This window comes from Arachis stenosperma, chromosome 3 (genome assembly GCF_014773155.1).
Source record: "Arachis stenosperma cultivar V10309 chromosome 3, arast.V10309.gnm1.PFL2, whole genome shotgun sequence".
Lineage (NCBI taxonomy): Eukaryota > Viridiplantae > Streptophyta > Magnoliopsida > Fabales > Fabaceae > Arachis > Arachis stenosperma.
In genome coordinates, this window is record NC_080379.1 from 27,610,829 (window position 1) to 27,755,007 (window position 144,179).

Sequence of the window (144,179 nt, forward strand, 5' to 3'; positions counted from 1 at the left end):
CGGAAGTTAGGAGCTTTTTGGGTTTAGCCGGATATTACCGAAGATTTATCGAAGGATTTTCCCGGATTGCGCTACCGATGACGAAGTTAACAAGGGAAGAAGTGCCATTTGTTTGGACGTTAGAGGGCGAAGAGAGTTTTCAGACTTTGAAGCAGAAGTTAACTTCAACACCTGTTCTAATCTTACCAGAGCCGCATAAACCATTTGAAGTATATTATGATGCGTCACTGAAAGGTTTGGGTTGCGTGTTGATACAACACCAGAATGTGGTGGCTTACGCATCGCGTCAGCTGAGACCGCATGAGGTGAATTACCCCACTCATGACTTGGAATTAGCGGCGATTGTGTTTGCACTGAAGATTTGGAGACACCACTTGTACGGAGTAAGGTTTAGCATCTTTTCTGATCATAAGAGTCTCAAGTACATCTTTGATCAGAAAGAGCTAAATATGCGTCAGAGGAGGTGGATGGAGTTGCTTAAAGATTATGATTTCAAGTTGAGTTATCATCCTGAAAAGGCGAACGTGGTAGCAGATGATTTGAGTCGGAAGTCCTTGACAATAGCTTGGATGAGTATTAAGGAAGAGGACCTAGTAGATAAGTTTGTGGATCTTAAGTTGGATATTGGTGAAGTTGCCGGGAGAACTTGTTTGAACTAACTACAAATCTCAAGCACGTTTAAATCAAAAATACAAAGGGCTCAGCAAGATGAGCAGAAGCTTCAGCAGTTGTTTCAACCAGTTGTTGTTGATAAGAGGCGCGAAGAATTCACTAAGGATGATGAAGGGTTATGGAGATACAAGGGAAGGATTTGCATACCGGATATAGGGAGTTTGAGACAAGATTTATTGTCAGAAGCTCACAACAGTGGATTTTCTATTCACCCTGGAAGCACGAAGATGTATTATGATTTGAAGAAGATGTTCTGGTGGCCTGGGATGAAGGGTGATGTAGCTACAGTGGTATCCAAGTGTCTAACTTGCCAGAAGGTGAAGATAGAGGCATGAGGCTACTCGCAGAGGCATGCTGGAGACTTCTGGACTTAGTGAAGATCCTTGTTCTCAGGACTTTACTTTGGTTTTATGTTTTCGCTTAGATACTTTTATCTCCACTAAATAATGTATATATATACTATTTTGACTCCTCTTAGAGGTTGTTTTGGGAAATAGGTTTTGTATTTTGCCCTCTGGGTTTCCTTTGGGTTTCTTGCTTTATATATATTTGTATATACTTCTATGCTCGGGCCAGCTTTCTTCGCAACCGGATCTTGAGTTTTGGATATTTGTGTTTTTGGCACTCCTTATATATATATATATATATATATATATATATATATATATATATATATATATATATATATATATATATATATATATATATATATATTCTCGAGTTGGTTTATCCTTTTGTGTTTCGTTATGTTACCGATTGGAGTGTTGCACTTTTCTATTTAACGATTTTGTTTTACCCTTTTTTTTCAAAAGCTCCTAGTTATAAACATTCTTCACAATACTATATGTACTAAATTTTATTTTTAGAGGTCGTAATACCTCGCCACCTCTGTCTTATGACTTAAGCATAAGACTTTGTGTGGAAAGGTGTTACATTATGGTATCAGAACAGTCATTCTCGTGAGCCTGAGAGATGGAACTGCTTATGCTTCAATGCATACTTTGAGTCTATGCCTGTGCTAGTTAGGATATCTAACCGATACATCTAGCATAAAGTCTATGAGTGTATCTTTGGTAATTTGAAGCACTTAACTGGAGATATTGAGTCTGATCACCTCGATATCGCTTGGCTAGTGTGGACAAGACCCGAAGGGTGTCTCATGGACATGAATGAAGTAATCGAAACGAGGAATTCCCAAGAACGAACCAGTGAGGGAACGCCGTGATAGGAATCTTGGCAGTGGTATATATGAGAATGGTGTGTTGATTTTTGGATTGATAAGTGGAACACTTGGAGGTGGATAGTTGCTTGAACGATTTGTTTAATTAGGTTTGAGTTGATTGGAGTCTGATGATTTAGGGTAGAAGGGGCTTGTAATTGAATTTAAATGGGAATGAAAGTTTGTGAAAATCGAGCACTTTAGTAGAAATTGGAGGATGACAAATTGTTAGGCGGCGGATATTATAGGTTTTAAACGATTAGGTAATGTGAATATAGAGATCAAGGATTTTTAAGAGGATGCGATTGAGTCTCACGATGAGCGTAAGCATTATTTCTGTCAGGTTGAGAAAGCTTAGAAGTGGGCGTAGGTTTTGTGATTCGATAGGGGAATATGACATGGATTAATGATTGGATTCTTGGTGGTTAATAATCAGAGTGACGCAGCAGAAACTTGCAGAAGCAGTAACACAGGATAGTTACGAATAGGAGCTGTAAAAGTTGACTAAAATATCTTAAGTTTGAATACTCGAAGGGTTTAGTGTGTTAATGCAAGTAATGATTCCCAGATAATTGGATTTGATTGCGGCTATGAGCTTTGATAGTTCTGAAACGGATGAGAAAATGACCGTTGCTGCGTAATTGGATTTAGATGATGAGTGAGTGCATGTCGTTGTGTTTGAGAGATGAGTACTATGATATTTGGTCATGGTGGCCTTGGATTTAGATTGAGATTTATAATGATTGGTTTTGAAAAAATGAATTTGAAAACCATTAAATTGAAATGCTGATGTTGTATTGAGATTGGTTTGAGGAAACACGTGATGGGTAGTAAACTCCAGTTTTTTAGGGGAGGTGCTGTCGAAATTTTCCCAAGAATTTGAAAGAGTGTTGGTTATAGTTTTGAAAATAATTTTGATTTGAGTAACTTTAACAAATGAGATGTGATTCGAATGCTTTTATAGATTATTAAAGAAAATCGAATTCTTATGATTCTGTTAATGTGTTATTTCAAACTCATTTGATTTCTGAAAATGAAGAGAGTTTTGATTAATTAGTCAAAGACTTTAAAAGAGCAGTTTATATAAAAATTTGAGGGTTTGGGAATAAGAAAGTAAGTCTGGAGGTTATGTTTGGAGTTGAGCTGTGATTAGTGGTAATTGGCTTAACAGAGAGAGAGGATAGTGATGGAGTATGATTAAGGTATGGTGATGATTTTTGGTTGATTATAGTGATGTGGGATGATGACTATGATTAATGATGATGGTGATATTATTGATGAATGATTTGAGATTTAATAAGATGTGAGTTAATGCGATGACGAAAGTAATGAACGAGGCTGTTGGTCGGCGTTGGACGAATGATCGAGATCCTTAGAGATAGAGGAATCAGAGCGAGGCAACGGAAGCGCGCAGAGTGAAAAGACATTGGAACTACTATGCGTTGGATATAAAGGCAGACTACGCTCACGTACTCGTGGTGACGGACGGAATTTTCGAGGGCAAAAATTTCTGTTAGGGGGTAGAATGTAAAACCCGGTCAAACCATAATTAATTAACTCATAAATTAAATAGGAACGAATATGGTTATAAAATCTAGCAATCAGAATTTGATAATTTAAATATGATATTTGGACTCAATAGATTTTTCTGAGTCGGAATACATAGTTTTCTGCGTAAGAACCCACACTGGAATTTTGACCGGCAGTACCGACTGAGATCTGTCTGGTACTACAGCTGGGAAAATTAATTATAAGTGAATAAGGATAAGAAATTAGGATTTATAATTAGGAAAGGTAGAAATATTTAAAATGCGATTTAAAACCCTAATCTTAAAGGTTTTGCCCCAAAATTGGGCCCACGGACAAAAATAAGTGAACCGTGTAGTGTGATGAGAACTCCTAGGCTAGATGACCCTAGGATAAGTTTAGATTGTGCAAATGGTTGGTACTAATATGTATAGTTGATATGTAGTGTGAATTATTGATTGGGTTGAGAATTGTGTGAATTTGTATGTTTGGTGTGTTGAGAAATTGATGAATTGGATAATGAATGCTGGTTTGTGGTATATGCATTTAAATTGTGAAATTGGGCCGGAGGCCAGAAAGAGGTAAGAAAGGTAAGTTGATATGTGTATTATGTGATCATATAAGTGATTGGATGGATCTAGATATTGAATGTGTGAATAATTGGTTTGGATATTGAATAATAAGGTTTGAGAAATTAAGATGTGGAATTTGATAGTTTTGGGTGAAGTTGTGTAGAGGGGGGGAGGTTTGGTTTGGTTGAGTGTAATCATGTGAATGTGGTTGGGTTGTGGTCATTTGGATGAGTGAAAATGAATTTGGCTTGTGAACATTAGAAAAATTGGTGATTTCTAGTTTTAGGGTAAAAATTGATTTTTGACCAACTTTGGCGGTCCGTAACTTGGTCCACGGAGTTCGGAATTATTCAAAAATGGATTTTTATGAAAGCTTATTCAAAGATCTTTTCAACGGTTCAGAAATGGTTGAAAAAGAAATTTTGTAGAAGAAGTTATGTATGGTGGAAGTTTGAGGTTCAAAAATAAAATTCTGCAGCTTTTTAACTTAGTAAAATTTTTGGCAGAACACACACCCACGCGTATGCGTGGCCGACGCGCACGCTTCGTTTTCAAATTTTTACTTTCCACGCGTGCGCCTGACCGACGCGTACGCGTCGATGGGCTAAATCAATTGCCCAGCCAAAATTTCCGAGAGTTGTGCCTAGGTTGTGCCAGTTTCGTGCCTGGGGCACAAAACGCACCCACGCGTACGCGTGGTTGACGCGCAGGCGTCACTTGGCTTTTGTCCCATCCACGCGTGCACGTGGAGAACGCGTACGCATCACTATATCTTGCTGCCTTCCACGCGTGCGCGTGGGCGACGCACACGCGTGACCCCGTTTTCACCCCAAAGTTGATTTTGAGTTTTCAAGCCAAATCTCAGACTTCTAAGGCTCCATTCTCATCCTTTATGTCCTAAATACTTATAGTATGCCTAATAATGAAAAGAAACTAGGATATGTGGTAACTTGTGGATGAAGTAAAGTGGGAATCAATGATGAATAATGAGTAATGATGAATGTATGAGTTGTTTAGAGTGACGATGGGAGTGCGGTGTATGCCGTAAGCCGAAGGGCTGTATTTAATAATGATTATTGGCTGGTCACGGGTTATGTTATGAGCCGGATGGCTATGGTAAATATTGATTATGGCTGGAAATGAAAATATGGTTTTGAATGATTGTTCTATCTTGAGCTCTCTTTCTCGAAAGTGCGACCCCAGAGAGATGAAAGAAGGCGAGGATCCCCTTCCTTGTTCCTCCTGGTATTTTAAAATCGCCCCCAACGAGATGTTGGGAGGTTAGGATTCCCTCCTTGATTCCTCCTGAGCATATGAGAACTTACCTCCTAGGTAGATGCAAGGGTTGTTGTTGTGCCCCACTTGCTCCAGGTTGGTTAGTATAGAGGCTCCCCGGGTGGACACAAGGGTTGTGGTTCGTCCCACTTGCTCCAGTGTTACTGGTGAAGAAGAAGGATGGGAGTATGCGGCTCTGTGTGGATTACAGGCAGCTGAACAAGGTTACAATAAAGAATAAGTACCCACTACCGAGAATTGATGATCTCATGGATCAGTTACAAGGAGCTGGAGTTTTCTCCAAGATTGATTTGCGATCCGGTTATCACCAGATAAGGGTGAGGGGTGAGGATATCCCTAAGACCACTTTTAGGACTCGTTATGGTCATTACGAGTACACCGTAATGTCTTTTGGGTTGACGAACGCTCCAGCAGTATTCATGGATTACATGAACAGAGTTTTCCGTCCGTTTCTGGATAAATTTGTTGTTGTCTTCATTGATGACATACTGATTTATTCCAAGACTGAAGAAGAGCATGCGGAACACTTGAGGACCGTGTTGCAGATTCTAAAGGAGAAGAAACTCTATGCAAAACTGTCTAAGTGTGAGTTTTGGAAGAGTGAGGTGAAGTTTTTGGGTCACGTGGTGAGTAAGAAGGGAATAGCCGTAGATCCAACTAAGGTGGAGGCGGTGATGGATTGGAAACAACCAACCACCGTAACAGAGATAAGGAGTTTTCTGGGTTTAGCTGGCTATTACCGAAGGTTTATCAAGGGCTTTTCACAGATAGCTTTGCCAATGACAAAGTTAACCCGCAAAGACACTCCGTTTGTTTGGACTCCTGAATGCGAGGAGAGCTTTCAGGCATTGAAGAAAAAGTTGACAACTGCACCTGTGTTGGTGTTACCCGAGCCGAACGAGCCTTTTGAGGTGTATTGTGATGCCTCATTGAAGGGTCTAGGGTGCGTGCTGATGCAGCACCATAATGTGGTGGCGTATGCCTCACGACAGTTGAGACCTCATGAAGTAAGTTACCCTACGCACGATTTGGAACTCGCTGCGGTTGTGTTTGCCTTGAAGGTGTGGAGGCATTATCTCTATGGGGTTAAGTTCCAAGTTTTCTCTGATCATAAGAGCTTGAAGTACCTCTTCGATCAGAAAGAGCTTAATATGAGACAGAGAAGGTGGATGGAATTGTTGAAGGACTACGACTTTGAGTTGCATTACCATCCGGGAAAGGCAAACGTAGTGGCGGATGCGTTGAGTCGGAAGTCATTATATGCGGCTTGGATGATGCTTCAAGAGGAGAAGTTGCTCAAGGGATTCGAGAGTCTTAAAATTGGTGCTCGAGAAGTATCTGGAACTTTGTGTTTGAGCCGACTAGAAATCTCAAGTGACTTTAAGTCTGAACTCCTAAAGGCTCATCAAAATGATGAAGCGTTATGGAAAGTGTTACCGGCCATTGAGCAAGGAAAACAGTGGAGAGTGTCGGAAGAAAAAGATGGGTTATGGAGATTCAAGGGTAGAATCATTGTGCCGGATGTTGGCACTTTAAGGCAAGATATCTTAAAGGAGGCACACAAAAGCGGATTCTCCATTCACCCGGGAAGTACTAAGATGTACCATGATTTGAAGGCGATGTTTTGGTGGCCGGGTATGAAGAATGATGTGGCGGAATATGTTTCAAAGTGCTTAACTTGTCAAAAGGTAAAGATTGAACATCAAAAGCCTGCAGGTATGTTGCAACCTTTAGAGATTCCACAATGGAAGTGGGAAAGTGTTGCAATGGACTTTGTGTCAGGATTGCCAAGGACTAGGGCTGGTTTTGATGCCATCTGGGTAATTGTGGACCGACTGACGAAGTCAGCTCACTTTTTACCCATTCGGATGACTTACACCCTTGAGGAGCTAGCACGGTTATACATAAAGGAGATTGTGAGACTCCATAGTGTACCTGCTACTATAATCTCTGATAGAGATCCTCATTTCACTTCAAGGTTTTGGGGTGCATTTCAGAAAGCTTTTGGAACCCGATTAAGCTTGAGCACGGCTTACCATCCTCAAACAGATGGTCAATCTGAGAGGACGATCCAAACACTAGAGGATATGTTGAGAGCTTGTGTTTTGGACCAACCGGCGAGTTGGGATCGGTATATGCCATTGGTGGAGTTTGCATACAATAATAGTTATCATGCGAGCATCGGAATGGCTCCGTATGAGGCCTTGTATGGGAGGAAATGTCAATCTCCGCTATGTTGGTATGAAGCTGGAGAGAAAAGCTTGTTGGGGCCAGAAATGATAGCTGAGACTACTGAACAAGTCAAGAAAATCCGTGATAGGATGCTTACGGCGCAGAGTCGTCAAAAGAGTTACGCCGATCAAAGGCGAAAGCCCTTAGAATTTGAGGAAGGGGACCATGTTTTCCTTAAGGTTACTCCGACCACGGGGGTAGGTAGGGCGATTAAGGCAAAGAAGTTGAATCCTCGATACATTGGTCCATTTCAAATCCTGGAGAGGATTGGACCGGTGGCGTATCAGATGGCTCTACCACCTCATCTTTCGAACCTGCACGACGTGTTTCACGTGTCGCAGCTTCGGAAGTACACTCCAATGGGAGCAAGAATTTCCAGGAACATTTAGAACTTCGGGTTCAGTTAAGGGAAGATTTGACGCTTCCAGTGGCTCCAGTCAGAATTGATGATACTAGTATCAAACGGTTGCGTGGAAAAGAGGTATCTTTAGTGAAAGTGGCTTGGAGTCGAGGCGGTGTTGAGGAACACACTTGGGAACTTGAGTCGGAGATGCGAACGGATTATCCGCATTTATTCTCAGGTAATTGCATTTGAATTTTGTGGGCAAAATTCCCAATTAGGTGGGTAGAATGTAAAACCCGGTTAATTAATGGCTAATTAACCCATAAATGAGAATTTATTCTAGAAAGCCTAAAATATGATTTTTATGGCTAAATGTGATAGAGGAGACTGAGACGAGAATTTCGGTACCAATTTTTTAGAATTCGGACCAAGATTGGACCGAACGGGCCAAACCGGGCCAACCGGACCCAAAGTGGGCCCTTGGCCCAACATAACTTAACCAAAACCCTAGTTTTCAGCACTCTCTCTCCTCATTACACACACAAACACGCTGAATTAGAGGGAAGGGGGGAGAAGAACACTCTCTCAAGTTCTTTCTCTCACTTGATCTTCAAACCACCATAACTTTTGATCTAGAGCTCCGATTGCCGCTCCGTTTGCGGCCACGTGTTCACCGCGGAGAGCTCTACAAAACTCATACAACTAATCTTGAGGTAAGCCACAAATTTCTGTTCGAAATTCCAGCCCTTATTTTCGAGTTTCATGGGTGAAATGTTGAGATTTTGGGTTCTTTGATGTTATAGGACCCAACTTTCTTGAAGGAGAAGGTTAATCTTGTCTCCTTGGACCTTGGGTGTGGTAAGACTCTCAACCCTAGTGTGATTTGTGGTTTTATGATGTTTGGGTATTGAGATGTTGTGTATGGGTATGATGGTTGTGGCTTAGGTTGTGTATGTGTGGATATTGGAGCTTGATTGGTGACTTTGAAAAGCTTGGAAAGGGTTTGGTGGTGAAAAATCTGTTCTTGGAGGTGTTGAGGCCTTGAGAGCTTGTGGATAAGTGGTTTGGAAGTGCTCCGAGGGAGCTTGGGAAAATCGGCTAAGGTATGGTTTCGGTTTCCCGTATCTAATATGTAATGTGGTAGGAAATACTTAGGCTAGAGGCCCTAAGATAGGCATTGAATTGTGGATGTTGTTGAATGATTGAGATATATGATGTGGTCATATATGTGATGATGATTATTGATGCCTTGGTGGTATGATGTTTGAGAAATATGCATGTTGTGATATATGCTTGATGATTGGTTATGGTTGAATTGTGGGTTGAACCATGTTGATGGTGAGTATGATATTGATTATGTACAATGATGATTTATTGGAATTGATGTTGTTGAGAATTGGCATGAGGAATAGTATATGATATGTCAATATGTTTGAGTTTGAGCCACTTGGGTGAAGTGGGCTAAAATGATGAGATAGTGATTTTGTATATTGTGGTAATGTGTCAATGTGTGAGTTGAGGAGGCTTGATGTTGAATTTGATACATTTTGATTGATTTCAAAGAAAAGGGATGAAATTGGCATGTTTTGATTGACTTTGAAAAGAGTTGAAAATGGTTTGTTTTGAAAATGGCATATTGTGGTTTTGTATGAAAATATGATTTTTGGGCATACTTTGATGGGACATAACTTGGACTACGGATCTCCGTTTTGTACCAAATCTGTTTAAAATGAAATTGGATCCGGGATGTCCATGCCGTTCGAAGAACGGGTGAAAAACGATTTAAAATGAGGAAGTTATGTCCGTTGGAAGATTAGGGTTTAAATCTGTGAATTCTGCAGCTTTTAACTTAGAAAATTTTTAGCAGAATGACCCCTTGCGCGTGGGCGCACCTGGCGCGTACGCGCCGATCTTCCAGAAAGCGCCATCCACGCGTGCGCGTGATGTGCGCGGGCGCGCCGATTGTGCTGCACCCAATGCCCAGCCATTTTCCAGAGAGTTATGCCAGAACTGTGCCAGTGTTGTGCCTGGGGCACGAGAACACCCGCACGTACGCGTGGTTGACGCGAGCGTGTCGATTGGCAAATCTTTAATCCACGCGTTAGCGTGCATGACGCTTGCGCGTCGATGAGTTTTTGAGGCCATCCACGCGTGCGCGTGGAGTGCGCGTACGCGTGACCCTGTTTTCATCCCAAAGTTGATTTTTGAGTTTTAAAAGCCAAATCTCATACTTCTAAGCCTCCGATCTCACCATTTATGTCTTAAATCATTATGACATGCCTAGCTATTAAAAAGGGGCTAGTGAATGAGGTAACTTGCGAGTGAAGCAAGGGAAAAATGAATGATCAATGAGGATCAAGATGATTATGTGAGATGCGGAGGATGGTGGTGGAAGTGCTTGTTATGCCATGGGCCGAAAGGCTGTAATTGTTAATGAAATGGCTGGTTATGGATTTAACCGTGAGCCGGAATAGCTGTGTATGTGATGAGCGGATAATTTATACACTTTTTGGCATTGTTTTTAGTATGTTTTTAGTATGATCTAGTTAGTTTTTAGTATATTTTTATTAGTTTTTAGTTAAAATTCACTTTTCTGGACTTTACTATGAGTTTGTGTGTTTTTCTGTGATTTCAGGTATTTTCTGGCTGAAATTGAGGGATCTGAGCAAAAATCTGATTCAGAGACTGAAAAGGACTGCAGATGCTGTTGGATTCTGACCTCCCTGCACTCGAAGTGGATTTTCTGGAGCTACAGAAGCCCAATTGGCGCGCTCGCAACGGCGTTGGAAAGTAGACATTCTGGGCTTTCCAGCAATATATGATAGTCCATACTTTTCCCAAGATTTGATGGCCCAAACCGGCGTTTAAAGTCACCTCAAGAAATCCCAGCGTTAAACGCTGGAACTGGCACCCAAATGGGAGTTAAACGCCCAAACTGGCATAAAAGCTGGCGTTTAACTCCAAGAAGAGTCTCTACACGAAAATGCTTCATTGCTCAGCCCAAGCACACACCAAGTGGGCCCGGAAGTGGATTTTTATGTCATTTACTCATCTCTGTACACCCTAGGCTACTAGTTTTCTATAAGTAGGACCTTTTACTATTGTATTGAGATATCGGGGTAGCTATCTTCATTTTTATGCTATCTTAGATCATTGGGAGGCTGGCCATTCGGCCATGCCTAGACCTTATGCTTATGTATTTTCAACGGTGGAGTTTCTACACACCATAGATTAAAGTGTGGAGCTCTGCTGTACCTCGAGTATTCATGCAATTACTATTGTTCTTCTATTCAATTCCGCTTGTTCTTTGTCCAAGATATCACTTGTTTTTCAACTTAATGAAGGTGATGATCGTCACGGATCATCACCATTCTCACTCATGAACAAAGTGACTGACAACCACTCTTGTTCTACAAGCATCTGAGGCTTAGTGAATATCTCTTGGATTCCTGATAACACGATGCATGGTTGATCGCCTGACAACCGAGTGCTCGCCTGACAAACGAGCCAGCCATTCCGTGAGATCAGAGTCTTCGTGGTATAGGCAAGAACTGATGGCGGCATTCAAGAGAATCCGGAAGGTCTAACCTTGTCTGTGGTATTCTGAGTAGGATTCAATGATTGAATGACTGTGACGTGCTTCAAACTCCTAGCAGGCTAGGGCGTTAGTGACAGACGCAAAAAAATCAATGGATTCTATTCCGGCCTGAACGAGAACCGACAGATGATTAGCCTATACTGTGACAGAGCATCAGGGACGTATTTTCACTGAGAGGATGGGAGGTAGCTGCTGACAACAGTGAAACCCTACACGAGCTTGCCATGGAAAGGAGTAAGAAGGATTGGATGAAGGCAGTAGGAAAGCAGAGAGACGGAAGGGAAGGCATCTTCATACGCTTGTCTGAAGCTCTTACACCAATGATATACATAAGTATCTCTATCTTTATCTTTATGCTTTATTCGTTCATCACTATACCCATTTGAGTCTGCCTGACTGAGATCTACAAGATGACCATAGCTTGCTTCATACCACCAATCTCCGTGGGATCGACCCTTACTCGCGTAAGGTTTATTACTTGGACGACCCAGTGCACTTGCTGGTTAGTTGTGCGAAGTTGTGTTTATGCCATGGTATTGAGCACCAAGTCTTTGGAGCCATTACTAGGGATTGTTTATGTTTTGAAAAGTATTGATCACAATTTCGTGCACCAAGTTTTTGGCGCCGTTGCCGGGGATTGTTCTTGTGTATGGACAACTGACGGTTCATCTTGTTGCTTAGATTAGGCATTTATTTTTTTTCGAAATTCTTGAAGGTGAATTCTAGAGTTTCATGATGATTTGTTGAAATCTGGCTGGCTGAGAAGCCATGTCTAATTCCATTGGACCGAGGTTTCAACTTATCATCACAAGAGCTTGATGATCTTTATCAATCTTGCTTTTGGAGCAGTGATTTGCTAAGGCTTGGCTGGCCTTTGGCCATGTCTAGTGTTTTGGACCGAAGCTTTCTTTGAAAGCTTGGCTGGCTGTGAAGCCATGTCTAATTCCTGGACCGGAGTCTTAGACTAGCATTGCACTGATTCCTGGAATTCTCATTAAGAATTTTGATATCTTTTTCCACTTAGTTTTCGAAAAAAAAAACAAAAAAAAAATTTATAAAATCATAAAATCCAAAAATATTTCTTGTTTGAGTCTAGAGTCTCATCTTAAGTTTGGTGTCAAATGCATGTTTTTGTTATATTTTTCGAATCCATGCATGTATTTCTTTGTTTTGATCTTTGAATTCTATTGACTTGAGTATCTTTGTGTTTCATATAGTGTCAGTAGTATACAAACTGCTAAGTTTGGTGTCTTGCATGCATTGCTATTTGATTCTTGTTGCATTTTGATTATTAAAAATCCAAAAATATTTTTAATTTGTGTCTTTTCAAGTCAATAATACAAAGAATTGAAGATTCAGAACATACTGCCGGGGAATTATACAGAAAAAGCTGGGCATTCAAAATGCCCAGTGAAGAAGACAGACTGGCGTTTAAACGCCAGCCAGGGTACCTGGTTGGGCGTTTAACGCCCAAAAAGGGTGCATTTTGGGCGTTAAACGCCAGAATGTATACCATTCTGGGCGTTTAACGCCAGGATGGTGCTAGGAGGAAGATTTTGTTTTCAAAATCAATTTTTTTTCAAGTTTTCAAAGTTTTTCAAAATCAAATCTTTTTCAAATCATATCCTTTCAATCAAATGTTTTCAAAATCAATTTCTTTCCTTTTTTTAAAAGATACTTACTAACAATTAATGATTTGATTGAACATCTCAAATTTGTTGCCTTTTCTGTTGAGAAAGGTTTAATGTTTGAATCATATCTTTTCTTGTTAGGCAAGTCATTAATTTTCAAAATCAAATATTTTTTTTAAAATTGTTTTCAAATCATATCTTTTCAAATTGTTTTCAAATCATATCTTCTCAATCACATCTTTTTAATCACATCTTTTTCAAATTAAGTTTTCAATCAAATCCTTTTGACTTCTAATTTCAAATCTTTTTCAAAAATCACTTGATTTCTTTTCCACTCTTATTTTCGAAAATCAATTAAGTGTTTTTCAAAAATGTTTTCAAAATCTTCTAATCAATTTTCGAAAATTTCTCCCCTCCTTCTCACATCCTTCTATTTATGGAGTACCACTCCTTCTCAATGCACAATTCGAACCTTATCTAATTAAAGTTCGAATTCTTCTTCTCCTTCTTCTTTCTATTTTTCTTTTTCCTCTGACACCTCAAGGAATCTCTATACTGTGACATAGAGGATTCCACGGTTTCTTGTTCTCTTCTCTTTCATATGAGCAGGAACAAAGACAAAGGCATTCTTGTTGAAGCTGACCCTGAACCCGAAAGGACCTTGAAGAGAAAGCTAAGAGAAGCCAAAGCACAACTCTCTGTAGAGGACCTGACCGAATTCTTCAAAGAAGAAGAAGACATGGCAGCCGAAAACAACAACAATGCAAACAATGCAAGGAAGGTGCTGGGTGACTTTACTGCACCTACTCCCGACTTCTATGGGAGAAGCATCTCTATCCCTGCCATTGGAGCAAACAACTTTGAGCTTAAGCCTCAATTAGTTTCTCTAATGCAACAGAATTGCAAATTCCATGGACTTCCAATGGAAGATCCTCATCAGTTCTTAGCTGAGTTCTTGCAAATCTGTGACACAGTCAAGACAAATGGGGTAGACCCTGAGGTCTATAGACTGATGCTATTCCCTTTTGCTGTAAGAGACAGAGCTAGAATATGGTTGGACTCTCAACCTAAAGAAAGCCTGGACTCTTGGGAAAAGCTAGTCAATGCCTTCTTGGCAAAGTTTTTTCCACCACAAAGATGGAGTAAGCTTAGAGTGGAGGTCCAAACCTTCAGACAGAAGGATGGAGAATCCCTCTATGAAGCTTGGGAAAGATACAAACAATTAATCAGAAAATGTCCCTCTGACATGCTTTCTGAATGGAGCATCATAGGTATTTTCTATGATGGTCTCTCTGAACTATCTAAGATGTCCTTGGATAGCTCTGCTGGAGGATCTCTTCATCTGAAGAAGACGCCTACAGAGGCTCAAGAGCTAATTGAAATGGTTGCAAATAACCAATTCATGTACACTTCTGAAAGGAATCCTGTGAACAATGGGACTAGTCAGAAGAGAGGAGTTCTTGAGATTGACACTCTGAATGCCATACTGGCTCAGAACAAGATATTGACTCAGCAAGTCAATTTGATTTCTCAAAGTCTGTCTGGAATGCAAAATGCACCTGGCAGTACTAAGGAAGCTTCATCTGAGGAAGAAGCCTATGATCCTGAAAACCCTTCAATGGAGGAGGTGAATTACCTAGGAGAACCCTATGGAAACACCTATAATTCTTCATGGAGAAATCACCCAAATTTCTCATGGAAGAATCAAGAGAGACCTCAACAAGGTTTCAATAACAATAATGGTGGAAGAAACAGGCTTGGCAATAACAAGCCCTTTCCATCATCTTCTCAGCAACAGACAGAGAGTTCTAAGCAGAATACCTCTGACTTAGCAACGATGGTCTCTGATCTAATCAAAACCACTCAAAGTTTCATGAATGAAACAAGGTCCTCCATCAGAAATTTGGAAGGACAAGTGGGACAGCTGAGCAAGAAAATTACTGAACTCCCTCCTAGTACTCTCCCAAGTAATACAGAAGAAAATCCAAAAGGAGAGTGCAAAGCCATAACCATGGCCGAATATGGAGAGGAAAGAGAGGAGGTGGACGCCACTGAGGAAGACTTCAATGGGCGTGCACCAATCTCCTCTGAGTTCCCCAATAAGGAACCATGGGAATCTGAGGCTCAAAATGAGACCATAGAGATTCCATTGGACTTACTTCTGCCTTTCATGAGCTCTGATGAGTATTCTTCCTCTGAAGAGGATGAGTATGTCACTGAAGAGCAAGTTGCTAAATACCTTGGAGCAATCATGAAGCTAAATGACAAGTTATTCGGAAATGAGACTTGGGAAGATGAACCTCCCTTGCTCACCAAAGAACTGGATGACTTGTCTAGGCAAAAATTACCTCAAAAGAGACAAGATCCTGGGAAGTTTTCCATACCTTGTACCATAGGCACGATGACCTTCAAGAAGGCCCTGTGTGACTTAGGGTCAAGTGTGAACCTCATGCCTCTCTCTGTAATGGAGAAGCTAGGGATCTTTGAGGTACAAGCTGCAAAAATCTCACTAGAGATGGCAGACAACTCAAGAAAACAAGCTTATGGACTTGTAGAGAATGTTTTGGTTAAGATTGAGGACCATTACATCCCTACTAATTTCATAGTCCTAGAGACTGGGAAGTGCATGGATGAATCCATCATCCTTGGCAGACCCTTCCTAGCCACAGCAAAGGCTGTGATTGATGTTGATAGAGGTGAACTAATCATTCAAGTGAATAAAGAATCCTTTGTGTTTAAGGCTCAAGGATATCCCTCTGTCACCATGGAGAGGAAGCATGAAGAGCTTCTCTCAAATCAGAGACAAACAGAGCCCCCACGATCAAACTTTAAGTTTGGTGTTGGGAGGCCACAACCAAACTCTAAGTTTGGTGTTGAACCCCCACATTCAAACTCTAAGTTTGGTGTTGGAAGGTTCCAACATTGCTCTGAGTATCTGTGAGGCTCCATGAGAGCCCTCTGTCAAGCTACTGACATTAAAGAAGCGCTTGTTGGGAGGCAACCCAATGATTATATTTTATATATTTCTCTTTGTTATTTTATGTTTTTTGTAGGTTGATGATCATAAGAAGTCACAAAATCCATTGAAAAAGCAAAAACAGAATGAAAAACAGGAAGAAAAACAGCACACCCTGGAGGAAGAATTCACTGGCGTTTAAACGCCAGTGAAGCTAGCATTTGGGCGTTTAACGCCCAGTCTGGCACCATTTTGGGCGTTTAACGCCAGAAAAGGGCACCAGACTGGCGTTAAACGCCAGAAAAGGGCTAGAACCTGGCGTTAAACGCCAGGAATGGGCACCAGCCCGACGTTTAACGCCAGAAATAACTCAAAACGTGATTTTGAGCAACATTTGGTGCAGGGATGACTTTTCCTTGACACCACAGGATCTGTGGACCCCACAGGACCCCACCACCACTCTCTCTCTTCTTCCCCCATTCACCAATCACCTCAACACCTCTTCCCCAAAAACCCTTCACCTATCAAATCCCATCTTTCTCTTCACCACTCACATCCATCCTTCATAAAACCCCACCAACCTCACCCTTCAAATTCAAACCACTTTCCCTCCCAAACCCACCCATAATGGCCGAACCTCATCTCCCCTCTCTCCTATATAAACCCTTCTTCACCCCTTCATTTTCACACAACCTAAACAACACTTCTCCCCCTCTTTGGCTGAATACACCACCATCTCCCTCTTCCTCATTTCTTCTTCTTCTACTCTCTTCTTTCTTCTTTTGCTCGAGGACGAGCAACCATTTTAAGTTTGGTGTGGTAAAAGCGTTGCTTTTTTCGTTTTCCATAACCATTATGGCATCCAAGGCCGGAGAAACCTCTAGAAAGAGGAAAGGGAAGGCAAAAGCTTCCACATCCGAGTCATGGGAGATGGATAGATTCATCTCAAGGGTGCATCAAGACCACTTCTATGAAGTTGTGGCCTTGAAGAAGGTGATCCCCGAGGTCCCCTTTTCACTCAAAAAGGGTGAATATCCGGAGATCCGCCATGAGATCCGAAAAAGAGGTTGGGAAGTACTTACCAACCCCATTCAACAAGTCGGAATCTTGATGGTTCAAGAGTTCTATGCCAATGCATGGATCACAAAGAACCATGATCAAAGTATGAACCCGGATCCAAAGAATTATCTTACTATGGTTCGGGGGAAATACTTGGATTTTAGTCCGGAAAGTGTAAGGTTGGCATTCAATTTGCCTATGATGCAAGGAGATGAACATCCTTACACTAGAAGGGTCAACTTTGATCAAAGGTTGGACCAAGTCCTCACATTCATATGTGAAGAGGGCGCACAATGGAAGAGAGATTCAAGAGGCAAGCCGGTTCAATTAAGAAGGCATGACCTCAAGCCCATGGTTAGAGGATGGTTGGAGTTCATTCAACGCTTAATCATTCCCACTAGCAACCGGTCCGAAGTTACTCTAGACCGGGCCATCATGATTCATAGCATCATGATTGGAGAAGAAGTGGAAGTTCATGAGGTTATAGCCCAAGAACTCTATAAAGTGGCGGACAAGTCTTCCACCTTGGCAAGGCTAGCCTTTCCTCATCTCATTTGTCACCTCTGTTATTCAGTTAGAGTTGACATAGAAGGAGATACCCCCATTGATGAGGACAAGCCCATCACCAAGAAAAGGATGGAGCACACAAGAGACCCCTCTCATCAAAGAGATCCCTGAGATGCCTCAAGGAATGCACTTCCCTCCACAAGACTATTGGGAGCAAGTAAACACCTCCCTAGGAGAATTGAGTTCCAACATGGGACAACTAAGGGTGGAGCATCAAGAACACTCCATTCTCCTCCATGAAATTAGAGAAGATCAAAGAATCATGAGAGAGGAGCAACAAAGGCAAGGAAGAGACATTGAGGAGCTCAAGCACTCCATAGGATCTTCAAGAGGAAGAAAGAGCCGCCATCACTAAGGTGGACCCGTTCTTTGATTTCCTTGCTCTTTATTCTTCTATTTTTCGAATTCTATGCTTATGTTTATCCATGTTTGTGTCTTGTGATCATTAGTGTCTTAGTGTCTATGCCTTAAAGTTATGAATGTCCTATGAATCCATCACCTTTCTTGAATAAAAACGTGCTTAATTGAAAAGGAAAGAATTGCATGAATTCTGAATTTTATAGCAGTTTAATTATTTTGATGTGGTGGCAACACTTTTGTTCTCTGAATGTATGCTTGAACAGTGCATATGTCTTTTGAATTTGTGGTTCATGAATGTTGGCTCTTGAAAGAATGATGAAAAAGGAGACATGTTACTGAGGATCTGAAAAATCATAAAAATGATTCTTGAAGCAAGAAAAAGCAGTGAATACAAAAAAAAAAAAAAGAGAAAAACCGAAAAAAAAAAGAGAAAAAAGAAAGAAATAAAGTTGTGATCCAAGGCAATAAGAGTGTGCTTAAGAACCCTGGACACCTCTAATTGGGGACTTTAGCAAAGCTGAGTCACAATCTGAAAAGGTTCACCCAATTATGTGTCTGTGGCATGTATGTATCCGGTGGTAATACTGGAAGACAGAGTGCTTTGGGCCACGGCCAAGACTCAATAAGTAGCTGTGTTCAAGAATCATCATACTTAACTAGGAGAATCAATAACACTATCTGGATTCTGAGTTCCTAAAGAAGCCAATCATTCTGAATTCCAAAGGATAGAGTGAGATGCCAAAACTATTCAAAGGCAAAAAGCTAAAAGCCCCGCTCATCTAATTAATACTGATCTTCATAGATGTTTTTGGAGTTCATTACATATTCTCTTCTTTTTATCTTATTTGATCTTCAGTTGCTTGGGGACAAGCAACAATTTAAGTTTGGTGTTGTGATGAGCGGATAATTTATACACTTTTTGGCATTGTTTTTAGTATGTTTTTAGTATGATCTAGTTAGTTTTTAGTATATTTTTATTAGTTTTTAGTTAAAATTCACTTTTCTGGACTTTACTATGAGTTTGTGTGTTTTTCTGTGATTTCAGGTATTTTCTGGCTGAAATTGAGGGATCTGAGCAAAAATCTGATTCAGAGACTGAAAAGGACTGCAGATGCTGTTGGATTCTGACCTCCCTGCACTCGAAGTAGATTTTCTGGAGCTACAGAAGCCCAATTGGCGCGCTCTCAACGGCGTTGGAAAGTAGACATCCTGGGCTTTCCAGCAATATATGATAGTCCATACTTTGCCCAAGATTTGATGGCCCAAACCGGCATTCAAAGTCACCTCAAGAAATCACAGCGTTAAACGCTGGAACTGGCACCCAAATGGGAGTTAAACGCCCAAACTGGCATAAAAGCTGGCGTTTAACTCCAAGAAGAGTCTCTACACGAAAATGCTTCATTGCTCAGCCCAAGCACACACCAAGTGGGCCCGGAAGTGGATTTTTATGTCATTTACTCATCTCTGTACACCCTAGGCTACTAGTTTTCTATAAGTAGGACCTTTTACTATTGTATTGAGATATCGGGGTAGCTATCTTCATTTTTATGCTATCTTAAATCATTGGGAGGCTGGCCATTCGGCCATGCCTAGACCTTATGCTTATGTATTTTCAACGGTGGAGTTTCTACACACCATAGATTAAGGTGTGGAGCTCTGCTGTACCTCGAGTATTAATGCAATTACTATTGTTCTTCTATTCAATTCCGCTTGTTCTTTGTCCAAGATATCACTTGTTCTTCAACTTAATGAAGGTGATGATCGTCACAGATCATCACCATTCTCACTCATGAACAAAGTGACTGACAACCACTCTTGTTCTACAAGCATCTGAGGCTTAGTGAATATCTCTTGGATTCCTGATAACACGATGCATGGTTGATCGCCTGACAACCGAGTGCTCGCCTGACAAACGAGCCAGCCATTCCGTGAGATCAGAGTCTTCGTGGTATAGGCAAGAACTGATGGCGGCATTCAAGAGAATCCGGAAGGTCTAACCTTGTCTGTGGTATTCTGAGTAGGATTCAATGATTGAATGACTGTGACGTGCTTCAAACTCCTAGCAGGCTAGGGCGTTAGTGACAGACGTAAAAGAATCAATGGATTCTATTCCGGCCTGAACGAGAACCGACAGATGATTAGCCTATGCTGTGACAGAGCATCAGGGACGTATTTTCACTGAGAGGATGGGAGGTAGCTGCTGACAACAGTGAAACCCTACACGAGCTTGCCATGGAAAGGAGTAAGAAGGATTGGATGAAGGCAGTAGGAAAGCAGAGAGACGGAAGGGAAGGCATCTTCATACGCTTGTCTGAAGCTCTTACACCAATGATATACATAAGTATCTCTATCTTTATCTTTATGCTTTATTCGTTCATCACTATACCCATTTGAGTCTGCCTGACTGAGATCTACAAGATGACCATAGCTTGCTTCATACCACCAATCTCCGTGGGATCTACCCTTACTCGCGTAAGGTTTATTACTTGGACGACCCAGTGCACTTGCTGGTTAGTTGTGCGAAGTTGTGTTTATGCCATGGTATTGAGCACCAAGTCTTTGGAGCCATTACTAGGGATTGTTTATGTTTTGAAAAGTATTGATCACAATTTCGTGCACCAGTATGCTATGAATATTGGCTGGTTATGGATTTAACCGTGAGCCGGAATAGCTGTGTATGCTATGAATATTGGCTGGTTATGGATTTAACCGTGAGCCGGAATAGCTGTGTATGCTATGAATATTGGCTGGTTCTGGACTGAACCGTGAGCCGGATGGCTGATATAGATGTTGATCCATGGATGAGAATTCATGCATGTTGATGCTGAATTATTGATAATTGTGAATTGCACTTCCACTATCTGAGATACGAGTTTCCCTGGGTAGTAGCAGTGGCTAGCCACCACGTGATCCAGGTTGAGACTTGATACTCTGGTGACCCTATGTCGTAAGTGTGGCCGGGCACTGTGAAAGACCCGGATGAGCTCGCCCCCGAAATATTCACCAGTGAGGGTGATGGATATGGATCATGTTTATGATCAAGTTTATAACGAGTATAACTCGAGTTGGGGATGCGCGACAGAGGGACAGTCCAATGGTTAGCGACCAGGACTTGTCGGGTTGGCTCTATAACCGACAAGATGATATCATCAGCCACTAGGGACAGGCATTCATCATATGCATACTATGTGAATTGTTTGAGATTGCCTATTTGACTGCATATTACTTGCTAATTGTCTAAATGTCTTAACTGCTCCTATTTGTATATTCTTTGTCTGATATAACTGTGTTTGCTATAACATACTCCTGCTGGTGGTTGGGAGGTTTGAAGGAAGTGGAAAGGGAAGTATTAGTTAGACTGAAGAATCTTTAGTCAGATGCCCTTATATGGTTTAGCTTGTTTATAAGCTTTGATATTATCTGGAGGAAGTTCTAGGATTGCCTTTGGCTTTCCTCTATTATTATGTATTATATATGTGGAAGCTGTTACCATGCTGGGGACCTCTGGTTCTCACCCATGCGGATTTTGTGGTTTTCAGATGCAGGACGTGAGGTTTTCCGCTGAGGCATGCTGGAGACTTCTAGATTTGCGAAGATTCCTTGTTCTTGGGGACTATGTTTTGGTTTATATGTTTTGCTTAGATACTTTTATCTCCATTAAATAATACAAACTGTGATGACTCCTCTTATGGGAGATTTTTGGAGAATAGGTTTTATGTATTTGTGTCCCTTTGGGTTTCCTTTGGGGTTTTCATTATTCTATCATATGTATATATTGCTATGCTCGGACCGGTTATCTTCGCAGCCGGATCTTGAGTCTTGATATTCATGTTTTTGACACTCCTTTGTATATATATAATCTCGCGTTGGTTTACCCTTGTTCGTTACGTTATCGATCGGAGTGTTGCGCTTTTGAGTTGCGATTTTTGTTTACCCCTTTTTCTACAAAGGCTCCTAGTTATAATCAATCATTCATACTACTATACGTACTAAATTTTTATTTTAGAGGTCGTAATACCTTGCCATCTCTGAATTATGACTTAAGCATAAGACTCTGTATGGTGGGGTGTTACAATTTCTCTCTAGGTTTTGGCTTTCTCAATTTCAATTTCACTTGGATCCTTTGGTTAGTCTGAATTTTATTCAATTTTATTTTGTTCTAATTTGTAGATCTCACTCTTCTACTCTTAATTTAGTGTTCTTGTTACTCTAGCATTGTAGATCTTAGATTTGGATCTTGTTACTTTGATTTCTAGTAATGCATTGAGAAATTTCATGTTCATTGTTGTTAATTGCTTTATTGTTGTTGATTGCTTGTATTAGATAGTTTGAATTCAATTTCTCTTCTCAACTTCACAATGCCTTTCATTCTTGTTCACCAAGTGTTTGAGAAAATGTCAACTATAGCTATGGAGTAGATTTTCACTCTTGGCTTAGGGGTTGGATAATTGGAGACACTTGAATTGTCAAAACCTTTTGTTGATTAATAATTGGACATTTCTAATTGATTTGAATGACACTAACTCTAGTCTTTCTTTGGGATTTGACTAGGACTTGTAGACTCAAATTGATTATCTCCACTTGACTTTCCTTCATAGTTAGAGGTTAACTAAGTGGAGCAATAATCAATTCTTATCACAATTGTTGGAGGCAATGAGGATAGGAATTCCAATTTCCAACCCTAGCCAAGGATTTTACATTGATTGATAATCATTCACTTGCTAGCTTAAGTTCTTGTTTTCCTTAGTTCAATTGTTAATTGCTCATTGCTTAATTCACGTTCATTTACTTTTTTTGTACTCAACCTCAAACTACCAAGAGAACTCCTAATCAATGATGTGCATCTTAGGGCAACTCCTAGGGAGAACGACTCGGGACTCTACTCCCGGTTATTGATTTTGAATTGTGGTGACACATTTTCTATGTTTGATGTGTTATAGCTTGTTGGTTTAGACTATACTCACGACATAATTATATTGAAAAATTCTATACCGACAAAATATCGCGCATCAAAATGGCGATGTTGTCGAGGAGTTGCATACGTGTGCCATATTGTTGGTTAGTGTAAATACGTTGATATGTGAATACTTGCATTTTTTCTTGATTGTTTGCTAGTTCAATTGTTAGTTAGGATTGATCTTTGTTTAGTGCATCTTGTTGTCATGAGCTCTATGCTTCTTTCATTGAATGACGCGTTCACTACCGGATCCGAGCTTAGCCCCTTTTGATCCAGAAATTGAGAGAACTATTTCACATCTTAGGCAAGCTCGGAGACGGTTAGCCTTTGGAGGTGGTGAAAGGGTTCCTACCAATTCACCAACCGTACCCGAGGGTGAATTTGAAACGTCATTTGAGGAAGAAACCATCTATTCCTCCATTGATATTACTAATTCTTCTTCCATTGATTTAGGTACCGATACTATGGTCGCTCCAAGAAGAGTTACTCTTAAGGAAGCCGGTGCTCCGGATTTTGTTCTTCAACCGCTTCAAGTGCGTCATCCGGAGTTAAATGCTAATTTTGAACTCAAAACCGTCTTGATTAATCTTCTACCCAAGTTTCATGGACTTCCCGCTCAAGATCCTATTAGACACCTTAGAGACTTTCAAGGTGTGTGCTCAACAACTAGGCGGGAGGCTTCCGATGAGGTTGCTATTTGGTTGCTTGCCTTCCTATTCTCTCTAGAGGGAAGAGCTAAGGAGTGGTTCTACACTTTGTCCGATGAGATTGTTGGTGATTGGGATTTGCTTAGAAGGGAGTTCTTAGATAAATTTTTTCTTCCGGAGGTGACGGATAGATTGAGGAAAGAAATTTCATGCATTGTCCAAGGTGAATCGAAAACACTTGATGAGTATTGGGAATGGTTTCGAAAGCTTCTTGACTCATGCCCTCACCGTATGATTGACACTCTAGTGTTGATTAGCTATTTTTGCCAAGGAATGAAACCTCAAGACAAGATCCTCTTGGATGCTTGACGACGACCAAATTGCATAGGTTAGAAATTTGATTATCAAAATGGAATTGGCGTTGTAAGTATAGTCCTAACCCAACAAATTGACCAAAATTTATGGGATTGTTGTGACCATTCTTTTATGTTTTATTGTATTTGGAGGAGTAAAGATGATAAATCAGGTTGCACCTGCATTTCTCGTTCCTGTTTTATTCTCAGTCATCTGCATATTCTTGGGAATGTTTGTGGCTATGAAGGATAAACCTTCAGGTTTGTTCTTTTTTTCTAAGTCATCCAGTTTGTCATTTTCATTAAAGGATCCATGTTTTAGTTCCATCCAATGCTCATGCACACATGTACACATTTTTCCTAGGCATTTTCTGAACCAGTAATACTTGGTTGATTTTCAGAAGCAAGTTGCACTTATGGGATTTTCTCTTTCTGTTTCTTTTGTTTCTTAATGAACTCGTTCTTTTTTGGGATGGAGTGAGAGATTAAGGATCTTGGAACATCATATATTGTACTTTCAATAACAGAGTGTGGTAGAAGTAGCCTAACTCTAACGAAAACTTCTTTTAGTTTATCAATGGGGTAAAACTTCTGTCTCTTTAACTGTTATCAAAAGGATAAAATGCAATGAATTATTTGAATTCTGATTTATCAATTTAAGGAGAACCATTATCTGACAAGAGCATAACCAAATATTCCAGAATATCAACTCATGCATAAAGATTTGTAACTTTTCCGACTGGATCTGGAAATATTTGTTCTAGATTACATTTGCTACTAAATTTTTTTTATATAATATTATGCAACTAAATTTTAACATTATTTGACTTGTATTTCATCTTATCTATAAAACATGACTGAAATTTTGATTTTAATGACATTCTGAGTATTTATAAATTGTTACTGTGGAATAGCTGTAATCAAGTCGAGGCTTATTAGTAGTCTTTTAAGTGACTGGCAAAGTTGCATAGAAAAAGAATAGAAATTGTTCATGTCAACAGTAGGCTTTGAAGACAATCTAGACTTTAGCAGTCTTTGAATTGACTGGCAAAGTTGCATGGGATAAAATAGAAATGGTTCATGTTTGTTTGTTCTTTTATTTTTTTTTGACAAAAAGTGAATCATAATCAGTGGCAAGGCCCTAATAAACATGTTAAAATTTCATAACAAAAGGGTCGTGAACTGTTTAGTAAAGTGACAGACATTGACATTGTCCTCATTTATAATATAGAAATTGCTAATAGATTCTCAACCTTGATATTTGGTTTAAAAATTAGGATCTTTCTTTTCAGAATTGGTTCTTATTCCTGAATGAGAGATTAAAGTGTTCTGTCTTCACCTGTGGTTATTTGAAGAATCTGGTACCCCAAAGGTTCTGACGTGACAAGTCATGCTACATTGTCAAAAGCTTTGTAGCACATAAAGAAAATCAAGGAAACCAACTAATCAACTATGCTTCTCTCCTTTTCTTGAAGGAGTGAGAGTGAAAAATCAATTAAATAATAGGGAAGTAGGGAAATAAGAGTCAATAGGGTTCTTTTTTTTTCTTTTGCATTCAATACTGAATTTACTTATCAACTTGTAGAACCCACATTGCTTGTAATCCCTTGATGATGAGTGTTGAGGGCTTTTTTATTTATTTATTTTTTAAAATAGAAAAGACATTTTTTGCTTATAAATGTGTATTTACAAATGTTTTTTGTTCACATATTTTTCCCCCTTTATCCATGTTTGATTCAGAGGGATTTACTGGTTTGAGTTGGGAGACAATTAAAGATAATTGGAGTTCAGATTATCAAAAAACTAATGATGCTGGAATCCCAGAAACTGATGGCCATGTAAGCTGGAATTTCAAGTAGGTCTTTCTCATTCGTTTACATTCATTTGCCCTATTTTACCAATATAACTTACAATGATTGTGCATGCATCTTAAATCTGTCAATGAATGATGTGGGGGGAAAATACTTTAATTTTAGGTGATAAAGTTTGATGAAGTTGAGAGAATAAGAATAGTGTAAGAGGAGAAGAGAAAAGAGATCAGGAAAGAAAATGAGAATGAGTGTTACGTCTTTATGTGTAATAACACTAAGGCCCAATTTGGGCAAACAACTTAATTAAGCTCTTTTTGAAAAAATAGCTTAAACAATAAATGCTTATATTAAAAGTAGTCTATAAATAAATTATTTTTTGTTTGGTTTTTCAGTTCTAAAAGTGTTTATTTTAAAAGAAATGTGATTAAAAACTTTTTATTGTGAGAGAAGTAATTTTTTGAGTATATACCCATTTTGGTTCTTAAAAAATTTTAAACTGGACACTTTAGTCCCCAACTAAAATTAATTACTCGATTGGTCTCTAACAATTAACTCCGTCAGTCACTTAAGTCCTTTATTCCGTTAATTCTAACGGAGGACAAAATAGTCCCTGACAACTCTAACAGGGGACAAAATGGTCCCTGATCTCCTTTGTTCGGAAACGATACTGTTCTCTCCTAATTTCCATCATATCTCGCATAACACAGTCTAGCACTGCAACTTCAAACTACACAATGCACACTCTATAAATTTAATGTTCACAAGAAAAAATCCTCCACGGATTAAGTTGCTGATGTGGTTTGTAATTTTAGAAAGATTGAATACTAGAGATAGATTATGTAAGTTTAAGATTATACCAGAAGCGAAATATTTTTGTATCTTATATAAGGATAGATTGGAGACGGTACATCAGTTATTTTTTTCATGTGATCGTATATGGAAGTTGTGGGGATCAATCTTGGTGGATTGGAGTGTGATTTGGTTTTGGCTAGAAACCACCAAAGAATGCTTTGAGGTGTGGATGGATAGAAAGATAAGGAAAGATATGAAAGAAGTGTGGATGGTGTTATTTTTTTCTATAATACGGTGCACATGGAAATGTAGAAATAACATTGTCTTTAACAATGGAGTGTTGGTATTAGAGAAGTTAAAGGAGGAAGTTGTAGAATGCACAAATCGATGGTGTTAAGATCGACAATATAGGAGTAATTGATGTACTTATGAGTGCAAATATCAAGTCTAAGGTGAATAAGAAGACATACGAAGTTGATCTTTGATGCATGATTTAATGATCTATGAAAAAGGCCAATAATTCTGCAGAGTAAAAGTTGGAAGGAGAATGATCATGATTTGATGTTGTATAACTGATCGGGTTCATCTTGAAGTGTCTTTGGAGGAGCTAAAATCATTATATTCTTTTGCTCCCTGTTTGCTGTTTTATGCTAGTTTTTGTTTTCTTTGTAGTTATAGCTCTGTTTTTGTTACCGTTTTTTGGAACTACGCCCAATTTTTTTTGGAATTGGGTGGAGATGTAATTATCTAAAAAAAAGAAAAAAAATTCTCAATTTGTTCTCAACCAATTCATACTCAGAAAACTAATGCCTATGTCTCTCAATTAGTTGTCGTCTTCGATGGATCCCATGAATCTAGACAGCAAGTCATTTGTTAAGACTCTGGAAAAGAAGAAATGAAGCACTGTGTGTCTATTTCAAATGAGAATTTGCATATGATGTCGAAGGATAATCTTCTCATGATGTCCTAATGTCCAACAATCATAATTGATTGCCGGAGAGTGGAGAAAGGCGTGCACTTGGAGTAGTTGTGGAACTTGGTCTTGAGGATGTTGTGGACGTTGTAGGGGTTGGAGGTGATGTTATCAAAGACGTAGAAGTGAATGCTTTTGGTGAGTGAAGTGCAGAGGAGGTGGATGTACCAGTTACAAAGATTTAGAAAGTGTGTGGTCCATGACATGTTGAGGTAGGTACGACACGTGTGACAATTACACCATGGTTTAATCTTAGAGTTAAAGAGGAGGAAGGATAAGATGGAAAAGAAGACTGTGAAAGTGAAGAAGGAGAGTATGAATGTTAGGGTTATGCGAGATATGATAAAAATTGGGGAACAACAGTGTCGTTTTCGAATAAAGGGGTCAGGGATTATTTTGTCCCTTGTTAGAGTTGTCAGGGATCATTTTGTCTCATGTTAGAATTTTCAGGGACCATTTTGTCTTCCGTTAGAGTTGACGGAGTCAAGGACCTAAGTGACTGACGAAATTAATTATTAGGGACCAATCGAGTAATTAATTTTAGTTGGGGACTAAAATGTCTGGTTTGAAATTCTTTGAGGACCAAAATGGGTATATACTCTAATTTTTTTTAACTTTTCCATAAACACTTAAATAACTTCTTAAAAAACGACAATTTGATTTTGAAAATTGTACTAGATATTAATACTACGACTTTTCATAAGTCAAAAGCTAAAAAAAGTAACTTTTGAAGCTTCCCAAATGGGTCCTAAGCTCATGGCCTTATATATAGTGAGGATACAGAGAGCTTACACTTAAGTTAGTTATTCATTCTAACATATTCTAGCAGGTTCTGATCTTCCTGCACTAACTGAATCTAACTGATTCTGACTTCTCTAGACTTTTCTAGACACTTCTAGAACCTCTCTTTAACTTAATCTATTATTAGGCAATCCTGTACAATAATACATTTTAGGAAATGTCTCTATATCTATATCTTTTATATACAATATATATAATGAGGATACCAAAAAGTAATTGATTTTGGTCTCCAAATTTTTTACTACTTTTACCCTTATATCATGTATAACTGCTTTTAGTAGTTATTTTTCTTTCCTCCACAGACTTTACATTATCGTTGCATCTTCGTATCTTCTTCTATTTGTTATGTTTCGAATTTAAAAAACAAAATACTCAACCAAAATTCATTTAAAAGTATAAATAAAAATTTGACTTGACAAGCATGCAGTGCCTAACAAGTCCCTAGTAGCAATAGTATGGATTCATTATACTTAATCTTCATATGTTACGGCTGAATCAACTGAAGTATTACACTAAATGGTAATTGACACTCCTGTGTCTGCTGTTCTTCATTGGCTGATACATTAACTTAATGACGCAGGATTTTTAAATTAGACAGGAGAATGGTTTTAATTTCATTTAATTAATTTGATTTGCTTGAGGCCTAAAGATTCTCGATGAGGTTGGAAGTAAGGAGTTCTCTGTTAGTGCTTTTCAGCTAGTGGGTTCTTTCCTTTCCAAAAAATACACGAGCACTGCAAAAATTAACGTCTGCAGCAGGATATTGCATTAGTTGGAACAAAATATCTGAATTTAGTGAAAAGAAACTACTCGTTCACTGGGCAATTCCACAATTTACCGAATCTACCAGAAAGCTTGATCTATATAGATCTTGCAGTAGGGAACTGCAAATGAAGGCAAGCCAATGATGTGGAATCTAAATTGAACATTAAACAGAAATGTTTATTCAATTAGGAACAACGGTCCCAAAAGAATGACTTTGACAGAAGATTTAGATTTAGATAGGTGAATAGGGTTAAACAAAGGAAGGTGAGACTCTAATTCATTGACCTCTCTACCATTGAAGTTTAGAATAAAAATGGTGAGAGATAATGGTAAGCAATAACTGCAAAACAAGAGGGCAGACATCCTAAAATCTAATTTCCCCATCTTTCCAATGCCTTTGATGTTAATAAGCCCTCAAGGACGTTGCTTAAATTTGTTCAACTCTATTATGAGGAAGAGGAACCAGGTAAAGCAAGAGAAAGATTTACATAGGATTGAAATATAAAAATCCTCACCAGGGTTTTAAAACTTCTGTACATTGAAGATGAAATATCGAAGCTTGAAATAGAACTGAAATAGGTAGCCCTTAGCTCCTATTCCATAATTATATTGTAACTTTTTATATTAAGTATATGCCATCAAGCCCAACATTTTAACCAGTTCTGTGGTCCCAATCAGCATGGGCTGCAGGAGAAAGATTTAGAAAATTTTTCACTATTTAAGATTATTTATCACTATAATTGATAAAGTTAAAATTATTTCACATTTAATGGAGGATCCTGAGGGACCAATTTGTTTAAGCATTTTCTAGTTTATGATATTGGAATGACTTTTCAATTTTTCTAATTATATTCTTTCCTTCCCAGTTCATTAGAAGGCCTCTTTTTCCCAGCTGTGACAGGAATAATGGCAGGTTCTAATAGATCAGCTTCTCTAAAAGATACTCAGCAATCAATTCCTGTTGGGACATTATCTGCAACACTAATTACTACTTCTCTGTATTTTATTTCTATGTTATTTTTTGGCGCTGTTGCCACCAGAGAGAAGCTTTTAACAGACTGGTAATTTTTGGTCCGAAACTTCTTTGTATAATTGTTTCCTCATGAAAGAGGATGTATTTGAAATGATGAAAAAAATTGAATGGACTGATCTTGACTTCTGCTGAGAAAGAAAAAGATTAGAATAAACTCAAAAGACCTAGGCCCCTCTGTGTGTACCTACGTTGCACAGGTATGTGCAAACTTGAAGCGTACCCATACCGGGTACAAGCGTGTGATGGGTACATGCAGGTATGCAAAGAACAAAAATAGAAAGTTTCCTACAAAATAAACGAGCTAGGTATGGTTTGGGTACGATTTGAACAACTTGGCACAAGTTCTCCATCGTTTTTGGAGTGTTCTTTAAATCTTTTTCCCTTAATCTATGCTTTCAAAGAAAGCAACCATTTTCAAACCCTGTGTTACTTTTGTTTGATTTCACATGGAACATCTTTTAGTAGGTGAAAATTTACCGTTTATTTTGAAAAGTTGATGCCCATACCCCATGCAACATAGATGTGCACCAAGAAGTCCCTTTAAAAACAGGAACCCATTTGATTACCTTTGGTAGTCAACTTATGAAAAATATGTAATTCATCATGGTTTTTAAGTATTGTGAGTTTTGGGCATCCATGTCAGAAGAAACTCTTCTATTCACTTTTTTGAATGGATAAACCCCTTAAATATTGCCAATTTACTTCATCTGCTTTTGATATGGAGATTTATTGCAGGCTACTAACGGCTACAGTCGCCTGGCCTTTTCCTTCACTAATTAAAATTGGGATTATTCTTTCAACTTTGGGTGCTGCTCTTCAGAGTCTGACCGGTGCCCCACGTCTGCTTGCAGCAATAGCCAATGATGATATTTTACCTATTCTGCGCTACTTTAAAGTTGCAGATGCTACTCTTTTCACTGCTATCCTATGTGGTGTGTGTCTCATTATTGGGAATCTGGATCTTATCACTCCAACTATAACTATGTTTTTCCTTCTATGTTATACGGGTGTCAACTTGTCCTGCTTCCTTCTTGATCTTCTAGATGCTCCTAGTTGGCGACCTCGTTGGAAATTTCATCATTGGTTTCTCTCTCTTGTTGGAGCATTACTTTGCATTGGTATGGTGTCTTTTTTGTGCATATTTGTCATTATTGTCTATCGGCGGATTCATTTTGCTTCTATTTGGCCGCATCTTGGTTGTTTCAATTATTTTTTCTGCTTTATGCATGCTTCCCTCTCCCTTCTTTCTTTCTCTGTCTTTTATTTTCTTTTTCTTTTTTTTTTCTTTTTTGTGTTTTGGCGAGGTGGGAATGCGGGGGTTTGCAACTATGGTAAAGATATAACGCTGAAATTAAAGCTTTGAACGTGATAGAGTGCCCTCAACGCACCATTTGTGAAACAGCATAGACGGTAGAACACCAGTTTACCGTGTTATAGGTGCATATAATTTGGGTTGGGAAATGGCTGTGTATTACATTAGTAGTATTATATTCCTTGCCCTAGTGCTTCTTTGATATTCATAATTTGAAACTGCGAACCATTACATTCCAGTTGCTATCGCATTGAGATTTAGATTTTAGATTAGAAAATAATTGAGCATTTTTGTAGCAATAGATGTTTGATTTCCAATATCCCGCAAATTCACTGTGGTTTGGATTCTCCTGTGTGAAGCTTTGACATTTGGGACATGTTTATGAATAGGTTTACAATATGTCCAGTCCAGTGAATACTTTCTTTTTCAAATAGCAATAGCAGACACAGACTGAGCCACATTTATAACATGAAGATATGAATTTGCCCGTCTTTGGTTCAAAAATGTCTGCTAAGTTCTGTCATGATAATCTTAATCGTATCTTCACATGGAGATAGACATGGCACAAGTTGGTGATGATAAAACGAAGGATGATATATATATATATATATATATTCAAACTCTTGAATTAGTTGAATAGCAGTGTTGAACCTTTTGAACTAGGTTTGCAGAGATTATTGAAGCTGTAAAGCAAATGTATATAATCCAAATATGAAACTTGACTCACTTGGGAAAGAAAGCCTCCTTCTAAGTTTATATAACGTACTCTAGTGGTTCATATCTAGATGTAGAGGCCAAAGGGGCATGCCACTAAGAGAAATACACAAAGATCATCAAAGGTTCTCTCATTTCTTATAAATACCAAAATTACGTGGGTCTTTATGGAAGAGTAAAAAAGTTTAGCCTGTGACTATAGCTTTCTATGAACCATTTTATACTTACTTCTTCTGCTGCTTATGTGTGTTTTCATGTTAACCCTCAATTTTGCAATGATCATTTTTTTCCTTGTTTCCAATGCAGTGATTCTGTTCCTGATCTCGTGGTCATTCACTGTGGTGGCTTTGGCCCTTGCAAGTCTTATATATAAGTATGTGGGCCTCAAAGGAAAGGCTGGCGACTGGGGAGATGGTTTCAAAAGTGCATATTTCCAACTAGCACTTCAGAGCCTTCGATCACTAGGAGGTATATACCTTTCAAATTCAGTCAACTAGATAATATGATACAATATATTATGCATTAATGTTGTTGATCCTGGCATCAAGGCATGATTGGTTGGAGAAAGAAGAAATATTACTCTTAAGGTCCTTGAGAGCTTTCAAGAAAACGACTAAAGAATGAAGGACCAAATTACCCATGAAAATCTGTCTCTGAAAATTTTTTCAATGAAAAAAATAATTAAAATCCTTGAGGAAAATAGCCCAAGAAACATCATGTTGCAGACAAAATCAACACTTTTTGTTCTGACATGGATAATTTTGTCATTGACATGATTTATCATGCATAATTGATACTTCACTCAAAAGAAAAACAAAATAGCTATAATTTATTAATTGGGAATTAAGTTGTTCACTGAACTTTGTGTTCATGGATAATTTCATACTTTAAGTATTCTCATTAAGTTTTTTCAATTCAATGACAACATTAATGAACTTTCTGTGTACAGAATAATCTATTAAGGTTGATATTTAGGCTTCAAGTTTAATCTTTTTGCATTGCTTCTCTTTACCAACTCTATGTATGACGAAATTTAATGTCAGTTGCTTTATGTATAGTATATTTTTTGTAGAAAACCAAGTATGCCCAAAACAATTTTTATCTATTAACTTATTTTGTAATGTCCGTAGAAAACCAAGTACACCCAAAGAATTGGTATCCAATTCCACTCGTGTTTTGCCGGCCCTGGGGTCAACTACCAGAAAATGTTCCATGTCATCCCAAACTTGCAGATTTTGCTAACTGTATGAAGAAGAAAGGTCGAGGAATGTCTATATTTGTCTCTATACTGGATGGAGACTATCATGAATGTGCTGAAGATGCCAAGTCTGCTTGTAAACAGCTCAGTACCTACATTAATTACAAGAATTGTGAAGGTGTGGCTGAGATTGTTGTCGCTTTCGTGGTATCGATCAGACAATGGGCCTTGGGAATCTCAAGCCAAACATTGTGGTGATGCGCTACCCAGAGATCTGGCGTCGGGAGAACTTAAAGAAATCCCCAAGACATTTGTTGGTTGCAAACAAGGCAGTAGTCATAGTGAAGGGTCTTGATGAGTGGTCCAATGAGTACCAGAAGCAGTACGGCACGATTGACCTCTACTGGATTGTGAGAGATGGTGATCTCATGCTGCTGCTCTCTCAGCTGCTTCTTACCAAGGACAGCTTTGAGAGTTGCAAAATTCAGGTTTTCTGCATTGCAGAAGAGGATGCAGATGCAGAAGTGCTGAAAGCTGATGTGAGAAAATTCCTTTATGATCTTCGGATGCAAGCAGAAGTCTTTGTCATTCCCATTTCTTCACAAGAAAATGGTGGGTCTCCCCAGGATGAGTCACAGGATGCATTTAAAGGTGCTCAACAAAATGAAGGCAGCAGCAAAGAAAGATGGCACCCCTCTAATGGCAGATGGTAAGCGCGCAGTTGTGAATGAGCAGCATGCTGGTCGAGAAGTTCCTGTTCACAACGCTTAAGCTCAATTCAATAATGTTGAGATACTCAAGAATGGCTGCTGTTGTTTTGGTAAGTTTGCCTCCACCTCCACTGAACCACCCATCATATTTCTATATGGAGTACATGGATATGTTGCTGGAAAATATACCGAGGATTTTAATTGTAACTCTATTCACATAGTTTTGAACTGGATTCTAGGACATTAATTACTTCCTTTTCTGTTTTATAATTTTGTAGTTTACATGTAGTGTTCATTCTTTGTACCCATTTTCTTGCTCAAGAGGATCTATTGTATCACCAGATTATAATAGAAAAATTAAACTGTATTCATTTTGGAACATCGTTTGAATTGTTTGTTTTCTTATTTTGAATCTCTCTGGTTTTACATCAGCATGAGATTATTATTATTATTGTTGTTATTATTATTATTATTTTGATGGCAAAGCCTCGTAAAATAGTGATTAGTGTCTAACTCAGTTGACCAAGTCTAAGCATTAAATATAAAGTATCTGAATAAAAAAGAAATTCATCACTTAAAAAATACATAAGGTAAACTAATCGGATTTATGATCTTAGTTTGAGTTCATTTTAAGTCAATTTTAAAGTAGTTGCATAGAGAGAATGAAATGGTACATGAAAAAATTAAGCTTCTGGTCATAATTCAAACAACTTTTGTGCTAAAAACGTAGGGCAGAGGCATTTAACTCAATATGGCGCCCCAAATCATTAGTGGAGACTCTTTTGTGGTATTTATCGACACATATACAATGTTGCTACTCTTTCGGAATTTCCTTAATGCAACTTGCACTTAATAGGTTGATGTGTCTACATTGGATGCATTTCTTGTGTGCCGTTTCCTTAATCCTTATAAAATATGCTATGCTTGTTTGTATCTTCCTAGTCCATGTCTCTTCCTAAGTTCTGAGCTTCTCTTCCTTTTCATTCTCTCGTTTTCCTTTTCTCTCTAACTTCACTCCATTTTCTCTCTCAATTATTTTATCTGACTACTCTGCAATTCGTTGCCTCTGGTTCATTCATGGGTGAATAAGTATGCTATTTGTTGTAAGTGTTGTATTTAAATTTTATTATTTCAAGAAAAAGGACAAATAAATCTTTAATCTTTTGTTGGAGAAACAAATTGATTCCTAATCAAAAAATACAAAAATGTCTATCACTTCTTAAAATACAAGAAACTTGGGTTCTTCCTCATCAATTTTGTCGTATAAACTATAATGCCGTCGACTGATGTGTCCGTTACAAATTTGATATGACTGTAATATGTGACATAGGATTAGTGTTAAAATAATCTGTGTTAGGGTTTATATTTTGTTAAAATACTGTTAATTTGGTTTAAATATCATTAGATAAATTAAATTTATACTAAAAGAATTAGAGTGGTATTAGTGATTATTTTTTAATAAGAAAGTGATTGTTGATGTTGCACTATTTAACTTCTCAGGAGGATGATACATTTGTTCTGTCGGTGGGAATATTATTAAAAACTCCAATAAGGATTCCCAAACATAATATTTCCAGAAATATAATTTTTTGGAATATATTTCTTAACCTTAAATCAAACGATCACTAGTAATTTTTGAAACACTTTAGCAAACGGTTAGATGAAGATTAATAAAATTTTTAAATATATTCATGTTTGTTAATAATCAAAATTCAAGAAACATTCAAAGCTAACAAGGTGTTTTGAGAGACTTGTTTGATTGGCAATTTGTGTTTGTTTGTCAAGGTATTGTTGCTTTAGATCCTTTTGTTTGCTATTGTGTTATCTCCCTGTATAACCCTCTGACTTTGTAGTTACTCTCTCTGGAGAGTATCGCGTCTTCTAAACTAATCGATAAAAATATAAAATATAAAATAAGAAAAAAAATGAAATAAAAAACAACCCAAAAGATGTAACTCGTGATAATACTTTAGTAATAACCACAATTGAATTGATGATCACTAGTTTCAATTTTCAAATATCAGCATGAAAGAATACAAATTAGTCCAAATTTGGGACTACAAAAAAATTGAATTGATGATCACTAGTTTTAGTTTTCCATTATCAGCATTGAAAGAATACAAAATTGGTGGCTAATATTTAGTGTACACCATTTTTATAATAATATGGATTACATAGAACAAAACTTTTGCTCTTGGTGATGCTTGGAATATAGACATTGGTTGTTTCCATTCAAGTTTTTACAACGACTTGTGGATGCCGTGGAAGGTATGGTTGAGGAACATAACCCTGTTTTTTTAACTCAAGGAGAAGACTCTCCAGAATCAAATAGATCTCAAAAGATTGTGGGTGACTACCATCAGCAGCAAAAAACATATGGGTGCTGCCGTTCACATCAATCCAGCTGTATCCGCATATTTTCTGAACTCCTTTTTCCTTCATTCGACTTCGAATCTTAAGAACATCTGACCACTCCCCTGCACCGGCATGTATATTCGAAAGCAATACATAGTACCCCGAATTTTGGGGGTCTAACTCCAGAAGATGTTCGGAAGCTAGTCTGGCCAACTCAACATTGCCATGAACCCGACAAGCTCCTAGTAATGTCCCCCAAACACCTGCGTCCGGAGCAAGCGGCATGCTCTTTATAGTATTGAATGCCTCGTGCAAACGACCAGCTCGACCATACAAATCTACCATGCATGCATAGTGCTCCATCTTAGCACAAATCCCATAACTTTCAGTCATGCAACGGAAATATGATATGCCTTCATCAACTAGGCCAGCATGAGCACAAGCAGATATTATAACAAGGAAAGTAACGTGATCCGGGTGAATCCCGGCTTTTAACATTTCATGGAATAGATGGAGACATTCCCTGGGGTGACCATGGTTTCCATATGCAGCAATGATGCTATTCCATGAAATTTCATTCCTCCAGTACATCAGGTCAAACACATACTGAGCCATGGCTAATTTTCCACATTTAGAATACATGTCTATCAGTGCACTTGCAACAATAGTGTCAGAAGTAAATGCATTTCTTATCACAAAGCCGTGCATCTCTTTCCCAGAATAGAGTGCCGGTATATTTGCACACGCAGAAAGTGCAGATGATAGGCTCACGGAATCAAACTTGGTTCCACTCCTTCCCATTCCACGAAAAATATTAATAGCCATTTCTGGTTTACCATTCTGTGAGAAGCTTGCAATCATTGAGTTCCAACATACGCTATCTCTTTCAGGCATCCTTCTGAAAAATTGATATGCAAGATCTAGTCTTCCACATTTTGAATACATATCTGTGATGGCAGACCCCACATGAAGCACACTATCAAGTTGATTTTTCAGAATGTCACAATGTAATTCTTTCCCTAATCTCAGAGAAGCCGAAGCAGCACATGCCGGCAAAACAGCAGCCATGGTCAGGCAATTAGGCACCATTCCCTCCTGAACTAACCACCTAAAAAAATCTATAGCATCAATATACAGACCATTAAGTACATAGCCCGAGATCATAGCTGTACAAACTGCAACATCAACTGAAGTATTCTGCTGGAAAATCTTGCATGCCGTATCCACGTCCCTATTCTTTAAGTATACGTCAATAAGTGAATTCTTTAAATAAACATCAAAAGGAATCCTGTGCCGGACTATATAACCATGAATTTCTTTACAATGTTTGGTACTACTACTACCAGATTCAACAATAGAAGGAAGGAAACTTGCGAAAGTGATCGAATCTGGTTTGACACTAGCAGAGATCATTGCATTAAATAAAGTTAAGGCCTCATCTGCCAATCCATTTTGCACATATCCAGCAATCAACCCATTCCAAGTAACTGTATCAGTCTGTGTCATTGAATCAAATAACCTACGTGCATCAACAAGGTTACCACATTTGGAATACATGGAAAGTAGCGTGTTTGCTACCTGCGAATCATGCTGGAACCCACTACGAATAACAAGACCATGAAGCTGAGTACCAACATAAAACATCCCTCTTGTAGAGCATAATGATAACATACAAGTAAAAGTTACTGAATTGGGCTTGATATAACAATTCCTCATTTCCTGAAAAGTTTCTATTGCATTGTTAAAATCACCGCTAGTTACATAACCATTTAGCATGACATTCCACAAAACGCAGTCTCTTACAGACAATTCATCGAACACTTGCCTTGCATCACAAATACACCCATTATCTGCATACAACTTGATCAAGGCACTACCAACAAACAAGTCCACATCGATCCCTAATGGCCGAATTGTGTTATGCACCATCTTAGCCAATGCAACATTATTTGAACCACCACAAGCTTTTATAATGTAAGGGAAAGTGTATTTATCAGGTGAGACTCCACTACCCAACATCATGAAGTAAAACAACAATGCAAAATCATGCCACCCCAACATCACAAACCCTCTTATCATCCAATTCCAGGGAAGTGCATAGCCCAACTCAAGCCTGAAAAACAAGTTCCTAGCATCCCTGATGCTACCACAAAGAACATACAACCCTGCAATTCTTGAACCCAACACATTGATATCACTCATTCCACAAACAGCAACCCGAGCATGAATTTGCTTGACCTGTGGAAGCAGAGAGGAATCAGAACAAGAACGGAACAGAGACTCCAATTGGATTGTGAGAGGCTCTGGATGTTGTTGTGCGTTTGGAAAGCAGGGTTTTGGGATGGCATAATTGTAATTATCAGCGTGCACAATAAATTTGGAAGTTGAAGCTGTAACATGTGAGAGAGTTCTGGTGCACGCAGAGCGAAGGTTTCTGTTGTACATTTGAAGATAGGGGAGTCATGGGACGGGTGAAACTGGATTTGTCCTGACCCAAACCAGGCCCTAAATATTGACCAGGTCTATTTTTGAGACTCTTACCCGACCTTAAACCCAATGAAACCTCATTACTTTCGGGCCACAAAATTGTCTTATACAAATTCCAACTCATCAATCTGCAAGAACAAATCCATATACCAAGAGTCAGATAGTTTGCTAGAATTGGACTCAAGAAATCAAGTATAAACTCATCCAATTACAAGCAAACTAGTGAAGGAAGCAAACAACAATCCAAATCTAATCGGGTCATATTGAAAAAAGAAGAATGTCCTAACTCAATGAAGCTATAACCCTTGATTGATAGCTCTTTCAAATCTTTGGGTAAAATGTAAAATGTTTACATCAACTTAATAATGAAAGAGCTTGAATTTGTATACAAAAGATTTCAGCAAAAGCATAATACTTATTAAGAAAACTGCAGTTACATCAACTCAACAAGTAATCAGAACAAATGTATATAACAAAAGTGCTCACATCGAGATAGAAGCATGAGATGGATGAATTATCCATAATTTCATCCAAAAAAGGGGGGAAATTTAATATGCTTCTTATAAACCATTTTAACAAGTTCTCTTCCTCCCATTAGTATTTATCTAAAATTCTAAACATAATGAAAAGGTAAACAAAACAATAACAGAGAACAACCAAACCAATAAATAACAGAAAAATATGCTTAATAATGCCATAACATACAAATCAATATTTCTAACCAGAATTCAGAGCTCAAGCATAAAAAAAATTAGTAGTTTCTTTTTTTTTTCTCTCCCCTTTCTTTCTATAGAAAAGATAATCATAATCACGGGATACTATCAACTATATAACTACTGCATATGTTTACACAACAAAGTAAGAAAATGTATAACACAAGTGACCTCTCCAGGATATGGAAAACCTGTAATTGCGTTTACGTGTATAATAATCATTATATGCTTAGTTTCTTAAACCAATAATAACAATAATGGGGTTTTAGAATTAAAATCAAGGTTTCTCACCAAAAACAAAAAAATAAATAAAGGTTTACCTGCTGAAACTTGAAAGGCTGCTCCGTTGCTTCAAGCAATCATACACTGTAAAATGTGCCATAATTTGATCATAAACCTTTTTTTAATTGCAAATTGCAAAATTTGAAGCTTTGAGCTTAAAAGCTTAGGAACTGTGCTAAAAACATAAATATTAATTGTGTATTGGTTGATACTTGATTATTTAAAATTATAAGGCTTAGTAGAAAAACTTGATAGAACAAAAAATAATTACTTCACTACCGCCTCATGTCCGCAGTGCCGTCACCAGCAACATCAACTGGATTAGATCCCCTTCTGCCGCCACACTTCATTCTATTCTTTGCTCCTCTACAGCACAGGAACATGCCCCCAAGTGTTTACCGCGAAGATTTTGTTAAAGGTCTCCATGACGGTATTCGCCACCGTCGAGTAGGTTCCGTCGAGCTTGCCAGTGAAATTCACCAGTATATGGACCTTCGAATCGAAAGCAAGGATTTGGAATCTATTTATGTTAGCGGAAAAGTAATCGAATTTTTGGAATCTAACTTTAAAGTGAGAAGTGGAACAGAGAAGGTGTGTGTTGGATGTGAGAAAAATGAAGAAAAAGAGATCTGAAATGAACAGCTCTGATGTCTAGGTCAGTTTATAAAGTAGAAGATGTCTGCACCTGCTCTTGCTCACTTATAATCGGTTCATAAAGCTAGAGGAGGCTAGTGGCAGCGGTGTGGAGGTTAATGACAGTGACGAGGTCTTCAGTTGTGGATCCAAGGCCGAAAACATGAAGGACTACGGTGGCTCTCGATGTTTAGTAATCGTGATAAAGGAGTAATTTGCAAGGTTGCGAGAACCGGATCGGTCAATGAACCGGTAAGGCAACTGGTTCACTGGTTCAATGGTCCGACCGGAGTTCAACCAGGATTCAACCGGTTTAATTAATATTAAATAAAATTATTAAAAATTAATATATGTAATGCTTGATCACTATCTAGTTGTTCTATCTTCAAAAATAAAAATTTCTAATTAGTAACAACAATTTACAAACACAAATTTACACAAATTAAATACAGTTACAGTCAATGACTAAATATTGATTGTTGAACAGATTTACAGAATTTCTAATCACATCAAGAAGCAAAGAATACATGCAGCACCAAAAGTTCAAAACAGAAAATTATCAATTACATTCGGCATCAAAAGTTCAAAAAACGAATTCAGAATCCAAACAATTAGACAATTAAATCAACAATTAACAATCAACAAAATTAACAAGTACCACAAAAAATTAACAAAATTATTTTAAAAGGATTAATTCAAATTGAAAAGAAAAGTGAACCTGAACAAAATCACTAAATGAAGTCAATCAAAATACAATGGTTCTCAACAAGCAACTAGAGAGGGCTAATTCCATAATTTCTAGCCTTGAAGATGCCCAGAGAATTATGTTGTAGTTGCTTATCATTTTGTGGCTGTTCCATCTAAATTCAAAATGACAGCAACCTATAATCCAGAAAAATATATCAATCCATATAACTCATACGACATTCATTCAACATAATTAACAGAGCAGAATTGAATTTAAATTTTAAACCCCAAAATTCAACAGAGCAGTATTCAACAGAGCAGAAATAAACAAAACTCAATATAGCCAAATCCAACATAGCAGAATTGAATTTATATACCGAAATTCAAAATAAACAAAATTGAAAAACAAAACAAGAATAATTAACAAAATAAAAAAAATTAATTGAAAAACAGAACAAGAACCCATGAACAAGAACTCAGAAGAAGGAAAAGATTTGAAAAACAGAACAAGAACCATGAACTTAAATCTGTCCAATTCATACAGTTTTATCACCAGATAAACGAAATTAATTGAAAGAAGGAAAAGATTGAAGTACTGACTACTGAGTACTCACCGCGGGAGAGGCCGAGAGCATAGAAGGTCAGACTGTCAGAGCCAGACGTCGACCCACGCTTCGGTGACGGTGACAGTTCAGTGCCGACAACAAGCTGACGACCACGACGACGCCAAGCCGATGACCAGACGACGCCAACACGGTGATGCTTCGACCCGCGACGGTGGCCTTCGACCTCGATTCGCGACGGCGACCTTCGACCCGGACACGACGGTGACCTTCGACCCGCGACGGTGATGCTTTGCTCCGGCGTTTGTTGGAGGTGACGGTGGTGTTTGTACTTTGGAGGAAGAAGGTTGAAGAGAGACTGAGAAAGTTAGGGTTGGGACTTGGGAGTGAGTAGAAGTCTTCAAAGAGAAGTAGAGAACTGATGCTTCTGCCCAAGGTTCTGAAAACTGAACCGGTCATCGAACCGCTCTAGTTACTGGTTCACTGATTCATAGGTTCAACCGATTTGACCGTGGTTAAACCAAAAAAAACCGTTTTATAATAAAATAAAAAATAAAATATAAATAAACACATTAAAACATAATTATAGTCTAATATAAATATACAATGCACAAGTTAAAGATCGAAAATATTGTCTTAATGTAGCTGAGTCAAAAAGTAAAGCAAATTGATAGTATTGCACAACAAACACAACAGGACCTGAAACAAAAACACAACAGCTGAAACAAAAAAAAAAAAATCCAGCACAGAGGAGGGGCAGCAAGTCGGCAGAGATCGAGAGCAGGGACAGTGCAACCAAACAATGAACAAAACTCAAAAAACTTTGAATCAGTAACATAGTGCAAATTCAAGAAACTTTAATAAATTTAACTATACAAACAGACAATAAAGCAGTAATAGAGTTATAAATCTAAAATTTATCATCAAATATAATCAGTGAGCAAAGCCAATCAATCAAGCATTGACTGGGCATTCGAGAAAAAGAAAGAATCAAAAAGAACATTTAAATCACAGCAACAGCACAATAACACCAATTGAAACATTTAAAAAGAAAGCAACCAAAAAGAATATCTAAAATCACCAAGGTTGAAAACAATAATTTGATCTCAACGAATTAAAAGCTAAGCTTCCAGGAAAGTGAAGAATACCCAAACCAAAGAACCTTCAATCACAGTTTAAACCAAAATTCAGAATCCCCTCAAATTGAAGCAGCAAGCAACTTGAAAATCAAAGAACCAAAAAATAATTTTCAAATAAAAGATTCAGATCACCAATCCTAACCAGAAATAAAATCAAATTCCAATAACAAAGAAATCTAGAAGCCTAGAACAGAGCAGAGCAGATCCTGAGGAAGAGGGGGAACAGCAATAATTAACGAACAATAATTATTCATTCATACCTACACATTACCAGCAATCCAATAACAATACAATAACAATACATACCTAAACATTACCAGCAATCCAATAACAATACAATCCAATCCAATTATTCAATTGAAACAGGCAAACAAGCAATAACAATCCATTCCAATAACAATACAATCCAATCCAATAACAATACAAAGTTCACAGTTCTGAATCAGTAACTTAGTTCAGTTGAAACAGGCAAACAATTATTCAATCACTATATCACTATATCAGTTCACACTTCACCGTTCACAAAAAAACAATTATTCAATCACTATATCACCATATCAGTTCACAGTTGAATGACTTGAATCAGAGTTCACCAAGGCTCTGAAAACCGGACCGGTCATCAAACCGTTTTAATCACTGGTTCACTGATTTACTGGTCCAACCAGTCCAACCGGTGGTTCAACCGGAAAAACCGTTTTAGAACAGCAACACGTGATGGAGAGGGAAGATTGTTGGCTATTTATCCATAGTTGATTCCAAAATCAGAACCACTTGTCTGTATAAAACTATAAATGTCTCTTGAGAAAAACACAGTTTTGAAATATCAGAAAAATAAAATGCTTAAATTCCTATGCTGAATAAGAAGAATAAGTACACAACCAAATTGATAGAATCATAAAACTAAAATGAATAATATATAAATTAATTAATGGTTTTTGATTCCTCTGAGGATGCAATGTAGTTTCTCTTTCATTCCATGAAGCTAAGAAGGAATAACATTCTGATCACTAAACAACTAGACTAGAATGTTCCATTAGCAAGAAAACATAGACAGAAACAGAATAAGATTACCCCAGATAACAAAATCAGTTTTTTTCATCAACTTTGTGTGGAATCAAAAGAGAATCATGCAGAAGTATACAAGTTACACACCAGAAATAGTGAGAAGCAGCATAAGCAGTTTGAAGTAGGAGGAATTGAATAAATTTGCATGGCCTTGACATGACTTTGACTAATAACACATAAAAATATGCATTGAAAAAGTACAAAATTTCAATAAACATTACTAAACAGAGGCAAGAAAGAACAATCATCATTCAGCAACAAACATTACAAACAGCAACAAGCAATCACACTATTACCAAATTCAAAAAGAATGAAAACCAGATAACCCCAATCATAAACACCATTACCAAATTAAATAAAAAATCAACCAAAAATCACCTTGCAAATCAAAAACTCAATCTCTTGAACTCAATAATTACATCAGTTATCCAACTAAATAATTGCATCACAGTTATCATAAACAGATTTCAAAACCTAGAAGCAGAGTGAAATTAAAAACATGAAGCATATAATAAATCAAAAGATCACCAATTGCAAATTTTTTAATAAGAACAGAAGTTAAGAACAATGAAAAATGAAAAAAGATTCAACCGTTTTCAACCCAATTTTAATAAAGCTCATCACAATGATTAACAACAACATAAAGGACTGAAGGAACAGTGAATCAGTAACACGCAGTGCAAATTTAAAATTTAAAAGTTATCAATTTAAAATTTATCATCAAATACAATCAGTGAGCAAAACCAATCAACCAAGCACTGACTGAGAGTATTCTATTCTGATTCTGTGACTGGGAAGCAACAAATTCAGCAACAAATTCAAGTTACAGCAACAAATTTAACAAATCCAAGTAAAGTCCCGATTTACAGCAACATTTAGATTAGCAACAAGGCAAATTTGATTAGCAATTCAGCAACATGCAAAAATACAGGGAGAAGGGAAATCTGAAAAGAGAGAACAGGGAAGCGATGGTGCAGGCACTCACCAACGGTCGACGGCGAGTCGGCGACCACCCCACGGAAGGCGACTAAGCAAGAGACAACCCCACGAGTTGCTTCTGCCGCCGGCGACGAGACAGACGAACCACGAGATGCCAGTGACTGAGACGAGGCTCGAGTGAGACTGGGAGGCAGAATCGAGCAGAGACAACCACGGACGACGAGCAGCAACCAACACGCACAGCTCGAGCACTCACTGGCGGAGGGAGGCGCGAGCAGCCGAGCACAGAGGAGAACGGCGAGATGCGAGCACCCGACGTGGAGGATCCGGCGAGAGGCCCGAGAGCACGAAGACGGAAGTTCTTGAGTGGGATGGACGGCGGCAGCAGTCTCTCATCCAACAGATGGCGACAACTATTGGTGGAGGCTAGGGTTTGCTGAAGGAAGGAGTTAGAGAAGGGGGGAATAGGGGATAACGCGTGCAACTTTTTTCCTTTCAAGGAAGGAAACGAGGTGTTTTCTGTAAACCGGCCGGGTTCCGGTCCAATCCGACCTGTCCATAACCGGCCGGTTCAACAATTTATAAACGATTTTAATTTTGTGGTTTTACATACTGGACCGGATTTTTTTTTCGGTTCCTAATTGAACCGATTCGACCGACCAACCTGGTCCGATTTTCAGAACATATTCCTAATAGACCCAACCCCTTTTAACGGTCCTCATAGAAATTTCGTAATGTCATGGTCAAATAATGTAAACGAATTCAGTCTTAGTGTTTTAAAAAAGAAAAAATAAAGAGGAATATAGTTTTAATTAACGAAAGAAAATGTAATTTAAATCTTAGGTGTAGTTTTATTTTTATGATCAAAAAATATTATTCGATAATACATCAAACTTTTTTATTTTGTGCTTAATATATATTTAGACTAACATTGAAAATCTTTAGTACAATAGAATATTTTATTAACATCGAACGAACTCAGATTTTGAAATTATACCTATGTACGACATTTTGATATAATGAAAAGTTAAAAATATTATCTAAAATAAATAATTTTTGTGGTGAAAATAAATTCTGTAGTCCTGTGTAGTTGCACGGGTCAAATGCTAGTAGACAAAGAGAAAAGGAAATTTGAATCAATATCTTCTTTTTCAAGTACAAAACGGATTTTGATATCATTGAGCATAGTTGTCAGAACCGAACCGGTGATCGAACCGGTGAAGTTACTGGGTCACTGAGTCACTAGTTCAACCGGTGGGTCACTGGTCGAACCGGTTAACTCGGTATAATTAAATAATTATATAAAATTTAATTATTTTTTATCATTTGTATTTTTATTTTTGTTTTTATAAAAATAATTATCATTTTTAAATTTTAATGCTTTATTAATTAGTTTATATTCATTTTTTATTATATTATTATAGGTGAAAAGTCACGTAAAATTATTTTTTTGTGAAGTTGATATTTAAGAATCGTTAGATGATTTGACTAGTTTAACTAAATATCATCTAACGATTTTTAACTATCAACTTCATACGAAGACAAAAAACAAAATAATATATTAAAACAATAATATTAATAGATATCATATAATCATGAAAAGAAAAAATAAATTGTGATTAATTAAATTTTTTTATTTATCTTTTTAATTTGTATATATTTAATAAAATTTATAGTTAAATAAAATATAATTGATTTAAAAATGAGAGACTTTGAAATTAAAATAAATTGAATATAAGTGAAAAGCAAAAATGCTATATGTATTATAATTTGAATATTAATTAATGAGAATCACTCCAGCTTGGTGGTAGAAGCATTCCAGCTTTATGCAGGAGGAAGGGGTTCGAACCCCATTGGAAGTATTTTGGAGAATTTTTCAAAAATCATCACAAGCTGACACTTGGCAGCGCTGGAGGGTATGGTGCATGGTGGAGTTGCAGATTGCTGGTCTATTGTACATTCACCTTCAATATTGACCGATTGACTCGGACCGGTCCGGTTTTCGCCGGTTTTCACCGGTTCACACCGGGTTAGACCGGTTCGTACCGGTTCTTTGCCAGAAACGGTCGCAAGCTTGGACCGGACCGGTACTAGGTCCGGTTTACCGGATTTTCGGTCGAACCGTCCGGTCCGGTCCGGTTCTGACAACTATGTCATTGAGTGCAAGAGCTTTTTTTATTTTGTCTGACAAATCTGAACGAGTAAGAACACTAAGCAAAAAATGAAATAATGCAACATTAACATATATCTTTGTTTAGTTTCTAAGTGTAAACAGACCTATCGAGTCTTTCACCAGAAACCACAAATACAAGTTGGTGTAAACTACATGCAAGTCTCATTACACTTAAAAGACTAGACCAAAATACATATTGATGTTACATTATTCCTTTCTCGCATCGTTCTTACTATATTTATGAAAAAATAAAAAATGTCCTATATTCTCAATGATATCAGAATTCAATTTTTAAGTTAAAAATGACATTGATTCAATCCACCACTTTCTGAAGGTCCATAAATGTTAGCTTTTGAAACAATTTCCACTATTCACGTCAAAATATTGTAGTAAATTTGCAAATTCAGATTTTGAATGTATTTGTTAAATAGAAAAATTAGTATTTCTCACAATTTCTTAATTCATATACCTTGTTACCAAAATAGAATTGTTACTCCTATTTTGATAATGCTATTCCTTTTTTTAAATTTATGTAAACATACAACACAAAAAAAAAATTACTTGTGAAAAAACCAAATGGCATTATTACTTCTCAAAGTTACATAATCCGTAAAAGATTATAGAATCTCTCCTTTTAGACCTGGACCAGAAATATTTTTTTCTTATTTGTCGTAAAGATGAGGCGAGAATAGGATAGAACACAACTTTCTTTATTACCCCCGCTTAACAGATTTGGTTGAAAAGAAAGTTAAGGTAGGGAATCCGGGAACGGACTGACCGATGCAAATTACATGTTTCCCCAGCCTCTTGAGAGAAAAACAGAACAAAATTCATTAAGACGACGACGACAACGTTAGCCTATGTAATAACTCTACCCAAGTTCACTATGTAGTATGTACAAGACATGAAGCAATGCATCAAGACATTGAGTACTCAATGTCTACCAAACGAGAGAGGATCTCCTCGCAACTTGGTCGCTCATGCGGTTCTGCCCAACAATCTGCACGCAAGAAAGAACACAAGGAAATACCGAGTTAATCGATGGAATCAAAATAATGCCATTAACATATATTTCATCCATTTCTTTTTTTATCCAGCTCCGTCATTGTCACTTTTTGGTACATCTTTTTACACTGATCAAAGATACGAGATATCCTAAAAGTGATAAGTGCAGTGGCAGTGAAACACCACCCCCACCCCCTTTTCTCGCTCACTCTCACTCTCTCGAAAAAAAAATTTTGAGAAATAAAACAAATCATTAATGTTTTGCACTTTTAGACACCTGATATCAGCCTGCCCATTGGGCCTTCAGGAAGTTCCAATCTGGAACCCTCATGAGCTACAGCATAAACAACCTAATCAGAAGAATGAGAGAAAAATAGAAGTCAATAAAAAAAATTCTTAAGAGTTTGATGAATCAATGAAGAAAAATTCAATGAAGCAGCATGACAGATAGAAGATCATGAAAAAGAATAAATCTGTCAACATACCCTCTCTGGCGGTACACCTTCCCAAGGCCTACTCAAGGTGCAGAGCTCCCACATTATCACCCCAAGACTAAAGATGTCACATTTTTCAGTGAATGGTTCATTTCGAATGAGTTCAGGAGCCATCCACTCTGGAGTTCCGGCTGACGAAGAATCTCTCATGGGAGTCTCTGTCACTATTCTTGAGAGTCCAAAATCACAGATTTTCACTGTCCAATGCTTGTCCACAAGACAATTTGCACTTTTTACATCACGGTGAATAATCTTCATACGATGGATGTGCATCAAGCCCCTGTATGCCGCCAAGGTGTTCTTTTCAGCATTAACATATCAAAAGAAATCTCTCAAATATTGATATTTCAACGAAAATGACATTTACAATCCTTTTTTTGGCACATTATGTCACATCCTATGGAAGAAAAGTGGGGAAGGCGAAAGAAAGACTGTATATTGAAACTTTTATTTTGCTGTTTGTTTCAAAAAATGAAATAGCACAAGAACGGTATAATAAAAATTGTGTGCAAATGCATTTAAACGGGACAATCAAGGTCGTACTGCACTTGAAAATTTCTCGTCTTGTGATGCTCAAAGTTCCTGTCTTTCCGATAGTGGTAAATTCCATTTATCCTGATCTGACAAAAACTTCCAAAGTAAATCTTTCCATTTGTCTTATGCTTACTAAAGTAGGGTTCATCTCACTTTTCCAATTTGTTGATTGAACAGATGTTATCTTCCTAAAGTTTAGCCTTACAAATATTGCGGGTTTTAATGGAACCAGATACAAGTCCAGTCTGTCCAGTCAACAATTGAAAATAAGTAAATAAGTTTTGGCCCAGTATGTGGGTTTGCTTAAATGATTTATTCACTTTACTATCATAAACTGTATTGAAGAAAAGAGTTTGAAAGACAGAAGCAAGATGTATCACATACTCACATCAACATGAATGGACAATACAAACCATATAGCTTAGTAGAAAACTAAGGCGTTATGATGGAGAAGAGATATTGAAAGATGCAGAAACAGAATATTTACCGGCATATGCCACGCAACATCTTTAACCTTTTCTTCCAGTTAAGCTTCTTCTTTTGATCACTCATATGAAGCAAGAAATACAAAGATCCCACCTCCATATATTCCGTAACCATTGACAAACGTGGAGGCTTTGTGCATGCACCAAGAAACAGAATAACTGCATAAAATTTAATCACCTGATAAATATTAGCAGATTCCAAACAAAAACAGAGTACCTAAAGAATTTACAACTATATGAACAACATTGTCCTTATAATTGAGCGGTGAAGAATTTGATAAAATGATTACTCCAGTCTTCATCATCATAATTTTTTTTAAAGGATTTAGTTTGTCTTGTATCAAATACCATTTATATACCCCCCAAAAAAAAGTGCAGGACCAGTTAGTGAGAGACCATAACTGTAAAAACAACTAGTTTGGATGTTTGAGAGTACCGTTAGGATGTCGCAGCCGGCTAGAGGAAAACAAAATCACATACAAAAAGGAGAGATGAGGCGTCAGCAAATACTCTCAAAGTACCAGAATTGCCGAGGAACAGAAAAACAACACAAAATACCTGAGAATGCTTATCTCATTGCAGAAATCTTCCATATTTTCAGCAGTTAAATCTTGCTCAAGAAAAACCTTGATTGCAACATTTGTGCCGTTCCACATGCCACGGAAAACCTCGCCAAAGAACCCTGGGAAAGAAGGATACAGAGAATAAATCCAACTAAATTTGTCAAATATGGTGCAGTTTTTATGGGAAGGGGAGCCTTGAAACAACTAAGTTGTTTCCATTTGACCCAAGGTCATAGATTCAAGCCGTGACTTGTATTAGGTTAAGTTTGCCAACATTTTACCCTTTGGGTGTGTGTGCAGCCCTTCCCCGAACTTTGTATACACCGGGATGCTTTGCACCGGATTCGGGATGCTTTGCAGCCTTTTCCCAAACTTTGCATACAATCGTCAATTGTATCATATTGTGAGTTAGTAACAAATTGAAATTAGCTAAAATAGTGTGTTCATATTTATAACAGGATATCCAAATTTCTAATTTTACTTTTTATTTCTCAAATGCTGAGGCTCCTATTTCTATTTCGTTTTTTGCATTAATTCCAAAACTTCAATTCTTTTCCTTCCTAAGAATGAATAGTTGTCAGGTTGAAATAAACTAGGGAATTTTTCAATCTGCTATGACAAATTTGCTCCAGAGCAGTCTAGATCTGTCACAACCAAGCACAAATATGTGGTGGGAAAACAAAGTCAAAAATTAATAAAAGCCAAGTGATTCACAATCAATTCAAAAAACCACCATGACTAACCCTTGTAAACAATCTGTAGCATATACCATGAGAACGATACTGAATAACACCATGAAAATTATAGATAGTATAACTTTAATAATCTAATAAATAAGAAGCAAAACATACCAATCCCAACACGAGTTCCAACGGTTAATTCCGAGAAGTCAATATTCCATTCTTCAAATGGTAACAGAGGTTTATTGTTGAACATTTGTGATTCGAGAACTTTATTCCAAGTCAACTCCAGTTTAGCATTCACTCCATATCCAGATGGCCCACCTCTCTCAGGTGCTTGTCCTCTATAATCATGCGGTGAAGACGGTAATGACATTGCTTTCTGAGAACTGTCACCATGACCATGGAAATTTGACAGCTGTGATAATGGAGAGGGAATGACGTGAAGATATTGGAAGCTAGTTAAACTGAAAGGAATGATACACCCTTTCCTCTTCTTTTTCTATTAAAAGAATCACAAGGATGCAACACGTAGAAGCTAGTCCATATATTAGGCCAAAGTCACATATAAACACCAGCTCTCTTTAAAATTCTAGCATTCTGCCATATTAAAGGTATATCTGCCTAAGTACTCTGCTACATGATATATAATAGAGCTAGAATCACATGAAAAACTCAGAAAGAGCAAGAAAGAACACATGTAGAGGCTAATCCAAATGTTTATTTAAAAAGAGTGATTATTATATATATAATATTTTAAATCAAAAGTAATTCTTTTGTAAGAAGAAAAGAGTAGATAGAGGATAATGTGATGTAATCTTTATAAAATGATGAAATTTGCAGATATTGTAATTTAAATCATTTGTAATATATTCATGAACAAATAAATATATGTAATGTTTAGTCACCAAAAAAATATATATATGTAATGTTTTTTTTCTTTATACAAAAAAGATCATAATTGCAATAGCATATTGCTCTCTTATACTTTTTAATTATGCAATAAAATCTTAGGTCTGTTGCACAGGAGATGCTGAAAGATGCATAGACAGAGAAAGAAGATTAAAAAGATAGCATACTCCATTGTTAGGGGAAAAATTGTGGACATACATTTCTCTGAAGATCTGGACCACTCGTTCTATCATTCAGAGAATTGGACAAAGAACTATGATCCCCATGTTCTCTTAGACGACGAGTTTGCTTAAGTGCTTCATTCATTGCCCGTACAGCCCTACAAAAATCAGATCCTGTGTTATCACAGTATTAAAACAGCATACAAATCAATTCCACACCTTGTTTTTCATTGTTCTATGGTGATTTTCTTTGGGTTACATTGGCTGGTATCCTTAGTGTGTGTGCTGAGTGTGGCAGAAAGCTTTGGCCCAGTTCTTGTTGACTAACATTGTTGGTTTGGGGAGAATGACAGAAACTTGATCTTTGAGGAAGTGTACTATCTGTTTGACCATGCCATTATTTGGGTATTTGATTGGAGCTCAATACTCACATTTATAATGGCAAGCATTCGGACAAGAACTCCTTATGGGATAAAGTTAGCATCTTGCTTCTATTTCGAGCAAGGTAAAGCTTTCCTCTCTTAAATTGTTTCCCCTCCTTATATTAATCATCTTATTAGAAGTCTGTAAGCTAGGTACCACAAATACTAGGACTAGGCAGTGACAACAGAATAATAACAGAATGTGTAAGAATGGAAATATAGAATTATGGAAGGTAGAGTAGAAGAAAGAGTAGAAGAGTGCACGGATAAGAAATAGAGGAGCTGAAGATATCAGGGTGATACTCTCCAGTCTCTGATATATTATAATGGAAGAGCAAAATACTTAAAAGAAGATAACAATGTAGCATTAGAGAGCCACCACTCTCCTCAGGCCCTGCCCAGCCTAAATCCTTCCTTTCTCTATTGCCTTCAGCCCCCTTAAAGTCCCACTTTGATGAAAGATATGATCTAGATATAGATAGAGATACTAAGGAAAAATCAAAGTCCTAAAGACTTCATATAATTCTATTAGTGTCTCATCTATATTAGACATAAGACCTAAAGAGCCTAGTGAATGCAACACTCTATATTGGGTTATTAGTAAGTTAGCTTAGTGAATAGTGATAGTGAAGCCTATGGAGAATAGAGTAGAGGCTATTAGTTGTAACTGCTGAGTCCGCTAGGAAAGGACAGCTCCGAATACCTAACAGTTTTCATGACTAACTTAAGATATAAAGGACTATTTGACCCCTTAGGATAGATTGTACAGCAAGCTATTAAAGTATTAATCCTTGTATAGTTGTATATAAGCACAGTTCAGTGTTAAACTTGGTCATAATACAGATTACACATTTCTGAACTACTCTCTGTTACTCTAAATTCTGTCATCTTAAAACTCTATTATGGTGTCCAGAAATTATAAGAGCTAAAGGATGGATCCTCCTTTGTCTCCACCTCCAGAAAACTCATCATCTTTGGTGGTTCCTCCTCCTCCACATCTGTGCCCTATCCCGAACATGTTACTCAATCTTGATGATTGGTGCTTTGTTCTTTGGTGCCATCAAATTCTCGCAGCGACCAACTGCAATCGCCTCCTCAGTCTTGTCTATCATTTTGCGCCTCATCCAGCGAGTATGAACTCTGGGAAGAGAAGGATCGAACTCTCCTCACATGGCCCATGTTATCCATTACTGAGTTGGTTCTTACTCTAATTGTTGATTCCAAGTTCTCCTGACACGATAGTGAAGTGATAGTAAAGTCGACAGAAAATAAAGTAGAGGCTATTAGTATTAGTTAGTCGTAACTGCTGAGCCAACAAGGATGGAACAGCTGTAACTACTTAACAGCTTTCAAAACTAACTTAAGATGGAAAGAACTATTCTGCCCCTTAGGCTGGCTTGTACAACAAGCTATTCATCCTTGTATATATGCACAGTTCAGTGCTAAACTCAGTCATAATGCACATTACACATTTCTGAACTTCTCTCTGTCTCTCTCAAAACTCTAATAAGCAAGCTTCACACTTTAGATGTCTAGTCTTGGGTGTGATTGGGCGTGTAAGTAACTTTGGATAATACATCCACTAAAGACATGGTCTGAACAGCCTTTCTAGGTTCATGAGCAAGTTTTCCACAATGAGCTAGATTTTACGATTGATTTAGAACTTCTAAATTCAAGACAAGAATTTTACTTGATAAACATGGTTGCTATAGTGTCACCATTAATTTTCAACTAATGTGATCCAAGATCAGGTAGTAAGGTCTCAGTTTTGCTATATATGATTAACTGACAACATGATCCAGGCCTCCAGGAAATCTATCATTTTTAACACAATAAAGGAAATAGACAATTCACTCAACAATTCTCCATGAGCATGCATATGTCCAAAATAAATGAAACATGTGCTTGTAAAACATAAATATTAAAATATAGGAAATAGACAATTCACTCAACAATTGAAAACAGAAAACAAAATGAATCATTAAAAATATGAAGGAACCAGAGCCATGGTAAGAGTCATATATATGTTATCTTATTTTGCTTCTAAAAACACTTCTAATTAAACATTTAAAGATAGAATTTGTGCATTAGGTTGCCATTTCACTTACGAGAGATTTTGGCTGAAAAGCCATTTTTTTATGTAAACTACCATCATACTGGGGGAAAACCGTGTAATCAACCAAATTCATAAAAATTAAAAAAAGTTAAAAGGAAAAAAAAAACACAAAATAAATCTGATCAGCACCAAGGATGGAACACTCAACATGTACAAAATTGAGAAGCATAATAGAATAATAGTCAACCTTACGATATCATCACCAATCTCAGGAGTAACACTGACACTTCTTCGTATCCTGCGAACTTGTGAAGATGATGCACCATCTGACCTATAGCTGGATCTGAAAATTTTTACAAATTCATCTATTCAAAAATTAGGAAAAATATACTTGCATAAAGGTGCAAAACAACATATAATGAACTTAATAAACATATGCATGGCAAGTAACAACCGACATTAACCAACGAAAAGTTGAGAAGGAAATAGATCCCTAAGCACCAGTTCACCACGACACTCTGTTCTCTCTAATTTATTTTTATCAGTTTACAGTGGCAGCTCTTCTAGAATGAAATCAAACTAAGCAACATAATTACTTCATCAAAACTTGAACTGAAACCAATTCTGAAGCTACTTATGATATACCCAACAATGTTTCGGTAGAGGAAAGTAACTTCATAAGTCCAGAACCAACAAAAGTGAAGTACATGCTGACGTAAAATTGTTTCATATACACAATATAAATAAAAAATGTGTAAAACATGATATCACAAACTGGGATAGAAACAAACTAGAAAGGTTAACAAGCAACTATTTTTCATTTAGTAAATAATGAAACTTTAGAAGCCAAAAATGAAGAACAAAAAAGACCTGCCATCACAAAGTAGAAGAAAATATAAAGGGAACAAAAAGAAATAAACCTTGATGTGCTCTGGTCATCAGCAAAATCTCTAAATCCTAACCTATCACCGCTAAGCATGGATCGCCGGTGTGCTCGAAATGATTGATGTTCTGGACTGTGAAAGCATAAACGTTTACAACACAAACAGAAAAGTGAACAAATTATTAATTATAAGGTATTTTTGGACATGAAGTTTTGAGATCAAATAGATAGGTTTGCCACTAATTTCACAAAATGATAATGCACAGACCAATTTTTGGGAAGACAGGGGCCAAGGGCTCCATCAATAAGTGATGTCCTTGTGATAACATTTCCATCCATTAGCAATCGTAAAACATTATTATTAAATTGGTTCTTAGATATAATTGGTATCAAAGAAATATGGTCACAACAGCAATACTATGAAAAAGTACTACTCTGCTCCTCATAAAACTCAGACAGCAGCAATGTTATTTGTGCTGCAAATTTGTACCAATTCAACATCTATTATTGCATTTTTCTATGTCTGACATTTTGTAAATGCTTTAGTTAGTATATGGTAATTGCTGGGTGAATCCTATGACTTCATACCAGTCATTGTTGACTAGTTTTGCTAGTTTTGGGAGAAGCACAGAAGCCAAATCTTTGTGGCAGTATACAGACTATGCAATTTCTTGGTGAAATTGAATGGAGTATAACCCTTGCATCTTTAACGGCAGGCATTGTGAATTTGTGACAACTTCGTGTGAGATATGATTAGGCATTTGACCTCTACTTGCTATAGAAGTGTATGATCATTTCAGAGGAGTTTCTCTCCCACCCTCAAGTATGCAGAGAGATTAGAAAAACTTGCACTTTTGACGTCTTCTTTTGTTAGTTCATGATTTTGTGATGAGGACCTCTTCTCCTTTTTTCTTTGTAATATTCTTCTCTTCCTGTTCATAAAATTATTTTATCCCAAAAAAAAAAATGTAATTGCGCTCTTGGTTTCACTTTGTTAGTTCTAAAAAACTACTTGTCATTTTGTGCCAGATCCCATAGAAGTCAAAAGACATTCAGAAGTCTGAATAATCTAACCAAGATTATAGTGACTGTACAGTCACTTCCAAATCACAGATTTCTCAAGACAAATAAAACTTTTTCCCTAAACTAGCAATAGTGATGTCATTCAGAAATAACCCTTTTCCATTTATCATCATATTCTACTCTCTATCAATTTTTTTCCTGGCCAAACCAATTATATCATTATGTAATGTAAGGAATCATTTTGAAAACACAATTAGGTCCAGGCAGAGGAATAACTAATTTCATAAATAAAGACATACCAACCAGGAATATTTATAACTTTAAAATATGAGAAGTAACACATTCAGAAGGAGTAATCATTGATGACTTTGGGGCATCAACAAATCTATCACAACCTTGGTTGTTCCTTGCCAAAAATATCATGTAACTAAGCATAGTGTCTAGTACTTAAGGCTATTGACAGTCCTATACCTTAGAATTCTGACAAATACCAACAGTCAATCTGTAGTCAAGAAAATACTCATAGTGCTCGCAATCAAACTTAAAATGTTTATCTTATTAGATCCTTAATTGGGGTTCATCTTTTGTTGCACTTGCCTATGGTGAGATCTCTTTATATCAACCCCTTGGTTATCTTTGAGGAATCATGAGTTTACCCTACAGGGTTATATCAGTTTCTATTTTCTACTCACTAAGCAGCAAAGATTCTATGGCTATTCCAAGTTTTTAGTGCTTTGCTGTACTTGGCTGGAAAAGAATTCTAGGAACTTTGGTGATTCCTTTTAAACTATTGATTTTATTTGGAAGGAACTCTAATTGCTAGGCTTCCCTTTGAAGCTCAGCTGATATCCTGTCACATAGTTTATTATCCCTTTAGGACACTGGACATAGTTGTTTCTTTTGTATATATGACAATTTTTATCCTCTATGTATATTCTCCTCTCTAATAAAGTAACCCGTTCTATTAGAAGGTGAAAAAAGGTCATCATGATAAACAATGTATACAAAATCAAGGTTATAAATACTATCAATAATTTCTTCTTAACCTGGCATGTATACTCATATTCATCTTAAACAATAGAGAATAATGAATAACCTTGAATTAGCAGTCCTCTGTTCAGCAATGACCTTTCTCCTACTATGCCGACCAAATGCAGTTGCAATGTTGGGTTCACTATGAGACAAACTGAGAGAATTGACAAAACCATTCAACAATAAACAGTTGGTATTCTACATCTTTGAGATATTCTAGGCAAAAGGGTTCATATATGATACCAAGAAAAGAAAAATTATCCTAATCAAACAATTTGAAGCAGAACAGGGAAAAGAAACAAGCGAAACTAAGAAGAGAAGGAAACCTTCAACTGAAAGGGAAAAAATGAATTAGTGAAACAGCCAAACAGAACATCTCTATAAGGAATGGAGTTATCACCTCATTTTCCTTTCAAGACTGGGATATCGTAACATCAAATTTCTCAAGGAGAGGCCTGACACATTTGAAGACCCTTCAAATTTTCTTCGGAACTGAAAGTTTTCCCTTTCAACACTACAAGAAGTTACCAAGAAATCAATACTCGCCAGTTGACAATACTTATAACTATAACAGATGGAGAAGCTAGTCACAAAATGCAACCAAAAAGACAGGGGGGGGTTAATTATAAGTCCAGTTCTGTTTGTTTCATGATGACCAGTTTTAGTCCAATAATGTTATCCTTCGTTCTCAATTTGTTGAATTAAATCGCCCTGTCAGTTTGATGCTGATGTGACTAGCTTTGCCGATAGCTGTTTTGCACACATGGCATAAATTTGGTGATGTATCATTCCTTTTATTCACCTCACTAACTTGGATATGTGGTGCAATCCCACATGTGTACCATGTCAATCTAAACCTCACAAAAGGATTTAATTGCATAAAAGGGCAGCCTAGTGTACAAGCATCCAGCGTTAAGTAGGTTCCAAGAAAATGTCGCACCCAAAGATGCAATGCAAGCAACCTAACCTAATAAATGCATCAATGGCTATTCCAAGGCTTGAACAAAACATAAGGACTTGCATGAATATGAAAAATAGGACAAGATTGTTACAACTAAAATTAGTGAACAGGTGACAACCAAAACACTAAAGAAAGTAAAAGGGCAGTTAAGCCAAGGGCAAAAATGACAATAGGCTGCAAACTTCTCAGGATCTAACCTCTCTGAAACCCCATACAAAGGACTGTTTGGTTCCAATGGTGAATCACAAGAATCATTTTCGGCTGAATCACTCTCTCCTGCTGCAGATATATGTGTCATAAAAATTGACTTGGTTGATCGTGGTAACAATTGGCCAGGAAAACGCATGAGATCAACCAGCAGCTCCACAGAATTTAATACAACCATCACAGACATATGCTTGTAAGAGTCTATACATTCAGCAGCTTCATCATTTGGGAAACCCTGATAAGGAAATTGGTGAAACAAGACATATTGACATTGTAGAGAACAACTGCAACAGTGAAACGAAAACATAGCTTACCATCATAAGCCTACTTTCAAGACCTACAGTGTCTGCTAATACTTTAAATAAGATAGCTCGAGGACGGCATGAACCATGCCTTATCTGCCCCAGCAACTGGACACCACAATTTTCAAACACATGGGAGGGCTCCTCTAGTGCAGCTTTTGCGGGACTTTCTGCATTTGGTCGCTTATAAAAATCAGAAACCTGTATAAAAATCAAGGTCAAAACAAATTGACATCACCGTTTACTATGCATAGGAAAACTGAATAATGCATGTAGGCAATAAAAAGAAAGTCCTGAGAGTGAATGTACACTAATCTCATTAATGCAGGCCAACAAACTTGTATTTTATAATTAACATTGAATGGTTCATTTCAAGAAAGGTGGTAATTGATGTTATTGAAAAAGCAGAAAGCATGCATAACAGCATCGAAATGAACAATGTTTCTTTCAACCTAATACTGGAAAGTATTTGACATTATACAATACATTTTTATACAGCAGAAAATCTTGATGCTGGATGACAATGATCAATAATCTAGAATAGAAGATACAATGAGAGTACTTACTAATCCAGCTATCTTCTTAATCGTTGCAGCTGGATTTGAGTTCAATCCTTTGACCAATGTCACAATTAGTTGCTTCAACATGGATAACTTTCTATCTTTCTCTGTGTCCACAAGAATGATATCAGCCTTAAAACCATCTATACTCAAAGCCTGAAGCTCATCCAAAGTAGGAATATCATCGAAATATTTCTTGAGTCTTTTCTCCTGCATCGTAGCAGATTAATCAATGATACTAAATGTGTTGGAAAAAACATTTTACCTATGCATGAGAACAAGCATACCACCTGTGAACTAAAACAATAATGCAAACCATAACTTAGCATAAGGTTATTGCAAAGCATTTATTAGATACTAAATAACTAAAACCACTCATAAGTCTTCGCATAACATGTTATCTCCTAGCATGGTACCAAAACCTCTATGGTCAAGTGGTTAGAAGTTAAATATTAGCAACTTGTGTTTTTTTCCAAAAACCTAAATTTCAGCATAATATAAGGTAAGCCTCTTAATTATTCACATTTCAAGTGAACTACATAAAAACCAGTCATAAGTGTTGACCTAGCAACCTAAAAGAAGAGTTGGTTCCAGATTAATAGATAATTCTAAATGCAGTAAGCCTAAACATTTCTACCACATTTTCCAGTTTCTCCACTCTCACACTTCTCTTTTATTTCAGTAAGCCTAAACCTGTACTTATTTTTCAATGGATATATATACTGTTGCTGCTGCTATCTATGTTCAGAAAGAATTAAACCTCAGCATTTCTATCAGTGCTAATCTTTTCTCGATTTTCACTTCTAGCTTCTCTTCCATTTCCTACAAATTCACAATAGCAATCATGATATATGTACTAAAAAATAGTTATCAATAACGGAAAGAAAAAAAATTATTAGAAGGGAATAAAAGAGCACAAAAGAGGATAAGACATCGTCACAAAAATACAAGACCAAGTAAGTCCTATAAGGACAAAAACATGCAACAAAGTATGAGAACCCCTTTGTATATATCATATTGGCCAAAGGAAAACCATCAAACCAATCATGTGGAAAGCACCAAAAGCATTCCAAAAAATTAATCCCCTCCAATAAAATCAAGCAAAAATGGAATCAATTAAAACTATTGAAAATAAGCTAGATGCACCAAACTGACCAAGCTATAAGAAAAGATGCAAGGCCCATAAGGCCAACCGCAACACTCCCAAGATTTCAAAAAATCCTTCAAAGGAGATCTAACCATAGGAATTACAAATTGATAAGTCCCTGATTCTGAATCTAAATCCCACAACTTTTAGGGACAAAACAATGAGAGGCCTACAATTCTTTAGCAAAAGTAAATTGAGTCAATACTATTTTATATGTATAAAGTATAAATCCCATCTTATGGAATGTTGAGTTGAACATACTTAAGCTTGACTCGATGAATGAATTCAAATCCTTATCTCAAGCTTGATTCTTAAGCCCAGCTTATTAAGGTATTAACAATTGAATTGCAAATGATATGATATGGCCTGACTCGCTTTCACTCCCACAACTAAATAACTTAAGAATTTAATATGGTATATATATTAATTGAGATAACCCAAGCGTGAATATTTGTACCATGAATGAATCAAAATGTATCATGCCAAGAAAGAAAAAATATATACATACATACATACATCTATATATATATATATATATATATGTGTATATATATATATATATATATATATAGATGTATGTATGTATATAGACACACACACACTCTTTAAATTGTAAAGAAAATGCAAGCACTAAATTAACACAATAATATTTCTTCTAAAGAATAAATGCAAACACAAAAGAAAACTTCAGGGAAAAATTTCACTGTTACAATTCAACCTTGGTATATATCTCTACTATCTAAAAGTATTTATTTCACTTTTCTGCAATGATTATTATTTACAATTCAACATAATAAATTATTATTTACTAGAAACTTTAGAAGATAATGAATATATCCACGTTGAGAGGGTAAAGTATGAATCAGTCCTCACCGGAATAACTGAATAAAAACCATTTGGTATTGGTTCTGAAAGCATTCCAGTGTGCCAGAGAATCTGTGATGCTTTATGTGGTGACATGACATCTTCATTAGAATGTCTATGTGAGTCACTATCATTTAAGGTTTCTTGAGAATCCAAAGAAACAGATCCAAATTTTCCAGCAAAATCTGAAGGCCACGCTGACATGCTGGATGGCCTTTGCGTTGCCTGCCCTGCATCTTCTTGTGTCTCCTCCATGTTCTTATATACTTGGAATGAAAAACCATTTTGCCACACTTCTTAACCCATAAAAGATGTACGAAAGTTTAAGGAAGTTATTAAACCACAAATCATTGAATTGAATGCCTACTTGTTTTGTAGCCTCAACCATTTCAAGTTGAGGGCCATGCAACCTGCATCAACCAAATAAAAAGATGTCAGGAAGTTTAGGATGAGAAAACCATATCACATGTAGCATCCAAATCAAAGAAATTTCAAATCATTAAATGATAAATACCAAATAAAACAAAACATTTCCTACCATGAGCTGGTAAAGTTTCACCATCAAAAATAAGAGAATTTTTTTTAAAATGGCCTAGCTCCCCCTTTGCAATAATCTCTCTATGAACTATACATCCACAAGTCACAACAGACACTACTAGGTAAGCCACTAAAATTGATCCCAAGAGTAATCACACAAGGCAAATACAAAACAGAATTTATCAATAGTGACACGAGCTCAGGGGAAATAGAGAACAGGGATGACCCGAGTCTAAAACATGCAAAAAACAAGTAAACATTAAACAGTCGTTAGTCATGGATAAACCCGTCTGCATGTTTGGCACCCCCCATCATGTCTTTTCTATGGGTATGCCACAGAGAAACAAAATATATTGAAGCCATAATCTATCCTCACAAAACAGATTTAGACATCATATGACTATAAGAGGACCAAGACACTTCCATTAACAAATTTAATTATCTAGGTTAAAAAGTAGCACTTATCTTCAATACTAGGCTTGGATAGAATTATACTACGGTATGGTTATATCAAATAGCATTCTTGTGGGTGACAAAAATGTAACATTTGATCCTTGCAGATCTTGTTTTGAACCCTGAAACTATCATTTTATGTATTAATCATGTACAATTGAAACTCCAAGACACATGCATCTATATTGGAATTCCATACATTTTTTATTTAGATTATTTTGAAAACAAAAATATAAAACTCCCGCGACAAAATTGGTAAAATGTGTGCTGCCTTTATTTGGTATATCAAGATTCTCTACCAAAGTTTCTCCATTCAGGTTTTTATTATATATAAGCTTCATTCAAGATTTTCAATTTCAATTTTCTTTCCAAACACAATTTCTACACACAATTTGGTAAAATGGCATAACAAAAGGGAAAGATTTTTCATATTAAATCCTCTCCTATTTATATTTCGTCCTTCATTCATTAATGTATTTTTAATTTTCTATGATTTATTGATGCATTTCTAGGATTTAGTGTATGTTTGGATTAGCTTACTTTACATTCAAAAAGGCCTACAAAAAAAATCTTATGGACATAACTTTTATATACTGCATGATTCTTTTGTAATGAAGCAATCTAAACAAAAAGTTAGGGAAAAGAATAACAACACCACTACCATGCATCTCGTGAGGGGAAAAATCATAAAAACTAATTACTCGGACATCAAAGGCGCAGCTAGAACCCAGGATTTGCAAGAACAGCAGAAAAATCAAGAAATATAAACAAAACTTCACAACCACGCAATGTCAAAATTCCATGTTCTACCAGTCATGTTTCAAAATTGACAGTAAGCAAGAATGACAATTTCAAAGTATATATATATATATATATATATATATATATAATATATAGGCAAATAATATCTTATTTTTTCCTCAATTGAAACTAAAGCAAGCTTAACCCCAACGCGGGCTCAACTTCATTCAATACAAAATCTAAATCACTAATAAGCATGCTTAAAAATAAAAACGGAATATAAAAAATTACAAAACCACATCAAGGATTATACGACAAAAAAAAAAGCATCAATGATCAACCATCCAATGCAGAAAAGGAGGATAAAGAAATTATGAAGGTAACTGAATTAAAATTGCCGCCAACAGAATCGCTAAAATCCAAAAGGGGATAAATGATGATTATTACAAAGAAGAGAGAGAGAGAGAGAGAGAGAGAGAGAGAGAGAGAGAGAGAGAGAGAGAGAGTTATACCGCCAGGCACGAGATCCAAGCATTCGGTTTGAAACGCAAAACGGGGTTGTCCTTCAGTGGCATTCGATTTTCAGTGGCTAATCATTATTCTAACGACGACTAGCGGCCAAGGCATTAAACAGGCGTGCGGACGCCCAAGTGAAGAGTGGTTATAGAAAACGACAGGAACAAGGTGTGATGTGATGCAAACAAGGAAACGTAGAGAAAGAGAGAGAGAATTGTTTGTATGGGTTAATAACGGATTTGGAATTTTGGATTAATGGAAAGCGATGGGCTTTTGGTGGGTTTGGGAGAGAAGTCAGAGAACAGAGAAGTAAATAACTAATAAGATTGAGTCAAGAGAGAGAGCGAAAGGGGTGGTGGCCTGCTGGGTGGTGAGTCACGTGCTTGGGGTGATTGGAGTCTTGGAGATGTAAGAGGGAAGGGATCTCCCATGCCCATTGCCCAGCCAGCTAGCTCAATAGTCAATAGCCGCTGCTTCATTAGCGTGAAAATTGAAATACTGGTTATTAAATTCCACTTCGCAATCCGTGATCAAGTTATTGAGTTATTGACTATTGACTCCACCACTGAATTATTAGCTAAACGCACAATAATTAAATAAATATATAAATGAGTAAATGTCCTTTTCGGTTTCTAACGATTTGCCGATGGACTTCTCACCCCTTAAGAAATCTAAATATCCAAATCAATCCCTATCTATTATGATTTCAGTACGTTCCAGTCCCTGCAACCGGATCCGAGCAGGTCATTGATGTGTCAGTAACTTGTCCATGTGGGTTTCTCTCCTTCATAATTGGGACAAATCGCCCCCTGTACCTTTGTTGAAACGCTGCGTTTCATTATGAGCGTTATCTCCTGGGTGCTCATAGTTATTTAGGGTTTTTTTTTTATTCTTCATTGTCTTCATTGTGTGTAGAGTGAAGATAAAGGGTTTTCTCCTGAAGAACAATATGGCTATGAAAGTCAGAGACTCTTCTTCACGAACCATGGAGGAAAGCAATGAAGTTGGGAAGAATTTGTGCTGGAGTCCGACTCTGGGTTCCACTGGGAGTATAGGAGAAAAGGCAAACCAAGGCAAGAAAAGATTTGTAGCACCCAGATGTCATTGTGGCACATATGCAATATTGTTTCAATCTAGCACTGCAGAAAATCCGAACAGACTTTTTTTTGGTTGCTCTTATTTTAAGGTAATCATTTTTCAATTTTAGTTTTGTTTCAAAATTCCTTGCCATTACCATGGAGTGATATTTGTTGCAGACCGCAGCTCCACATTGCAAATACTTTGCTTGGCTTGATGAATATGTTGAGTCATATTCACATAAAGCTTATGTCAATCAGAATGGTGTGGTTGAAAGTTTGAAGACGATGGAAGAAAGATTGGAGGCACTGAAAGTAATGATGGCAAAGCAGAAAATTGAAAAAACATTTGGAGGCAACACTAAATGCAGAACATTAACCACTTTTTTAATTGGAATTGCAATTACACTTATAATTTCATCAATTTGCAGTGGGTTAATTGAGAAAAATGTGAATTTGATTTAGTGTGCAAAGTTATGTAAATAGAAGACAACAACTTAATGTATTTTTGTTGAAATTCATAGCTTGTATGAAGACAACAACTGATGGTATGATTATTTACTCTAATACAGTGATACTTAATTTATTTTATTTCATGTAGTTATTAGAATTTAAAATAGTGTATTGAGATATTATCATATTGTATTATTATGAGTTTGTGAAACACATGTCTATGAAGATAACAATGTAAATAAATATTCAAATCTGTGAGAAATTTGGAATTGCACTCCAATTCCTGAGAGTTTCATAAAAGTTGAAACCAACATATAAAGTGATTAAGTGATTCACAAACCAAAGCATGAGTATTTTACAAGAAGTTCACTCCAAAATATGACCTGCTCCAGAGTTTCACAAAGAAGACCATGTGTGTTTTTTCAACTTGATACTAAAACAAAAACCAAAAAAAAATTGACTGTATCTCTAAATCAACATTGAGTATTATGTAGACTTCAAATCAGAACCTAATCATAACATCAACACTATAACCAAAATAACTAAGATAGAGTCTCCCCCTAAACCAAAGTTCTACATTTCCTAAACAACATAATATCCATATAGCAAGTTCTTTCACTGTTTTTTTGGTGGAGGCTTCATTCCTGGAGTTGGAATGAACTTGAATAGCCTTGATGAGGTCCCAGTGCTAGCTGCTGCCAAAGTTTCATTGGAGATTGCATGAGAGGTTCTCTCTAAGCCTTGTCCTTCTGGTTGGGCTTGTATATTGTGAGGAGGTTCGTTGGGTTGCACTGGAGGACCTAGGGGCCTTCTGACACTCTGTTTGGGCCTAAACTTTGGTGCTGCATAATGGGGCTGAGCCTTTGATGCCTGAGTTGTGGCCTGATTCATTGGAGTTGTTTGATCAATTCCTAGAACCTGGTAAAACAATAGTGAATCACATTTGGACTCCAAACTACATCTTTTGTGTTCAAAAAAAGTAAAGAACTATGGTGTGTCTATTTACCTCTGCAGTTGGGGCATTTTGTGAAATGTTTATCTCATCTGGCTTTACATGCGGCCTCTTTGGCATTTTTTTCTTGTTTTTCCTAGCCGTATCCTGTATGACAGAAACATGTTTCACAGCCACATATGTTTTCAAATATTAACTCATTGTGAATACTCAAAGATACAACCCAAAATGTATACGAGTTACAAAATATTTGTCCAAAAAAAAAAACTTACAAGAGGGTCCAGGTGAATAGGTTCAGGTTCTTCAACATGTATGTTATTTACACCACCATCAATACCAGCCACATTCCCTATAGGGGGAGGGGCAGGAGCTAAAATTTCAGTCATCACAACCAAAGCTTTGCTAGCCGCTTTTGCCTTCTTTCTTTTTGGTTGCCAGTCGGGTTTAGCTGGTGCTCCCTTGCATGTTTTATAATAATGCCCCTTCTCCCCGCATTTGCTACACGTTACCTGAAAAGTTCTTCTCACTTTGTCGCCAATCACTGGAGGGGGAGGGGGTGCACCGGAATCAATCCTGCGTTTCTTTGGACGACCAGCTGGTCTTACTATCCTGGGGGGTTGTGGCTTTGGATGGTCTGTCTTCTCCCAAAATTCTTCGCTGTTCACCGGATTTACACACAAGTTATATATTTTCCTCACAGCATCCATAGTGAGATAAGGGCTCACAAAGTCTTCGGCAGCCTTAATTCTCAACTTAGAGATAGCAGCAACTGCGTGGACACATGGCATCCCTATACAACAGCAATAAAAACATGAATATGATGCGCTAAAAAATGTGAAAATAACAAGACAAGAATTATAATTAATGTTTACCTGTCAACTGCCATGCATTGCAAGTGCATGTATGTTGTTGGAGATTGACACCCAATTTGTGTTTTCCCCTAGTAACTTCAAATAGAACCCTGTCATTATCTCCGCTCCATTGTGCATTCCATTTATGACTCTGTGGTTTAATGTGCTTGTCAAGTCTCCACTGCTGTGCTGGTGCCAGTTTCTCAGTGCACCTCCCTAAAATTCTCTTGTGCTTGGCCATCTTTTTCATTATTGTACACCTTATCTCTTCACACATTGTTAGAATCGGCTTCTTCCTAGCCTCAACTATCATAGAATTCCAAACCTCACACATGTTATTGGTGAGGCTGTCATTCTTCGGACCATGATTGAAATATGCCTTGCACCAAGCTGCTGGGTCAAATTGATTCATATACTCCCATCCTCTGCGACACTCACTTTTAAACTTCTCCATTGATGCTTTGAACTGCACCTGAGTAGTGCACTTGGCAGCATGCCATAACAGTCCCTTTACCTGCTTGTTATTGAATTTTTGTTGAAGATTCTTCTAAATGTGCAACACACAATTTCTATGGTGTGCATAGGGCATGACTTCCTTTGCTGCACGCATAAGTCCCTGCAAGTTTGGTTTAAAAACTAAATATAAGTCTTTTATAATTGCTACAGACATCTAATTATACATCAATCGCTGGCAATAGAAGTCACTGGTATAAACCAATTATAAGTCATAAACTAATTATAATTTAGTTATATTGTGCAAAATTGCATTTTATTAAACTGAAAAAGGCATGCCAATTATAACCGTTACAAACATCTAATTATAATCTAACATGTGCAACAGAAGGCTATAGCCATAAACTAATTATAAGTCAATTATATTGTGCAGAATTGCATTTATAAAACTGAAAATGGCATGCCAATTATAATTGTTACAAACATCTAATTATAATCCAACATGTGCAACAGAAGTCTATATCTAATAAGACAATTATCTTGTGCAGACTTGTATTTATAAAACAATATCTAATAATATAAACAATATCTACACTATAATCCAACTAAACTCTGCAGAATTATAATCAATATCAGAATAGGTTGGCAAATGTTGTTACCTTCTGTTGGTCGGACATGAGATTCCATCCACGCACTTGATGGTCTCCCAAATCATCCTGAAGTCGAGTTAAGAACCACATCCAGTTCTCTATATTTTCTGCTCTTGTAACATCATATGCAATAACGAATACATGGTTGTTAGCATCAAGTGACATTGCAGTTAGGAGTTGGCTTCCATAATACCCCTTTAAAAAGCATCCATCTAGGCCTATTAGTGGTCTACAACCCTTAACAAACCCATTTCTGCACGCATCTAAGCATATGTAAATTTTGTCAAACAGCGGTAGAGATTGCGGAATTGGGTCAACACACATGTCAGCCGTGCTGCCTGGGTTACTCCTGTGCAACTCTTGTAAATAATCCCACAACTTTCCATATTGTGCCTTGTCATTTCCAACAACAATTTCCCTAGCTGCTTTCAAAGCCCTTTGGATCATTTTTGGATGGACCTGAACATTGTAGTCCTGTTTCATATGCTCCGTTGCTTCCCTCGGTGTCAGCTTAGGCTGTGTTGCCAACCTTTTTTCCAGCTTATCTGTGACCCATGTCCTATCGGCCAAATTGCTTCCATAATCCCTTCCACATGTATGCTTGTTGTGAAATGTTTTTATCTCAAATGCCATTGTTTTTGAGTTCCTTGCCACATATATTAACCATGGACAGTTCTCCTCTGCACATCTAGCCCTGACCCTCTCCTTCTCATTTTTGATATACATGCAATCTCTTCCATCCCAAACAAATACATCCTTCAAGGCCTTCTTAAATATCTCCATAGTCAAAAATTGCATTCCAAGCTCAAACCGAACCTTTCCATATTCATTTTCTTCATTGAAATTAAGTCCGTGCATTGTCCTCTCATCCTCAGAAGATACTGGGGTATGACACTCTTCAGAAGCATATTCATAGTTGTAGTCATCACTGTCACTCTTCTCATTAACCACTGCTGGACCTCCTAGTTCATCTTCTACTGGCCCTTGGGCAGAACCCAACCCACTAGGAGGTGTCTCAGTTCGATTTCCTTTACTAGATTCACCGTATAGCACATGTCTCTTCCTCCTCCTCCCAGTATACTTCTTTGATGATTTCTTACCATTTTTCTTAGGTGACACTTTCTTCTTGTTTGATGGAGACACAGATGCTTTTTCCTTTATTTTTTTTCCATGTCTTTTTGGTGACTCAATATCACTACTATCAGTCTCATAACTAAGAGGAGGAGGCTTGTAGGCCTCCATCATCCGATGAGGATTCCTCTGTGACCACAACGGGCTCTTCCTCTGGTTCTGCCTCTGGTTCGACTGCCATTGGTTGACTTACCGGGTGCTCAAAGTAGATGTAGAACTCATTTCTATCTGGACAACTTAGAGTGGCTTCACACATGTCATTAATATCCTGGTCACCCTTAAGGATATGAAGCCCAAACTCCAGGTTTCTTGCTGCTGGATCAAGCCAGTAAATTTCTTTGTATTCTATATAACCTAATCCCCTGAAGAGTTCTTCCAAGTCCTTCTTGTTGACAAAATCAACATCCATGGGTGGAAATTTCTCAATCTTTCCATCTACGTACCGTAGCACTCCATTTGGATCTTTCTTGAGTATCCCACCATGATGAAAAACAGGGATAACAAACACAGACATCTGTAAAAATCCAAACTATAACTCAGTAACAGAGCTATACTTCAAACTTAATCAACAGCAAATAGACTAAAATATCTATCAGTTAAGAATTCTTAACTCATCAATAAGCAGAAAGGTAGAAACTTTCAAAGTTAACATCACTATTATAGTTTCGCAACAACCCTAACTCATCAAACAAAGCTAGTGTTTCACCCCATCCACCCATAATCAACATGCAGAGGAGAACTGAGTTATCAAAGCTAATTTCACTCCCACTATCTGACACACTCCTCAATTTGACTATAGTGAAAGATAAAATAAGTAGAAGAGAACGAAAGATTGCTTACCGTTTCAAAGAAACTTGCCAAATGCTTCCAATGTCTTCCCACACAGTGGTGCAGCACGATCGCACGTCCTCAACGTAACGCTCTTTTGGAGGGAAGGAGAAAGGTTTCAGAGTTAGGGCCAAATGTAAATGAAGAGGGAGAGGAAGGTGTTTTATGGAATAACGCTCATAATGAAACACAGCGTTTCAACAAAGGTACAGGGGGCGATTTGTCCCAATTATGAAGGAGAGAAACCCACGTGGACAAGTTACTGACACATCAGCTAGTGACCTACTCGGATCCGGTTGCAGGGACTGGAACGTACTGAAATCATAATAGATAGGGATCGATTTGGGTATTTAGATTTCTTAGGGGATGGGAAGTCCATCGGACAAATCGTTAGGGACCGGAAAGGGCATTTACTCTATATAAAATTATTATAAATTTTAAAATTAAATAATAAAAATAAAATATTTGGATAGTAACTTAAAATTGAGAAAGAATATTTATTCAAATTGGTGTTTAAGAAATTTTTTTTTTGAAAAAAAGAGCTCAACACTCAAAGTGGAACATACAAAAATAAAGACAAGACAAATAAAAGACGAACCAACTCTTATGTCATATCCGGCATAACCATCAAAAACATGAGTTAGTTACTACATCATTCCATAGCACATAGAAACGATTGAGTCGTACAGTCTACAACGCCTATTGTCTTGTTCTGAAATATTACATCATTCCTTCGTAGCCAAACATTCCATATAACTGAGAAGAACCCAACTAACCAGTACTTGCGCACCTCCTTTCTTATAGGCATGGATCTCCAACTCTCAAAGTGATCTTTCAAAGTGTCGGGAGCTGTCCACACCTAACCAAATTCCGTGATCCATGCACATCACACCTGCCAAGAGTACTCACAAGTAACAAACAGGTGCTGAACATTTTCAACTTTTTTTTACACAACACGCACATATTATCATTTTGATCCAGGATTCCCAACCTACTCAGCCGGTCCTTTCTATTTGACCCGGCCAACCAATTAAAACCAAATGAACAACTCAACTCTAGGCGAAACTAAGCCTTACCAAATTTTTTTTGTGAATCTGTAGCTTAGAATCACCTCGTCCAAAGTCGCTTCCTGCAAAACCTGCACAAATGAGTTAATAGTATAAACGCCTTCCTTGTCAAATTTTTACACCACTCTATCTTGCACTTCTGCAATCAGTCTAATAGATTGCAAGGCATGAAACATCTGATCCAAGGTTTCTATTTCCCATTGGTGGAGCTCCCGCCTCTACTGAAAATGCCAAACCCACTCTATCCCATCCCAAAACCCACAATTCTCAATTGCTTATTCTTTTTAGCTTGAAATCAAGAAGAGTCTCGGATAAGAGTCTTTCAACTTTTTCACTTGGAGTCACGTATCCTCCCAAAATCTGGTGGTCCTACCATCCCCTACCTCCATAGCAAGGCCATCAATCATCATCTGCCTTACTTGTTGTTCCTTTATTTGTAGTTGACATATGTCTCTCCATGGGCCACCTCTCTCTGGTAAAATCTGAGTAGACAACAACTGATTTGGGTCCAAACTATTACAGGAACACACAATCTTCTTCCAAACCGGATAGTCAGCCTTTGAGAACCGCCACCACCATTTAAATAGTAAAGCAGTATTACGAACCACTACATCACCCACCCCCAGCCCTCTTAACTTCTTTGGTGCATGGATCCTCTCCCACTTCACAGGAGCCATACTAGGTCATCCGTCATCCTTCCCCCAGAAGAACCTCCTCTGCAAAGAGATAATTCTTCGTGCAACCGTATTTGGCATCTTATACAGTCTCAGGTAATAAATTGGTAGGCTATTTATGACAGACTTAATGAGTACCAGCTTTCCAGCCTTACTTAGGACCTTCGCTTTCCATAAGCTGAGCTTCTCTTCCACCTTATCTATCACCGGCTTCCAAGTTTTTACTAACCGCGGATTTGCTCCTAGGCTAATACCAAGATACCTCACTGGTAGGGCTGCCTCCTGGCAACCAAGCATCTGACACATCCGACTAGTCCACTCCTGACTGCAATTTACTGGTATCCACCTAAACTTCTCAAAGTTAATGCTCAATCCCGACATAATCTCGAAGCACCTCAGAAGTCTCTTATAATTTCTCACTGTCTCCTCCTCAGGCGGACAAAATAATAGTGTGCCATCCACAAATTGTAAGTGTGATAACTCAATATCATCCCAACCGACTAAAAGTGGAGATATTTGACCGTTCCTTACCGCCTCCCCGATCATTCTGTTGAGCACATCCACCACCAGAACAAACAAAAACGGCGATAATGAGTCGCCTTGACGAAGTTCCCTCTCCATTTTGAAAGCTTTTGTTGGTAACCCATTAACTAGAATAGAGATAGATGCCGACCTAATACACTCCTTGACCAATGTCCTCCATGTACTACCGAATTCCGTCTTCTCTAACACAGTATCGACGAAGCACTATTTAACTCTATCATAGGCTTTGTGGAAATATAGTTTGATAATCAATGATGCCTTTCTTTTCAGTTTTAACTAGTGCACAGTTTCACATGCAATTAAAACTCCAGCATGTATCTTTTTTTCCTTCACAAAGGCACTCTGGGATTCTCCAACTAAACCTGGTATGAGACTCCTCATTCTTCATGTCAGCAGTTTAGAAATAACTTTATAAACACATCCAACCATGTTGATAGGTTTGAGGTCTTTTATCTCTTTTGCCCCAACGAATTTTCGAACCAACGCTACCCATGTGACATTGGAATCTGCTAGTAGTCTTGCAGTCTCAAAAAAGCTCATCACAGCTGTAGTGAATTCCGATCCAATCTCACTCCAACACTTTTTTATAAAATTTATGTTGTATCTATCACTCCTTGGAGCCTTAGAAGATTCGCAGTCCCATACTGCCTCTTTCACTTCCTCTACTGATGGCATCACCTCTAGTGCTTTAGCTTCCTCCCTCTCCAGACAGTTGACTAATCCATCCCTAAATCTCAAAGTTGGGAAGACTTCCTGGTGGTACAGACGTTTATAAAAGTCTCGAATCGCCACCTTGATTCTCGATTGATTCCTTACTAGTCTCCCATTAATCACCAATGACTATATCTTGTTATTCCTTCTTCTTGCCGAAGCAATATTTTGAAAATACCTTGTATTCATATCCATCTTATTAACATGCCGAGCCTTAGACATTTGCTTCCAATAAACATCCTGTCTGACATACCACTTCTCACAGTATCTTACTAACGCCCTTCTCCTTGCCTCCATTGTACCATCAAACAATCCACTACTAACCATATCATCCACCTTCTTTATCTCTTCCTCAAACTTTCTTATCTTCTCAGTTATATCCCCAAATTGTTGTTTATGCCATCTCCGTACTGATACTGATAGCGCTTTCATTTTATCTAGGAATTGCACATCACCTAATTCCCTCCATTCTTCCTTCACCATTCTTAGAAAGCATTCATGTGTGAACCATGAGTCCAAGCTCCGAAAAGGTCTTGGGCCATCAAACTTTCTACTGTCTTCCATTATCAATATGACTGCACGAACGCCCCCTAAACCATGTATACTTCCGATCATTTAACGCCAGATCAACCAGCTTCATATCATTTATCCATGCTCTAAAATCCTCAGCAGACATTGATAAACTAGTCGCTTCTTTTCTTTATTCCAAATACAAAATTTCATTAAAATCACCCAAATAACAGAACAGCACCTGGCACAATCCTGCAATATAGCTCAAATCTTCCCACACTGAGATCTTCTCAGCTCTCACATGCGATCTATACACCAAACAAACAGCACGATGAAAATTATCTTTTATCACAACCCCTTCTACACACATACATCTATCCCTTTTATAGCAATTAATCAATTTGAACAATGATTCATCTTATATTAACAATAACCCTCTGGAAGCCCCAACTGAACTTACAAACTTCCAGCTAGGTCTGTCACTACCCCAAATACGCATTACAACAAAATTAGTCACCAACTCCTTTTTTATTTCTATCAATCCCAACATTTCCAATCTAGACTTATTTTTAAAATTTTTTAGCATACTGAATTTTCCAGCACCACTCAAACCCCTAATATTCTAAGAACTTATAATCATTTAACATTATTAGTACACACCTGCTTGTGAGTTTTTGGCTAGCTTCTTCATATTTTTTCTTTTTTCGTTGCTTGTTGTCGCTTTAGGGCCATAGCCTCATTTTTCTCCTGTAAGATTGCCATAATATCCTCCTCATCACTGCACTGAGCACCGGACTCTACAGCTAATTTTCAAGCCTCTTTGTTCTCAGCCATTTCTTCTTCCCAACTCAGCTATTGTTCTTCCCTCTGAGATCCATTTCCATCATCCAAACCAACTTCAGCCTCTGCTCCTACTTCTGTACGGCTCTCGTATTCTTCCTCTTGGCCCTTGCTGTAATCCTATGTCCAACCCTTCATCAAGCTTTTCATTTCCTGCATTCTCAATCCTGTCCCAACTTGGAGTTGCCAATCTTTGTTTTGTGTGTTGTGGTTTATGTTAACGTCATCCCCCTTACCATGCCCAGCAGCCACTATACTTGCCCCCGGGTCCTTCGCCATAATTTCCAACCTTCCCATCTCGTCAGACCTACGGCTAACCAAGAAGGTTTTTCTGGATGCTGCATTGGGGGCTGTTTCACGTCTCCACTGGCTAAGATCCTTTCCCCCAGCAGTGGCTCCACCTCCCGCATTCTTCCCTCCATCAAATCCCCCAGTCGTCGCCTCATATGTGGCCCCCTCAGTTAAGCAAACCTGTCCGCACCTAGCCTCCGAGTTGTGTAGCATCCCAGCCATTGCGCCACTCACACGGTCAAGCTCTTCATGCATAGCATCAGCGATCGGAGGCTGCCTCCCCAGTCGAGATGGTTCAGCCACCTCTGTCTTGTGATACTAACCGTTTCCTTCCACACGATGCTACGTCGCATCCCCTGCCATGCTGGTTCATGGAATCTCCTCGTGTGAAACGTTCACATCACCAGCCTGCAGTCCCTACCGGGTCGCCATAGAAAAAGGCTCAAGCCCAACCCAGTTGGAGAGGCAATTGGATCCTCCATTAAGGCCCATATCCTTCTCCTAAATCTGAGTCCCCTTACCACCCTTATTGGGATTACTTACTCCTAGCCCATTATCCTTTCTTATACTCTCATTTGGTTTGTTGCAATAATGCTCCCCATAAACACACGTTACCGTTTTATCCGAGTCTATCTCCTGATTAATTTCCATTGATCCTTGAAAATCCTCCTTTTCATTAAATGCCGCACAATTAGCCTTTCCATAATGCTGATTTAAATTCTTATGATTCCATTCATTCAAATCTAAAAGTGAATTTACTAATCTATCCTTCTCATATTCATCATTCCTGTAACCCTCCAGCATGAGATCAGCCGCCTGATCCTGTTCAACCACCAGCCTTACACCACCATAATTTAACACTTCACCATTTACTTCATGTTGCATCTCTTCAGCATTTATTGTTTGTTTGTCTCCTAGCTCCTTATTTCTCTCCTGAAAGCATTCTTCCCGATACACCTCTCCACCCGCTTCTCTTACGAGGACGTCAAATCCGCTTGCACCTATTGTAATGTGAATCCACTCATTAATAACATCAAAGACACATGTATCAATCAGAACTCGACCTACGCTAAATGAGTTACACGACTCCGTTAATTTATCGTGCTTAATCACCTCGCCCCATTGCTCCCCTATCCTGCGAAAAAAGTCTGTTGACCACGTATGTAATGGAACTCCATAACATTCCAACCACACTCTTCTTGACTCGCTTCTCTCCGTCTCATCCCATTTCCATACCATATAAAAAAAACCTTAATAAATCATTCATTCGAAAGGTGTAAGCTTCTTTGGCACTCAACACAATGTCAAAGGTTATCATAGCTTCATAAGCTCCCATCTCTCTTACTTGTGTTACCCCTGGCCATTCCCTATGAATCTTTTCCTGAAGGGCATTGAAGTCGATCGCCGTCTTTGTACCTCCAACAATACTTTTTTGCAACCAGACGACATTCTCATTCGCTATCGACACTTCTATTTTCTTTGTCCATCCGTTGTTATATGGATCCTTGATTGGTGCACCACTCGGCTACCTCACCTCTCTTTCTTCAATTGCTCGTACACTCCTATTCGGTGGATAGCTTCTTCCTGCGTCATGTCTTGTGGTTTCTGTCACTTCTTTGTCGTTTCCATTTTGCATTACACCTCCCCTTCTATATTTCACTTCTCCCACAAATAGTCTTCTGCCTCTTAACACCCATCTGTTTATATCTGCAACAGCCTTCAATTCTCCTCCTTTCGTTATATTTCGTATGAATGCAAACATGAATATTTGTCTATTTTTATTCTTCTGCGACAAATATATGTCTATGATTCTGCCTGTCCATTTGAACATATTAAAGAGTTCTCGTTTTGATATATCTTCCAAAGATTGTCGATGAAAATAGAGAAAGAATCAAGCTCTAATCATTGATACTCTTCTTTATTCCAAATTCTAGGATCTTTATCATGTTTACTCTGTAGAGTTCTTCCCCACCCGGTGTTTTCCTACCTCACCCGCTCTCGTACTTTCATCTCTTTACTCTGTAGAGTTCTTCTAAGAAATTTTAAAATAGATATTTTAGACCTCAACAAAAATTATTCACCAACTTTATTCTTAACTTTTGTAAATATAAATCAAATTAGTCCTTCACATCTCTGTTCCGTGAAGTGTTAACAGATTCATTCTACGTGTGTCGTTAACTTGTTGAGTCACACGTTAAGTGACACATTAAAAGTAGGACAATTTGGTCCCTTGCATCGTGATATAAAATATTGCATTTCTAGGCCATTATGTAACGTTGTTTCGTAAGCTGAGAATTGCTTTTCACTCAGCTTCGTATAAGTCCTTTTTTTATTTTCTCTCTATTCAAATGAAATTACACAGAACCTCTTGTTTGAGCCTAGGTTTTATGAAGAAAGTTTTAACTTCGTTAACTCTCGTAGTCACGTAAAACACATTATCGCTAGAGCATGCATACAGAGAAGTTGTTGCAAAAGCTGCTTGTCTCGATCGCCACTCATCGAGGTTAAAATCCTTGCCATTCTTTTAAAATTTTGATAGTATAATTGAGGTTGTTAGCTCTTTTATTCGACTGTGTTTAGCTTCTGTATTTGTTGTTGTTAATGGAAGGATCATCTGATAAAATAACTTTGTAATTGCTTGTTCAAAACTCAAAACTGCTATGAATGTAATGCATGTATATATAAGTATACATTGTTTATGTGTAATAGTTGTTTTTGCATGGCTTAAGCTGATTTTAATATCATTTGAATATCTAAGTTGTGTTATCAAATTGTTTAAAATAGTTTAGGATTTGCCTAATCTGATTTTAATTTTGTAAATTTCTATTTGTAAAATATAGATAGTTAAATTCATTGTCCATGCGTTTTAACATGGGAACAAATTTGTGAAGGAAAATAAGAGTGAGTTTTTGTACATTAATGGGGTGTTAAAAGATTTTCTCCTCTAGACATTGACTTGGTTAATTACTTTGACCTTAAGAAAATGTTTGAAGAGTTTGGCTACCATGCATATAAGAAAATATATTGGTATGATCCAAAAGCTTCAAAAATTTCTTTTACATTGAAGGGTAAAATACAAAAATTCAGAATTAATACAAAAATAAAACTTTGCAATCCAAAAAAAAATACCATACCCTATGTTCTTTACCCTGTAATAAAGACACCCAAAAAAAGTCTTTCTTAAATTCTTTTCTATTCTAGACTCCATAATAATAGCATAGACTCTGTTGGTGGGGTTCCAACTCAAGTGGGACTCACACTTTAAAACATAATAATAATAATAATAATAATAATAATAATAATAATAATAATAAGAGTGTTAACGTGAGAGAGAGAGGAAGATTGAGTCTCTCGTTTTTTAAAAAAGAAAAAGAATCGAGACTGAGAAAGAGGTTTCGGCGCCAAAGAGAAGAAGAGATTGGAAAAAAAGAGCAATGCCATTTTGATTCTATTAAACCAGTAAACTTGCTCCATTTCTTATGAAATTTTAGGATGTTATTCCTGGTGTAGAGATGAACATTAGGATATAACATGCTAGTTGTATTATCTTCTCTTTTGTCTGATTTGAAATACCCACTTTATGGAGGATTTATGTTGATTTCATCAATTTTGATGATGTATTTTTTTATTGTTATGAGATGCCTTAGTGCTATTAGAAAGACTGATTGTGTACCTATTATTTTGATAGTGGATAATTTTACTGGACTAGGTCTGTAGATTTTTTGTCCCTCTTTTGAGGATTTTCACACGATAAAAATTCTGGTGTTTGATTATCTAATTTCTGCCATTATATTTGCTGCTTAGAGTATCTTTGGTGTTGCCTATTTAATCGCATAAGTTGTGAAAAAATTATTTTTGGTGCTTTCACTGTTAGACAAGTTCTTGTCTGAACCTCAATTTTTTCAACAAAGTGGTATCAGAACTTTGGTTGTTTATTTCTGTGTGGATTAAATGGAGAAAAATATTCAAGGGCCAAATATGGTCAAATTCAATTCCAAAAATTACTCAATTTGGAAGACTCTTATGGAAGATATGCTGTATAGCAAGGACTTGTATGATCCTCTAGAGGGGGATAAATCCAAAGGTACCAAATCCGATGCTAAATGGAAGAAGCTGAATCGAAAGGCAGTTGCTTTGATTATGCAATGACTTGATCTTAGTGTGTATCCGCATGTTGACATTGAAACTAATACTGAGAAGATGTGAAAAAAATTGAAAGAGTTGTATGAGAGAAAGAATATGCAAAACAAAGCATTCTTGATTAGGAAGTTTCTCAATATGAAGTATATTGAAGGTAAATCATTCCGTGAGCACTTGAGCATATTTCAAGAGATGGTGAACTAACTAACAAATAATGAAATCATTTTAAATGATGAGTTGCAAACCTTGTTGTTACTGAATTTTTTGTCTGATAGTTGAAAAGTTCTGGTTGTGACACTGACTAACTTAGCTCCAAAAGAAAAGTTGATGTTAGCAATGGTTAAAGAGAGCATGTTGAATGAAGAAGTCAGAAGAAAAGAGTGGGGTTTGATTAATGTCTCCTCCCATTCAGAAGCATTTGTTTCAGAGTCACATAGGAGAAGCCAAAGTAGAAAACCTCACCGTTCTGAAAGGCCAGAGAGTCGAAGCAAGTCAAGAGGAAAATACAAGGCAAGAAAGGAGTTCATTTGTCACCATTATGGCAAATTGGGGCATATCAAGAGGTATTATAGGTTCTTGAAAAAAGAACAATCACGGGAAAGAAACGAAGATAAAGGTAAAGAAAGTGATAAAAAAAATTGCTGCTATTATTTATGAAGATGTTCTTATCACCTATAAAGAAAATTATGTTAATCTTGTTTGTGATGATTTCACTTGGATTATGGATTTCGGTGTCTCATGTCATGTCGCTCAAAGGCGTAAATTTTTCACTTCTTATACTGCTAGAAATTTTGGCAAGATCAAATTGGGAGATAAAAGGAGTGTGTGATATCATTAGTATGGGTGATGTGTGACTTGAAACCAACACGACATGCAAGTTGCAGTTGAAGAATGTTAGGCATGTGCCAGATATGTGGTTCAATATGATTTCAGTAAAGGTATTAAATCAAGAGGATTATTGCACTTCTTTTGATAGTGGAAAATGCAAGATTACCAAAAGGGCTTTTATTTTTGCTAAAGAAGACAATAGTCTCACTACTCTCTACCGGTCACAAGTAAACTTGTGCTAAGATGTGAATGTAGATGATGATTTCTCTTTTGATTTGTGCATATGCTTCTTGGTCACTTGAGAAAGAAAGGACTAAGCGTCTTAGTCAAGAAGCACTCACTTCTAGTGAAAGATACAACTTTAATTACTTGTACTCATTATTTGTTGAAAAGCATGCTAGATTATCATTTCATAGTTCTGGACCTCATAGGAGATCACATGTTCTAGTTTTAGTTCACATTGATATTTGCACTATGGATGCTAAGACACTAGGTGGTGTATCATACTTTGTTACTTTTTGAGAATAATCATCAATAAAAGTAACACTTTTGTGATTATTCTCAAAAAGTATGAGCTTTTATTTTAAAATCTAAAAACTAAGTGCTCGGTATCTTCAAACACTTTTGTGCAAGTGTTGAAAGAGAAACAGGAAGAAAATTGAAATGTGTTCGAACAGATAATGGTGGTGAATACAAGGATCCGTTTGAAGAGTATTGCAAAGGACATGAGATCAAGTTTGAGAAGACAATTTCTAAGACTCCTCAACATAATGGAGTTGTAAAGAGAATGAACCAAACTATCAATGATAGGGTCAGGTGTATGCTCTTTCATGCAAAGTTTTCTAAATCTTTTTAGGGTGAAGCGATGAGGACTACAATAGATTTGATCAACCTTAATTCTTCAGTTTCACTAAATGTTGATGTTCCTAAGAAAGTTTAGAGAGGAAAAAATGTCTCTTATAATTATTTGCGAGTATTCAGTTGCAGGACTTTTATTCACATTCCAAGAGATGAAAGGTTCAAACTTGATGGGAAGTCAAAGCAGTATATCTTCATGGGGTTATGGTCAGGAATACTTTGGTTACAAATTATAGGATCCAGTGAGAAAGAAAATAATTAGAAGTCAAGATGTAATTTTTCTTGAAGACCAAACTATTGAAGATCTTGAGAAGACAGATAAGCCAACAATAACTGTTAGACGTTCTTCTAATGATGAACTTGATCCTTCCACTAGAACTCCTGTTGATGGGAGAGATGTATAAATTGATAATGATGGTGATGATTTGCATGATGAACCTACACCTCAACCTGAGGTGTCAGATGCAGAAGTTCTACCAGATGTTGAAGTTTCATTTAAACCACCGATTGAGCCTGAATTGAGAAGATCTACTAGAAAGCATCATCCTTCTCAGAGATACTCTCCTCATGAGTATGTGATGAACACTGAGACTGGAGAGCCAAAGACCTACCAGGAAGCTATGTCTGATGAACATAAAGAAGATTGGTTGAAGACCATGCAAGAAGAAATGCCTTACATGAGAATCATACGTTTGAATTGGTGAAGTTGTTGAGTGGTAAGAAAGCATTCAAGAATAAATTGGTGTTCAAATTAAAAGCGGATGAAAATGTCTCACGACCAAAGTGCAAAGCTCGGTTGGTTGTGAAAGGTTTTGAGCAAAAAAAAAGTATTGATTTTGAGGAGATTTTTTTTCCAATTGTGAAGATGTTCTCTATTTGAGTTGTGCTTGGATTAGCGGCTAGTTTGAATTTAGAGGTTGAGCAGCTTGATGTGAAGACTGCGTTACTTCACGATGACATAGATAAAGAAATTTATATGGAGCAACCAGAGGGTTTCAAGGTTAAAGGAAATAAGCATCTTGTATATAAGTTGAAGAAGAACTTATATGGGTTGAAGCAAGTATCAAGGCAGTGGTACACAAAATTTGATTCCTTCATGGAAGGTAATGGGTATAGTAAGACTTCTTCTAATCATTGTGTGTATGTTAAGAAATTCTCTTATGGTGATTTTATAATTCTCTTGCTTTATGTTGATGGCATGTTAATTGTTGGTCATGACACTAAGAAGATTAAAAGTCTTAAGAAAGACTTGAACATATCCTTTGCTATGAAAGATTTGGGTTCTACGAAAAAAAAATCCTTGGCATGAGTATCACCCATGATAAAAAAATAGGAAACTGTAGTTATCACAGCAGAAGTATATTAAGAAGGTTTTAGAGAAGTTTAGCATGAGTAATTTCAAACCTGTTAGTACTCCACTTGCTAGTTATTTCAAGCTGAGTTCACAGCAATGTCCTATAAGTGAGAAAGAGAAAGTAGAAATGAAGAAGATTCCATATGCATATGAGGTTAGTAGTTTGATGTATGCTATGGTTTGCACTAGGCTGGATATTGCTCATGCTGTTGGAGTTGTTAGTCAGTTTCTCTCTAATCCTGTCAAGAAACACTAGCAAGTAGTGAAGTAGATTCTCAGATACCTTAATGGTATTTCAGAGTTTGTTTATGCTTTGGGAGTGGCCAACCTATATTAGATGGTTACACAGATGCAGATATGGCTAGAGATCTTGATTCAAGAAAGTCTATTTCTGGTTATATGATGACTTTTGCAGGAGGAGCTGTGTTGTGGCAATTCGACTTCAGAAATGTGTTATTTTGTTTACTACAGAGGCAAAATACATTATTGTTGTTGAAGCTTCTAAGAAACTCTTATGGGTGAAGAAATTTCTAAAAGAATGAGGCATCAATCAAGAGAAATTTGAGTTATTTTATGACAACCAAAGTGCTATCCATCTCAATAAGAATCTGATGTTTCATTCTAGATCGTAGCACATAGAGGTGAGATATCATTGGATATGTCAAACGCTTGAGATGAAGTCATATGCACTTGAGAAGATCAATACTGATAACAATGGTTCATATATGATGACTAAAAGTTTACCTGCAATGAAGTTTGAGTCTTGCAAGGAGAATGCGGACTTGGTAGAGCAGCCTGTATCCACTTGAGTCGGTGAAGGGAGATTTTTTTATGGATCCTCAACTCAAGTGGGACCCGCATTTTATAACAAAAGAAAGTAATAATAAGTGGTGTTAACATGAGGGAGAGAGATTGAGTCTCTCGTTTTTGAAAGAAGAAAAAGAACTGAGAATGAGAGAGAGGTTTCGACGCCGAAGAGAAGAGGAAATTAGGGGAAAAGAGCGATGCCATTTTAATCCTATTGAATCAGTAAACTTGCTTCATTTCTTATGAAATTTTAGTATGTTATTCCTAGTGTAGAGATGAACATTATGATATAACTTGCTAGATGTATTGCTTTCTCTTTTGTCTGATTTGAGACACTCACTTTGTGGAGCGTTTATGTTGATTTCATTAGTTTTGATGATGCGTTTTGTTGATTGTTGAGATGCCTTAATGCTACTAGAAAGACTGATTGTGTATCATTATTTTGATAGTGGAAGATTTTACTGGACTAGGTCCCGTGGATTTTTTGTCCCTCTTTTTTCCCACAATAAAAATTTTGGTATTTGATTATTTAATTTTTGCCATTATATTTGTTGCTTGGAGTATCTTTGGTGTTGCCTATTTAATCACATAAGTTGTGAGAAAAATGAAAATTATTTTTAGTACTTCCGCTGTTAGACATGTTCTTATTTGAACCTCAATTTTCCCAACACTTCATAGTGGCATCCTGGATTCTCCTCTTTTGCAATTCCAAATCTAGCATCACTTGAAGCATTGCTAACACTACCATCTCTGTCACCTCTAAATCGTTGATGATAAGAGTTTGTCGAGCTCCATCCACTTGCCATGATTTATGTTTTCAGAATTGTCTCTACTAGCAAACGAAGAAGATGATGACCTTTCAGCCCATTGTTTCAGGTTTTAGGGCATGATACAAGAGCATTTTTGTAGTTGCCTTAGCAAGGACCATTTTGTCTACCATCCAACGTGTCACTTCTCTTCACTTTAACGTGACATGTTGGACTCCATCGTTAAGGTTTCACAAAGTAAACTAATGGAAGGATTATAGTAATGGACGTTTATAAAATTTGGGAATAAAATTGGTGATTAATTTTTGTTGGAGACTAAAAGGTCCACTTTAAAATTCTTTAGGGACCACTTTAAGTAAATACTCATTAAGAAAAGAAGAGGTTATTTAGAATTTTAAAAATACGGGGTTGAATTATAAAAATATAAAATGATAAAAGTACATTACAAATAATTTTATTTTAAAAATAAAAAATTATTAGGATTAATTTTTTTTAATTTAAAATTGCAATTCGGTGGGGAGCGATTTGTTTACAAATCAAATTTAAACTCAGATGAATTAGTTTTGTTCTCCATTTTTCTTACTCCTTCTTCTTCTTTGTTTATATTTTCCTTCATTCCTCTTTAGCAAAGGAAAGAAAACAAAGTTGAATGAAGAAAAAAATGGACAATGATATTAGTATAAAGAATAAAAATATTACACCTTAATATGATGAACTTTATAATCGATATTTTTATTATAGATTAATATGTTATATAAAATAAGTTTAGTAATATTAGAATCATAATCCAAAAACACTATAATTAAAGAAGTTGTAATTTGGATATTTATATTATAGATCGATATTGTTACGAAAAAATTCGTTAATATTAGAATCGTAGTCCAATTCCACTCTAATATGAAAAAGTTTTAGATTGGATATTTATGTCCTAGATTATATGTTGTCTAAAATAAGATTGTTAATGTAAGAATCATAGTGTACTTGCTCCTTGATATGATGAGTTGTCATTGTAATTAATATTCTTTTTTGGTTGCACTTTCTCGTACTTAAATTTATTTCGTGTTATAATTGCAAACTCCCATATTGTCGTAGACGAGAAATCTGTCAGAATGGAATTTAATTCTAAAAAAATTGTAATTACAATAATTAAATATTATATTATTTAATATTTATAGAGGTATAAATTATTAGATGTGTGAGTTTGAACTCACGATATTTTATATTAACTGTGTATAATGTAGAATAAATTATAATTGACTTATCAGGACTAATATAATTTAAAATAAATATTATTAAAAGATAAGGAGATACAATAATAACTACATTCGATCTAGATTTATTATTTTTTAATATTATTTTAAATTGAATTTAAATATGGTTGTAGAAGCAATAAAATCATTTGTAAAAACGGATTCATTTCTAAACATGCAATTTTTGCAAATGTTCAGTCAAAATTTAATTACACAATAAATTATTCTAAAGTATGGTTGGTTAAACAAAAGTTAGTTGAGAATATTTTTGGTAGTTGAAAAGTTTATTGTGAAACTTAGTCCATATAATTTGAAACAATGTGTCAAAAAAAATCATCAGTTGCTATGAAAAAAAAAACGTATTTGTCTACCATGGAAAGAAATTACTATATTTAATTTACTCTAAGATCTTACTATAATTAACAAAATTATGTAAAAATTTTACTATAAAAAATTACTCTAAAAAATTATTAATTTTCTTAATATCTTACTATAATTAAAAAAATACACTAAAAAAAGTAGTTTCATGCATATTACTATAATTTAAAAAATTAGTCTAAAATATTAGTAATTTTCCTTAGCATCTTAGAATAATTAATCATATTAATCTAAAGAATTACTAATTTCTCATATTATATTCCTATAAGTAACAAAATTACTCTAAAAAATTACTAATCTCCCAAAACATACATGTTAATATAATTAAAAAATTACTAATATTTCATAAAATCTTACTATAATTAATAAAATGTACCTAAAAATTACTAATTTCTTATATAATATTACTATAACTAATAAAATTACCCTAAAAAATTAATCATTTTCTATACAGGTTAATATAATTAAAAATGTTACTTTAAAAAATTATTAATTTCTCTTAATATCTTCCTATGATTAATAAATTAACCTGAACAAATTACTAATTTGCTATATCATATTACCATAATTAGTAAACTTACTCTAAAAAAATTAAATTAAAATGCGTAAGAAACTATTAAATATAATATTACAATAAGGTTTTTAAAAAAAGTTCTGCCCTATTATCTAATAACAACAGCAAAAAATTTAACTGCGTAAGAAAACATTAAATTGGAATGCTAATAGTAATTAGAACTGGTTGTGGAATACAAACATTTTAGAGAAATTCAAATTTACTATGTGGCTTGGCTTACATAATGTTCTATCAACTGAGACCTTTCGATTCAAGCGGCATTTAGCTTCTTCAGATATGTGTAAGAGATGTAACAAGTTGCAGGAAACTATGGAGCATTGCCTTTGAGACTGTGAATGATCAAAGGCAATTTGGTATATGTTGTATCCTAGTATCATGGACTCGACGGCTGATACTGCTCTTGAAGAGTGGTTTCGGAAGGTCTTGGCTAACAATGAGGTGTCCTTTGGTGCAGGACTTTGGTGGGTATAGAGACATAGGTACAATGACATATTCAATACCGACAACTCTTGGACAGACCACAAGGTTGTTGCGTTGACCAGAATTACCGCCAAGGACTTACAACAAGAATCGAAACAATGCATTTAGGTCTCTCCGAAATTGCCTGTGTTGGGAACCACCGGTAGGCAATAGTTTTAAAGTTAATTGTGATGCAAGCTTGTATATGGATTCAAATATAGCGGAATTTGGGTGTATTATTAGAGATTCTAAGGGAGATTAGATCTCGAGTTGCTCTGGAAGCATTCCCCCTTGGTCTATCATCAGATGTGAATTATTTACTGTTTGGAGGGGGGCTGATTTTAGCTTGGAATTGCGGTTTGAGGGATATTATATGTGAAACGGATTGTCTTGACATTCTGCCATCATGCATGAGCTTACAAGTGGGTATTCATCTGAAGTAACAGATTTGGTTCACAAGATTCAGGAGCTTTTATCTCGTCTTTGGCTTGTTCACGTTGAATGAGTGTCCCGAGAAACAAATAGAGCTGCGGATTGGATGGCTAAATATGGTGTCAAGAGTAACTCTAATCATATTATTTGGTCTGAACCTTGTGTTGATCTCTAACAAATCATCCGCTCGAATTTAGAATAGTTTTTGCTTTGTTTCTTTTCTTGTTTAGATACAAAAAAAAATTTTAACTACGTAACAATAATAAAAAAATTTATTTATACTAAGTATTGTACACAACACGTATCAAAATAAAATTTTTAATCAACATCATAGAAATTAATATAAGAAAAAATACATATAAAAAAAAATTTACACGTGAAGGATATCCAAAATATTCAACAACATAATCTTTAGTACGTGTGTATTACAAATCATCTTTTTCTTTTTCCCTCTGTCCGAGCTTGATTGATTTTTCTTGAAATGTTTGAAATGAAGTGGGAAGAATGATGTAGCCTCGTATATCGAATGACGGTCATGGCCTCATGGGTGGTCTTCTCCCTCTTTTATGAACGCCACACATCAACATCATAAGAAATAGATCTTTTAAATTTTGGATTTCATTTTATAAGATAAAATATAATTTTTTATTATTTATTTTATAAATAAAAAAATATAAAAAAATAAAAAATTATATTTTATTTTTTAAAATAAAAAATTTAAATTTTAAAAGATCTAAATTCACAAAATATAGTCCTCACAAATTTTTTTTGTTTCCGTCAGGTGGCCAAAAATTGCCCCCACCTATTTCATTGCTTGTCAGTAGTTAAAAATCAGCCCAATTAATTTTGTTATTGTTCACTGCATACAAATAAAACACCATAAAGCAAAGACACACATTAAGGTTACTAATTGAAATTTTTTTTTACAGAAAACATAGAAAGTTTAAGTATCCAATGCATTTGTTATGCATTGTTAAAATAAAAAATTTAATAACTTTTACTAATAATTCAACCTTACGAGGATTTAAGAGCAAGTCTTAATTTTAATGTTAACTTTCATTTTAATTTTATTTTGTGATTTATAAAATATCATATCAATATTTATAGAATCAGATATCATAAATAATAATTTAAGACTAAATATAAGATTTATCATTTCAATATTTAGTCTTAACTCAATTTAAATTTTATATTATTTTTAATTATTTTATCAAAATAATTATATAAATAGTAAAAATTTATTGATTTTTCATTAAGGTAATACCGTTTTTTTAAAGTAAAAATAATCTCATTTTATCTATCAACATGCTTTAATTACAAATCTTTTTACTTCTTGTAAATATCAAAAGTAATACTTTAAAAGCATCCATTAGAATTACTCGAACATACTTCATATATTTTTGAAAACGTTTTCTGATGTATCTTAAATTTAACTTGATATGATAGAACCTAACTTGCAAATGCTATATAAACAATTTAAGTTCTTAGATTGATGTTTAATCCAATCTGAGTCATTTAGTCTTGAAAAGACTTGTGAAAGAATATCTAACGGTGTGTTTGCTTTGCATTTTATTTTCTGTTTTAATTTTTAATATTTTATATTTTCAGAATGTTATGAAGAAAAAAGAAAAAATAAGAAGTAAAAGCAGAAAACAAAATTTTATTATTTTTCCTTTTTTCTTCACTAAATCCTGAAAATAGAAACATTGAAAATCAAAACGCAAACCAAACACACCATAAAATTCTTAAATTAGTGTTTGATCTAATGTAAGTCACTCTTAGTCTTAGGTTTGGAAAAGCTAATGAAAAGAATATCTAAAGTTCTTATATTGATAGTTGATCTAATTTGATCAATGCTTCGCCTGTCAAGGCTTAAGAAAGAATATTTATTTGTATACTCAAATAGTGAAAGTCACGTTTTCTAAAGATTGCAACTTGTTCTAAAGAAAAAGTAAATTTCAGAAGAAAACTTTAGGACTGTTATATTACAAGAACATTACTTGAAGATGATATAATTTATACAGATTTTTTTTTTTTTTTCATGAAACTTATGACATTTACAAGGTAAGGAAATTGCGATTTATTTCTCTGACTTGTATACCACCTCATGTATATTGAAGCAAAAGGGAGATCAACTTAGGACGGGAAAATAAAACAAAATAGAACAAATTACGTTACCAAATTATTCCACATCTTGGAAGTAAGACAAAATGATCAATTGCTCTTCTCCAGAGTCACAATTCAAGCTTCAGGAATGGGAGGTAGAGGCTCCTGAAATTTAAAAAAAAAAAAAAAAGTTGTAGGATTATAAGCATGACTATACCACATTGATAAGTTAGAAATACAACATGAAGCACAGAATTCACTGAATTACCTCAGCCAGCCGCAACTGTCCGTGGTGTACATTAGAAGATTTAACAATGATTTCCCACTTAGGATCAGCTAATGCTGTCTTGGAAGTTTGAGTTCGAGCATGAGTGTTGGTGGCAACATTAGACCATGTGGGTAAATTCCTCGAGGAAACTGCAGGTAAAGTGCGTTTTAACCAAGATTCTGAAGGAGCTTTTGGCAAAGGAAGGGCAAGAGGAGTCTTTGCAGAGTTCACATTTGATGTTTCTCTACATCCTAAACATGTAAGCAATTTTCTTTCTAAGCCCATCTTTCCATCACTTGCCATGTTTAAGCTTGCCAAAGTATTATTGTCATCCTGGCTAGAGCTTTGAGCACATTCTTGATCGACAGATTCGGTAGCCCCGTGGATCTTTGGATCAACTTCTGAATCGCCAGTCAACTTCAAATTCCTCTGTGACATGGGATTCACAGTTTGGTCCTTATAACTTCTCTTACTGCCAGGAAATCGAGATTGTGATTCTGTTTGCTTGCTTCCAATGAATTTTTGACTTGAAGTCACAACCAACTCATGATCTAAGTTGTTTTCTTTGTAGCCAGTTTTTGTCAACCCTTCCTTTTCCAAGTATGTGGTGTTGGAATTGTTTTCAATTTCCACCTTCATATTATTACTAGAATTATCAGAACAAAGAAGGCGAGAGGAATCAAGAGACATTAAACTTTCAGGAGTTAATGTTGTCTTCTCATCTGCAATATCCACTGGTTTGCAATCTTCAAGTGAATAATTTATAATAGGATTCTTATCAATCACACTGTCATTTCTTGAAGTCTTGAAATTATCCCTTCGTTGATTGACTTGATTTATTTGACCCTTAATTTCAGAAGAACATGAAGTTGAAGACTTAACCTTCCGTACAGAATCGACATATAGAGTTTTCTCAACAACAGGGCTTTCACAGATAGATTCGAATCGAGTTCTCTCAGCAGATGAAAAATCGCTGCAACCTCTTCGATGTGGATCAATAACATTATTAGATTTTTCAGGAATACCTGCAGAATCTTTCTCTTTTGTGAAGCCAGACTGAGTACCTGCTAAACTTTTTCCATAATTAGCAGTTCCAGTATGCTGCAGAAAGAAGTAAAAAAAAAAAAGGTGAATATAGATAAAGACGAAGTGAACTACCAAAACATAAAGTAGGTAGTGACCAATTAATACCTGTTTTGCGGTTGTTCTCTGAGATGCACCATGCATTCGATGGACTGGAGAATTCAGAATCCTATCCTCCATTCTTAATCCTGGCATTGGATTCAAAAGGCAGAAACGAGGAAATAGCCCGCAAACTTTGGGTGCAAAGTTCTCAGCAATGTCATTATCATCGCTTTCATATTCGCTTTCTTCCCTACCAATATTTTGGGCATAATGTGGCATGACATTTTGCCATTTGGGGTTAAGGGGACGAGGCTTTTCTCCATTTACTACTTTCTTTACCAGTCTTGGCTGTTCTTTCATAACAAGAGGTTTCTTAGAGGTGTATTGAACTTGAGATGTTTCAGAAGCCATTGCCTTCGCTGCAGGCAAGAACCTCCCGATCATGAAATCTCGAGCCTGTTGATCAGCTGAGAAACTCGTGGACAGTTGGACCTCTTGCTCGTCCCATGCACTCAAACCACTGACACTACAAGTCATGAAGAATGATTCTGTTCTAGAAAGTGTATCAAGAGCATCTTGATATGTCTCGTCCCCATCATCCGAACCAGAACTTGTCTTTTCCTGAATTATCTCTTTTATGCTTTCATGTTTCGTCGTCACCTTATTGTCCGAAGAAGAGCAACTCTGAGAGCTGGAAATGCTGCTTCCTATCCCGGACTGAGTAACTAATGTAGCTTTAGGAACTTTATCAGAATCTTTCTGTTCAACCTTTGAAGCCCTCCCAGGTGGAAGCTTTGGAGTAATGACATGTCGTTCGAGAAGCAGAGTTTCCGATTTACCTTCTTCCTTTGGCCTCCCAGGACTCTTCTCCCACACAAAGGGAACGGTTCCGGGATTACTCACAGGACCTGATTTTAACTCAGATTTATATACAGGAAGAGGAGGTAGTTTGGGTGCGGATGACTTATTGGTTTTCCTTTGACTGTCGCTTTCAGATGCCACCACTGTTGATGAGAATCGTCTTACTGATAAAAGTGGCTGATTAAAATCTAACTGCTTTTCTTCCATTAGAGTTTTTAGAATCATATAATTGGTTTCTGCAAAACAAAACTGAAAATATAATCAAATTGAAACTTGAATATGAGTATATGACCTTCCAGATTCAGATACTTGCAATCAAATTAATAAAATGAGATAACCTCAAGACAATTTACATATAAAAAAATGTACATAGAACACCAAAACCCAAAGTCAACTTTGCCTGATTTAGCACTCATATTTGACGTTAACACGCGGTAAGAAGCTAAGATTGAACTTGGGTCTTAGTCATGACATTACTTCATAGTTTTAGGGTTTTTTATTTTTTAGTTTATAGTAGGCTCAATCTTGTACAGTTTAACTTATAAAATTATATAATTGCAATATGTATAACATAGGAGAAAATCCCCAATCCCGTTCTACAAGATGGGAAACAATTTAAGCATTATTGGTAAGTATGATACAATCTTACGCTTATGAAATTGACTTAAAAAACTACTCTGAATTGTGAAAGTAGACAAAACAAATCAAATCAAATCAGCATCATTAGATTATGAAAATAGCATTAATCTAGAGTATGCAAGAAGAAGCCTTAATATATAATCTTCGACTACTGAATCTTATTGCATCCAAGCCAGTTCCTAAATCAGAACCAATTCAAAGAAGGTTTACAGTCAACGGGAAGCACACACACATCAGTGAACTGCAAACACCAGCTTCATTAATCAAAGACTTTAAGCTAAAAATTAACAACAAACATTCACCTAAATAAATAAAGGATTTTTCATTCAAAGAAGAAGCGCGTCCAATGAAATTTTTAGTGAAAGCCATTAGAATTGGAATTCAGAATTGGTAATGAAATTCAATTCCATTCCCCCGTCTATGATTTTCTAATCAAACAATCAAGTTTTATTGTAGCATTCATCACTATTACCACCCTCGAGAAACACCGACACCGAGAGAGAGAGAGAGAGAGAGAGAGAGAGAGGACCTCAGGAAAAGAAGAAGATTATGTAATTTGACTTTTCTTCTAAGTCTGGAAAGTTGATTGAAAGCGACCTACACTCCAAAGCTTAGAAATTCAGGGAATATAGAACAAAAGGAACCTTCGTCTACAAGAACATGGGGATGAAGAGACTAGAGAGGAAGTAGGAGAGAGAGAGAGAGAGAGAATAAAGTAGTACTTTTTTGCCTTTGATTCTTCCAGGGTTTTGTTTATTATTGTTGCTTAGTTTGGGTGCAGTGCAGAGCAGAGGAGAGGTTAACAGCTGGTGCCCCAAAGTGTTTGCAAATTTTGAAGAAACCTTTTCATTCATTACGTTTGCTTCTTTATGCATTTTCTTTTTCTTTTTCTTTTTCTTTTTCTTTTTTTGCTAGAACTTAATTTTGATATTGGAGTTTGTATGCGAAATGTTGGTAGAAATGAATCAAATGACAGTGCTACCAAAAAGAAAGTCGGTGTAGTAGTAACTAACTAAGAGGAAATTTTACCGTTGGGAGTTGGGACTATGGGAGTGGTTGGAGCAAGGTGTTGAAGACTTCAATCCGATTCAGACCCAAACATATTTTTCAGTTTGAATTTATTATTTTTATCTTTCGTCGTATTTAGGTTGAATTTGGACCATATTATTTTTTGTGAACAATAATTAAAAAAAAGAAAAAATAAAAAGACAACAATTATTTAAGATTCTGCATTAACAGAAGAAGTCTTACACTTAAAAGTTGTAGCTAAACTACTTTGTCGTCAACAACACAAAGTCCCTCTTTATTACAATATCTTGATATTAGCTCAAACATCACTTCTCAATTTGTTTTTATCTTCAAATGAAACATCCTTTTAACAATCTCTATTTTATAACGTCGATAAGATCATCTCCACCTAGACACTAGGTTATATGTCTCAAGACAGTCAAACTCACACACCACGAGTTTGATTTCGGATTCAGCAGCATGATGTAATCCTTTTCATATACTCCAAAATTTTGTTTTAATGACATTAGCACCATTAATTTGATCTGCTTTTCCCATCACCTAGTTGCTAGAATTATTGTGTAAGTACTATCTAAAATCAGCATTTTCAATCAACATTTTTATACTACTATTGCAATTAAGCTTAATTGTACTAGATTTAGGGACGCTCCAATTAAAAGGTTTCATGCTAAACAATGAATGGACTTCCGGGATCATAGTAGCATTAAACACAACAATCCACATTCGAGCTCTAAATGCAATTTCACCATAGAAGCTAAAGAAACCATAAAAAATATCACCATTTCTGTCTTGCCAAATAGCCCACACCATAACTGCAAAGATATAGCTGATGTCATTTTTGAGACCTTGCTTGAACCAATTGAGCAGATCCTAATAAAAAAATTGACATCCGAGAATCCCATATAACCCCATACCAGCTTCATCGCATCGTAGTCTCAAAGACAATGCACAATTGTCTTTGAAAGATGGTTATATCTAGTGCAAATATTAAAAGTAAAGAGATTTCGTCAAAAGTGTAGCTGCTGAGTCAATAGAGAAGATTGGAGACAAAGCCACACTAAAAACCTCACTTTCTTTGGTATATGAGTTTTCCATAGCCAGACCCAATTAAGATCATCATCCCAATTAACTTTTTTTTAGCAGCCACTCATATCCAGATTTAGCTAAATATAAATTGGAAGAAAAACTTGTCCACATTCAACCTAAATCACCATTTGTAGCACAAAAGGGAGAATAACTCAAAATATCATCCTTTAGTTTATCAAGAATAAAAGAATAAATTCTTTTCAAATACCAAGAATCATTCTCTTCCTTGATTCTCATGTCTGATTCAACAACAACAACAACAATAACGAAGTTTTGTCCCACTAGGTGGGGTCAGCTACATAGATCAAACGACGCTATTGAGCTCTATCATGTATCATGTCTACAGAGAGACCGTTTACATGTAGATCTCGTTTGACCACCTCATAGATGGTCTTCCTAGTTTTTTCTCTGCTTTTCACCCCTTGTCCATCTTCCATCTCATCCGCCCTCTTGACTGGGTGCCCTGTCGGTCTTCTTCTCACATGTCCAAACCACCTGAGATGTGATTCTACCATCTTTTCCACAATAGGTGCTACTCCAACTCTCTCTCTCTCTTATATATTCATTCCTTATTTTATCCAATTGCGTATGACCACTCATCCATCTCAACATCTTCATCTTTGTCACACTTAACTTATGTTCGTGCTCCCCTTTGGCCGTCCAACATTTTGTACCATAAAACATAGTCGGTTTGATAGCAGTGCGATAGAATTTACTTTTAAAGGCACTTTTTTGTCACATATAAAATCAGATGCACTCTGCCATTTTGACCAACCTGCTTGGATCCTATGATTTACATCATGTTCAATCTCTCCATTATCCTATATGATGCACCTAAGATACTTAAAACTTTTAACTTTTTGTAGGATGTTTTCTCCACTTTGTATTAGGGTTTTTCCTTCGGCGGCCAAACTTACATTCCATATATTCTGTCTTGCTACGGCTTATGCGCAGACCATACACTTGTAGAGCTTCTCTCCATAAATCTAACTTCTTATTAAGGTCTTTCCTTGACTCTCCCATAAGGATGATATCATCGCAAAAAGCATGCACTATGGCACAGGCTCTTGGATATACTCTGTGAGTACTTCCAAGACTAATGCGAAAAGGTATGGACTTAAGCATGATCCCTAGTATAATCCTATACCAATAGAAAATTCTTCTGTCACACCACCTTAAGTCTTGACACTAGTTGTAGCCTCATCATATATATCTTTAATTGCATGATATATGTGATCCTTACTCTCTTTCTTTCCAAAATCTTCCATAAGACCCCATTTGTCACCTTATTGTATGCTTTTTCCAAATCAATAAACACCATATATAGATCCTTTTTATTACTACGATACCTCCCCCATCATCATTTTTAACAGGTATGTAGCTTCAGTGATGGATCTACTTGGCATAAAGCCAAATTGGTTATCTGTTACTTGTGTCTCTTGTCTCAACCTCCGTTCTATCACCCTTTCCCATAATTTCATGATATGGCTCATGAACTTGATCCTTCTATAGTTTTTGCAACTCTGTATATCCCCCTTATTCTTGTAGATAAGTACCAATGTGCTCTTTTTTCACTCATTTGGTATCTTCTTTGAACTTAAAATCTCATTAAAAAGTTTGGTTAACCAACTGATGCCTTTCCCTCCAAGGCCCTTCCAAACTTCAATCAGAATATTATCGGGTCCTACTGCCCTGCCATTTTTCATCCGCTTTAGAGTCTCTTTTACCTTGAAGTGTCGAATCCTTCGATAGTAGTCGAAGTTTTGATCTTCTTCTCATGCATATCCGACCAAGGCTTGAAAGAGTATTCTATCCTTTATTAAATAACTCGTAGAAGTAGCTCTTCCACCTTTCATTGATTTTCTCATCTTGAGCCAAAACCTCTCCGTCTTTATTCTTTATGCACTTAACTTGATCCAAGTCTCTCGTTCTTCTTTCACGGCTCTTTGCGATTCTATATATACCTTTTTCTCTTTCTTTCGTGCCTAAAGACTGGTAGAGACCCTCATATGCTCTTGTTGTTGCTTCACTTATAGCCACTTTTATCTCTTTCTTAGCCGTAATATATTTTTTCCAATTATCTGCATTGCGGTACAAAGACCACTCTTTAAAGTACTCCCCTTTTGCCTTTATCTTTTCTTGTACACTGAAATTCCACCAATAGGACTTCTTGTCTCTTGGTCCTATCCCTCTAGATTCACCAAAACTTTCTTTTGCTGTTCTTCTAATAAATTCTGTCATCTCCCTCTACATCTCCTCCGCGCTTCCATCCCCTTCCCACTTTGTCTATTTTCCTACCCATTTTAGGAAACTTCTTTGTTCCTCACCTTTCATCCGCCACCAGCTCGTTCTTGGGTTCTTCGTATGATGTCTTTTCCTCAATTTTTGCTCAACATGAAAATCCATGACAAGCATCCTATATTGTGTTGTTAAACTCTCTCTCGGAATAATTTTACAATTAATGCAAAATTTCTAGCCGACTTTTCTTAACAAGAAGAAGTCGATTTGAGAGCTTGTCATGCTACTCATATAGGTTATAAGATGTTCGTCTCTCTTTTTAAAACATGTATTTGCGATAAAAATGTCAAAGGTTGTGAAAAAATGTAAAATAGTTTTACCCTCGGTATTGACCACTCCGAAACCAAGGCCTCTGTGAATACATCCATACCCAGTCACTTCTCTTCTAAAATGACCATTTAAATCTCTTCATAAGAAAATCTTATCTCCCGAAGGTATGTCTTGGACCAAACACTCTAGATCCTCTCAAAATCTTATCTTGTATTGCTTTTCCGAATGCACTTGCGGTGCATAGGCGCTAATCATATGAAAAGTACCTCCTCCCACCATAAGTTTGATAGAGATGATTTGATCACCCACCCTCTTGATATCCACTATGTCCTTCTTCCACTGCTTATCCACGATAATACCTGCCCCATTCTTATTCTTCACCTTTTCTGTATACCAAAGTTTGAACTCGGAGGTATCCAACTCCCTAGCCTTTGTGCAGACCCATTTTGTTTCTTGTAGGCACATAATGTTAATCTTCCTCATTGTCATGGTAGCCACCACCTCAATGAATTTTCCTGTTAGAGTGCCAATATTTCATGTCCCAAATATCAACCTTCTGTTGCTCCGACCTTTATCTTTACCTTTTTTTTTTGTGAACTAGCTTATTTACCTTCGTCTGTTCACAAAAATGCAGGAAGCCTTGCTCATTTAACACTACACCCAGACACAGATGCAATGACTCTTGCTCATTTCACACTATACGCGAGCCATATTGCTTCCGGGCAACGACCTAGCTTTAGTGCAATAACAATATTTGATTCATGTCATGAAGATTCGACTAAGTGTTTATGTTGGCTGTCAAAAGCCTAACACAACCCTCCTCTTTTATTCGGGTTTGAAACCGGCCATGTACCGCAGGTGTAGTATAGGCGGAGTTCATGTCTGATTCAACAATTTCTAAAAATTCCACTTTAGCACCCACTGGACCTGATTGCATCCAATTATCAAACTAGAAAAATGTATTTAATTCAACTTCTCATGTAAAACCATCACTGAAAATAGCTGCAGCATAAGCAATTGCCTTACAAATGTGAGACGAAGAAGCATTAACAGTAGCCTTGAAAACATTTCTATTTTTAAGGTACTTGTGAAGTATTAGGTGGACCCACAATTTATCATTGTTATTTCCTAATTGCCAAACTAGTTTTTTCAACAACGAGTAGTTCACCAAGCGAGAGTCCCTAATTGCAAGGCCTCCATAGTTTTTTGGAGTAGTTTAAGTCCTCTAAGAAACTAAATGTAACCCCCGACTAGTAGCACTATCATTCCAGATAAACTTTCTAATGGTCTCATCAATATTCGAACACACAGAGCTCAGAAAAGACTAACTTGTATTTTATAAATAGGAATAGAAAATAAAACAGATTTGGCTAGGCAAACCTTATAAGCTCTATTGAGGAATCTCCCTTTTCAAGAAGCAAGTCTATTTCGAATCTTGTCCATCATATCATTAAAATCTGCTTTGATAACTCTAGCATGCGTGAGAGGCACCCCAAGATATTTTTTCAATGAGTTAACTAATCAGATAGATGAAATACTTGTAAAGAGATCCTTCCGTTACCTGAAAATATTAAGAGAACACATGGCTCAAAATTTATCAAAGTTAACCTTCATACATAACACCTTACAAAACATTGCCAAAGTATCCAGGACATGCATAATCTGAGACTTCTTAGCCTCACAAAATAAAATAAGATTATCTAAAAATAGAAGATGAGAGATGACAGGCCCTCCTCTAGAATAGCTACTAAACACCAATTACCAGAATCTGCCCCCTGTGTAATTAGACAGCTCAAGAACTCCATATAAAGTACAAAAAGATAGGAAGACATTAGATCACCTTGCCTTAAACTCCTTTTTGGTTGGAAACCTTCTAAGCGGTTACCATTCTACATCAAAGCAAGAGAAAAAGATCAAACACAACGCATAATCAAAGAAACAATAGATGGAGGGAATCCAAACTTACCTAAAGTTTGTTCTAAGAAGTTCTAATTAAATCTATCCTATGCCTTCTCAAGATAAATTTTAAAAGTTAAGGTACCCTTCTTAGATTTAGTCTTTTTAATAAAATGAAAGACCTCTTGGACAACAATCATATTATCCGGCGACCTTCTTCCTACAATAAAATCACCTTGTAAAGGGCCTATGATATCCTACAAGAAAGGTCGAAGTCTCTTCACAATGACTTTAGTGATAATCTTGTATAAAACATTGCAAAGACTAATTGGAAAATTCTTTCATACAAGAAGGATCGGTAACTTTTGAAATCAGAACCACTAAAGTTTCTAAAAGTGCACTATCTAGCTCATAACCTGTAAAGGCCCTTTTTACTAACTCTCACACCTCATCACCAACTACTTCCCAATACTCCTTAAAGAAATAAGCCTGAAAGCAATCTGCACCCGGAGCCTTAAAGGAAATCATGCCCATAACAACTCTCTTAACCTCCTATTTAGAAACATCTCTAATAAGACTCGCAATTTTCTCTTGGGGTAGAGAGGTTAAATCTTAATTTTTCAAAGCATTAAGATCTATTTTCTCCACATTACAAAATAGATTACTATAAAATTTTACTGCTCCCATCTCAAGCTCACTTTAATCAGTGTTCCATCTCCCATCCTCCAAGAACAAACCTTGAACCATATTCCGTTTTCTTCTATTAACAGATTGCATATGAAAAAACTTAGTATTTTTGCCTTCGTGTCGTATCCATTATTATCTAGATTTCTGAAACTAAAACAATTCTTCTTGTATTAAAAGATTATTATATTCTGCTTGAAGATCAAGCTCTTGCTGCATCAGAAAAATTGCATCCACTTTTTTCCATTTTTTGTTGAATGAATGATATTTTCTTCTAAATATCTCTTTTCCTTTTGAAGATATTACTGAAAATGTCTTTATTGAATGAAATGGCATCATCCCTCACTTACAAGAGACACTGAATTATTTTAATTTTCTCTTCTCCCAAGCCTTTTGCACCATATCTGAAAAACCTGGATGAAAAGCCTAAGCTGCTTGAAAACGAAAAGGCTTGCAACCACCCCTTCTCTTATTTCCTTGATATCTAAGCAAAATTAGACAATGATCAGAATGAAACCTGACTAGATTTTCTATATAACCCTCTGAAAAATGAAGGCACTAGTTATTAGTAGACAGAGCTTTATCTAGTCTCTTGGAAACATGTTTGTTTTTCTGCATATGTCAAAACCAAGTGTGAGCCAGACCCTGAGCCCCCAAATCAATTAATATACACTTCTCTAACACATCACTAAACCTATCAGTTCTTCTCGAAAGAAAAGTACCACCTTTAACTTTTGAAGACAACAAAATCTCATTGAAATCTTCGATAGCCAACCATGGTCTCGAGTATCTTTTGAAACTGAAAAAAGAGATTCCCATGCTTCCTCTCTCTTACTAGGGACTGAACTTGCATATACAGCGGCACACGCCCAAGACAATCCTCCCCGAGAGAATTCAACACAAACCACTTGAGAACTTTTCACAACCACATTACAAGATACTCATGGCCAAGCTGATAGAATTCAAATACCACCACTATAGCCACACATGTTCCTAAACAATGACAATTTCTGGAAAGAACATTAAGTTTCTAAAATAATAAAAGTAGATGACTTAAAAGAACTTATCAATTGTTTCAGATGAATTCGAACTAGCTTATTATTAGCCCCTCACATTCTAAGCAATGATATTTTCACAATCCATAAAAATAACTTGGATGGAGAGTCACTCCCTCAAGACTATTGTAGAGAAGTGTGTAAGGGTCTCTACCAATAAACTCATTTTTTTAATCCCAACTATAGTAATATTTGAAATCTTTACCTCTTCTCCCTTCATACATGCACTAGTAGCTTCTACTAGAGAGTTTTGGAGAGAATTTGAACACATATGTTTGAATTTGCTATGCAATGGAATACCAAGAGTCTCACCACCATACCATCTATATTAACCACCGATGCCACATGAAAATGGTTTCTGAGATTGGCGTCATGCACTAAAATCATTCCTGAGATTCTAATTGCACTAATTACGTCCCTGACCCATTTTCCCTTAACGACGTGATGACATGACTTGATAATGTGGACTGTAAGTGACACGTATCACTCCATGATTTGGCCACGTGTAATGATAGGATGATGTGATGACCAGACACGTGGCATGCTGATGTGGCTAGTTGTGCCACGTGTCACAATGTTATTTGGCCACGTGTCCATTTGTGCCACGTATCGCAACAATATTCGTCTACGTGTCGTCCATTATGTCATTATTGTAGATGCACCAAATTAGTCCCTCACTTTGCATTAAGTAACTCATTTTAGTCCCTGAAATTGAATGTCGTGCACCAAATTAGTCCCTTCACCAGTTTTTTCTCATTTTTTTCTATAAATTCAAATTTCTCAATATTTTTTAATACATTAATTTCAATTCTATTTTTTCACATGTTAATCAAATAAAAGTGCTTCTATAAAATATTTTTTCTCTTGCGAATACCCTAACTGCCGACTTGGAGTTGACGTGAAGCCATGAAGGCATTTCAAGCACCTTCACTACTATCTCTGACCTCTTTCAGTGCTTTTATAAAATATTTTTTCTCTTGCGGATACCCCTAACCGCCGTTTTGGAATTGATGTGAAGGCATTTCAAACTTCCCTCATTACCATCTTCGACCTCTTTTGTTTAGACTGCAGAGGTCGGAGATAGTAGTGAGGGTGCTTGAAGTGCCTTCAATCTAGCTCATTTACACATAACGAAAACGTGTATTTCATAAGAACAAAAAAATATTTATTTTAATTATTGATTTCTTGTTAAAAACACATGTTTTTTATGAAAAAATGAGTCTAATCAATCATATAATTATTTTTTTATAATAACATACTTATATATTACAAACTTTTCTAATGTTAAATTATTCAAAAAATATATATAATTAAAACTAAAATCCTAAACATTTTTATGAAAACGCTTGTATTTAAAAGATATATGAAAAAATGGAAATGAAATTAGTGCATCCAAGATGCTAAAAATTTTAAATTTAAAATAAATAAGAAAAAACTGGTGAAGGGACTAGTTTGGTGTACGACATTCAATTTCAGGGACTAAAATGATTCACTTAATGCAAAGTGAGGGACTAATTTAATGCATCTACAATGATAACATAATGGACGACACGTGAACGAATACTGTTGCGACACGTAGTACAAACGAACATGTAGCCAAATAACATTGTGATACGTAACACAACCATTCACATCAACATACCACATGTCACTGGTCACTACATTATCCTATCATTATACGTGTCCAAATTATAGAGTGACATATGTTATTTACAGTCTATATTATCAAGTCATATTATCACGTTATTAATCAAAAATAGATCAAAAATTAATATAATACACTTTTATAAATTTCAAAAACGTAATTAGTATAATTAAAATCTCAGCAACAATTTTAGTACGTCAATCTCGAGACCATTTTGGGTTTAATTCCCATTTGTTCCTTGCATTGGTGTATTAAATGAAGATGACATATTAGAAGATGAAGCCAAATTATATTTCTTAGTAATGCCATGCACCTGACATGTACAAGACTTGGCATGTGCTCTCCCTTATTACATGATTTGCACTAAAAAAATAGTTGACTTTTTTGACTAGACTCACCTTATATTTTAATTAATATTTTATATTATATAGTGTTATTTTTATTTTAATATAATATTACATAATATTACTAAATTTAATTTTTAAAGATAAAAATTTATTAACTTGTTATATAAAACTTATAAAATTATATACACTAATTATAAAAAGAGTGAATCAGTTTAATATTTTAATCTGATTTATTTTAAATTAATTTAAGATTGAATTTAAATTTTAAAATAAAAGAATATTAGATTAAAATTCAAGTCTAGTTAAATTTGACGGGCATACACCCTAGCTAAGAGCTTGATTAATGATTATGCTTGTAACTTCTAAGAACTAAATTTGACATTATTCATTTCTTTTGATCATGCTTGTAACTTCTAAAAATTAAATTGATATATATCATTCACCCCTTTTAAACATTTTTTTTAAATAATTTTTCATGCCAACTCAACTTAACTCGGCTTCTTCCACCATGAAATGGAAGAAAGATTCAGGTTTCAAATTTACATCACACTTAATCACGAAAACAAATGTGTTAGTTCTTAGAAATTAGTAACAAAAAAAAGTAAAAATAGAAGTACAATATTTTAATCAATAAGGTTAACAATATCATTCCTAAAATTGGATTGTTAAGATAAATATTAAACCATAAGTTGTTAATCTATCGTATCAAATTTAAAACTGTAAGACAAACAAAAATATTGAGTGACTAAATATTTCTAATAATCAAATTTAATTAAGTCATATATATATATATATATATATATTAAAATAAAGGAAGCTCAATACACTAAAGTGGAGCATACAAAAAAAAAAAAAGAAACATAAAGAGCTACTAACAAATAAATCAATCCTCTGGCATCTCCAATATTGTCATCAGTTTCTCACAAGATCACAACTACGTCACTCTGTGTAGCTTAACATCGTCCTTGTGTGAATTACCTCAATACTTGCTCTTTTATTCTTGAAGATTCGTGCATTACGTTCCAAACAGATATTCCAAATCACTGAAAAGAACACTGTCATCCACATCTTCTGCCCTTGTTGTCTATTGTGCATGCCACGCCAACTCTCAAACAATTCTTTAATGGTTCTAGGAATTACCCACTCTCTATTAAGTGACCTCAACCACTTGCACCACACCTGCAATGTTACCTCACACCAAAGAAATAAATGCTCAGCAGATTCTACTTCCTTGGTACACAGTACACACATATTATCACTCAGAATGTTAACTCCTAATCTAGTTAACCTCTCTTTGGTGTTAACTATACCAACTAGCACAAACCACCCAAAAAACTCAATTCTCGGAGGTACGAAACCTTTCCAAAGGGAACTCATGAAGCTATAGCTCGTGATCTCGGCCGACAGCGTCTCCGATTGTATGGTCTATATCACGGATCTAGTAGAAAAAATACCTTTATTTTCAAACTTTCACACCACATTGTCCTCCCGACCAGATGACAACTTCACTGGTCTTAACCTCTCATGGAGCTGATGGACAAGTTCTAGCTCTCATTGGAACAACTCCCTCCTCCAGTGAAAATTCCATATCCATTCTAGCACATCCCAGAAACCACAATCTCCAATGACAACTCCCTGCTGGCTTGAAATAGAATAGAATCTTGGAAAACTCAATTTGAGAGCACCACCTTGAAGCTAGTTATCTTCCCAAAACCGAGTTTGCATATCATTGCCTAATTTCATTGCCAGGCCACTAACCACTTTATTGCAAATCTATTGTTCTTTTATATTTAGCTGACATATGTCTTTTCAAAATCCTCCTTTTACTAGTATAGGCTGAGTTACTAGCATTATATCCGGGTTCAACTTGTTGCACGAACAAAAATATATATGTTCTTTTTTTATACTCTTTCTTTTGTGTTCTTTTTCTTTTCCTTCTTAATACGAGAATAAAAAAGATAAAATAATTAGTTAATAAAAAATAATTAAGATTTTTAGTTATTTTTTATGTTATATTTAATTGTAATAAAATTTGTGAATAGTTGAGTTTATTAAGCCAAAAGACATTATTATTTTTTTTAATTTTCTATATATGTTTTGGAAATTAGGCCAAGAAATAACGGAAGAGTTTTGTACATTCTCAAATTTGAGCATACCATATTTCATAACGTGCTAATCGGTGACAAAGTTACTTAAATTTCTAAAAGTAAAATTCAAAATTGATCCCCAATAATTTTTATTTCAAATAAACTAGCTCTTGAAAAAAAAATAATAACACAAATTATTTTTTTTAATATAAAAAGATTATTTCTTAATATAATACAAGACAAATTTAATCCTAATATTTATCTTTTAAAAAATGATAAGTTAGTCTTTAATTTTTTTAAAAAATAATATAATTGAGAGACTAAATTGACTAAAATTTCAAAAATAAAATAAAAATTTGTTTAATTATTTTGTTAGAAATTAATTGACTATTTTTTTTTATTAAAGATAGAAATATTTAAATTTACGATTTCTTTAATAAATATGGAGAGACTATACTATTTAAATTATAACTTGTTGACAAAATTTAATTGACTATTATTATAAAAAAATAGGAATTAATTTGTCCCATACAAAATTTTTATAAGGACCTATTTAGCGTGCACTCAATTTTTAATTAATAAAAATGAAATGATTAAAATAATAATTTATCAAAGAAATAGTCTTTTTCTTCAACATAGCGTACTTGTACGTAACTTAGAAAACCAAAAAGAAATGAAGCTAGTCATGAAATCATAGGATTATTTTAATGACCAATTGCCCATCGAGGTTCTTAAGCAATTAATTGAAGGAGCAACTTGGGTGTAGGATCATGTGAAGGTTGAGCTGGAGAAAGGTACAGTACAGAGCAAAAACAAGAATAGCAGCTGGAGAAAGGTATAAGAGTATAAGACAGGCTAATATGAGGTTGAAAGGTACCTACAAGAATGTGCGTACTTTTATGGAAAAAAAAAGGATACAGCTAGAGAAATAATAGATTATTTGTATAATGTGTACAATATTTTTCATATGGATTTGGATTTTTTAAAGTTTGAATTTTACTTTAGAAAGTAAAGTGTGATCTCTTACCATTTATTTTATAAGTAGGACCAAGAGTAAATATGAGAGAGAAACCATTCAAGAGTAGAAGATCACACTTTACCTTCTAAAATAAAAATTCAAATTTTAGAGAATCCAAATTCTTCTCATACTATTTAGATTTTAGAATAACTATCCGAGTATTAGGGATAATAAATATTTTTTCAAAAACTTAAACTGATTTTAGAATTCACCAAAAATCGAATTCTTGACCTTTCGGATCTAGCGCTCTAATACTATGTTATGATATCATTCATCCTAAAAATTTTAGCTGATGAGAAAAAATAACATTAGTGATTATATTTCTAATACTTTATAAATCTTCATTATACACATTATATAAATATTTCATTGGCTCTTCATATTTTTTCAAAAAAAAATTATTTCAAATGGGAAATCAAGAAAAATGGCCTACACCTTTCTTAATTTACGTGTTTCAATTAATGGGGAATTGGGGATTATCTTAACTAAGTTAAGTGTTTGGGGCCCACTGGATTTTGCCGTGCATGCAAGCGCCCCCTTTCTCTCCTACTTCACCAACAGACATTCGAGTATTATTAGGTTAAAATATTATTTTATTCTCTAATATTTAGATTAAATTTTAATATTTTAAAAATTTTATTTAAATTTTAAATAAATTTAATATTATTTTATTATAAAATTTAACATAAATAATTAATAGAGTGACTAATATATATATATTTTCCACTCAAACTCTTTGTATTTAAATTTTCCTCCTCTATGACTGATAGATAGAATTTGTTTGATAAATGAAGGAAGGATGAACTACAACAATAATGTGTTAAAATGAAAGAAGGCTGAACTTAGGGTTATAAAGGGGGAGAAGAATTACATTAGGTCGGCAACTTTTAATTGTCACGTCAACTAATTATTACCTAATTCAGCGTGACAGTTATGTGCTTTATTGTTGAAATTTTTGGATGTCTTAATTTTAAAACCATTTATGATAAATTATTAAAAAATATATATAAGACCAAAAGTATATTTAAATTTGTGAGTATAATGGATAGAATTTAATTCTTGTAATTTTTTAATTTTCTTTAACCAAAATTTACTAAATTTTTATTTTATGTTAAATAATAATTTTTTGATGGACAAGAGTTACAAGATAATTTTAGTATATTAAAGACTAAAATTCTAAAAGTTTATTTATATATGGCTATTAATTCTCACTAAATCTTGAAAGCTCAAGAAAAATATATTTTGTTTTATTCTTATTTAAACCCAAATTAAAAGTAATAATCACTTATTTCAGTTAGTATTTATAATAATAAATAAAATCATCTATATAAGTCATTTAATATGAAATAATTAATGTGATTATAATCACTTATATGTATTTTTTATAAATATATTAAGAAATTATAATTTTCTAACCATCTCGCACTTGGACTACACACACACACATATATATATATTAGATAATTACATCTTACAAACTTTATGCGTACTTTTAAATGCTATTTCCCTTATTATTTTAGCAATTTGAACCATTTCATATATCAATTATAGAGTTACCACAAATTTTATCACATTAGTGTCGCGACTGAACTACGATGATCACCATATTGATATACTCGACAATATAGATCGAATTTGAATGAGAAAATTCAGAAATTACATGTAAAAATGATCTCATGCATACATATTTTCAACTAGTCTAACTTTAATAAACTTTATGAGATCATGAGTTAGAGTGAAAATAAAACTGAATACTTTATTTCGGTAGAAATATCTATATTCCTAAGTTTGTCTAAACCATATGAGCATCTAAATGTATACTCCCACTAAAATAATATATCATAAAATGATATAATACCAAGGTTGCGAGAACCGGACCGTTCAATAAACTGATAAGACGACTGGTTCACTAGTTTATTGGTCCGATTTGGATTCAACCGAAGTTCAATCGGTTTAATTAAATATTAAATAAAATTATTAAAAATTCAATATATAATTTTAAATATTTAAATTCAATAATTTTAATCTAATAAAATTTAAAAATTCATAATTTTATATAATAAATTGTTCATAATTTATGGATAAAAATTCATAAATAACTTCAAATATCAAATATTATAACTAAAGTAGATAAAACATCATAATCATCCTTAAGTGTTTCAACAAAACTCTCACTATAGAAAAATGGATCTAGTATTATTTATATAAACACCACATTTTATATCATTCATTTTATGCAGAATTCACAATATAAGATAAAATGTTGAGTATCGTCGGATTTACCGTCGTCCCAGAGTTGACAGTATAAACTGCGCCGGAAACTCGTTACCAGCAAATTTTTTCGTCCGACGCTAATTATTGGCAAATTTTTCGTCGGTATTTTCAATGGATTCGTCAAGACTGAGTTGACAATTATTGTCAGATTACGGATTAATTCGACGGTAGTATTTTTAATTTTTAATTTTTTTGGGCACTAATAGGCCACAATTAGTAGCCAAATTAAGTTAACAAAACTATTAGTAGAAATCTAAAATTAGCAGAATTAACAAATTATTTTATTAAAAATAAATGTCTGAATACAAATTAATGTCATAGAAGTAGAGTACAATGAAGTAAATAAAGAAAAAAAATAAAATCTAACCCCTACAAATTTCGATAATCATCGTCGTCGTCGTCGTCATAGTCTCCTGCTTAGGCGGCGGAGAAGGTGCTGACGTGGCTCCACCAGCAGCGTTGCTGTTGACTCCAGTGCGCATCTGCTAGTTGTACTCCTCCAAGCTGATGGCAATGACTCCTCCCACCCATGCAAGAAGGTTATAGTACCTTTGCTCAGACTGCGCCGCTTGCTGGTGAAGCTCTTGTGTCAGCTTCTGCACCTCCTTCCTCAAGTCAACAACCTCCTAAGATTGGCAGGGATGGTGCCAGAGGCAGAGGCAGAGGAAGCTGCCAACACGGAGGAGCAGAGGCCACTAGCGAAGAACAAACTAATCCGAAGCGGCAATTCTTGTGGGGCTTAGAAGTGGTCTCACGCCAAATCTGATCAGAATCTACCACTGAGGTCTCAGAGCTGGCTTTGTCGTTCCCACCAGGCGGATGAGATTGCTGGATTGTGGCCTCCAACCTCTACATGTAATCCTTTTGTGTCACACACATTGTGATTAGGATAACAGTTAAATAATTGACTTTAAACCAAATAAATATGAAACTTAGGACTAATTTAAACTCACATAATGGGCCACTGACTGCTTGTCAGTAAATCTCTCCTTGTTGGCCTTTAAAGTATGAGTATATTTGAAGGTCTTCGCGAGCGTCGCCTCACAGTCCAACGACTTAGACTACAAATTAATATATCAACTAATTCAATAAATGAACAAATTAAACAACTAATTCAAATAACTACTAAAACATTAAATAACGACAAAATTCTTACCAGTCTGCTCTTTATCTTCACGAAGGTCACTAACTACCCGTATACTTCGACAACCTAGGCGATGCCCTGTTAGCGACGTTCGTGAGATGTCGACGCTTGAACCCTTCATCGTGACTAAAATGGGCCTCCAGTTCCTTCTTGATGGCTGGCCGAATCCATAATGTCAGGTGGTTGCGTCCCTTACGAACGTTGCTCATCACCTGCTGAAAATGTTTGACTGTCCGGTGGTCGTAAATCTTCTAGATCATGAGATTATGCTCCGCATTCTATATGAATTTCAACTGCATAAAGTGATTCACCTACATTAGTTAGTCAGAATAATCAACAGTTCAAATACAATTAATTAATTAAACTTTATTGGTTTCTTACTGCCCACTTCTGAAACCATCGATCTCTGGTCTTAGCTGGGATCTGTGTGTAGGTCGGCTTCGAGTGGTCGTACATCGACTTAATAACGTTAGGATCTCCTGTGTGCAAGCATTGGGGTTTGGTGCATGATGCTTGCCGAACCGTCGGTTAGAAATTTCCTTAATAAGAATTGCATTGTGAGTATAGTCCCAACCGGAAGTTTTACTTTCCGGGTCGTTTTTCCTCGGACTAGCAATTAAGAGCATACAAGTTTGGTTGTGAAATCGGGGGTTCAAACATATACCAAAAATTAAAGAAACTAGAAATTAAATGACTAAAATTAACAAACAAGCAAGACAATGAAGTAAACAAGCAAAAATATAAACAACTACCAAGCTAGCATTAGATCAAAAGACATTTAATGCAAATTGAAGAAGATTGATGTAACAAACTAGTGAAAATGGAGTGCAATGCATAAAAGAGCCTTGACTTGGGATTGAGAGTTAAGGAATCATATCCTTGTCATAACCACAACTATGACAATTACAATGAGTTAATTCCACTTCGTTAACCCCTAACATCGAGGAGTAAGTCAAGCGAGTATAATTGGCTTTAATCCACAAATCCTAGCTAACTTACTAATTAACGTAGTAAAAAGCTAGCATTAGTAGAAACAAGAGCAACAAACAACCCAAAATTATCACTAAATGTCGGATATTACAAATCTAGTATCCTAGATACTCATTTTCCAAGCCAAGGAGTGAAAATGTACTCAATATCTATAATTGATATTTTCACAAACACTTGATGGGCATAATAGTAAAACATAACAAATTGCAAAAGATAATGAAAACTATATTTAATCTATAAATAAAATCAACAATAGAAACTCAATCAAACATATATAAATTATAAAACATCAAATTCATCAACAAAAGACTCAAGAAATCAAAAGTAGACAAACTAACAAAATAACTTCTACTATAAGAAAGTGAGAGTAAATGTAGTGTAATTAAAGAGAGAAGTAAAGATTACTTACAATAGGAGCAAGCTATAATCCAAGATCAAAATTGTAAATGTAAAGTTCTACTATAAATCCTGATTAAAATCTAAAAGAGAATTGAGAGAAAACTACTCTAAACCTACTCCTACTCCTAATAATATTCTATATTATGTATTTTCCTAATGCCTTTGTATTGGTATGTTGTCCCTTTGATATAGCTTCCATTTCAACTTCAGGATCTCCAAAATTAGGCCAAAAGGCCCCCAAAATCGTGAGCCACGTGATTTTATTAAGTGAGTCACGCGTCAGAACTTGTGCATATGCACACTAGCTAAAATCTATCTTGTGCATACGCACAGGAAGGTGTGCATATACACACTACAGTGTATTCTTCTTCTTTGTTTTCTTCATGAAATCTCCCATTTTGCATGCTTCCTTCCACTTCTACCTAGTCATCCTTGCCTATTGGACCTGAAATCACTTAACAAAATATATCACAGTATCACATGTGATAAAAGTGGAATTAAATTGATCAATTAAAACACAAAAAAGTATGTTTTCACAATTAGGTGCAATTTAGAGAGAAATCACAAGAGTATGCTATTCAAGTGAATAAGTGTGAGTTTATGTGATGAAATCTACTCAATTCAAGCCAAAATGTATCATCAAATATAGAGTCATCAGTGAAAACCTAGCAGAGAAAAAGACCTAACATTAATAAATACATAGAAATGCATAAACTTAAGATTAACAAACGTAAGATTAAAATAAAGTATGTACTCACGACTGCATGCCATACGGCCAAATCCTCAGCCAGATGATGGGCGGTAGTGGAGGGGCTTCCTGCTGGGGGGCATTGGAGGAATCGACCACTGCAGACTCTGTCGACATCGTTGTTGTATCTGCATGGGGCATAGCAAAAGGAGGTACGTAGTTTGGGTTTGGGACCATGATGAATTGCTGGTCCGCTGGACTCGCCTGTGATGTCATAAGGGTCGACGGGGTAGTCGGGGTTGAAGGCGATGACTGGGCAGCCCTGGGAGATTCGGTGGAAGCCTGCCCTCTACCATGACCACGTAACCCACTCGACCTACTTCTACTACCTGTCGTCATGTCTTCACAGCGAATATATTACTAACACTAATCAAAATACAATTAAATTCACAAACTCTAAAGCATATTATTAACACACTCAATGCAGTAATTATATTAATAAAGCTTGAGTCACAGTAAAGAGACAATCATTTTCTAATATTAAAATATATTACATTAGAGTTTCTCAAAAATAAAATATCATGTATACATTACATAAATTAGTTAAATACAAAAATAAATAATATGACATGGTTGTAATCAAACAACTAGAAGAGAAGGTACATATAATAAATCAAACAGAATTTTATAAAGATTTCGATAGAGTCTCTCCTAAAATTCAGATTTTTTCGCCCTTCAAGAGTTTCATCCAAACCAAATATCTATCAAACCTAAAATCCTAATCCACCCACCAAAAAACTTCAAACATTTACTAAACTTTTAAAGCATTCTAACTTTATTCTATCTTATTTTCTATTCAAAGCATTCTAACTTTGTTAACAATTTTTCCAAAACATTCTATCTTTTAAAGCATTCTAACAATTTTCCAAAGCATTCTAATTTTTCAAAGCCTTCTGACTTTCAAGTATTCTAACTTTGCATTCTGACTCTCAAAGCATTCTAACTTTGAAAGCATTCTAACAAAGCTTTCTAACTCTCAATGCATTCTAACTTCACTAACAATTTTTCTAAACATTCTAACTTTCAAAGCATTCTAACTATGTTAACAATTTTTTCAATCAAAAATTCAAATCCAAACAGAGGCCATGTGAAAGATAACGAACTAAAAGAAATTATTCCAAGACTACCAAAATTTCAAATCAAAATACTTGAATAATTGTATTTCAGGACTTCCAAAATTGAATTAGCCTTCAATCATTCTCTAATATAAAGCTGCAAAAAACTTGAAAAGGAAATTAAAACACCAAAAACAATTTTCAAGTAAAAATTAAGGAAAAAATACCTAATGGAGATTTCACTAAGCAATTCGAATAATCAACACCATTCTACAATAATAAACACAAATTCTAATTTAAAATAACTAATAACAAGTAAGATTAGCAGGAGTTACTGACCTCACCAACAAGAAGAAGAGCAGAAGCGGCAGCAGTGAATTTGCAGTAATAGGGATGTTTAGAGAAGCGGCGACGGTAGTCTTTGCAACAACGGCGACAAGGTCGTTAGAGAGAGACTGGGAGGTGAGAGATTATATATATATATAGAGTAGGGAAGATGAAAGTAGAGAGAGAAAATCGAATTCAAAATGAAGGGGAAGAGGGTTCGCGGTTCGAATATAGGGCACAAGTACTGTCAAGTTTATCGGTGGATAAATCTGACGGTAACGCGTTCCAGGTTACAAAAACGCAGTGTTCCATTAATCGTGTCTACCGTCGGATTCTTCTGACGCTACGTTTGGCGCCTTGTTCCCGCCAAATATTTATCGACGACTTTACCATAAGAAACGGTTATCCGCCGGTAACTATTTGGTATGATAAATCCTACAACTAAATCGTTGCTAACTCCGTGGGTAAATTCAACGCTAATGCGAGTCACTAAATCCGATGATAATCAGCGTATTTCTTGTAGTGAAATGTGAAGAATCAAATAACTAATTAATTATTAATTTAATGATAATATGGATTGCATTGATTATATGGGTATGGAAACATATACAGAAGGAATTGGAATAGAGCCAAAGCAAACAAACATTATGGCATAAAATACTAAATTCACATTCAATCAATAATCAACAACAAATGACAGTCAATGAACTAGGAATCACCAATCTACAAACTTGCCCAAAAGAGGATGATCAATGTTTGACAACAAAAGCAATTCAAACCCCCTAAATAGCTCAATTACAAAGGAATAACATTGAACCAAGGTTCATTCTTTTATCTTTCTCTTTGTGCTTGAATAACAATCAAATCTCTGTAACACTGGTAGCTCCAGAGAAACAAACCATACTCTAAATGGATAATATTAAAACTTAATTAGCACACTTTTGTACGTTTTGAACTGTGGTCTGAGAGGCGACATCGGCAATTGCAAGGCTTCTGAGAGGGAGGAGTCGACGGGAAGGTAACAATGACGATAACGTCTACAAAGTAGCTGGAAGGCAACGATTGCGATGGCAATGAAGGTGAGCAAGAAAAGCGAAAATAGACAAGCTTGTGTAGGTGATGGGAAAGGGACGATGATGGAGAGGGGGAATGCAGCGGCTGGGTAGGAGGAGAGAAAAGCTGGGAAATGGCTGGAAGAGGAAAAAATGATTTCAGAAGGAAAGGGGTTACGCACTAAGGGTTGGATTTGGGGTCAGTTTGGTAAGCGAGAAGGGAGATGGGTGTTCTGACTACGACGACGACAAAAGCTTCAAACCAACCTTCTGACGACGATGATAGAATCTTCGAGTGGCAAGGGTGACAACTGCTGATGGTCACTGCCGGTGCCGATAGTGGTAGGGATGGTGGAGGCGTTCCTTTTGATCGTTGGAGGAAATTAGGGTTGGAAGGGAGAGATAGGCGTTCATGAGTTCGTTAGGCTCGTTCAGGAATTGGGACTGGGTTAGTGGGTTTTCTCTTTTTTTTTTTTATTTTAGTGTCAAAATGACGTTGTTTCTGAGGCGGATTACAAAATCGGACCTTAAAAAACCCGATTGGTTCGGCTAGTTTAACTGATTTTCTGCAGAGTAGTTTTGGAGTCAACTAGACCGACCAGAAAACTGGTTTTCGATTAACCCAGTCAAATTGACCGGTTTAGTTCGATTTTCCGAACCTTGTATAATACCCACTTGAATATTATCCACACGAAAAACCTTGGGTGTTTATTTCTAAATAAATAAATATGCATGTATTTATGTAATTTGTGCTAATATACTCAATAAATATGTAAACACTCTGAACTCTTTTATTTAATAATTTAAAATATTATACTACTGGCACATTGTCACAAAATAACTCAAATGATTTTTCAAATATATTTTCATAATTTTTTATAAGTATTTATAGTTACTAAGTTGGATGTCTTCAAAAAATATTTTATATTCAAATGCTTTAGTGAAAAGAGTAGCAAGTGTCCTCTCAACACCTTTCTAAATAACTCTTCTAATGAGCATATGAATATATATGTAATGGATCAAAATTACTTTGACATCCAATAAAGTCAGAATCTGAATACCAAATGATCTCTAATTTTATTTTCTGACTTCGTCTATGTGAATGTGTAATGTTTTGTTATAACAAAACTTGTTGGAGTACTATTTAATATCTACTAAAGATGCTAACGATATACACAATAACTATAAGTATATAAATTTGATATCCTTCATACTACTATTGAAGCATAAGAAACCTTTTGCGCTTTGAACTTCATAACTTGCTTTAGGCATCTAATGAGAATATACCCGTGTCTCTTAAAATTAAGGGGATTATAATCTTATTTGCAATCGTGCATATAAAATCCTTTTAAAGTCTTAGATATAACTCTTTTCTGATAATTCAAAATCACTTTGAGAATTATCTCAATGTATTCGAATTCTTAATACAGAAGAGGAATGCTACTAACACACAAGGCTAATGAAAATATACTAACTCCTACTAAATTGGTATATAACCATCGACTACATTTATTTCAAAAACCTATATAAGATAATAATTTAATGAGGTATAAATTAGAGTTAAAATTAATTTTAGTCCCTATGGTTTAGCCTGCAAAACAAAATCATTCCTATTTTATTTTGTTCAAATTCATCTCTAACGTTCAATTTGATTTTAAAATCATCTTCGAGCCAAAATACCCTTCTCTTACAATCCTTCTCCAACAACCTTCTACGCCCAAATACCCAATTTTTCTTATTCTTTTTCTTCTTTATCTTCATCCAACATCACCGTCCTTCCATCAGCACCAAATTCTTTTTTCATTATCTTGTACCTTTATATCATCAACATCAAACAGAAAAGTGAAAAAGCTTCATGTATTGCCACAAGAATAAGCTCAAATAATGTAATGTAAAACATTTAGGAAAATAACAATCAGAACCGAAATTTCTTTTCAATAAAAAATCTTAACTTTCAGTAATTTCATGGTTTTGAAAACCGAACCAAACCGGCCGGTTCAACTGGAAAAACCGGGAACCAGTTACCTAGCCGGTCCGGGTAATCTCAAAAACCGAATGGCAAAGAACCGATGTAAAAACCGGTCAAACCAACAGTTAACCAGCGAACCGGAAGAACCGTCCGATTTTTTGGCGGTTTAGTGGTTTGGAAATTCAGATGCCAAACGACGTCGTTTTGACTTTTTTTTAAAAAAAATAGAAAGGCGTACGCCTTAACCTATTGCCAATCTCCCCTTTCTTCCCTAACCCTAATCAGCCACCAATCAGCCGATCTCCCCTTTCTTCTCCCCTCACCCACCAAGGCCACCATTGCCACGGCCCACCAAGCTCCAGATTCCAGAGCGCTCCTCATTCGCCACCCAGCAGCGCTCCTCATTCGCCACCCAAACCAATCCACAGCAGCCACGACCACCACCGCGTTGAGCCCGCCTCCTCGTCGCCGAACGTCGCCGAGCTCGCCGAGCCCGCCTCCTCCTTCGCCGGTAAAACTGATTTTCTCGTCTTCTTGATATTGAACATGTTTCCTTCTGAATTCTGAGCTCACCTGTTCTGTTTGAAAAAAAAATAACAGGACATCTGAGTTAAAAAAAATAACATATGAATCCAGTTAAATATGCTTCAGGTTCAATCTGTTTTTCAAGTCGTGTTGAGTCTCGAACACTTTTATTACCCTTTCAATCTGTTTGCTACTTCTGAATATGTTCTGATCTTGATTTTTGTTTTTGATTTTCTATGCTGCTTGTTCTGTTTGCTACTTCTGTTTGCTGCTTCATGAATATTTTTGTTGCTTCTGAAAGGAAATAATTTTAAATTTTTATTTTACATGAATCAGTTGATTTCTGTGACTGTCAAGCTGCATGAAGTTGATCTATGCTGCCTATTCTGTTTGCTGAAAATAGTTTTTGATTCTCTATGCTGCCTGTTCTGTTTACTGCTTCTGTTTGCTGCTTCATGAATATTTTTTATGCTTCTGAATGGAAATAGTTTTAAATTTTTATTTTACCTGAATCAGTTGATTTCTGTGACTATAAAGCTGCATGAAGTTGATCTATGCTACCTGTTCTATTTGCTGGAAATAGATTTTGATTCTCTATGCTGCCTGTTCTGTTTGCTGCTTCATTATTTTCATGGTTTTCTGAAGTTGATTTCTTGTCTTTGATTTTCTGATTGTTATAGATGGAACAATCACAAAGTAACACGTTTCGCTAGTAACTGTATCCTTTGAATGTATAACATTATGGGTTTGTCATTATGTACGTTTTATTTTTTGTTTAGTTATAAACTTTGATGTTTGAACTTTGAAGTTGTTTGTGAACCTCTAATCTTAAGTAATGGATAATTTATTATGTGAAATATTAAATTTTATTAAGTTAGAAATTATTGAATTTATATACTTAAGATTATTTTAAGTTTTTTAATAATTTTATTTAATATTTAATTAAACCGATTGAACTCCAGTTGAACCCCGGTCGAACCAATGAACTATTAAACCAGTGACCTCACCGGTTTATTGACCGGTCCGGTTCTCGTAACCTTGAGTAATTTAGCACAAAGAAGCTACTGCACAAGTAGATAGAACACTAAGAACACTGAGAAAGGAGCTTCCCCCAAGCTATCTTACGTCGTTATTTCGATTTCCCTAACTGCTTCTTCAATGGGCTAATAGCCACCACTATAGCAGCTGTAGCATTTGATTTCTTCCCATCCACTGCATCATCACCCAAAATTAAAAAATTCAACACAAATCCATTCCGAATTTCACCACAAAGTCATTATCCAATAGCTACATGCATGCAAAAGAATTAATCACTTCCCACAAAAGAAACCAAAAGATTGCAACTTTCTAACCTATGGACTGAGGGGTCACCAAATCATTCTCTTCCACTGCTAGCACAGAAGGAGGCGTGGCCTTCAACGATAAAGTTTCTAACAAAACATCATCGATGCAAGCATCAATGGCATTCAATGACACCATCTCAGGTAGATCATCATTTCTAGGTCCAGATTCGTTCACAGGAGGAGCAATAACAACAGAAAGTATCGTGGATGATGCATTGGCTGTGGTGTTGGTAGAATTGAAAATTCTGCTATGAATCAGATTAGAGAAAAAGTGGAGATCTTTGATCGTTTGTTGGAGTTAGAAGGAGAAAGCGAAGAGATGGAGCATTTGGTTGAGGATTGAGAAGAACCATGTCTAGTTTCAACCATGGTTTTGGTTTGGGTTTGTGAGGGTGGTGATTTCTGCAATGTGTTATGTGTGTTTTTTTTTTCTGGTGATAGCTTCTACTTCTCTCTTTCTCTTTCTCTCTCTCTCTCAATTTCATAATTATTTTTAGCGATAATTTAGTCCAAAAATTTAATATTTAGGTAAAAATAATTATTTTAAAATAAAATTTATTACGGACAATTTTGAACGTAAAATAACCTTAAGGACAATTTTGATTTTCAAACAAAACTTTAGCAACTAAAATTGTACTTAGCCTTAATTTGGTAAAATTTTTACTTTTTGAAAGTAGCTTATAAAATCTAGCTTTTAAAAGATAGGTTTTTAAAAAGTGTAACATTTATATTTGGTAAATTAAATTAAAAATAACTTTTAATAAACACAAGCAACAACAATTACATTTAGTAAAATAGTTTTTAAAATTTAAAAATACTATAAAAGACATAAATTACCTTATTTAATGTATGAGGTTATATTAGACTTTTAAAATTTGAAAATCACAAGCCAACTTTAAAAAACTCTACCTTATTTGCTTTCAAAAGTACCGCGATCTTTTAAAAGCTATAAGCACAAACACATAATCTTTTTGATTTACCAAATACAAAATGAGGAGTTTGTGTTTTTGCACCTCTTCAAAAAGTTTTACCAAATTAAACCTTAATTCTATAAATTACTAATGATAAAATTTTTTTAGTTTATAAATAAAATTCTTTAACTTGCAATCCATTTACTTTTATATCTTATGACGCAATTTTCTTCATATCAATTGTCTCATCAACATTATTATTGAAAAATAATTCTTTTTATCCATCTATCATAGCTCAAGATCTAATATATCATCAACGTCATTATATTTTTAAATGAGTCTTTTCATAAAACTGAAAGAAAAATCTAGTTGTATCATTATAACAAAAATCATTTTTAACGATAAATTTTTAGCGGCCATAATACAATGGCTACTATTTTTTTTATTTAACCTATGTTTTTGTAGTCATTATATATTTGCTATTATTAATATATGTTTTAATGGTAATTATTATTATTACCACTAAATTATTATCTTTTTACTTTTATTTTTAATTTTTTCAAAATTAATAACGGCCATTAATATTATTGCCGGTAAAAAGTGTTCTTAAATTAAATTGATCGAAAAAAAAGAGAAAATAAAAAAGCTATGTTCATGTTTCTGGGTAAAAAGTTCATACCCTGGATAAAGCCACAAAACTCTCTTCCATCGAACTCACTTCCTTCCATCGCCGATTACCGCCGCCGTAGGCCTTGCCACCGCCGATTACTCTTTTCCACTCATTCAAACCGCATCTCGATTTATGTTTCGTCTATTCTCCACCTTAGTTGTCTCAGATCCACCATCGCCAACGTCCTCCAGTTCCAAAGCCTCTGTTGCTGCATCATCCTTCTGAGTGGAATTGCTGACGACAACTTGTAGCTGTGGATTCCGGCAACAACTACACCTTCTCCAACTAGTCCGAAAGTGGTGGAGATCATAGCTTCCGGTCGCAATTGTTCGTCATTTTCACGTTGAAGCTTAGTGAACAGTCAAATTTGTTATGAAATTAGGTTATAATAACGTGAATCTTCCTAATTATTTTGATTTTTTATATTTCAGTTTGTTCTCTTTTTCTCCAATGGCAGCTCCTTTTACTACTGCATTCTCGCCGATTTCTTCTTTTTCTTCTAGTTGCTGTGTTGAGCTTACCACATCACCGGTACTATTCTCTTTTCTGACACATGTTTATTGCTATTGCTCCACCGAATGCTTTTGTTTGTTATATTTATGAATCTTAGTTTGAGTGGAATGACAACTAAGGAAGACTTTGAGGTGAGGGAGAAATTGAAAATGAAAATGAAAAATAAAAAAGAAAATCAGCTTTTGAAAGAAATAAGTAAACATGTAATTTACAATGCATTTTAGCTAGCATAGAAATTGTTGGATGAAGAGGAGTACCTTGATTCAGGGGATTTTGCATAATTCTATTTTACTTTGATCAACAAAGAAAAAGAAGAGAAAGAGAAAAAGGAAGGAAGAACATTTTCCTTTGAGGTTTGATACAGTTTGATGCTATGTGCTGCTTGAAGATCATGCATGATTATGTATGCGCGATTGATTATCTTCAAGTATTTGTGTGTTTATTGTCTTGATTTTTGACTTTCTAACAGACAGTTCTTGATCATAATGATACTGGAATTCTAGCACTTTCTGATGAGACTGAGTTGGAAAGTGTTTCATCCGAAGATCGCCATGGAAGATGGGCGAGTGACTTTCAAAATTGTTCTTTCATACCACGGGGCATCTTTTGATGGGTGGCAAAAGCAACCAGGATTGAGTACCGTTCAAAGGCAAGAACATTTTTCCCTTATTGCGGATTTAAGAAATGAGCAAATTGGGCTTTAACGTTACAAAATTCACTCTCTTTTGTACATTAGTATGATGTCCATCATAAATCCATGACCTATTACTTGTTCTTTAAATTGCATGTTAAAAGTATGTTTTACTGAATTATCTTTCTTAATTTGTTTAGTTAACTGATCCACTTCTTGCTCTTGTACTCTTTTCTCAATGCAGTATAGTAGAAGGTTCACTTGGCAAATTTGTTGATAAAAAGAAAACTCAACTACTCAAAGACAAAGGTTTGCCTGTTGAAGGCTGTGCTGTTGTTGCAGGTTGTACTGACAAAGGGGTGACAACACTTCAACAAGTCTGTTCTTTCTGTAAGTAATTTCTGACGACTAGAGGGGGTCGAATTATTTAGGTTGTTCTTCCATGGTAGTATATAGTTGGCATGCCTTGAAAGGAATGGAAATGTCTGTAGAAGTTACATGATTTTTTTTTGTTTTTTTGCATTTCTTCTGGCTTGTACATGGATGGTTGGGGAACGGGAGGATCCTTTGTAGCATTATTAGGATTCGTCATTTTCAAGCCTGTTTCCCCCTCATTACCTGCAGATACTTGGAGGAAGGATGTTAAACCAAGAGAGGTTGAGGATGCAATCAATAGTGTAGCACCCGGAAAACTTAGGGTCATATCAGTTTTTGAGGTAGTATTTTTGTAAGCTGCAATTTGTAGCTAAAGTCCTTTTGATTTAATGAAATAGTTTTAGATTTGATGGAATTTTATTTGGTTGTTCATTATTTTTTCTGTGCTTACCTTATACTGCAAAATGTTCATGAAGTTAGTGCCATTCGAAAATTAAGTGCAGAATTGACAGAATATTTTGTTGTAATGGCTTGGTACTAAATAGAAGATCATATTGAGTCATAGTTTATATTGAGATAAAAAAATTTTGTTGTTTGTTCTGTTTGATTTATAACAAAAATTTAAGTTTTTAAGTGCATTATTTGTAAATGTGCTTTGGTTAATAATCAATTTATATGATACCCCTTTTTTCTCTGAAGCCAACAAGAAGATGAACGTAAAATTATCTCTGATGGAGTATCTTCAGTGGCAGGTTATTAATCTCTTTCATCTCACCTTATGCTACTTTTAAAACCCCCTTCTCTTCCTTTTTTTTTTCCAATTGCATCCTAGTTATATTGCAGGTAATTTGTTTTCTCTGATATTTGTTCCATTTTGGGTTTGAGCAAAGTAACTTGCTTTTCCAGAAGACAAAGTGATTGATGATATGTATGAATTGACTCTGTCATTAACCTTATAACCATTGTTAGCATTGGACCCGTGTTTCTTTAAATTTGATTGATTTATTGATTTGGTGTATTTTTTTTTTAATTCTTTAGGCTATTTGTGTTTCCAGAAACAGAAATAAAGTATTTTATCTCTCCAAAGGTAAAATCAAAGTGCAACTATCAAGGACATGAACATATATAATTATATATCATCATTTAATTTCCATGTTTGAAAGAGGAAAAGTACTAAATTGCACATTCTAGCTAGTAAGCTTCATCCCTTTAGTGAAGCGTTGAACAGATAGATATATGCTACATAAGATAAAGTACCTAATCATTGAACTTCAAATATATTTCTACAACGTTGCAATAATTGAATAAAAAATAGAATTCATTTTATGACACAACATCATATATTTCTACAACTTTGAAAATAATCTCAATCCTTGTGTATGAGTGAAAAAGAATGAAAGCTGGTTTGATAATAAACCTGAATTCAATTTAATCATGCATGTATATAGCATATATTTGTTCAAACTTTGAAGTTAAAAGTTTCTTTAATCAATCAAGTAAAAATTGCTAAGACTACTAAGTGGCCATTAATGTATTGATCAGCAAGAGAAAATAACAAAAAGAGAAATAATATATATATATATATATAAGCAAGTGAATTATTTAAACAAATAAAACAAGGACATATGTTTTATTGATTAAGGGGAGGCAGCTGTTCTGAAATGCAACACCAACTTTTATTGATTGATAATAATGATGATGATAATAAACGCCAACATGAGAATCTAATAAGAGAGGATAAGATTAATAAAAATATGAAAGTGAAAAGATAAGAAGAGTTTTAGCGGAAGGTAAGTTGGGACTGAAGCAAGAGCTAGTGAGCCCTTTAATTTGGAGATGAGATAAGCTCATAATGTGGTTTCTTAGTTGCTTCCAAGAGAGTCACTAGTCAGATATTGCTTGCTGCGTTCAACCAAACCGAGTGGTTATTAAGAATAAAATTAAATATTAAGAATATTTTAAAAAAAATTAATGAAATATTCTTTACAAAGTTACTGAACTATAGAACAACAAGATCAGTGTAATAGTAACAACAAGATCAGTGTAAGGTGAACTCTAGTTTCTCCTTTAACTTCAATGAGGGAGACTCCAAAATGATCCCAGGTACTGAACTATAGTACATGACATGTTTCTTGTGATAATGACATTTTTTTAGACTTGATAATGTCATTATTTGAGCATGTTGCGTTGAAAACTTTGATAAACACTCTCTTCTCTTACTCTGTTAGATATTCATGGCTTGAATCAGATGCCTTGAGCTTTTATCACTAATTAAAAGTTTAATTTCTTTAGATGTTAAGGTGAATTGTACTCAGGCTTTTACCTTATGGCGCAAGAGTTTTTCTGATATATGGGATGAGCTACAACTTGAAGATCGTGATGATGATACAACAGGTTATAAGTTACACAAGAATCCTATTAGTGGAGGTACTTAGTATACCATTATGTTTAAATTTATTTAATCTGTGGAAAACAATACTAATTTAATGTTGTTTTTGCAGTTTTTGACTTTCTAAATTTGAATAAGAATATTTTTAATGTTAGCTTTTTAATTTACAAACATGACAATAGAAATCAGATCAACATGAGTCGTACTCCTCGTTCTATAAATATGGTACGTGTCTAAATCTTGTTATTGCTTGTCTCTAATCGTTTTCTTTGGACATCATATCTTGTTTTCTAATAATAATGTATATAGCACCATCCAGCACTTGGAAATTAGGTTTGAATCTTGATGCTAATAGTTATTTTTTTTGAAAGATTATAGCTTCATTTATTATTGTTTGTTTGAATCCAGCAGTAAATGATAAATATTTTTATATCTTATATTAATAGGTTGTTGTTCATCTTCAGGAGAATCAAGCAAGGAAGTAAAAGTTTGATAAAGAAATTTAGGAGATGAATTTCAATCAACAAAGTATTTTAACAAGTATAGTTTGTGTGGCTACTAATGTTTCTTTTATGTTCGGATGACATAGCATAATACACAGGCATATTTGATTTTGTCTCTATTTGCTACACACATTTGATTCAGATGGATAGATATAGAGAGAACAACAGTAGTATTTCATTTTCTGTACTGAATGGATGTACTTTCCCAAAAATGGCATGCATTTTAGGATATTGCATTTTTTGTACTGATTGCTCACCTATAAATATGATATTATATTTCAGGATCATGTTTTCTTTGCCCTACATCCTATAAATCTGCTACTTCCATAGGATACCTCTCAAAGATTCTCATATTACATTCTCATTGCCAAAACACAATTAAGCTAAATGAATGTAATTTAATAGTGCAAGACAGTAGCAGATAAGTATTTCTTAAAAAAGAATAAACACATTTCAAACGTAATATTTATTTTTTTATTAATAAGATTTATAATAATAAAGTTATGTAGAAATATAATAATAAAGTGAGTATAATTAAAAAAAGTCTTTAAGATTTTAGCGGCAATAATAATAACAGCTAAAAGTGAATAATATTGCAATTTAAGAATATTTTTAATGGCCATATAAATTGCCGGTAAAATGAATTTTAACGGCAATAATAATGACAGCTAAAAGTGAACAATGTTTCTATCTTAGAATTATTTTTAGTGGCCATATAAATTGCCAAGAAAATGGCTGCTAAAAATTATATACTTTTTGTGGCTATTAAAATGGTCTTTACCGGCAAATATTATAATGGCCACTAAAACCTTTTAGCGACGAAGCATAAGACGGCTAATGTCTAATTGTCGGTAAATGTATTAATTACTATTTTAATTGCCGCTAAAAGTAAAATAAATGGCCACTAAAAGTGATTATTTTTGTAGTGTATTCAATGCTTTATTCTTTAGCGAAACACTTTATAATAAATCATACTTTATATATTCGTATTACCCATTTTGTCTACTTGATTTTAAAAAATAATGGCTTAATATTTTTAGGTAATTAATAGAATGAACCCCAAATGTTAAAGTCTTTTACGGACTTAAAGTTTTCACTCATAGAACCTACACATAATATCTCACATAAAATGAAATAACTTTCTGTAATGATATACCAAATGACATTTTTTCTTAAGGTATTGAGTTTACCTTAAGGATAATCTATGAACTATCTTTTCTCCCAAACTTAATATCTTCAAGGAACTATAAACTTTCTATCTCCAGAAAATATCTTAATGGTAGAAAAAAAATTACTCCTAAAATGGTGCAAGATTATATACAAATAAAATTTTTATCAAGAATCTAAACTGCAATTTTCAATACCTTTTTTAGAGTGATTATTGTAACATCCTCACTACTAAAATGTCACGCTTTCGGCTGCGTCACTCTGATAGCAAGAAATATTACGACTACTTTATATACTTAATATTAAAATAGGAGCCTATGACTCAACACCGTATCGCTGATTTCTTTTAAAAAAACGAAAATAAATACTTAATCTTAAAAAAAACAAACACATAGATTCAAATACAAGACTTTCTACATAATATCTTATAATATAATATATATTTAAAACATATAACTTCTATCCCTCTTACAAAATTGTAATAACTAAGACGATGGAAGAAAATAATCTAATTAATACAACATATAAACCAAACGCAGTATAATTCTTCTTAATGTTTCTTCATCCAATTTCTGATAAAGTTGTAGGGGATGAGAACCTAACCACCCGGTCTCACCACAGAGTTTTAAAGTTGTCATAAAAAGATATTTAATAAGAAAACTGTTTTCAAGCTCAGTGATTATCATTGCCTTATGAATCTTTTAAAAACCAATAGGTAATCGTTCAAAACATTTTCAAAGAAACAATATTTAATCTTTCAGAAATCCGAAATCTTTCCTTTCTTAAAAGAAAATCTCAATCAGAAACCAACCACGCAATCAACAACACAATCATTAATTCAACACCAAAGTTCATTCTCAAATGTAGCACGCCAGGACAAACACAGGCAAGACAGACAAGGAAAACACAAGTAGATAGCAGTTACAACCAATAATTCAAGTAGCAGTTAAGAACAGTTTAGCAATTAGGCAAACCCAAACAAGTTCAAACCCAAACAAAGCATACAAATGCATATGATGCATGCCTGTCCTATGACTGATGAGGCTTATGTGTCGATTATCCAGTCAACCCGACAAGTCTGAATTGTCCTTAGACTGTTCCCCGACGTGCATCCCCAAGAGTCTATGCATAACTTTTTCTCAAATAATCAATATTGCTCAATCTCGGTAACATTTTCGGGAATTTATATAGTGCCCGGTCACATTTACGTCGTAGGGTCAACAGAGTATCGAGTTTTCAACCTGGTACACGTGGTGGCAAGCCATGGTACTTTATCCAGGGAACCTCGTATCTAAGATAATTCAAATTCATATCTCAACATTCCCAACATTCTCAACATCATGATCATTCATCAATCCAAATCTCGTTTCCAAATTCATTCAAAAACCATATTTAAAAAAAATCCTCATCATCCTTCTTTCCATTCCATCCATTAACAAATCTCAATTCAGAACATAATTCTTTCTCTGATAATTAAATCAATCTTAAAACATATAATATTTAAGAACAAATCTTTTTAATTAATTACTTCAAATAAAACTTCCAATTTTATAAAATTTCGACAACATCTCCTCTAAAACTCGAACATTGCCACCCTTTTCGAGTTCCATCTAAACATTTCTCAAACTTTTTCTCAACTATATCCAAATCTCAAACAATTTCCAGAGTTGTACCATTTCCAATATCAAATTATTTTCAAATCAAACCAATTCCAACAATAAAATTCTTTTTAAAAATCAAATCAACTCAAATATTAAATCATTTATAAAATCAGACCAACTCAAAATCAAACCGCTTTAACTCCAAACCAAGGAAACCATTTTTCATAATTATCAAGTAAATAACTTTTCAAACCCATTCTTATCAACAACCGTATATCACTCAAGCAATCAACAACCACATCCACAACACAAAAATAATTACAGAAATATATCCTTTTTTTTGTATCAATATCTATTTATTATAACAACACTGTAAGCTAAAAATAAATTTTAAGAAAAACCCCTACTTCGATTGCGATCTAACAACGCGACATAAACTCTTTTTCTTTCGGCTCGCATTCAGCGGCAGCTGCCTCCACAGTTCCGTTTACTTTCACAACAACAGAAACGGCTTTTATTCCAACCATGCGATTACCGAAACTCGACCCCAGAACGTCAATATCACGAAATTCTCAATAATTCATAGCAAAATAATAGCGGTAAGGATATCAAGGCTGCAGCTATAGAAAACAGAACGATGGAGCAGCAAAGAACATAATCAAGGACTTATGCATCTGTCCTGATGGCAGTAACAGTATTTCAATTGGTAAGACAGCAGGGACATCAATAAAATCAGAATACCAGAGCAAAATAGAAATGGAACAGATTCAAGAAAGGAGGAAGCAGTTACCGGTAAATCTGGCTTAGTTCCGACAACATCGTATAGCCGAGTAACTTGCAACAATCAAAACCCAAGAAGACAGAGGCTTCAGATACGGTCTCTAGCGGCCACGGACACGGTTGTGCAACTTAAAACAGAACCCGATAGAGCGGCGGCAGCCTCCAGCAACTCCGGTGAGTTTCCTCAACGACGGTGATGGCAGGAGCTTCAGCGGTGCAACCGAGGCTTGATGGCGGCAAGAACGGCGGCGGTAGCTTCACGCAGCACGGCGGCACCTATCCTTTCCCCCACCGAGAGCTCTTTGTCTCTCTCTCGCCCTCTGTTCCGATGACGGCGACGATGGCTCCCTTCGGCGACGACGACGGCGTGAATAGTAACAGCTGCGGCGGCGAGCTTCATCTGCAGCGAGGAACATTGTAATAGCGTCGTTCTTCTTCTCCTCTGGCTCGTTGTTGGCGGCGACGGGCGCGAAGTCAGTGGCGATCCGCGATGGTGGCGACGAGCTGAAGGACGAACGGCGGCGGCTGTGGCAGCGGTCTTCCTCTCCCACCGGTGCTCTCTCTCTCTTTCTTGGATCTCCCATCCTCTCGATCAGCAGCGGCAGCGATGGTGGCAGTGACACCCACCGCGCCGCATCCCTCTTCTCCCCCTTCTCCTTCCTTTCTCGGTCCCCCTTCCTTCTTCCCCTTTCTTTTCTTTCTTTCGTCGATGAGTGTAAGGGATTATTGGGGTGAAGGTGAATGGCGACTGAAGGAGATAAGGGGCAGCTAGGGTTTCATTTGGGGGTAAAGGGAAAATTATGTGTTAATTAGGGTTAGGGTTTGAATATAAAATTAAGAATTTTGAGGTTTAATTTGAAAACTAATTAAATCTTTAAAATTATTTTAAAAAATATTATTTGTTGTATTAAATTGTTATTTAGTTTAGTCACCAAAAAAAAATTGCTATTTAGTTTTCACTCAAATATTCTAATTAAAAATATAATATAATTTTAATTAATTTTTTTATTAACAAAATCTAAAGTATTTATTTATAAAAATATTATCATATAAAAATCTTATTATTTTACGACTACTAATTTTATAATTTAAATATAGAAAATAATTCAATAATTGTAAAATTAAATAAAATTCTACTTTAAATAGTCAAATCTTGTTATTTTTTAATTTCTAAAACTTTAAATTGTAATTAGAAAAATAATCCATAATTATAGAATTTGGGCAAAAACCTTAATTTATTTCAAATTCAATTAATTAAAACTGTCTTTAGTTATTTTAAATAAAATAATTTTTAAAATTAAAACTGTAAATAAATATATAATTAAAAATTAGTTCATAGTAAGACTTTTCAGAAGTTCTAAGTCTTACAATTATGGTATCAAAGTATGAGTAGTCATACTTTACTTAAATGAGATAGAATAAAAATATCATTAAAGAAAAGCTAATAGAAATAAATTTATGTTATTCGAAAGAAAAAATACATGTACCAAAATATATATTTGAATTTGTAAATAAAATAGAATTTATCTATTTCTAATTGAACAAGAATAACTGAATTTATTAAAATAGAAATAGAAACCAATTTATAAAAAATATGTATACTATATTGATGATTATCAGTAGCTAAGAGAAAAAAGTTAAATCTTGACCTTTTTTTAATTTTTCTTTTAACCTAGAGTTCTGTTGATTTACTGTGAGTTAAAAACAGAAAAGATTTGATTTTGTCTCCTGACACAATATGAGTTAGAAAAGAGTTGCTTGCAAAATGTACTATAGTCAAACGTTACTGAGTAGAAGTATTAGGAGATACTTTATTTTTGTCTCCTATACTGCAGAACCAAAAGTAGAGAAGAGAATAGAAAATGACACACAGATGTATCCTGGTTCAGCTACTCAGTGCAATGTAGCCTACATCCAGTCTCCATCACAATAGTGACGGAACTTCACTATCTTCCAACAGAATTACATACACCAATTCTTCCTAGGATCTACCCAATCCTATTTGGGACAAGTCCAGTTTCTAACCCAAACTAAACTTGACTAGGAACTCACCATAGCTTTTCAACAGGAAAGTGCTAACTCAACTTGTAAGGAAATCCGCTCAGGATCATGACACAAAACAGAAACACTTACAAAAGATTTCTGAAATAACTTTGGCTTTTTCTCCAAGTTTAACTCTTTGTCTTTTACCACTCAGTGGCTTTTTCTTACAAACCTCACCAATTTGCCTTTTATCATTGAAACTCAAATAGACTAAATTGAGAAAAAAATACTCAATAAAACCATGAAGGAGAAGAATAAATAGCTTAGTGAGCTATGGGAACCCAAACGTTTGTGCTCTCTCTCCTTACTCTAATCCTTGGCCATTCACCTCTATTATAGAGGAGTGAAACTTCCTAGGCTTGAAACCTTGCTTCAACACATGTTGGTTTTTCTTCTCCCAAGATCAGAATCAGCAACGGCATTCACAAAGGAGATAGAGGGCAGAAGCAGTGACATTTAACCATACCTTCAATCTTCTCCTTCAACCTTTTTTCCTTTTGCTTATTGACTATGAGTAGTGTATCCTTGCTTTGACTCCAAGTTTGATTTTTTTATTGTTGATAAGTAGCAGAGCACCATTGACTTTACTTTCTTCATTTTTCAATTCGGTGCTTGTAGCCCTGTTGATTTCTTCAACGTTCCTTGATGAAGCACAAATAGAAAAATCTCATTTTTGAGATTTTCTTTTTTTATGAGATTTTTTCTTTTATTCTAGTCCCTTTTACCTTCTCTTCTTTGCTTGAAAATGAAAACTTGCTTTTTGATCTTTCTTTTGTCCTAGCTTTAGAACTTTCCTTTTCTTTCTTTCTCCTTGTTTTAGAGAGTGATGTGATGTGAAAGAAAAGAAAAAAGAGAGAAGAGAGAGTTTTGGTTTCGGTGGATATAAAGTGAATGAATTCAAATGAAATAAAATTCAAGTTCAAGAGAGTGAGTTTTGGTTATAGATTATCACATGGGTTTTTGTTTGGATATGGACCAATTACTTTCTTTTCTTTTATTTGGTAGAGGCTTGCTTTTATTCCCAATGAGAAACATTTAAGGTGGAAGCAAATAAATCTTGGGCCATGAGTGAGTGTGTGTCTGTGGGCCTAATTATATATGGCTTGAGTCATTACTTCTTGGGCCATTCTCAATTCATTTAAATTATGCACACTAAATAAAATACAACACACAAACAATTTAATATTAATCAAATAATGTTTAGTCATCATCTTAATTATAGTTTAGTTCTCTAAACTCAACAATCTTCCCCTTGATTACAAACATTATTAAATGAATTGAAATAAAATGAGAGGAGTTTTTTTAGAAACTTCTCTTTGATTTTTTTTGTCATGAAGCTCCCCTTTCTTTTGATCTCTAAGCTCCCCCTCAATGTTATCTTTTCATTACCTAATATCAACAAGCTTTTTCAAAGAAATAATGCCAAACATTCAATAATTATCAAACAGTTATATATCTCAGAAAACCTGTTTGATCAAATGCCAAGAGTTTACAAGACTTATTGTCAATTCAAAAATATCATTGGCCAACCTTGAACAAAACATAAATCAAAGCTAAAACTAATAAAAAAAAACTATCCATTTAAAAGATTATTTACAACTAGATCAAAATTTATAAGTTGTAGATTTTAAAACAAAAATAAATCTAATCATAAACATCATAAAAAATAACAGCTTTAAACATTAGATCAAAACCAAACTTCAAACATCTGCATCCTAATTTTCACAAGTTCAAAACAATGCAAAATAGAGATAGTAGTTTTCAATTTATTTTCTTGTCTCCCCCTTTTGTTATCAAGGAGGGATGAACCTGCATCAAAGTTAGACCATCAAGTATCCCAAAAAAGCAAAATAAACAAATCTGTTAGTAGCAGAGTTAATTAACTAAGTCTATTACAATCATCCATGCTAAATTGTAATCAAATCCAAAGAGCTAAAAAATCAATAAAAGTGTTTCAAGATGATCAAAATTCAGAAATCATAATTCAGAAAACAAAGCTTTTAAACTTCAGCGGCAAAATCATGGAGCAGAAACTAGGCATGAGATCCCTTTTCTTCGGTTCCAGTCATATCCTCATCTTGATTGGTCAGTGTTTGGTCATCATCCAAGGAGTCTATATATTTAAGCAATACCTCAACTCGGCTTTGATATTTTTGAAAGAAATTCTCATTTTGAAAAGCCAATTGCCTAGTTTGTTTGTTCGAGTTAGTCATCTATTTTGTGAGGTTGATAAACTCTTGTAAAACATTCTTGACAATGCCATTCATAAGGTACTTATGGGATGAGGATGTTCCGGTCGTGGATGGAGAATGAAGACTTTCTTCCTCATCTTTCTCAAGAACCGTGTCCTTGTTAGCCTTTGTGCTTTTTTCTTTTTGTCTGTTTTACTGTACTTGAGATATGAAAATTTATCTTCCATGATCTTATTGCTCAGATCAACACCAAAGTACTCAAAGATGCAAGTCAAAAATATTTCATATGAAAGAGAGATATTTTTTATCATTTTTTATGTAGTCAAATATATGGCGTATTATTAAGTAAGCAAAGAAATTTTTATGTTGTTGATTATGGCAAAGAGAACCAATGAATCACAGAGGGTGACCCATTGATATGAACCACTTTGTGGTAGAAGATTATGAATAATAAGACGGTGAAACTGTGCACGGGAAGGACCTAGGCTCGGTGAGTTGGTGTGACACCATCCATGAAAAACATATTTTCACATATGTTTGGCCAAAATATCTTGGTGAGAAACTCCAAGATCATTTTCCTACTTACCAGAGATGTAGGCATTCATTTCTACATTATGGTAATCAAGGAATTCACCAATAGTGTCTTTATTTAAGTAAATTTGGTAACCCTTGACATATGAGTGAACAACAACCTCAGAATAGTGTATATTTGCATAGAACTCTCTAATTAAATCTAGGTATATGGGCTTTCAAATGTCAAACAATTTTTTCTACCCCAAAGATTTAAAAATTTCAATAAAATTTATCCTTTTTCAGTCAAATTATTCAAGTCAGTAATAAAGGTAGAGCACAGGGGTCTTTGTGACACAATATCTCTGTGAAATTCAAAATTCATGCAAAAAGTAAATCGTTAAGAGTCAAAATGAGAGTGAGGTCATTTACCAAAATAGGATTTGAATGCAACTGGATATGGGTAAATGGGTTCTTTGACAGAGTGAAGAAAAAGGTCTTTTGTTACTTTTAGATGGACGAGAAGATAGGACTGAGTGTCCTAGAGGACGAGACGGTGAATGAGGAGGAGGAGAATATGGAGGTTCCTCATCTATCATAGACCGTTTGCCCTTCACCTCTTTAGCATTAGAGGAGCCAGCCTCTTGAGGAGCCAATGATGGTCTTCGATTTGTGGTTTTGGTTCTTACCATTGACTTAGGAGATTGAGAAGAGTGAGAGGAGGATGAGTGTGAATGGATATGAATATGTGTGTAGGCTTGAGGTCTGAAAGATGGATTTCGTGGAGGTCTGATGGTTCCAGCATGATGAAATAAAGAATGTGAAGAAGAAAGAGAAAATGGAGGTAGTGGAGTAATGGAAAATGAGAGGTTAACAATCAATAACTACCTTAAATGCTCAAGAATCCTTTGAAAACATAAACCGTATTAATAAAATGAAATTCATGGATTTTTGAATTTTAAAATCAATGTTGACAATTTTGAAATGACAAGACTAATAAGGATTTTGAAAAGAAACTGAAACTAATTTGACCTGAGAGAAAATAATAAAATTAATAAATTTAAAAGCTAATACTCTTTTGATATTGGTGATCAAAACAAGCAATGAGGCCGATTTCATAGAACATAATATCCTTTTCTTGGGTCCAGTGGTGGTTTTAAGAAAACACAATGGATCACCTTGGATTTGGTTCTGTTCCAAATTAATTAATATCATCAACGCACTTTCAGATCTTCAAAGAACCTAGAGAGAGTCATCATCTACCCAGTTTGCAAAACAGAATGCAAATTAAGAATGTTTAGTTCAAAGACTCAGCATAAACCATTCCAAGAGCAGTTCTCAATTTACAAAATCTATCTTCACATAGAGGTTTTGTGAAAATATCAGTCAATTGATCCTCAGATTTTGCAAATTATATGTCAATAGTACTTTTTTACACATGTTCTCTTATGGAATGAAATCTTACTTCAATGTGCTTAGTTCTTGAGTGTAAAACAGAATTTTTAGAAATGTTAATTGCACTCAAGTTATCACATAACAAAGGGATACTTTTGACTTGCAATTTATAATATGCAAGTTGTGTTTTAAGCCAAATTAATTAAAAACAACAAGAGAAAGTTGCTATATATTCTGCTTCAACAGTGAATAGAGCAACAGTAGCTTACTTCTTGCTTCACCATACATTCAAAGAATGTCCAAGAAAGCAACAAATTCCTAAAGTGCTTCTTCTATCTACACGATCTCTGGCAAAATCTATATCACAATACCCAACTACATAAAATTCATCAGTTTTAGGATACCAAAGACCAAAATCAGCGGTGCCATTGATGTATCTAATGATCATTTTCACAACAGAAAGATGTGTTTCTTTTGGATGAGATTAAAATTTAGAACACACACCCACACTATGAATAATATCCGGTCTATAGGATGTTAGATACATGAGTGATCCAATCATGACTCTATACCTTGTTTCATCCACATCTTTTTAATTTTCATCTTTTTCAAGTTTGAAATTTGGATGCATAGGTGTACTCATTGGTTTGGAGTTTTCTAAACCAAATTTCTTTACTAGTTTCTTGGCATATTCACCTTAGTGCACAAAAATTTCACTAGGTATTTGTTTGATTTAGAGTCCTAGGAAGAATGTGAGTTCTCCCATCATACTCATATCAAATTCACTAGTCATTAATTTTTCAAATTCATCACACAAGATTTCATTTGTCGATCCAAACTCAATGTCATCCATACAAAATTAAACAAGTATGAAATGATCATTAGATTCTTTAATGAAAAGAGTGGTATCCGTAATTCTCCTTTGAAAACTATTTTTTTAACAAGAAAGAACTATGTCTTTCATACTACGCTCTTATAGCTTGTCTCAAACTATAAAGTACTTTAGAGAGTTTAAAAATATGGTTTGAAAAGTCTTTATTTTTAAAACCGGGGGATTGAGTTACGTATACTTCTCTATCAAGAAAATCATTCAAAAAGGCACACTTAACATCCATTTGAAAAAGTTTAAACCCTTTATGGGTAGCATAGGCAAGCAATAATTTTATTGCTTTTATTCTAGCTACTGAAGCAAATGACTCATCAAAGTCAATGCCCTCATCTTGATCATACCCTTGAGCTACTAATCTAGTTTTGTTTCTAACTACACTACCATCGTCACCCAATTTGTTTCTAAAGATTTATTTGGTACTCGTTACCTTTTTACCATTCGAAAAAGGCACCAAAGTCCAAACCTCATTCTTTTCAAATTATACTTGTTTTTCTTCCATTGCCTTTATCCACGAAGAATCATCAAGGACTTCCTTCACATTTTGGGGTTCCACTTGAGATATAAGAGCAAAATTATTGAATTCGTCTCTTCTCTTGAGGATCTAGTGGTAACTCCATGAGATGAATCTCCAATAATGAACTCAAGTGGATAGTTTTTCAAGAACTTCTATTCTCTAGGCCTTGGTAAAATGATTTCAAATTGGACATGATTCAGTTCTTCATTGTTCAGATTTTCAGAGTTATCTACTTCAGTAGGAGACAAAACAGAATTGTCTCCTGCATTCTGGTTGATGAGTTCATATTTTTCGATATATTTCGGTTTGATTTGAATGGATTCTAGTATATGAACTTGCACTTAAGCACCAAAATAGCATACTTTTGTGTTTGATCCCTAATTTCATCCTAAATGTGAAAACATGCAATTTTATGCTTTAATAGAGTAAATTAATTCCACTTTTATGTCATTCGATGTCATGATATGGTTTGTGAGTGATTTCAAGCCTTGAAGGCAAGAATAGATGACCAAAAGTGGAAGGAAGCATGTACAAGGGAGAAAACATGAAGAAAAAAAGGAAAATCACACACAGCGAGGTGTGCGTGCGCACAAGCACAAGCAAGAACTTTCATGTGTGCGTGTTCATGATGCGTGAGCATCTTTCCTATCTTTTTCTAGTGAATTTTCATCTAATTTGTTGAGGATAATAAAGAATTAATTATCTTTTAGCCAATATGGATGCTACTTTGAGTCTTTTGCAATCTTGTTTATTTTAGGTAGCATTCGGCGGAATTTGATGGAATTTCTGCAGCACAAGAATCAAAGGAGATGGCAGTGAGGAGCGACGTGTACGCGTGACTGACGCGTACGCGTAATTTGGAGCTTTCCATGGCGACGCGTACGCGTGATTTGAATATTTGCTCAGCGACACGTCCGCGTGACCGACGCATTCGCGTGACTTGCGAAAAAGACTATCGACGCGTACGCGTGACATACGCCACGTGCAAAAAATGCAGAAAACGCTGGGGGTGATTTCTGGGCCCCATTTTAGCACCCAAGTTAGGCGCGGATCCAGTGAAGCCAAGTGGTCCCCACGTTACAAGACGCGGAGTAGTTAGTTAATTCTGATTTAAATTTAAATTTGATTTTAAAATAGGAAAATATATTATTTTAATTTTAAAAATTAGATTTTAAATTAATTAGGATTAGTTATAAAAAGGGGAGACTTCTCTTCTATATGAGGGAGATTCCATTAGGGAATTCTATACATATTTACATTCCGCATTCCATGAGCAACTAAACCTCCATTGTTAAGGTTAGGAGCTCTGTCTATTTGTATGGATTGATTTTATTGCTTTTTCTATTTTAATTCATGTATGGATTTATAATTTAAGAATTGTTTTTGCTCTTCATCTTATGAATTTGGGTGGAACGGAAGTATGACCCTCTTTCTAATTGAGTTCTTGTAAAACTTGGAACTCTTTACTTGAACAACAGCTTGAAAATAATTTCTCCTAAATTTTAATTATGTGGATTTAAGAGAATACGTGACATATAATCCTCTTATTTTTGGGTAATTAAAATTTTTGTGGCATATAAATTGGAATTTGAACTTCACCCTCTAATTGGAATTAATTGACCAAGAAATTGGCAGTTAATGAATTTTAGAGGAGACTAGAAAGGTCTAAGGAATTAGGGTCTAGTCACATATAGTTTGTCATAAATTAAATCCTACATGATTAAAATAGTTAGTAAGAAAAGTTAATCCGGAAAAATAGACAACTCTGAAGCCTTAACTATTTTCTCCATATTTTATTTTCAACTTATTTACTTGCGTGCCTGCTTTATGATATTTTCAAATTTAAACCTTTTGAATATCTCAAACCCTTTTTTGCTTGCCTAACTAAGCCAATCAATCAATCAATCATTGTTGCTTGATCCATCAATCCTCGTGGGATCGACCCTTACTCACGTAAGGTATTACTTGGTACGACCCGGTGCACTTCCCAGTTAGTTGTGGGTTGTAAAATCACTGCATCAGTGCACGAGCACCTGTGCGTACGCATAGGAGGATTTTCAGCCGAGTGTGCGAACGCACACGTCTGTGCGTCCGCACAGGACTCAACACGTGATTTCGTTAATAAAACACGTGCAGCGCATTTTCTGAGGCCTTTTGGCCCATTTTAGAAGGCTTGAAGGCTGAATTGGAGTGCTATATGAAGGGGGATTCAACACAATTGAAAGGAGCTCACTTAGGTAGTTTTAGAGAGTAATTAGGAGTAGGAGTAGGAGTAGTGTAACATTGCTCTCTTAGGGTTTTATTTTAATTGCCATTTCAATTGTAGCATTTTATAGCAAGTTTTGATCTTTGATTTTGCCTCTTTAATTGTAAGTACTCTCAATTTTCTCTTTAATTATAGCACATTTACTTTCATTTGCCTTGGTTCAAGTTACTTGTTTATAATTGCAATTTTGAGTTCTTGAAGTTTTAATTGATGAATTTAATGTTTCATGCTTTCTTTATGCTTGTTTGGATGTTTATTGTTGATTTTGTTGATAGTTGGTTATAGTTTTATCATTTTCCTTGCAATTTTTCATACTTTACTTTTATGCACACAATGTGTTTGTGAAAATGCCATTTTATAATTTTGAGTATATTTTCACACTTTGGCTTGTGGTTTGAGTTCCTAGGACACTAAAGTCATGATGTCTGACATTTAGTGGTAATTCTTGGGTAGTTAGTTGACTCTTGTTTCCATTGACGCTAGCTTTTTATCAACTAGTTTGGTAAGTTGGTTAGGACTTATGGATTAAGGTTAATTATGCTTGCTTGACTTACTCCTTGATGGTTGGGGTTAACTAGGCGAGATTGACTTATCATAATTACCATAGTTGTGGTTATGGCGATGATAGGATTCCTTAGGTTCTCATTCCCAAGTCAAGGCTCTTTTTATGCATTAATTCCAATTTTGATCATTGCTTGGTTCTTTTATTTCTTAAGTTCTTTTAATCTTTCATTTCTTGCTTGAAAACCCCCCTTTTCCTCACAACCGAAAGCATATAACATTTCAATTGCATCCTAGGGAAAAACGACCTGAGGTTTAACTACTCTGGGTTTAATTAGAAATTCTAATCTTTGATCGGGCATTACTTGTTGGTTGAGAACTATACTTCCAACAATGTTATTTCTCCTTTACCGAGAAGGAATTCTTGATCGACGATTTTGTTCGCATCACTGGTCTACAAAAACGGGGATAACATTTTCCAATTAAGGTTCAGATTTGTTTTGATCATGAATCCTTTCAGAGCTAGGTTTAGTTTCAATTTCTGCATCATTTTCTTCAATAATACTTGAAATGGTGTTAGAATCACAAAAGGTGACATGTATGGACTTCTCTATTATTTTATGTTCTGTGATGTAAACTTTATATGCTTTACTAGTGGTTGAATAACCAACAAAGACACCTTCATAAGATTTTGGATCAAACTTTTCAAGGTTATCTTTAGTATTTAAAACAAAATATTTGCATCGAAAAATATGAAAGTACTTAAGATTGTGTGGTACTCCTTTTCAAATCTTATATGGGGTCTTCTTTAAAACTTTTGGAATGATGGTTTAGTTCAAAATGTAACAAATTGCGTTCATAGCCTCAACCCAAAAGAATTTTAAAATTTTATTTTCACAAAGAATTGCCCTAGCCATTTCTTGAATGCTTCTATTTCTCCTTTCAACAACCCCATTTTGTTGAGGTGTTCTAGGACATGAAAAATTATGTGAAATACCAAATTCATCACAAAATAATTCAAAGTCTTGATTTTCAAACTCTTTTTTCATAATCACTTCTTATGAAAATTGTTTTCAATTCTTTTTCATTTTGAATCTTTTTGCACAGAGTTGAAAAAATAAGACAAACATCATTTTTATAGGCTAAGAAAAAAAAAAATCCATCCGAACCTAGTAAAGTCATCAACCTCCACTAAACCATAATATTTACCACCTAGGCTTTGAGTCCTAGTAGGACCAAAAAGATCAATATGTAGCATTTCTAATGGTCTTTTGGTAGAGATGTCATTCTTGGATTTAAAAGAATTTTTAGTTTGTTTACCCAATTGGCAAGCATCACAAGTGAGGTCTTTGTCAAATTTTATTTTAGGAAGACCTCTAACCAAGTTTCTTTTTACAAGTTTAGAAATTTAAAACATGCTAGCATGTCCTAATTTCTTATACTATAACTATTTTTCAGATTCAATGGAAGTGAAACAAGTAACATTTTGTTCTTTTAGTTCCTCCAAGGTAAGTCTTTACATATTATTATATCTTTTATCTTCAAACAAGATTTCACTAGATTTTTCACACACAACCAAGCATTTCAATTTCTTGAAAATAGCTAAATAGCTTAAATCACACAATTGGCTAATGTTTCAATCCATCAACTAAAAATACATCATTAATAAAAGTAAATAAACTTTTACCCACTTTACTTACGGCCACTATCTTTCCTTTTTCATTGTCACCAAAAGTCACAAAGCCTCAATTGTATTTGTCAAGCTTAATGAAGAATGTGAACTTTGTGGTCATGTGTCTATAGTATCCACTATCCAAGTACCACATGTCATTCTTCTTCTTGGATGCTAGGCAAAACTGCACAAAATTCTTAAGTGACCTTAGGTATTCGAATCATTTTAGATCCGTTAATGTTAAGCCTTTTTGGTTGTTCAAGTGCATTGTATTTGCCAATTACTTTATAAACTTTATCACAAAATTGTCTTTCAATAATGAAACATTGAATAGAAAAATGACCATTTTGATTACATATATGACAAAATTTATTGCTTGATGGATTTTTAAGGTGATTAGGGTTTTGAAATCTTTTATCAAGAATATAAAATTTACTCTATAACCAAGTCAAATATTTTATCAAATACTTTGAAGGCATATAAACAAAGCATCATAAATTGCAATAATAATAAAAACTAAAACTATATAATTCAAAAAAGAAATAATAACATCTCCAATATGCAATAATAAAACTTAAAAAATCAAATTCATTCATAAGAAAATTTTATCAAACTAAGATAGTAGAATAAAAAAATGTAAATAAAACTAAATTAAAACAAGATTAAAAACTAAAATAAGAGAGAATTAAAATAAAAATCCTAAAAATTCTATAGAAAAATTGGAGCTTCTCTCTCTAGAATTCACTAAAACATGTTAAAAACTAAAAACTAAGACTCCTTAAAAATTACCCCATTTTCTCTTGCATTTTCTCCTTAAATAGATGTTTAGGGGCCTTTTAGCCTTTTTGGGACCAACAAATAAGGATGCATGTGTTTCATTAATTAAAGCCCGTGCAGTCGTCTTGCGCACGTGGAGAAAGCTCGCGCACGTGAGAATCTCGCATACGCGAGAAAGTGCCGTTTGCGCGAGTTTCTAGAAGGCTCCACTTCGGAATTGTTTTCTGAATTCGCTTCTTCACTCCATTCTTTTTTACCCTTTAATGCCATTGATGTATCTAAACTCTGAAACATTTATAAGGTAAATAATTTTGTCACTACTCCACAAAACGCAGCCACATCGTGGTTCTGAAAAGTAGAATAGAAGAAACCTTAGCACAGTGCCTCTCTCTCTCCCGTGAAAAAAAAAAACCCGTGAAACTCTCTTGAGGTCCACTGCCGTCGCCTTAGTCTAGGCCGTGGTGGCCCTCCTTCGCTCCTTTCCTTTAACCTCCTTCTTCCTCCTACCTCTTTTCTGTCTGTATCTCTCTCTCTCTCTCTCTTTTTTTTTATCATCTTTCTCCTCTTCCTTGTTTATTGTCACAGACTCTGTTCTCTTAGCTAGTCATATCTCCCACCACCATCACTCTCTCGCCGTCCACACCTTTTTGCTGCCCCTATTTTCCTTTCTTTCACATATCTTTCTCCACTTTTTTTTCTTTTTCTGGCTGTTTGTTTTCTGTTCTTGCTTATTTTTTTTCTATTTTTTTTAAATATTTAGATATAAAACCCAAATCTAGATCCATAATAATTCTTTTGTGGTTGGTCTCTCTTTTTTATGGTATATTAATTTTCTTTATGGGTGTTTTGGACATGGTATTACAGATATAGGATGAAAATGTAACGAGAGAAACTTTTCTTTCATGGAAGTACTTTCAGATTCACGAAACTTGCGGATCAATTCAGAGAAAAAGAGAAGTTTTTTTTTCTATATTACAACACTTTTTGTGTAGAATTAGAAGCAAAATAGATTTAATTTATCTTTTTTTTTCTATCATATAAGATTTTTTGTAATCAAATTCTAGGTCTTCTCTCATACCATAGTTGAATATAAAAATGATCTCTTTCTTTTCTTAATTTTAGATCTAACATGTTTCTTGAAATTTATAATTACAGTTTGACTATTTTCTTGAATGAAATTTTTTTTGTATAAAAAAAATGGGTAATACTACCGTGCTGAAAGCAAATTTTTTCAGCATGTGAGGAACTAATGTGTCATCATTGGATAAGTGACGCATATGAGTACTGTGGTCACACCTATAGACAATTTCTGTCACACAATCAGAAGAATGTAGGAGAGTGATTAGGTAGAATATATTAATATTGTTTTAATGCTTGTGATTATGTTTATTGGGCTTTTTGATGGACTAGCCAAATTATTTTTTTTAAGTGTGGGCTGAATTTTCAATATGAGTTTATAGAAAAAACTTTTTTGATTGGCATTTTTATCACAATACAAAAGAATTGCTTGACAAAAAAAAAGACAATACAAAAATTGATTTTTTGAAAAATAACCTTGTATTTATAACATATAAATAATGTACAATGATATAAGCTTTTATATTATAAACAAAAAATGTAAGATTAATTTGTTGTCAAATAATTTATTATTTATAAAGCAAGGATATATATTTTTTCAATGAAAGTTATGATAAGGAATTTAAATATGTATTTAAAATAAGTTTTTAAATGTATTTTATTTTATTATTTTTATTTATTATTTATGACACCAAAAATATATATTTTTAAAGTAACTCATCATTATAAAAAATTTAAACAGGTATTTAAAATTATTTTTAGTGACTAGGTAAAGGAATTTTTACAATGTTTAATTCATAAATCATGGAGAAATAAGTTTTAAAATATGATATTTAATTAATCAAAAGTTTTTTACGAATATTTTTATAATTTAATTTGATATGCTGTCAGTGTAAAATAATTTTATACGTACATCTAATTACGTAAGATCATATAGTAAAAATAACAATATTTTGTATTGGTTATGTGAATAGTCATAAAAAAAATAAACATTATTGCACAATAGTGTAAAATATTTTACATGTATCTCCAAAAATCCAATATATTTATACGTAAATTTATATAAAATTTGAAAATCAAAACGTAAAGAAAGAGATATATGAAAGAAAAGTGAGATTTAAATTTAAATTAGACGAAAATTTGGAAAAGAGAAAAAGTTGGATAATTATTAAAATAATTGGGAGGTTAATACTATTTTTTAATTTTATCAAAATTTTTTAAAATATTAAAGTGGATAAACACAGTAAATCTTTGATATTATTATTATTATTATTATTATTATTATTATTATTATTATTATTATTATTATTATTATTATTATTATTATTGGACTAAACCTACTTTTAATTATTTCATGGACCAACAAAACATTTAGGCTAAATTTAAACTCAAAATTCATTTAAAAATTTATTTTAAATACCTATTTAAATTCCTTATCATGTTTTCTTTTTGGAAAAAAATATATTACTTTATAAATAATGAATTATTCGACAACAAATTAATCCTACATTTCTTTATTTGTAATATAAAAGCATCTTATATCATTACACATTATTCATATGTTACAAATACAGTTATCTTTTAAGTAATTAGTTTTTATATTATCATAAAAATATAAATCGAATAAGTTTTTTTTTTTTTTTTTTATAAATTAACATTGAAAACTTAGCCCACACATAAAAATAATTTGGCTAACCCATAAAAAAATCCAATAAATATAATCACAAGTATTATGGCAACATTAATCTATTTTACCTAATCACTTTCATACACCTTTCTAATTGTGCGATAGAAATTGTCTGTGTATAACCACAATATTCATATGCGTCACTCATCCAATTATAACACATAAGTTTCTCACATGCTAACAAAATTTGCTTTCAACACGGTAGCATAACCCAAAAAAATACCTTTGCCACGTCTTTCCCGAAAGTTTATATCTGATATTTTTGGTCTTGGATTTTCTGTGTTGCAAAAATATAAAACAAATACTGAAACCTTCGACAAATATACCCAAAATCGAATTAGGCCCAACAAGGCCCATTAAGCATCACGAGCAATCATTCCGCGTCTTTGCTGGCAAAGTAGCAAGTGTAGTGCTTGGTTCTCCTCCTTCGTTCCTTCCACCAGAAAACAATGGATCGGAGCTCCTTCTCTGCCGGAACCCGGAAGGCCCAACCCAAATCCGATATATACTCTACCTTCGTCGTCCACAACGATGATGACGCCGGAGACGGCGGAACAATCCGGCGCCGGAAATCCGGAATCCCGGAGTCACAGGAGGATCTGTACGGGACAATGGTGTACAAAGAGAACGGCCACGACGACGACGACGAAGACTCCTCCCTCCCTCCACTCCTCAAGCGCCTCCCCAAGGACTTCGGAGGCGGTGCCTCAATGGATTACGATGACGACGACGACGACGACGACGACGACGACGAAGGTGCTGGAGATTTTGGCACCATGATTGTGAAGACTGACCGGAGCCGGCAGCGGGAGCGGTCTTCTTCTTCCGGCTTGGTTTCGCCATCGGGATCGACCTGGAAGGCTCAGAGTTCTTCTCAGGCGAGCGTCGGCGGAGACGACGACGATGACGACGACGACGGTGGCGGTTTTGGGACGTTCGTTGTGCGCTCGACGGTGAGATCCAGCGAGAGAGAGTCGATAAGCGGAACCGTGGTGCGTAGGACCGCCGGCGGCAGTGGTGCCGGTTCAACGATGGAGAGGGCTGTGGCGAGCATGCAGGCGGCGGGAGAATTTGGGAAGCAGAGGAAAGGGAGCGGTTCCTCGCAGAACGAGGATGCGAGGCAGCAATTGATAACAACGAAGATTTCGGCGAGTTCGATCCCGGAGAGTGTTACCAGAGAGGATCCTACAACCAAGTATGAATTGCTCAATGAACTTGGTAGGTAGCGAGGTGCTATTGAAGTTTATTTCTGTGTTCATTGCGCAATTGTTTGAGTTATCATGTTTTGTGGATGTTAATTGAATTGTTATGTGTGTTTTGTTTCAATGATGTTGATAATTGCAGGGAAGGGATCCTATGGAGCTGTTTACAAAGCAAGGGATTTAAGGACATCGGAGATGGTTGCTATCAAAGTCATATCATTATCTGAAGGGGTAAATTTCTGTTACTTGCATTCTTGGTAGTTTGAGTTTGACTAGCTGTAAATGAACCATTATGTTTATTATGATTAGGAGGAGGGATATGAGGAAATCCGTGGTGAGATTGAGATGTTACAACAATGTAATCATCCAAATGTTGTCCGCTATCTTGGGAGCTACCAAGGAGAAGAGTATCTTTGGGTAAGAAGTCTAATGTTTAGTTTTAATCTTATCAATCACATAATATAGAGAAATGTTAAGTGAGCATTACTTTTTGAATTTTTTATGTTTTTGTTTTATGTTTCTGTTATATTACCTTGCATATGAGCTAATACTAGCCAACATCACATTTTGTTTGTATTAGAAGTGTTGGTCTGCTTGCATTTTCCTATAGTATCTAGGAAGCTATCATTTTGTTTGTACTCTTATGACACAGCTTCTGTGAAACTCTTTCTGTATGTTCTACATTTAGAGTTTCTGTGAGTTGTGACTTTGTGAACAATGTTGTGCTTGTGCTGCTTGTTTGGGCTTCCCCCTGGTGATCAGCTGTTGACTTATTTTGGAGGTGTGGCAGGATTTTAGTTTCACTAGTTTGGCTTTTGCTTGTTATTGCTTATTTCATTTGGACTCATTGGTTTGCCCAAATTTTCAACAGATGCTCTTCCGTTCTCTTAAAATAAAAATGACGTGTTTGGTTTTTATTTTTGGTTAAAATATGGTCTCTGAATATTCAATTGAGATTTTTGGCAGATAGTGATGGAATACTGTGGTGGTGGTAGTGTTGCTGATCTGATGAGCGTGACTGATGAAGCACTGGATGAGGGTCAAATAGCATATATCTGTAGAGAAGCACTGAAGGTATAGTTGATTGACCGAGTTAGGGTTGGAGTTATTTATTGATTATATTCT

The 144,179-nt window shown here is 35.4% G+C and overlaps 7 protein-coding genes, 1 non-coding gene and 1 pseudogene across 41 annotated transcripts in view; 3 read left to right on the top strand and 6 right to left on the bottom strand.

Annotated features, from left to right (window-relative positions):
- Positions 1-14,234: 14,234 nt before the first annotated feature.
- LOC130970920 (small nucleolar RNA R71) lies at positions 14,235-14,342 on the bottom strand. The gene has a single exon (XR_009082165.1). It is a non-coding gene; the product is annotated as a small nucleolar RNA R71 (small nucleolar RNA).
- A 14,997-nt stretch (positions 14,343-29,339) lies between these two features.
- Positions 29,340-34,428, top strand: LOC130965770 (cation-chloride cotransporter 1-like; annotated as a pseudogene).
- Positions 34,429-36,083: 1,655 nt separating this feature from the next.
- LOC130968314 (pentatricopeptide repeat-containing protein At4g21300-like) lies at positions 36,084-45,423 on the bottom strand. 7 transcript variants are annotated; one of them, XM_057893510.1, is made up of 6 exons: positions 45,008-45,423; positions 41,870-42,301; positions 40,621-41,450; positions 40,207-40,427; positions 39,974-40,019; positions 36,084-39,068 (listed from the first exon to the last, which is right to left on the bottom strand). In XM_057893510.1, the coding sequence occupies exon 6, from the start codon at positions 38,896-38,898 to the stop codon at positions 36,331-36,333; it is 2,568 nt and encodes an 855-aa protein (XP_057749493.1). In that variant the 5' UTR covers positions 38,899-39,068; positions 39,974-40,019; positions 40,207-40,427; positions 40,621-41,450; positions 41,870-42,301; positions 45,008-45,423; the 3' UTR covers positions 36,084-36,330. The 7 variants fall into 7 exon arrangements, with proteins under 7 accessions (XP_057749493.1, XP_057749495.1, XP_057749494.1 ...); XM_057893512.1 differs by lacking the exon at positions 40,621-41,450; XM_057893511.1 differs by having other exon boundaries at positions 40,207-40,837.
- A 2,272-nt stretch (positions 45,424-47,695) lies between these two features.
- LOC130968344 (serine/threonine-protein kinase EDR1-like) lies at positions 47,696-64,131 on the bottom strand. 4 transcript variants are annotated; one of them, XM_057893558.1, is made up of 18 exons: positions 63,669-64,131; positions 61,793-61,835; positions 61,435-61,691; positions 59,421-59,624; positions 58,867-59,055; positions 58,543-58,787; positions 57,785-57,898; positions 57,449-57,538; positions 55,367-55,462; positions 54,694-54,789; positions 52,006-52,126; positions 51,067-51,313; positions 50,211-50,334; positions 50,089-50,108; positions 49,655-49,811; positions 48,625-48,913; positions 48,417-48,489; positions 47,696-48,134 (listed from the first exon to the last, which is right to left on the bottom strand). In XM_057893558.1, the coding sequence occupies exons 3-18, from the start codon at positions 61,678-61,680 to the stop codon at positions 48,052-48,054; spliced, it is 2,394 nt and encodes a 797-aa protein (XP_057749541.1). In that variant the 5' UTR covers positions 61,681-61,691; positions 61,793-61,835; positions 63,669-64,131; the 3' UTR covers positions 47,696-48,051. The 4 variants fall into 4 exon arrangements, with proteins under 4 accessions (XP_057749541.1, XP_057749540.1, XP_057749542.1 ...); XM_057893557.1 differs by having other exon boundaries at positions 61,435-61,835; XM_057893559.1 differs by lacking the exon at positions 57,449-57,538 and having other exon boundaries at positions 61,435-61,835.
- A 7,685-nt stretch (positions 64,132-71,816) lies between these two features.
- On the bottom strand, positions 71,817-72,428 carry LOC130965771 (uncharacterized). Its single transcript, XM_057890532.1, has one exon. It carries the CDS (start codon positions 72,426-72,428, stop codon positions 71,817-71,819), a length of 612 nt encoding a protein of 203 aa, XP_057746515.1.
- A 306-nt stretch (positions 72,429-72,734) lies between these two features.
- On the bottom strand, positions 72,735-73,625 carry LOC130965772 (uncharacterized). The gene is made up of 2 exons (XM_057890534.1): positions 73,218-73,625; positions 72,735-73,103 (listed from the first exon to the last, which is right to left on the bottom strand). The coding sequence occupies exons 1-2, from the start codon at positions 73,623-73,625 to the stop codon at positions 72,735-72,737; spliced, it is 777 nt and encodes a 258-aa protein (XP_057746517.1).
- Positions 73,626-86,803: 13,178 nt separating this feature from the next.
- LOC130969429 (uncharacterized) lies at positions 86,804-92,587 on the bottom strand. 10 transcript variants are annotated; one of them, XR_009081850.1, is made up of 5 exons: positions 92,271-92,385; positions 90,115-91,158; positions 88,924-90,024; positions 88,728-88,820; positions 86,804-87,110 (listed from the first exon to the last, which is right to left on the bottom strand). XR_009081850.1 is itself a non-coding variant. In XM_057895142.1 (5 exons), the coding sequence occupies exons 3-5, from the start codon at positions 91,132-91,134 to the stop codon at positions 88,791-88,793; spliced, it is 2,151 nt and encodes a 716-aa protein (XP_057751125.1). In that variant the 5' UTR covers positions 91,135-91,158; positions 92,078-92,145; positions 92,271-92,386; the 3' UTR covers positions 88,322-88,790. The 10 variants fall into 10 exon arrangements, 8 of the variants coding, with proteins under 8 accessions (XP_057751129.1, XP_057751121.1, XP_057751127.1 ...); XR_009081849.1 differs by lacking the exon at positions 86,804-87,110 and adding an exon at positions 87,283-87,408; XM_057895142.1 differs by lacking the exon at positions 86,804-87,110 and adding an exon at positions 92,078-92,145 and having other exon boundaries at positions 88,322-88,820; positions 92,271-92,386.
- Positions 92,588-118,356: 25,769 nt separating this feature from the next.
- Positions 118,357-123,047, top strand: LOC130967672 (uncharacterized). Of its 12 annotated transcripts, none has more exons than XR_009081406.1 (7): positions 118,357-118,697; positions 118,802-118,901; positions 119,387-119,532; positions 119,759-119,904; positions 120,589-120,641; positions 120,928-122,503; positions 122,725-123,047. XR_009081406.1 is itself a non-coding variant. In XM_057892636.1 (7 exons), the coding sequence occupies exons 2-6, from the start codon at positions 118,821-118,823 to the stop codon at positions 120,601-120,603; spliced, it is 480 nt and encodes a 159-aa protein (XP_057748619.1). In that variant the 5' UTR covers positions 118,357-118,697; positions 118,802-118,820; the 3' UTR covers positions 120,604-120,641; positions 120,733-123,009. The 12 variants fall into 12 exon arrangements, 6 of the variants coding, with proteins under 6 accessions (XP_057748619.1, XP_057748621.1, XP_057748620.1 ...); XR_009081405.1 differs by having other exon boundaries at positions 122,743-123,047; XR_009081407.1 differs by having other exon boundaries at positions 120,928-122,316; positions 122,743-123,047.
- Positions 123,048-142,250: 19,203 nt separating this feature from the next.
- LOC130967381 (serine/threonine-protein kinase 1) overlaps positions 142,251-144,179 on the top strand; it is a 14,584-nt gene continuing 12,655 nt past the window's right edge. For 3 of the 5 annotated variants that reach the window (XM_057892208.1, XM_057892209.1, XM_057892210.1), the window contains exons 1-4: positions 142,252-143,070; positions 143,197-143,285; positions 143,364-143,471; positions 144,021-144,128. In XM_057892208.1, coding sequence (XP_057748191.1) covers positions 142,302-143,070; positions 143,197-143,285; positions 143,364-143,471; positions 144,021-144,128 — 1,074 coding nt within the window. In that variant the 5' untranslated portion in view covers positions 142,252-142,301. Of the gene's footprint in view, positions 143,071-143,196; positions 143,286-143,363; positions 143,472-144,020; positions 144,129-144,179 lie in introns of all 5 variants that reach the window. The other 2 variants (XM_057892205.1, XM_057892207.1) reach the window with 1 other exon arrangement.

What these genes read in the sequence shown, in the direction of transcription:
- LOC130965771 (XM_057890532.1), bottom strand. Translation starts at nt 72,428, where the DNA reads ATGGAGAGGGAACTTCGTCAAGGCGACTCATTATCGCCGTTTTTGTTT.
- LOC130968314 (XM_057893514.1), bottom strand. Translation starts at nt 38,898, where the DNA reads ATGTACAACAGAAACCTTCGCTCTGCGTGCACCAGAACTCTCTCACAT.
- LOC130969429 (XM_057895140.1), bottom strand. Translation starts at nt 91,917, where the DNA reads ATGGCTTTCACTAAAAATTTCATTGGACGCGCTTCTTCTTTGAATGAA. An exon ending in AGAGAACAACCGCAAAACAG is followed by an intron (nt 90,025 to 90,114) that starts GTATTAATTGGT and finishes TTCTTTCTGCAG; the next exon opens with CATACTGGAACTGCTAATTA. An exon ending in GACAGTTGCGGCTGGCTGAG is followed by an intron (nt 88,821 to 88,923) that starts GTAATTCAGTGA and finishes TTTAAATTTCAG; the next exon opens with GAGCCTCTACCTCCCATTCC.
- LOC130965772 (XM_057890534.1), bottom strand. Translation starts at nt 73,625, where the DNA reads ATGGAAGACAGTAGAAAGTTTGATGGCCCAAGACCTTTTCGGAGCTTG. An exon ending in ATTTTCAAAATATTGCTTCG is followed by an intron (nt 73,104 to 73,217) that starts GCAAGAAGAAGG and finishes CTGTACCACCAG; the next exon opens with GAAGTCTTCCCAACTTTGAG.
- LOC130968344 (XM_057893558.1), bottom strand. Translation starts at nt 61,680, where the DNA reads ATGGAGGAGACACAAGAAGATGCAGGGCAGGCAACGCAAAGGCCATCC. An exon ending in ATTGGTGATGATATCGTAAG is followed by an intron (nt 52,127 to 54,693) that starts GTTGACTATTAT and finishes TGATTTTTGTAG; the next exon opens with GGCTGTACGGGCAATGAATG. An exon ending in ATGTTGCGTGGCATATGCCG is followed by an intron (nt 48,914 to 49,654) that starts GTAAATATTCTG and finishes GGCGGCATACAG; the next exon opens with GGGCTTGATGCACATCCATC.
- LOC130967672 (XM_057892634.1), top strand. Translation starts at nt 118,821, where the DNA reads ATGGCAGCTCCTTTTACTACTGCATTCTCGCCGATTTCTTCTTTTTCT. An exon ending in TTGAGCTTACCACATCACCG is followed by an intron (nt 118,902 to 119,386) that starts GTACTATTCTCT and finishes CTGGAATTCTAG; the next exon opens with CACTTTCTGATGAGACTGAG. An exon ending in GGATTGAGTACCGTTCAAAG is followed by an intron (nt 119,533 to 119,758) that starts GCAAGAACATTT and finishes TTCTCAATGCAG; the next exon opens with TATAGTAGAAGGTTCACTTG.